The sequence below is a fragment of the Talpa occidentalis genome, unplaced genomic scaffold, assembly GCF_014898055.3.
Source record: "Talpa occidentalis isolate TD23 unplaced genomic scaffold, MPIMG_talOcc4v2.1 talOcc4.3, whole genome shotgun sequence".
Lineage (NCBI taxonomy): Eukaryota > Metazoa > Chordata > Mammalia > Eulipotyphla > Talpidae > Talpa > Talpa occidentalis.
Window position 1 is genome coordinate 113,903,551 of NW_023603184.1, and position 144,179 is coordinate 114,047,729.

General features: G+C 34.1%; 1 protein-coding gene across 3 annotated transcripts; it reads right to left on the reverse strand.

The window, feature by feature from the left end:
• Positions 1-976: 976 nt before the first annotated feature.
• TFPI (tissue factor pathway inhibitor) lies at positions 977-71,885 on the reverse strand. 3 transcript variants are annotated; one of them, XM_054699914.1, is made up of 9 exons: positions 54,121-54,137; positions 51,288-51,382; positions 26,607-26,729; positions 21,934-22,131; positions 20,073-20,117; positions 16,550-16,726; positions 15,830-15,925; positions 3,161-3,340; positions 977-2,477 (listed from the first exon to the last, which is right to left on the reverse strand). In XM_054699914.1, exons 3-9 carry the CDS (start codon positions 26,713-26,715, stop codon positions 2,371-2,373), a joined length of 912 nt encoding a protein of 303 aa, XP_054555889.1. In that variant the 5' UTR covers positions 26,716-26,729; positions 51,288-51,382; positions 54,121-54,137; the 3' UTR covers positions 977-2,370. The 3 variants fall into 3 exon arrangements, with proteins under 3 accessions (XP_054555889.1, XP_054555888.1, XP_054555890.1); XM_054699913.1 differs by lacking the exons at positions 51,288-51,382; positions 54,121-54,137 and adding an exon at positions 71,562-71,885; XM_054699915.1 differs by lacking the exon at positions 51,288-51,382 and having other exon boundaries at positions 54,121-54,220.
• Positions 71,886-144,179: the final 72,294 nt, after the last annotated feature.

The following is a 144,179-nucleotide window of genomic DNA, read 5'->3' on the forward strand; positions in this document are numbered from 1 at the left end:
ACCTATATATCTTTTTCTCTGAGGTGGGTGCTTGATTATTTGCTAAAGTGGTGGAATAGGAAGAGGGGCATGAAACTCTGGTCTGGCTACAGTGGTGCCTATTCCTTTTGGTGGCACAAGCAGGGGGAAAGAATAGACTTTGTTGTACATGCATTGGCACAGATAACGACCTCAGTGAGGGTGGGGTAGCATGGCTGCTTGCTGATTAAACCCTCAGACATGGTTTTGAGTCACGGAGAGTATGACTGAAGGTTTTGTGTAGTCCCATTCCATTGATGCTTGAGAATTAAGGGATTTGGAAACTGTGAACCATGGAGATCCACAACACTGAGGCTATGACCTGGAAAACAGGTTCTGGGCATAGATTGGCACTTGGTTTGGTCTTAAAGGGAGAAGTGATAACATAGGTTTCTTAGCCTGGATTGGGCCATAAGATAGTGACTGCAATTTTTGGACTCACACTTCCTCTCACTCACCCAGCCACCACTCTATCAAAGTTCTAATGGCATTTTTCAAGGAAATAGATGAAAAAATTTGAAATTTTGTGTGGAAACACAAAATAACCAAAGTAATTATAAGAATAAAGAAGAAAACTGGAGATATCATTCCTGACTTAAACTGTATTACAAAACAATAGTAGTCAAAACAGTAAGGTATTAAAATAAAATAAGACACACCGACCAGTAAAATAGCATTGAGAGTGTACAAATAAAACCAGATATATATAGACAGTTAATTTGTGATAACAGAGCCAAGTCCATACAACGGAGAAGGGAAACCCCCTTTAATGAATGGTGTTGGGAAACTGAAGAGCCAAATGCAAAAAAAAAATTAACACCATTCACAAAAAATAATTCAAAATGTATTACAGACATAAATGTAAGACTTGATGTTATAAATGCACAGAAGAGATCCTTAAAAGACTAAAAATAGTAATACCATAAGTCTAAAATATTAATACTCTGAGGTATTTATCGAAAACACTAATTTAAAAATATATCTGTACCTTGTTTTCATAGGAGCATTTTTCAGAAAAAAGCCAAAACATGGAAACATCCTGAATTCCAGTTGGCAGTTAACTGATAAAATAGTTTTCATATCAATGTAATACTCTATCGGACTATTAAATATATGAAATTTAGCCTTTTATAGCAACATGGATGGAACTTAGGGTATTTATGCTAAGCTAAATGTATTTTTAAAAAAGATTTATTTATGCATACAAGAGCTGGGGTGTAGGCCAGAGGTGCAAGAGGGTGAGAGGATTCACCAAAGACAGAGTGGGCAGCAGAGCAGGTGTATTGACTGAAATACATTGCTAAAGGGAGCAGTGGGTGAGATAGGAGAGGTCTGCTGCAACATGTGCATTACCACCTTGGCTAGGAATCGAACTTGTGCTGCAGTGGCTGCCCATAGCTTCATAGTGCTGAGACTTAATCCCTTGCACCACCAGGGAAGCCCACAGCTAAATGCATTTTGTAATAAAAGAAAATTACTGAATGATTTTACTCCTATGTGGAATAAACATAAAGCAAACAACAAAACACAACAAAAATTGACTCAGACTAGGTGGAAAAATATGTTTATACCAGAGGGGAAGGGGAAAGGGTGAGTGGAATGGGTTTAGTGTGTCAATTTGGTAATGTAGAAGGTACTAGAATTTTGATTGTGGATGAGGTGAGGTGTATATACAGATGTTGAGTTAGGAATTGTACTTCAAAATTTATGTAGCATTGTAAACAATGGTAGATCAACAAAATTTTATTTAAAAAAAAGAATATCAGCCAGGCACATGATAAAGAGTTGTCTTTTTGGTTCAAATATGGTTTTAGTCAAGAGTGATAGAGGTTAAAAAAATTGATAGAGGTATTGTCAGTGCAGAAGGAAATAAAGTATGTCTAGGGAAGGTAGCATGGAATTTGTGTTATTACAGTTTTCAAATGCACAATCCAGTGATTTTTATCAGAAGAAGGTGCTTGTCGTTATTTTAAATGTGAAAAGTTTTTTCTTAATCTTGATACATTATATATATGATCGAAACAAGTAAGTGACAACATATTCTCACATAGATGATCACTAGAGGGAAAATGATCTGATGTGTTCGATGATAGGATAATCTTTAGTTAAGTGGCAGATAGGAGGGAAACAAGTGAATAAGCTAATTCAGAGTAATCAGTTAATAAGTTATATACCTATAATTAACAATTTGACAAGAAAAGCAACTCTGATACAAATGTATTTATAGAAGATTGTATGAACATAGAAAATTCATGAAAATTTTATTCAAAAGGATTTTAAGACAACAGTAGAAATCACAGTCAAAATCTTCATCTAAAATACTTAGCAGAATTAATATTGAATAATATCAAATTATATCTTTTTAACAGAAATTGCTTCATATACTACTTTTACTGATGCCTTCTTTCTTTTTCTTTTGGTTTTAATTAATCCTCCTTTTGACATTCTTTGGATGAAACCTAGGAAAGGAAAAGAAGCAAATTTATACATGATAAAGTAACACAATAATACATTTTATCTAAAATTTTCTCAAATTATCTTTTAAGTTTTAAGCCAAAGTTATGTGATTGGTTTAAATAGTTTTTAATTTGTTGATGTTTTTGTGTAGAATAACCTATTTCTAAGGAACTTACTTTTCATATATAAGTTTATAAAAATGAATAAGCATGTTGATTTTTATTAATCATCTTTCATAAGAAATTCATTCTCATTTTATTAAAAAATTGTTCTGTGTGCATGGCTTGTGAAATTATAGATTTTTTTATTTATATATTACTCTATTTTAAACACATCATTTTACATTTAGATGAAAATTAATTCATTATAATTTTGTGCATTATAACAAAACTTAAATATCTTTTTGTATAATACTTTAAAATGAAAGCTTAGTATGTAAATATTAAAAAAGGTTGATTTGTTTAAAATCCGTTCTTTCTCCATAAAGATAAAGATATGTTAAAAAAAAATGCTGCAGTTAAAACATTCAGCGATACTAGCTAAGTGTAGTTGAAAAACGTACACATTATTGTTTCTTATAAAAATAGAAATAATTTCATGATATATTTCAGAGTATCAAATTCATTCATAATTTTAATACATTACTGTAAAGAGTAATTTAGAGTGGAAAGAATGTCCTCTATACCTTTTTTACAAGTCCTAAGACAGGCATTTTTAGAAGTAAAATTGTTTTCATTCCCTCCACATCCACTGTACTTAAATGGGCGACATTTCCCAATGACTGAATTATAGTAGAATCTGTTCTCATTGGCTTGACACAATCCTCTGTCTGCTGGAGTCAGACACCAGGAGGGGCCATGAAATTCTAAGAACAAAAAAACATGGTAAGTCATATATGACAGTTTATCTGTGATATCTACATTTTTTATTGTTTATAGATTAGTTATCTGTCCAGTATTTATAGCACAGTAATCTGAATGAATTAAAATAGTACTTAGTAGAATTAATGTATTTCAATTCCACCAAAATGCTTAACCATTTTCTTAAGTGGTTAGTATTTGGAGACTTCTCTCTGATAAATAAAGTTAGATACATTTGCTTAAAGGACATATTATGATTACTTTCATTATGCACAGCTAACTTGTTCCTATAAAAACAACCACAGCACAACAATTTAACTTTTTAAAATTTGTTAACCATAGACATTTAAGAAAATTATCAATGTTTATATGTCATTTGCTCATGAATGTTCAACTTTGGAAAAAAGTCCTGAGGAGACAAATCCTCATTTATGGTATGACACAAAAACTGAAGCTCAGGTTTCTTTCTCTTGACTACGAAAGTTCTGAATGATATAAAATAATCACAAGTTTAAGCACAAGAATGAAATGCTTGTAGCAAATTATAAATGTAGCAAATTCTAAATTTAAGCATGAGAGAAGGACCCCAAAAGGGAAGGTTTTACTTAATAATAAATTTTCCTTTTGAACTGAAACATCAGTTCTAGATGAGTTAGAAGTTTCTGAGAAGGAAGGAATATTGCTGAAGCTAATAATATAAAACATTTACAGATTTATTAAACTCAACAGATAGATTAGTCTGTCAATGGGACCAACCCGTTTCAAAAACGTAAGAAAAAATTACACCTAGAATGATAAAAGGAACACTCATATCTTTAAGGAAAAGCATAGAAAAAGTTCAGCCCAATGGTAGTATTTAGCTTCTTTGGATATTCCTGTTAGTGAGGGAAAGCTGACATTCTTTAGTAGCAGAGCTAAAATTCTGCAGCTATGTTGGTGGATGGTGAGGAATCAGTATAAGAAAATTTTAGTGGCTCTGCCAGATGCTGACAAGTGGTAAAACAAGTGCAGACAAAGATGACTTACTAAATGTTCAGCATTGGTAGAAAATAGAACTTTGAGGAATACAGTAGCCAATGAAGGCAAATAGGTTGTTCAGAAAGCAAGAAGGGATCTGATGATATAAGAACCACAGATGAAAAGACTGTGAAAGAAAAATGCAATGAAACAATTTGTGCAAAAAAAGAAAAGATCTTAAGTTAATGGACATATTTTTAACCACCTTCTGTTTTCTAGGTATTTAAATAAACATTAGAATTTGTTTATGTAATGGCTTATGTAACAGAAAAAATCTGGAAAATATACAAGAAAGAGTGAAGACTACTAGGGGATGGATATTTGAAAATAAATTTTAGAAAGTTGATATTCTTTTGTTCTAAAATTCAAGAATTAATCACCAAGAATATTGAGTTTTATTTATATATTTGACTAGGTCTATAAATAGGTCTAGAAATCCTTCCGGTTTCTAGGATCATTAAAACTAAAATATTCAAAATAATGTATTTCTAATTTATCCTGTTAGGGAATTACTGGGTTTGATAGCTTCAATCATAAGTTTGAAATATATTTGGCGAGGATCTGTGCTTAGCTATCTAAAAAATGTTGAAATTTGTCACAAATAATGATTTTTATAAAATAAATTTTCTGATATCCAAAAAAATACATTGTAATGGAATCCTACTCTTATTTGTGCTTTTTCAATGAGTGAGCGTGGATTTCCAACTTACAGCCTAAAATATAACATGTCTATCAATTATAACCTCTTCTGTCTCTATGAGCTTCCAAATTTACCACTATGTTCAAAAACAAAACAAAACAAAAAATTCACCACAACTGTCTGACTAGAGAGGCAGAGAACTGAGGAAGGAAATTGCTTTTCTTTTTTTAAATTCTCAGCAAGCACAGGAGATGTTTCATAGCAGAGATGTGAGTATGGTGAAATATGGTTTATATGTTAACTTCATGTAAGCATTTTATATACTAGATGTATTAGCCCATAATAAGTTGCATGTAAGTATATGAATATACTTGCAATTTATAATTTTTTAAAAAAGGTATTAGTTATATCTCAAAAGTAGTATTTTCCTAAAGTTCCCAATTTCAGGACAGAGTTTTCTTACTAAGGTTAGCAAACTCATTCTTTTTTCTCTTGAACTCACAACCTATATTTGACCTCATTATAAAAGTAAGGCTATTGCAATGTGAGGGCAAGCGAACCTGGTACTTGTGGAGCTAAAGTTCCTAGACTGGAGATAAGCATGAAAACCTCTGTTATGGTAAACCGGGAACCTGGACCATCAGTTCAAAGCTACAACCAAAATGGGTTTCTAAAGTGGTACTTGAAACCATGTCAGATACACATAGGTTTGGAGGGGAGATGAACCCTAGATTCTGACTCCTTTGGCTACCCAGTCTTCCAACAATGTCTGTCCCAATCCACTCAGAGACCAAGGGAACGAGTTGCCTATAACATGGGTAAGACAAGAGGAAGTCAGGGGATTGGCTGGAGAGCAAACAGACAGTTGACCAGCACAGATGCCATCAGAGAGTGTTTCACTACTTGTTAAACTGTCCAAAGCATAAGATTGTCACTACATGGAAGTCTTGTGGCTTCTGACAGAGGGAATTTGGAATGTGGTTTCTGACAGCCTGCTTTCTGGTTCTCAGATTTAATTTGTTCCTCTGAACTAAATACCTGTTCCTACTCAAAAAATGTCTGTCCCTGACTGGTCAGGTAATAGCTGTTATCTGTGTCTTTTAGTTTGTCTTGACTTAATTACTACACAGATTATCAAACACACCTCACCTTTGACTCAGATAAATACCAAGGTTCCTAACATTAGAAATAGATTAGTTAGTGAGTTAAAATTTGATGTTAATCACTAAAGATGTTGTAATATATATATATGGTTAGCATTTACAAGTTTTTAATAAAGCAATAAATTATCAGTTGGTCAGTCTTTATGAGCCTATTATTTTGGAAACATGAGAAATATATCTAATGTGTAAGTGAATCCATTTCTTTTTTAACTCTAAGCAGGAAAACTATCACTGAGTTATCCTAGCATACACAATCATAGACTTAAAGTAATGAAATAGATGGTTTCTCAAGGACACTTAAGCTCAAAGATTTTTTGACTCCTTGATTATCATCTGGTTCAATCTGCAAAAATGAAGAAATTTAAATTTTTGCATCCCATGAGGAATAAGTTTGACTATTTTTAGTTAGCATATTTGTTCTAGATAATCATAATACTCATCTATTCAAAGTCTAGACTTTGATATCTACGAGAGAGAATATAAAGGTTTTGAGGTAGCTGCACAATGAGAGTTTTGGTCTAGATTATAATTATTTGCAGAAATGTAAGGGAGAAGAAAAGGGCACTAACCTGATTTTTGCTCATTTTCCAAAGAGCATTTAATCTCCATATGTGTTCTGTCTTGATCTTGCCATTAACAAGAAGGTGGATAGCTTCCATTTAAGGGTCTACAATAGGTTTCAGGATTCAGGAGACACTTATTTTCTGCCAGGAAGTACCATGATTTATTGGTAGTATGACTGCTAAACTGTATGTGGGACTGTTTTGTATGTAGTTTGTGTAAAATTATAAAATAAACTTAAAATCTTATACTCCCTCTGAATATTCACTGCTGTCTCCTGTTGTTCCCACTTTACATACATATTTAGATTTTATCTTACCAACTCATTTAGGTTTTGTAAACTGGCTCATGACTTGTTTAATAAGTCGTTTGTCTTGGGAATTGAATAACAAATATTTTTTTTGAATAAAAAATTATTTTCCCCCATAATTTCTTTTGAAGATATATTTATGCAAGAACTGGGGTACAGATCAGAGGCGCGGGAGGGTGAGAGAATTCATCAGAGAAAGAGTGGGGAGCAGAACAGGCAGACTGACCGAAGACACTGCTGAGGGCAGCAGTGGGTGAGGCAAGAGAGGTCTGCCACACTATGTGGGTTTCTCTCTGGCCAGCCAGGAATTGAACCCACACTAGAGGCTGCAGACAGCTTCACATCGTAGCACTTAACCTGCTGCGCCACCAGGGAGGCCCTCCCCATAATTTTGTAGTGATGAAAAATAGAAAAATTTTGACCTTCTAATTACCTTTTTTCATTATAAAATGTTGAAATAGCACAAAATACAACAAATATAAAATAAAAATACTCTGTAATTCTACCCTTAAACCATTATCAATGTTTGGTATATTGCTTCTCAATTATTTGCATATGCAAATATACATTTGAGTCTGACTATTCTTAATAATATTTTGCTAATATGTTTTCACATTTGTTCTCATATATACCTTATTCTTTTTAATATATGCATTGAATATTTAATGCATTCCATTTTGTACAGTGCATTTAGCATATTCAGTATTCATGTATAAAGGTGATTTCTATTTAATTCCAGACAATGGCTTAAGACCATCTTGTATATTTGTTCAAATATTTCTAGATGAGTTATTTCTAGTATTAGAATTGTGCAAAAGCTATATGCAATTTGTGATGTTGGAGATGCTAGTGTTTAAAAGAGTCTAAAAATTGTTTAACAAAACATGGACCTTACTACATTGTCTTTTTTTTTTTTATTAATGTTGTTATTTTTCTCTACTCCTACCAACAAAAAATGAAAGGGTACAATGTAGGGCTATTAATTGCTCATAAGTCTCAAATGATCAGCAAAACATACTTTACAAAGAACCTAAGATCCCATTGATTTAAAGATCATTTTATGCACTGCTTAAAAAGAAGAGAATCACACAATTACACAACTATACACTCTTAGATGTGTATTTCATCATGATTTTAACCATGTTAAATATGGAAAAAGATGAATCTTAGACTCAATAAAATAAAATAATTTATCTTTTTGTGCAAACACACCAAATTTAAACACATACAAACCCACATACATACACAGACACCCACAACTGGGAATGGAAAGGCATTTGAATTCTAATGCACCAAAAGCTGAAAGGGAGTTCTCTGTCCCCGTGTGACTATGCAGGTGCTTCTCTTTTTCTATCTCTTTTTTTCTAATAAACCTGTCCTTTAAAAAATAAAAAAAGTTGAGCGTGTAATCAATGAGAAAAATGATGACTACAAGGATGTTTTTAGCAGGTAGTGAGCCCTGAAGTTTGCTAAGTTGCAACTGTACAATATAGATTGTTTTATACTGAGCTTATTCTATACTATTGAAGCTTCTCCAGAAGTTACTTCCAGTCTTGTACTTTATTTACTTTGTGATGAGTTGGCAAACAAAAATAGCAATGTTAAAGGAAATATCTAGGATATTGACAGTGATTTCCTCTGTGTAATGAAAATATATTGCAAAATATATTATGCATATAAATATTAGAAGTATTATATAATATATTTTTAGAGTGATCCGGGTATACAATATACACAAATGCCCTGCTCCAATTGATACTTTGTAATCATGGTCATAAAAATATTCTTTTGAGCTCTTATTGTGAGCTAAACATTGGGTTAAGGATTTTATATGCCTTATCTAATCATTACAAATTTTTTATATTCTGCTACTTTCCACATATAACAAATGAGGGAACTAAGGCCGAGTTGTTAATATTTTGAAGGCCACAGAGTGAGAGTCAACAAAGAGCAGACTGGAATTTAAATCCAGTTTTCTGCCTATTAAACCAGTGTTCTTCAACACTATGCTATGTCATCTGAAAACAAAATAGAAATAAAAATGTTTGAATAAACATATTTTATAATTATCAGATAATTAGAAAGTTGTCACAACGTCTGTATATGAGATTCCTTAATTCTCTCTTTGCTGAAGATGAAGTTTACAGTGTCTTAGATACGTCCTACCTTCAGTGACATGGGTGGAATTGAATTGTAGTTTATCAAGTTCGAACAGAAGAAAGATCTAATCAAAATAGGTCATCAGACAAGGAGGCTGGAAACACATCTCAGGAACAGCAGTGCTGAGCTAAACAGTATTCAGAGAGCTCAAAACCTTTCAAGGCAAGAATGCTTGGTTGACTTTTTCAATTTGAACTGATTCTAGCCAGGCTTTTCTTCATTCTGATATTTGCACCGATCTGGCTGGTTCATTTAATAACATTAAAATTGAAAGAAAAGCAGAAACTTCATTCTACTGTGTCCATAGAAAACACAGAACTTTCCTAATCCACGCACTTTTTATCAATGCTTTTCAAGTTCATTCCTGCAAAGACTGTTCATATTCAAATAGAAAAAGGTTAGTCAGGGAATTGCATATAATATAGGCCAGCCCAGGATTTTCTAACCTATTCTTTCTTTATCCTTAACCTCCCTATTGTGCGCAATACCAAATTAATATAGAGTAGAGATTTTCCCCTTTTAACAAGAAACATGTGCCATTTAATCAGCATTATTAACTTATTTGTTTGTAGTATGTTTTGTATTCATTTGTCAGTTTTCGTTTATAGTTGTATAAAGGGCACACACATAAGGGTTTATTACTTTCATTTTATTTGCTCATATAAAATGAATGTTATTTAAAATAATTTGTTTTAAAATTAGAAGTTAGCGATTTTCTCTTTTTATACTTTCTGTATGTTATTTATGATTGAGAAATACTTCTCTGGAGGAGTCTTAGGAATAGGGCTAAAACTTTATCTTTGTTCAAACAGAGATGGTCCAGGAAGAAAGGGATTAGCGAAAGCAGGCAGTGTCACCTAGGGTGACTGCATTGGATGGCAGGAGCCTTGGCAGAGATGAAGTGCTACATTTTTGCATCTCACCAATGTTCTTACCAGGAAATGGAAGTTCTGATGGATCCTTTCCAAAAGTGGTTATCTATTTTTAGAAAGTCAGCTTGTCAGAAAATCAGCATATAAAGGCACCAGATTCACCATGTAGACATACTTAGTTTATTAAGGAAGTGTCTTTGCTTTTTGGGCTGAGGACAAATTATGAGAAACAGAATACTTCTTTGGGACTATGGACATAAGTTTTTGATCAAGTGGGTTTTTGAACTGTTGGCAGTGCTGGTGATTAACTGTGGCATGTGACTAAGCATGTGACTCTTAGTTGATGAGGGATATTTTCTTTCCAGAAAATTTCCATGGTTGTGATATTCCTCTACATGTAATTACATCTTCAATGAGAGGCCGAATAGGTGGTAATATTTTCTTGTGAATCTGTAAATTCACTTATGAATGATGGAATATGGCTGTCAATCAGACCATTTGCAAGCATAAAACCTCTTCCAGGAGGTCAAAGATACCAAAAGTTTTAAATAAGAATAAAAGAAATTCTTCCCATTTTTCACACAGGTATGGAATCTCGCTAGTAGGTCATACACTGAATATAGCCAGGAGAGAGACAGTTTCAAGTAGCCAAATGGTCTTCAGAATGGTATCCAACCCCCCTTGTTCTGGAGGCTGTGAGGAAGTAATATGGAGCTAGATCAGGCATATACAAGTCTTTTCTGTCAGAAAGCAAGTACCAGACAGGGTTGGCAGTATGTTTTTGAAGTCAACCAAAGACTTCCCCCCAACAAATACCATAAAGCTTATATCATCTAAAGGCAAATTTAAAAAGTTGAGCCTGAAAGCAAAAGGTGCTATGAAAACTAAGAAAATAACTCACTTTTTCCATGAATGGGTTAGGTGATTCAGAATTCCCAGAAATAGTAGTGACACTTGAGAAAATTAGTTTTTCTTTATAAGTTAGACATTTACTTATGAGTTATATTGACTGGAATATATCACCTCATGAATATAAATACTAAAACCTTATTAATGGTATCTATAAAGGAATCACATCTTACACTATAATGAAAGCACAGATATTAACATTTTGTACAAAATGCTTATCCTAAAACAAACATAGATATATGAACAATCAGTATTCTTATAACCATCATTTGTTCTTTCTATTATAATGTGGATTACAAGATTATTAAATAAAAAATATGAGTCATTGGACCTGAGATTTACACTGGGTTAAACACTGGGTGAGGGAAAGTCTACCAAATACAGTAATATACTATAACATGTAACATATTGTCTCTATCTTCAAAGAATTTATAGTTTAGTCAATGAGGCAGAGCTAACACAACATCATATAATAGAAGTAGCAAATGAATAAAAGTAGGAAGCAAGTGGAAGGAGAGAGGAAAAGACTTCTGATAGTGGTGAAAATGTAGTGTATAGAAGATGAGGAGAGACAATGAATTTTAGGTAGAAAAATATACATAAAACATCACATGGGGGGCCTGGTGGTGCAAGGGGTTGAGCACAGCACTGTGGGACTGTCTGCAGCCTCTGCAGCATGGACTCAATCCCCAGTGGGCCAGGGAGCTACCCACATGGCGCAGCAGAACTCTCCTGTCTTGCCTGCTGCTCCCCTCAGCAGTGTATTTCAGTTGGACTGCCTGTTCTGTTCCCCACTCTGTCTTTGGTGAATCCTCTCAACCCCTGTACCTCTGGCTGGTACCCCAGTTCTTGTATGCATAAATAAATATATCTTTAAAAAAAGAAAAAAATAACATGGAATAAAGATGGATAATTTGTGTTTACTAGTTATGAAGAAAGTCATTATTTTGTATTTGATGATAATGCCCATTCTGAATAGGGAGAATAAATGTATATTGAAAGATAATGAATCAAAATTTGGAATATGTAAAGGGCTATCAGATGATGCAGAAAAAATTAAGACACATGGTTGAGATTAAATAAATCCAAAGAATACATCCATGAAGTTAAATACTTTTTCTATAAAGACAGGGAAATATGCAAAAATATTTCATTAAAGATAGCTTGACCATAACAGTGGATGTATGCAAATAGAATAGTGATTGCGGAAAGATCATATATAATTAATATCATTCACTGTGGTCCAGAATGTGCTTTCAAACATTCTATAAAATTTTCTTTAAGAAAGAAAAAGTCTCAGTCTTTGAGATCACTCACACAGCCTGTTAATATTGAAATATGGAAGTAAAAAGGAGAAAAATTAAACAACAAATGTGCTTAATAAGCATTCAATTATCTTGAGTCTAGAGGCACACTGGAGAAAAATGTATTTTCAGGTTAATTTGCTGTAGTATGGATAAGAATAAATAGCAATTTAAAAATTACCAAACAGTTTTCTGGTGACACTGAACAAAACTTCTAAACTGCTTCTCCAGTATCATTATGAAAAGAAACATTAAAATTATATTTATGCATTTTTCAATTTCAATTTTTTATTTTATGCATAAAATTATATTTGCACATTTGCAAATGTGTAAATTATATTTACACATTCATATATTTTGATAGAGTGCCTGCCAAAAATCATGAATTTTATATTTCATTTTAGAGATAAGTGATTGAAGATCTCTATTTGAATTGGTAAAAATAAACCAAATCTTTGGCTAACACCTTAAACAACAATGTTTTACATAAACATAGAACTATATTTTCTTAAATTAGAATAGGACATATTACCATAATTACACTTAACAGATGTAATTACTTTTGGGCTGTAATGTCAAGAGTCTTTGTAGACCTCGGCAAATGCCTTTGATGGAGCTGGGAAGGGATGATCTAGGATTCACAAGGATTGGGGCACAGTTGCCTTCCTATGCTCTCTGCCACTTGTATGGAATGAAGAAGGGATCATCTAGGTCTTAGGTAACAGAGAATGACAGCTGCATCCCCACCTCCTGCATCTTGGAGGGGCAGACCAGGGACCATGTAGGTTTAGGAGATGAAGGCAGAGCTTCATTGTCACCCTGTGTATTAATCCCCTCTTCATATCAAACGTCTCACAGTAGTTGTTGTAACGTTTAGGAATATAACATAAATTTAGGAAGGTTAAAACAGAAGAAAAATAAAGGAATATATTATGCTCCTAAAAAAGGATAAAAGGAGTCAATTTAGCTATAAGAAATTAGATTTGGAAGCAGATATGTGAAGTACAAAATAAAATAGTTTTATAGGAAAATGAGGACCATTAGCCTTAGCTTTAAATGCACTTGCTGTGAAAGAGTTTTCCTTTAAATATCTATTATTTAAAATATAAAACCTTATAACATTGTTTTTGTTTTAAATTCGTGTTTTGAAACTTACTTCTTCCTAAGTTAGTAATTTACTCTTATAACCACTAGTTTATTACAGTTTTTAGTGAGCAACTGTGTAAACTCTTAGGATTATATAGTATTTAAAATTCTTTTACTTTCTCACTTATTTTATTTCTCTTTTCTATTTTGGTAGAGTACCTGACAAAAATCATGAATTTTATATTTCATTTTAAAGAGATAAGTGATTGAAGATCTCTCTTTGAATTGGTAAAGTAAACCAAACCAAAAATACCGAAACATATGAAAACTGATTTCGTATATTTCTTTTATTTGTAGATATTACATGTTTCTTTCAAACCACTAATAAATTTGTCACTCTAACCGTTTACATATTTCACAACAATATGATTAGCATGCTTTTCCACATGTGATATTTAATCCGGTAAAACAAATTGTCATTGAAAGACACAGGGCTAGAAAGACACAAAGAAAGAAAGCAATGAAATTAATTTTACATATATAAATTAGAACTCCAGAGATACTTATCAACATTATTATAAACAAAGTAGTGCTTTAAATTTTGACTCAGATTCACCTGACATTGTATTCACTGTTCTAACTGTAAATCTAAGTAACTGAAAATACCATATTTTCCAAATATAGGGGAAACTTTGCATGCCCTTTGTGACATCTGAAAGTCTAATGGAACACTGCTGAGGATGCTTGCACTTTAGCTAATTTAATCCCTGGGGACATCCATTTGTTTTTAAAAATCTTACACCAAAAGTAAGCATTTGACAAAGAAAAATATTTACTGTCATGCATTACTCCTCATTCTTAGGCTGTTTGAGGGAGATAAAGCAGAGCGTGGAAGTCAGAGATTGAAATGGAGAGAACTAAGGATGGTGCATATAGGAGGAAACTTAATTCTCCTTCTATGGGATCATGTTACAAGTAGTGGTAGCATATATAATGTTCCCCTTTAGACCTCATGTCTTCTTATAGTTTACATTCTTCTACGAATCTTCCTAGTCTTATCACTTCTAAAGTATGGTGCTCAGGGCTGAAGCAAATCCTACAGACCTGATCTGTCTATGTGACACTAAGCCGGATATTTACATCCCTCACTCTAGTGAAGTCACAGGTAACATTTGCAGTGCTTTATATCAGGCGGAGGTTTTTACCTTTTTACCTTCTGTCTACTTGCTTGCTTTTATTTGTTGGCTGTGAAGAGAGATCTTAAAGGTATTCTGATTCTGAAACCCACCAAATTGTGCTATATGGCCAGATAAGAGTATCTCTGACCCAAACACTGTGTCTCTTTGTGTCCTCAAGTTGTGATTTTAATAGCCAAAGGACTCTTTCAACTCATGCCAAGTTTACACTTAACACTTTCACAGGGTCTGCTTCTAAGCAAAATCTCCAGTCCTCAAGTGAGCTGTGGATTTTTTAAATTTAGGTAGTACCTTACATTTATCCTGTTAGGTTTCAGTTGCTTTGGATTGTTTCTAACTGTCCAGATAGCTGTCGTTTCTAGTTATGTTTCTTGTATTTTCACAAGTATTTCCCAAGTTCTGCATTTTCTGTAGACAATTTTCTGTATGTTTGTTTAAATTTGATAGATATATTGGCAGGGTAAAGCCCAGAAGACAATTCTGTAGAAGTTCAAAATAGAATTCCTTTGAAAAGTGACGTGACATTTGGGAATGGTTTTTATTTTACAAATTCCTAATCTGCCCTGTGACTAAGACCAGAGAAACTACCCAATGCCTTGCTCACTTTAAGTCTATTTAAGACTGCCTTTTATTTACATGGTACCACCATTAAAATGATTTACCATCAGACATTGAGGCTGATAATTCCTAGCATTATGTTATATGGTGTTTTTTGTATAGAATTAAATGTCCTATGAAAGTATTCATGTGATATGTCATCAAAAGCCTACTTCAGGGGCCTCCCTGGTGGTGCAAGGGGTTAAGTTTTAGCACTATGGAGCTATCCACAGCCACTGCAGCACTGCAGGAGTTCTATCCTCAGCTGATCAGGGAGCTAACCTACATGGCTCAGCAGACCTCTCCTGTCTCTCCCACTGCTCCCTTCAGCAGTGTATTTCAATCAATCCGCCTGTTCTGTTCCCTACTCTGTCTCTGGTGAATCCCTTCCCCCCGCCACCCCCACACTTCTGGACTCTACCCCAATTCTAGCGTGCATAAAATAAATAAATCTTTAAAAAATAAAAAGCCTACTTCAAAGCATACTTTAAATAGATTAGTAAAATTTTCACTTTTATGGATTTAGAGACCTTAGATTTTCTGGATTTTAATATTTATACAACCTATTAAGAAACAAAACATGTATAATTTTTAAAAGTATAGTTCTGATATGCATTTTACTTATATTGTCGCCATGATGATTTTTTTTTCTGGCAGTAATAAAAAATGAGATTCTTACCCAAAAAGCTGGGGACCTTGGTAGGCTGGGGACTCACAGAGTCATTATGCACAGAATTAACCTGGGTTCTGTAATCATCCACCGGGAAAACATTCACTGGAGAAAAACAGCCAATTAAAATAGGAGACATTCTAAGCTTATAATTATACAGCAAAGCATGACAGTTGTGTAAAGAAAAGTAGATTTCTATAAATTATATTGACATTTTATTAAATTTAACAAATTCACACTTGTTAAATTTGTCAATGGTGAATCAATATATGTGTATTTATATCAATATCTATATTTTCATGAGTAACTTAGTCATTCTTTGTCAGAAAAAGTGTAATAGTGAATGTTTATGTCACTGTGTTGAAAAATTTTATGGCTGATAAAATTTAGATTATAGGTTCCAAAGAACTATTTGCCCTCAAATTGTTATAAACCTAAGGAATTTAAGCAATCTTAATCTTGTGCCTAAATTACATATTCTAGGGAAGGAAAACTATATAACTTGAAAAATCAACATCAGGTCTATGGAAGTAATTCTATAGTTATTTGGACTATGTTGTTTTATCTAATTTTTACTTAGTGGCTAATTTCTATAAGATTTAGTGAATAAAAATGTATTTTTATTTCTGCAGCTGAAGCAGAATCTAGGTAAGTCTGAATATCTCTTAAGAGCCTTATTTTTTTAAGATTCATATAAATGAAGAAAAATGTGATGAGAATTAAACTTACATGTATCCTCACAGGTGTTCTTGCAGTCTTCCAGTAATTCAAAGTTGTTTTCGTTGCCAAGGCACCCACCATACTTGAAACTTTCACACTGCTTTGACTGATTGTTATAAAAATACCTAGTAATATAACCTCTGCAGATTCCAGGATCTTCTTCCAAATAGCAGAAATCTGGCTTTTCTAGCAATTATAAAAATGTTAGAAAACAATATTTATTTTTGTGAACAATTTAATTATTTTAATTAAAGGTATAAATAATTAGAAACTATTTAAGGAGTAAATTTGAAAATTTAAAGAGATTAAAATGTAACTGTCCGTGACTATACAATATTAAAACCATCTTCTATAACATTTAGGATAAGGAATATGCACCTATTGTCACACATTTTTGCTATTGGAATTTCAAGTTCTAAATTTCTCATAGTAAATTAATAGGGAATTAACTATCAACCATTTTATGAATTAAGAAAACAAAATCTGGGCCTCCCTGGTGGCACAGGCAGTTGAGTGCTGCATTGTGAAGCTGTCCGCAGCCTCTGCAGCACGGGTGTGATCCCTGCCAGCCGGCTGGCGAGAATCCCACATGGCGAAGCAGACCTCTCCTGTCTTGCCCTCTGCTTCCCTCAGCAGTGTATTTCATTGGTCTGCCTGTTCTGTTCCCCATTCTGTCTCTGGTGAATCCTCTCACCCTCCCATACATCTAGCCTATACCCCTGTTCTTGTGTAAAAATAAATAAATCTTTTAAAAAAAAGAAAGAAAATAAAATCTATGAGGCTATTTTGCCACTAGTTGGGAAGTATAAAATGTTATGGCAAAATTTTGGTTTACATAGTTTAAGCATATGTGCATTGACATATAGGGAAGATCTATGAATATTTCATACTTTTTAAGTGTGGGGTATCATTAGGAAAAGGAGTATAATGAGTTGTTTCTTTAAGAATGGTTTCAATTAGAAAAATTGGAGAAGCAGCTTTGAGGAATATGAATGCTTTTGTGGCTATTCTTAGAATTTCCTGAAGTCTTATGTTGGAATTAGTGTCTGTGCTATGTATGAGAGAAGAAATCTCAGGCATTGGAATGACTCCAGCAGTGCAGAAGCAGAAATCTCAGGCATTGGAATGACTCCAGCAGTGCAGAAGCAGAAATCTCAGGCATTGGAATGACTCCATGTTCAGGGATTGAAGAGGCTTTTGTAAAAGTCGAATACCCATTCTTTGATAGTTCTCCAAACCAAGCTAAACACAGCTGTCATAAAAGTTGTGCCACCATGACTTACGTTACAAGCTTCCTCTACAGGTTAGCGTCTCTATAAAAAGGAGAGTTGAATTTATTTTGAAAATATAATTGTGAAACATACTGGAAATTTTTTAGGGCAAACTACAATTCCCGCATTTCCCCCTCTGCAACTATGTCACCATGGTGGGAAAAATGAACTGCAGTTCTTTTTATATCTTAAAGCAACTTGCTCTTCATTCTCAGAGAAGCAATACTCACCAGTGTTTTATTATAAAAATAGCAGGATAGAGCTTCCATATGATCCAGCAATTCCACTCCTAGGTATTTACCCAAATGACACAGAAACATTAATTCCGAAGGGAACCTGCATCCCTATGTTTATAGCAGCTCTATTTACAATAGCTAAGCTTTGGAAACAACCTAAATGTCCAAAAATAGATGACTGAATCAAGAAGATGTGGTACATATTATACACAATGGAATATTATTCAGCAATCAAAAAAGATAAACACATGCAGTTTGCAGCAACATGGATGGAGCTAGAAGGGATCATGCTCAGCGAAATAAGTCAGAAAGAAAAAGAAAAATACTGAAATACTGGATGGTGTCACTCATAGCAGGAATTTAGAAAACCTAAATAAGAGACCAGGAAAAAGACTAATTAATACAAAGTAAAAATCAAAATCAACAAGCAACTATAAATTAGAGACACACTACGGGGCGGGAGGGGCGGGGAGAGGTGGGGAGAGGAAGGACTTGCATCAAAATAAGGGGGGGTGCAATTGTATGGGGAATATTACCAAAATGAAAATGCATACATTGTGGAAAAATGATGGAAGAATTATATAAAATAAAATATTTAAAAAAGAAAATGCATACATTGTACAAAAATGAAAAATTATGTAAAAATATATATAAAATAAAATAAAAAATAAAGAAAAAAGTTAATGATTTCTGCAACAGTTGCAGAAAACCCAATCTCTTATGAAAAATTATTTTATTAATAAAATATTCCATCGTAAATACCTATTTTTTGCAACTTATTAAAGTACCAATTTGAAATTTATTTTGTTTGTTATCCCTTGTTGTCTTTTTTTTTTTAAGATTTATTTATTTATATAAGAACTGAGGTACAGGTCAGAGGCGCGGGAGGGTGAGAGAATTCACCAGAGACAGAGCAGGGAACAGAACAGGCAGACGGACCTAGGACGCTGCTGAGGGGAGCAGTGAGTGAGGCAGGAGAGGCCTGCCCTGCCATGTGGGTTTCTCCCTGGCCGGCCGGGAATCGAACGCACACTGCAAAGGCTGCTAACAGCTTCACAGCGCTGTGCTCAATCCACTGTGCCACCAGGGAGACCTTTATCCCTTGTTTTCTCAAGATGAATGTTGCCGTTATTCCCATAGCAACAATGTATGGTTATGTTTTCAATATGTGACAAGGAAAAGAAAATTCTTTAAATTTTATAATAATTTATATAATAGAAAGAAGAAATATGTATAATTATTGTAATTTTATTTATTTTGGTATGAAGAAGTACTTATGAAATGTTAAATCATTATAACAGGATATATGAATTTTATATTTAACTAAAAGGAATGGGTAGAAATATTACATGTACAGAAAGGAAAGAGTAACTAATTAGACTGAAAGTATAATTAAGAAACTGTACAAATGGAAGTTGTTATTTTTATATGAGACACCATTTTAGGACATAAAATTATTTCATGGATAAAATTATTTTGAGGATAAAGTTGAAATTGTACACTTTTACAAAATAATTCTGTGTAGGTCTACAGTTAAAAATACTTACCGTTACAAATTAAGAAATTCATGCCTGATATTTCCCAGTAAATAAAGTAGCATTCTTTTTGAGTGGGCATATACATTTCTTGCTCTGAATTGATGCTCAGTTAAAACTGAGTGCACAGAACAAAGACCTTAAACTACATGCCAACCTCCCATATGTCATAGACTTTACTTAGCAATTAATTGTCTTAGACCAAACTTTCTTTCAGAATTGAATTGTCCATTGTCTTGATTAAGTTCTGATGTTAGGAAGCACATCAAGTTAACTTCAAATTGATATTTTTAGTCAAATCTGCAGAAAAACCAGCCAACCAATTATAGATTGGTTTTAGTTGGATGAATCTGGCCAAACTGATGAAGTGCTGAGATTATGAAGGGATTAGTGATCTAAAATAAGATAATCTAGTGATCTAGACTAGGACAAGCAACATCTAAACTGAATTTCCTTACATAAGTTTAAATAGCACACAATGAATGTTCACCTTTTTGCAGTGTTGTCTTTGTCAATATAACCTTCTTTGGATTATCTGCAAGAAACAATATATGAATATCAATTACCACAATTTATAATGAATTGAAATAATTAGGTCATTAATTACTTTTCTTCTTTTGATTATGAAGAATTAGGCAAACAGACTCGATAACCAAGTGACTCAACTGACTGATGACTAACACAAAAGGGTACTTGATCCAGAATGGAGAGAAGCAGCAAAATGACCAGACTATCCCAAAATAAGGGGGGGTGCAATTGTATGGGGACCACTGAACTGTCTAATCTGTATTAATAACATTTCTAAGAACATCTATAGAAAGAAGAGAATAAGTACTCTGAAATCAAAGAAATATATTCCATCAATTCTTTTCTGTCAACTCAGAGCACACAACCTGCCATCTCAGTGCTGCAGAAGAAGGCAGTCTCTCTACCACATTGAGATTTTCCCACAGGCCAATAGCATCAGGATGCCAAAGTTTGTAAAAACTATTTTGTATCAGAATGAGAATGCAGAGCTGTCTGCTTTGAAAAAACAAGACACCTACTGTTACTAACTAAAGATGCCATTTCTATGGTATTATATTATAATTCAATTCAACTAGTTTTAAGAACATGCTATGGGGAAATTTGGGATGAGAAACTGGATAAATTAGGATTCCCTCTAGTAGTTCACAATTTATAAGAATCATGCAGATAAAAACATTCAAAATTTTTACCAGTAATTATTTATATGTATAGTAGTAAATTTATACCAGTAAGATGAGTAGCAGTAACTTTATACTAGTGAGAAAAAAGAACATACAATATTATAATTTGTAAAATTTGCAAAAATATATATTTTCATAGCTTTAAAGCAGAATAAAAACATTCAACAAAGTTTAGTAGAAATATAGTATGATGTGCTTTTAAATTTAATAATTCAGTAGAAATACAAAAGGAAAAATTGGGTTCTGAAGTGGACCAGCAGGATGATATTTTTCTTCTATAGGACTCCAAGGTTTGAAAGACAGTGACTTAACTTTCTTATATAAGCTGCATTAAACTTAAACTTAAGCTGCATTAAACTTAAAATTTTCTATTTGGTAGCTGTTGAGAGCCTCAGCAACCTCAAAGTGAATTCTCAGTTCTGTTATCTGGACTGGGAGAGCTATGAGATTGTTGTATTGATAAAGGGAAGACTAAGTCAATGTGATTAACCACTCACTCATAGTTGAATGCCACTCAGATTATTGCAGATATACTACCTGCTCTATGAATGTAAAGGTTTTGTCCATCTGTATTATGGAGAAAAGTATAGGTCAATAAGTGGGGCTTAAAATATTTTATACTGACCAATATAAAAATGAAAAATAGTTTAATATGTATGTATGCTGGAAATGTGAAAAAAAATTTTGTGGAATATTAAAATTCAATTTTCATTAAATTACACATTTTTGCTAACATTTTGACAATATAGAATTTGTCCTTTTAGATGTGGTCATCATAGCTCTCCCAGTACCAAAACACGGAAAGACCATAGTTATGCACTTCCCCAGCCCCCTATTTTCATGCCCCCCACCTCTCCTTCCCTGCTTGTATGTCTTAGATCCATGGTCAGTTTTTAAGGATTGATATTATAATTTGTCTATGTTTGATCCTATGTGTGGGGTTCTCTATATTCCACATATAAGTGACACCATCTGGAATTTATTTTTCTCCGTCTAGCTTACTTCATTTAGCAAATCCCTTCCAACTCCATCCATGTTGCCACATGTAAAATCGTTTTAACTTATTTTTCCTAAATTTTTAAATTTTATGATTAGATTTAATAATCCTAAAGGCTTATGGGTGATGTGCCTCCCCAAACCTACCTCTTGTACATGTTTGTTTGCACTCTTCCAGACTTACAAATCGATTCTGATTTCCTTCACACCCCCCATATATAAATTCTTCACACTGCTGAGTATGAATGTTAAAAAAAAATCTCTTCATCATTGCTTTGCATGGGCCATCATCTGCTTTCATTGCACAAAATGAATGTGCAAGTTTCAGTGGTGGCAACTCAGCATCTACAAGGTAAAAATAAAAGACATAAAGTCCTGTATCAACACAACAATTATGTTCTTTTTTCCTGTTCATTTCCTTTTCAAATATGTCCAAATTCTGAGGTGAATACAACAACCACCAAAAGGCTATAAGGAATCTGAAAATGTATTCACAGTTATCAAAGGTAAAGTTAATAAACTCACCAAATGAAAAAGGTCTTATCAACAAAACTTTAATAGTTGATTACTTTGATAATTTGATAGTTGACTTAATAATTTCTACTAATCAACTATCACTGGGAAGCTTAGAATGATTTTTCTGGACTGTTGAAATCTTATAATAACCTAAGCCAAATTGCTCTTTAGAGGACAGTAGTGTTTTATTAAAACTGGTAAGTGTAAGTATCTTTAAAAGAAGTGTCTGAATATACCATAAAATAATTTATTTTGATAAAAGAAAAATGAACAGATGTCACTTTAATAATGTTACATGGAATATTTTTAAAACATGAGAAAAAGGATGTTTGTGGGTATGCAATCATCAAAACAAATCAGTATTAAGTTACCCTTAATTTCAAAACTTATGTGAAATTTTGAAAAATATGTCCACCATAAAAGCCAGCTTTGGTAATTTTATCAAGTTCTTCTACTATTGATATTTTGTTATCCTAATGATCTGTACTGAATTATTGTCAAGTACTAGCCATATTTAATAATGTTAGAGCTCTTTATAATAATGTAATTGGAACATTATTTTTTATTTTCTATGAGAGTCATAAAATGAAAAGTAGCCCATGCAATCTTAAAGGTTTAAACATACAACTTTCTATAATAAGTTGGTATTATTATGCTTTTTGATTCATTTGACAATATGGACATGTGAGTTTTATTTCAACCAATATTGCAACTTTTAATTAAAAAGACCTCAGTTTTAATATACAAAATATATTAATTGATAATTAAATTGACTATGTTTTCAAGTGAAATTAATCGATTGATAGAAATGATAGAACAGTAAAATTTGAGGCCTAACATATGAAAAGGTAAATAATGTAGAAAAAGATTTATGATATATGAACCTTTCCCTACAAATGTCAGTGCACCTTTTGAGGCCAAACAAGTTTTCATGAATTGGCTAAGTAGGCAGATGTTATACTCGTCAAATCTTTAACTAGCATTGAATTTTATGCACCCATACATTTTTGTTTCAACTTTCCCCAGAGAAATTTCCACTGATAAAATATATTTGGGTATTTAACAATATGATTTTTATTTAAAAAATAATTGTTATATCAAACATATAATTTCCCTAAAAACAAATAACTTCTATAACATACATGTAAATAAATTTATCAGATTGAATTACTAGCTCTTGATAATATATAAATTTAATCTCATTTACTTTTCATTTTAATTATCTACTAGATATTTTGAACTGGTGAAATTATCCTAGAGCACTTCTCATATGATGGTCCTGACTCCTAAGTCATTGTTACTGTAGAATTTTAGAAACAAGTAATGAAAACAGTCCTTCAGATAGGCACCTTTAATACAGATCTCCTACAGAACAGGGAGCTTCACCTAGGTTAATGGTTATGTTCAGAAAAACTTTTTCTTAAAAAATAGTTTATAACAAATTCTTTTTCATTTAGGGTTCTGCCACTTTTCTTATTTAATATATTTGGTAGTCTTTTTCAACATGCTAATTATTTTACATTTTCTGTAACAAGAAGGAAAGCAGGTTCAACCTGCTATGTAGTAATTGTAACACCAGGTGGTGTCAGTGCACCACAAAAATTGAAGATAGTGTCCCTTAGTAGCTGCTTAGTTGTAATAATAAGTAATATTTTCCCAGTAATACTATGCACTGCACATTTGGTGATTGAGTTATTTAATAATCACAACTGCTCTCTGAGTTAGACATTATTATCACTATTTTACAAATTATAAAATAGAACTGTCAAATTTAATTGCTCTGTTCAGTTCACCCCTTCAGAGCTTCAGCATTAACCCCTATGTAGTTTCACACTAGATATCTCACATATTCTTAATAACTAAGTAATATGGTTACAGACTTTGACTGAGATGCCTAAATGGCATTTATGTGAAGCACATAGACTCATTTTTATAATTTCCACTCAAATATTTTTTTCTAAAATTCATTTTCTAAAACTAAAAAAGTTTTCAAATTATGAAAGTACATGATTTTGCACCAAGTTTCTGAAGAAAATGCTAAGAATTAACTTTTATTAGCTAACTTTTTTGTTAGATTTTATTTCTCTTGACTGTTCAACCTTAATTTATTTCTTACATGAAACCCTTATTAGAAATGTCATTTTTTTTTCTTTTTTTAAAATTTATTTATACAAGCACTGGGTTCAGTCAGAAGCACGGGAGGGTGAGAGAATTCACCAGAGCCAGAGTGGGGAACAGAATAGTCAGACCGACGAAATACACTGCTGAGGGGAGCAGCGGGCGTGGCAGGAGAGGTCTGTCGTGCCATGTGGGACCCTCACTGGTGGGGAGGGGATCGAACCAGCGCTGCAGAAGCTGCGGGCAGCTTCGCAGCCCAGCTCTCAACCACTGCGCCACCAGGGGAGGCCCTAGAAATGTCATTTTTTAAGTGAGCTTATGGTCCACAATTGGGCATAACATTCCTCTAGAGGGAGAATGTATTCTGTTGGACACTTGGATGGCATCTGATCAAAGGGGATGGAATTCTGTCTTGTTTGTATTACTAACTTTGCATAAACCTTTTGATAGTGAACATTCAGTCAAGGCAGCTAAGATAATAAAGTAGGTGGCAGTATTCCTTCCACTTTCATGGACAAGCAGGTACTAAAGACTTACATAAACATTCAAGAACTTTCCCGCAGGGTGTAAATGCATAATAGGATATTTAAGCTTATCTGAGTGGGTCAGGGATAACTTTGCTGAGACTTAACAAATGTTAATGACATGCATCTGCCTAAGACCATTAAACTAGAACACAGGAGGGACAATGCACCAGGACTTTAATCTGATGTAATCAGATAAATAGAATTGTGGCCTATATTTAATCATGTTTCATCATTGATTTCTTACATTTGTGTCTCATAGTCTGATGATTCTAATCTCACACCTATCTTGGGGTGTTGGATGGAAGGTTTATGGTAATTTTTAGGGATATGTCATGTCCTTGATTGAAAGAATCTTCATTCTCCTGACATCTTTTGTATTTTTACTTTATTAAATAACATTCCATCTTCAGGAAGTATATAGATGTAAAACATAAATTCATGTATTTAAGTTATATATATATTTCAATGACATATAACAGTAAGCTTTTATTTTTCGCTCAGGGGATCAGATGTGAATAGCCCTGTTGACTGCAGCCAGATTTTCTTCTCACTTCTACTAGCCATCTGGAGCCAATTAGACTGGGCCTTCTTGGTGGCTGGACTTCAGGGTATAGGTCTATCCAGTACAGATTTTCAGATCTGCCACAGGTGTCTCGTTCTTGGGAGCAGGCTCAGTGGTGGGGTATGTAGCACTGAACCAAATCCCAATGCCAAGTTTAGATTACTGCATATGGATGTATAGCATCTTCTTCTTTGTATCATTAGCAGTGCCCTACACATGCCTACACCATGTCTTTTACTATATTCTGCTGAAATAGCCTGTCTATATTCAGTAACCCCTGTGAAACTGTGAGAGTCTTGAGAACTCAGTTTTATTGATCACTGCCTTCCTGGCCCCTTCTCCTATTTCAGGCACGTAAGATGTGTCAATGGTAACATTGAACACTGAAAAAAATTAAAGAGTTGTTAGAAATATGAAATAAGTATGTGTTTATGGAAATCTTTGTACCTCACAACAGACATAAATAGAACCTATCACTTTGTTTATATTCTCTCACTATTACCAGTAACTTGAAGTATCTATCAATAATTTATTAATTTAGCAAAAATCATTAAATTCAAGAAAGAAAGAAATCTATAATAAGCACTGTAGAGTTTTCTCTGATTGTTGTTAATATTTTGTCTTTAGATACAGCACTTCAGGGGGTTAGTGCTCACATCTGGGTGTCCTGCGTGACTCGATTCTCCCACTGGACTCATTGAGGATACTCTTATTTGGGAAATAAGGGCAAGAAGAAGAAAATGACTGAAAACACAGGTATCTATGTTTTCTTTATCCCACCTTACTTTTCTCAGCCAAAGGGTGTCATGAACATTCAGAGTTATTTATATAGAATTTTGCCTCTTGCAATTTTCTGGTGATTCTTCTCTGTTTAATATTAATCCTGAAGAAAAGTCATTTTTGCTCATGACACTTTTTTTTGGACTGAAGTTTGTGTTTTTGGACACATTGCATATACAATATTTCTTAAGAAAACATTGTCATTTTGATAAAAACTAATTTTCCCACTCAGTGTAGATAATATGTTAAATATTTAGAGTAAAACTGGGAACTTTGAGTAAGATGAATTAAAAAGAAAAATGCTTTTAACATTTTACCTGTGATATTTGTATTTCCTTCACCTTCTTCAGGAATAGCGTTAATAGGGGTAGAGGCACAGCTAAGGAGCAGACACACAGAAACCCAAACGATCTGTTCTTTCTTCATTGTATAAATTATCCCTGAAATACAGAACCCAGATATAGTTAATAAACAAAGTGCTAATGTGGGATTATCAATAGGCTAATAGGAATCTTATGCCTACCTCCAAATGTAAACTTTATAGACAATTTCTTTGGCAGATTTTCTATGAGACAGCACAAAGGACTGCAAAAAGAAAAAAAGAAAAAAAGAAAGAAAGAAATAACTAGCACTCCAGCCAGTGCTTTACTCTAGTTCTTCTATCCTGAACTTAGGAAATTATCAGATTCAAAAAATTAAGAATGATGTGGGAAAAGAAGTATCTGTTCTAAAAATAAACCCCCCAAAACCCAAAAGAATGTCACAAATATGACTTAAAATGATAAGTCAACACAGTTAAACTTTAAAGGAAACGGATTTCAGCAGGAGAGTGAGATTTCCTGTTTCAAAATGATACACTGAAAAAATAATGGAAAAAAACATCTAATTTTTTTTTTTCTCCTTTGGATTCAAAGGTGAAAGGACATGTGTTATGTTCACACAGCAGGGGGAAAGAAAAAGAAGGGAATGTAGGCACATGTTCATCCACTAACGCTACCAGAGTCAGGAAGGAAAAGAAATCTCAATAAACATTCACAAATGCAAGGTCAGTCCATCAAGACAATTCAGAGAATTTTCTGCATATGTCCATAGTGAATCACAGCTGCAATATGCACCATTAAGTGTGGGAAATCTTACAATAAATAATAAAGTAATAAATGCCATTTTGCTTTAAGCTTCATTAAAATCACTAATGAAACATGAAACCAATTTTCTCACACCACTTTAGAAATGTTAACACATGTTTAATTTTTAGTCAGGAGCATTTATGTATCTTCTAAATTATATCATGAACTATTTGAATTCATGCATATATATGCATGTGTATATGCATATGTACATATCTTATAATTAAATTGTATATATATGGGCATATAAATACTTTACAAGTAACCTGACCTAATTATATATTATTGTAATAATGTGTTATTGTAACATCTTCTTTTAAGTTTTAAAATGCATCATTAGGGCCTCCCTGGTGGCGCAAGGGGTTAAGCACTGCACTATGAAGCAACCCGCAGCCTCTGCAGCACAAGCTTGATCCCTGGCCAGGCAGAGAGCAGTCCACATGCACAGCAGACCTCTCCTGTCTCTCCTGTTGCTCCCCTCAGCAGTGTATTTCAGTCAGTCTGCCTGTTCTGTTCCCCACTCTGTCTCTGGTGAATCCTCTCACCCCCTCATCTCTGGCCTGTACCCGGCTCTTGTATGCATAAATAAATAAATCTTAAAAAAAAAAATAAAATGCATCATTAAGTTACATTACAAAATGGAGTACTGAAACTCGAACTGAAGCTGCACATTGGTTAATTAATTCACTTCCCCCAACCCATGTGCCTTGCTGCACTGTACTTTCTTAAATAACTGGCTGTAATAAACACATGTGTTATCCTACCTGGCAATAAATGATTCAAGGGCATTCAGATATCTAAATATGAAGGGTAGAATATTAAATCTTATAGAAGAATCATAAGAGAATATGTTTATGATAAGGTTGCCAAAGATTTATTAACCAGAATACAAAAATAACATGTATGAAATAATAATCATTGGATTTCATTAAAATCAAGAACTATTGTTCATCAATGTAAACACTGGTCAGATACTAAAAAACAAGGTGTGAGAAAGTATTTAAATTCATATAGCTGAAGGCTATTTATTGAAAATGTATGAAGAGCTACAACTAAATATCCAATTAAAATGGGTTAAAAACAAAACAGCGGTTCCAAAAAGATTATATACATATGACCAATAACATTAAAATATGCTCAAAATCATTAGTTATCAGGAATATGCAAATGAGCATATTTTGAGATACCACAACTAAAATTAATAAAAACTGACAGTACTTAGTGCTGGTGGGGATGCGAACTGCCCCCTCTTATTGGTGGGGTTATACTATGGTCTTAATGTTTATGTCCCCCCAAATTTATATGTTGCATTCTAACCCCCAAACATGACAGCTCTAGGAGGTAGGGTTTACAGAGAGATTCATGAGGACAGAGCTCTCATAGATGGGATTTTTTTTTATTAAAGGGACCCCATAGTTATCGCTCACCCCTTCTACCACACAAGGGCACAGTGAGAAGGTGCTAGCTACAAACCTGAAAGTGGACCTTGAAGGTATACACACAGTTTATAAATAAGACGATCTTCATGAAATAAAGAAAATAAAATCATATTCATATCATTGTTATATTTCAAAAAGAAAAAAAGGAAAATCTATTAAAATAAAATTTTCAGGCGTTAAAGAAGTACTTTTGTATGTGAGCCAAAAGGGATACTGAGTTCCTCAGAAATTTATGTCTTTATTAGTGTGAAAGTCAGATAATTATTTTGCATGCAAATCTTCCTTCAATACTAAAATATAATGAGTAGCATTTAAAAAGGAGGTTGAACAAAATACTTCACAGTAACATTCAGGGATAATAGAAAGCCCACAATGGGCTAATATCTTCAAAGCTGTCAGAAAAAAATATCTGACCCATTAGTTTTTAATGAAGTTAAGTTTTTTTTTTTTAAAGATTTATTTATTTATGCATACAAGAGCTGGGGCACAGGCCAGAGATCAGGGGGGTGAGAGGATTCACCAGAGACAGAGTGGGGAACAGAACAGGGAGATTGGCGAAATACACAGCTGAGGGAAGCAGTGGGCAAGATAGGAGAGATCTGCGGCACCCTGTGGGTTGCTCCCTGGCTGGGCAGGGATCGAACTCGTGCTGCAAAGGCTGCAGATTGTTTCATAGTGTGGTGCTTAACCCCTTGCACCACCAGGGAGGCCCAAAGCTAAGTTATTTTTAAATAAAATGATATTAGAGTGGCTGTAGAATTCAGAGAATACAATTTCTCCCTCTTTTCTTGAAAAGTAGACACAATGGGGCCTCCCCTGGTGGCGCAGTGGTTAAGAGCTGGGCTGCGAAGCTGCCCGCAGCCTGTGTAGCGCCAGTTCGATCACAGGCCGTCGGCGAGGGTCCCACATGGCGCGACAGACCTCTCTTGCCATGCCCGCTGCTCCCCTCAGCAGTGTATTTCGTCAGTCTGCCTGTTCTGTTCCCTGCTCTGGCTCAGGTGAATTCTCTCAACCTCCTACGCTTCTGACTATAACCCGTGCTTGTATAAATAAATAAATAAATCTTAAAAAAAAAAAAAAAAGTAGACACAATGAAGTAAAATACTGAAAACAAAAGTCATGTTAAAAATGATTTTTGCTGAACAGAACATTAACTGACATATAGGAATATGAAAAAAAAAATGAGTATTTAGGAAATTATGGTTGCACAGAGTAAATGTTTAAAGAAATCTTTCGAAGGAAAATCATCTTTCAGGACAGGAACTTTACTAGAGCTTAATTAAGTTTTAATAGTGCACCCCCCTTTTAATAGGCATTTTTAGAATTACAGGAAAATTAAGAAGAGTTGGATAGGCGCTGGCAGACAGTCACTTTACTTAACCTCTGTTCCAGGATTCCTGGTCCCAACTTTTGATTCATGCCTGAGAATAGCATGAAATAGTTTTAATAAACAGCAAAACAGTTTGGTAGGCCATGGATTCTTAGTACTTGACTCAATGCCTCAAAGTACTAGTTTGTTTTCATTTATTCACTTTTAATGAATCCTTTCCAAATAGACTTCTGGTGGGAAACAACTGTGCTAAACAAATCTAAGATATTTTAACACAAGATTCCTCTGAAAATTTTCATAACTTCATACATTGCTACCTGGTGATATGTTGAAGATGTGACAACTTCTTCCAAAATCAATTTTTGTGCTTCTATTATTCTTTTATACTCCCCAGCAATTAGTGATCATTAATGCCATTTCTTGCACAGCACACTCATGCTAACAGCAAATTCTTCATATTTTTCCTTCAACAGTGACCCAGTTTCACTGTTTCCACTGTATGCTGGCACAGCGCCTTTTCTTTCACCACTGACTACATCTCCACATTTTCCCATTAAGCTCTAGGCCAATATTCCACTGACATCTGGTTTCAGATCCAAAATACTATCCATCTTAGCAGCATTTTTCTATTTATTCAACCTTTATTTTCTTATTTTTTTCCAAATTAATTGATTTGAACAAAGTAGGATTTTTTAGAGGATGCTGAAAATTCTGGAGAAAGCTGAAACTTCTGGTGAAAGCTATATACTTAAGTAAAAACTGGCTTCACATGATTTCTCCCAGAACTTTTGCATCCTTGTCTTACTCTTCTACTTTTCTATTGTTTTACTTTAATATATAATAAATTGTAGATGTCTTGGGAAACTGGAAGTCTTTACCCAGTATGCAGAAGAATTTACTTTAGCTAATGTTTAAACTTGATCAAAGGCTTTCTCAAAAGCAAAAGCCAGGCAAACTCAATAGTTCATTTCTTCTCATGGATTAGCTCATGGATTAACTCATGGATTTACCCAGGTAGGTGAGATAATCCCCTTACACCCCAGTAACCTCTTTTATCCTTCCTAGCATGTTCAACACCCTACTATCAAGGTATGTTCAACAACCTACTATATATATCCCATGGAACATTTTATTTTTATTTTTTTATTATTTTTAAATGTTCTTTTTTTTAAAAAAAAAAAGATTAATTTATTTATACATACAAGAACCAGGGTGCAGGCCAGAGTTTTGGGGGGGTGGTAAGAGGATTCATCAGAGACAGAGTGGGGAACAGAACAGGTACATCGACTCAAATACACTGCAGAGGGGAGCAGCAGGCAAGTCAGGAGAGGTCTGCTGCGCCATGTGGGTCACCTGCCTGGCCGGGAATCGGACTTGTGCTATAGTGGCTGTGGTGAGCTTCATAGGTTGCATCTTAACCCCTTGCACCACCAGGGTGGCCCCAGAATATTTTATTTTTAAATACCGGTATTATCTTGCACAGTTTGCCTTGCTTTGACTAAGGGTATCACTCAAAAATCCTGCTGTTGGTGACAATCGTTCTACTGTAGTTGAGCAGCTCTTTTTGATATATTGGCTTCAGTGTCTTGCTAAGTTCCCGTATGTTTCTAATTCAGCATAAGAAGTTATTTAAGCAAGAATATATATTATGTGACTGTGTTATGTTAGTGACTTCTTGTGCATAATAATAAGTTAAACACTAGGAGGGTTTTTAAAATATAGACAAATCCTTTGGAGCGCTGGGCTGCAAGGCTGCCTGCCAGCCTCTGCAGCGCCGGTTCGTTCCCCGGCCGCCGGCGAGGGTCCCACAAAAAAAAAAAAAAAAAAAATCATACTCTATTGAGTTAAATAAAAATGCAATTTTAATTGCCAAGTTAATTGTTACCATCTTTGTATATATTGGGTACAGAATAGTGGACAATACATATATGTCAAATTATTTAATGTGAATAAAGTAGCATTTATAAATTGTGGCAATAAGCTTAGTACTGCCGTCAACCTGATAAACAACCTGGATATAAATTTATGTTTCTGTACCTATCTCACAAAATACATGATTTGGGCTTGATTGCCCTTAAGTTCCTTTCAAGTTCTAAAAATGAATGCGTTTGAAGTAACACATTTTTCTCACTCTGTAGAATAATTTATAGTTATGTTGTATAATTTACATGTCTATTCACTTTAATGCTAGTTTGAACCATCTATTTTATTCTTTTAGGGCAAGGTGTGTTCTTAGAATACTAGTTCAGCAAGATGTTACTAGTTGTGACATAAAAAGTGTTCATAGGTTAATATATTTTATCTGAATTAAAAATTTATATAAGCCTCTCAAATGTAGTATGCTTTTAGAATCCTTATGATAATGTGCAATTGTATCTCCTCTGGGAAACTAAAGTAAATGCATATGCCAAACTAATATGACAAGGGACTGTTTTCTCATAAAACATTTTTGGAACAAACTTAAATAAATAACATTGCAGATAAGGAAAAATCAGTAGATTTTCTGCATCAGAAAAAATATTAAAAAAGCAAAATGTGATTTGTGCTCTAATAAAATCCAGTTGTGTGGGAAGATGCTGAAAGCACAAAATTGTAAGTGGAATTAATAGCTAGCATTTGCAGAGGATCAGGTTGAAATAATGAACAGGGGCTACAGTGCAACCAAAGACAGACAGGTAGGAATGAGAAACCTTTTGAGTTGATAAAATTGAGTAATTCAGTAGATAGAGGCTCTGAAGGAGGATATAAATGACAGAGGTTTCAAGTATATCCTGAGTGAATTGCTGTGCTAGTCACATAGCTAGGGAAATTAATACAAATATTACTTGGTGTGTATATTAAGTTTGGAATCTGGATTATACTTTAAGCACACCTATACAAGGGCAATTCAAGACATAAGGCTGGATATGAAAGATGTTTTGCTTTATTATCAACATTGTGGGGCAGGATCTTCATCAAGGGAAAGGGCTCTAATAAATATCAGTTTTCCCTTCTTCTATTAGTCTTTCTACCAATTACTCACTTTATGGAAACTGTCTTATAATCCTTTGGCAGTACTGAATCTGCTGAATCTTGAACAAACCAAACTTATTCTAGGTTTTGAACTTTGAAACTGCTATTTCCCAGCCTGGGAACATTCCTCTACAAGAGACTGGAATGACAGATTTCCTTCTGTTATTCAGGCTCCTTGTCAGATATCCTCTGCTCTAAAAGGTATTCTTTAAGCACCGTATTTACTTATTATAGTTTTTTCTTAATGTTGTATAATTTTACATCCTTGTTTGTTTTATCACAATATAGGATTTCTTCCCTCAGGTGTGGTCACTATAGTTTCCCTACCACCAAAACACCCATAGTCAGCACCATAATTAAAAAGTATCCACCACCAGTTCCTCTGTCACTAACCATTCCAATAACTTGTTCTTTGTTTAGGCTCTTTGTCTTTTCATTATTAAGTTGTAGGAGTTCTTTTTTCTTTATATATTAATGGTATATTCTTTGTCAAATATGCATATCTTTATACCTAATGAAATTTAACCTATAGCTTCCCTTTTAATTTTCACACAAGCACTTTTGATGTTCATAAATTTTTAATTTTGATAAATTCAATTTTTTAAAATAATAACTGTTAGACTATTCACAGAGTTGTACAATATCACCTTAATCAGTTTTAAACATTTTTACTACTCTACAAGGAACAAGGAAACATTTATTAATTATTTTGTCCCCTTTGGCCCAATAATTTAATACCATTTACCAAGAATGTAATTCTATTAAGTGATAAGGCCTTTGAAAAGGTAATGAAGGATAAATAAGGTAGTTGGAGTGACCCAATCCAGTAAGACTGGTGTCCTTATAAACAAAGGAGATGAGGACACAGATACACACAGAGAAAAGACCAATTATCTCTCCTGTACACTCAGGATAGCACCTCAGCAGAAATCAACACTACTTGACACTTTGATCTTGTATTTTTAGCTTCCAGAACCATGAAAAAATAAATTTCTGTTGTTAAGCCACCTAATCTATGATACTTTGTTATGGCAGCCCTAGCAAGTTAGTACAAGTGGTAAAGCTTCAAATACCAGTTTTGCAATTTACTAATTATATTGATTTGAACAAATTTTCTCTCTGCCTCTATTTGCTCTTCTAGAAAATGTGTTTTACTAGAACTTATTTGTAAGGTGTGAGAGTTAAATGTAAAGGAATCAGACTATTCAATAAATAATAATTTTTATAAGTAATTCTTGACAACACTTTGGGTATACTTAAAATGTAAACTCAATATTCACGGAATTGATTCTTTGTTGAGAACATAATCTCAAACTCTTGAGGCTTGAACAAATAATTGAAAAAAATAGCCTCAATTTTTGAAAAGATTTAGTCAAATAGATAGAAAATTTGGTTATATATGGGGGCCCAGAATTGCTGGATTAGAAGTGTAAGGTGAGGCAGTACAGATCTGATTGTAAAAATGAACTTTCTAAGGATCCAAGATCACTAGAGCTTGAGAAATATTTTGGCAATTTGACTTTGGTGACTGAAAGAGAACAACTCAAATGGAATGACAATGGATATCCATATGTGTGAGAACCTATGGCAGGGTTCAAAAAAACAAATGTTCATTGTTAATGAAAGAGATCAATGATAGGCTGGGATTATAGCATTCGATTTCTAGTCTGTCATTCCCGGGAAGGCATGAACAAACTGTGGACAGTTAGTCTATCTGCTCTAGATATATATAGTCTAACATGAGATAGTTCAGGGGCACACTCTCATTATTTTATCATCTTTAAATTAATGTGGGAATATCATTTTAAATATGATATTTTAAAATGATATGATATGCTAATATTTTAAATATGAAATTTTAAATATGACATGATATGCTAATATCTAATAGCAGCATTATGCTTATATATATAATCTAAACTTCCAAGTTTATATTTCTGTTATCACATAGTTTGAATATTCTTTTCTTACCATTTTACTATTAATATGTAAACTCAATGAGTACTCTGCCATGCCTCAAAGAAAGAAATTTCATTTTGGCTGTTTCCTTATTTATGTTGTGTCAGAGAGAGACAGCTGAGACAAAACCTGACAACCAGAAAAGAAAAACATTAATTTGAAGAATAATCCCAATTTTCCAATTTTCTGCTCAGCAGTGGCTAATGTTGTTATCCTCTTGGTGTTTATTACTTTCATCCACTCAATTTGGCTGATCCCTAGGGGGCTACTCTTTTGCCCCAATAAAACCTAGAGCCTGTTTTTATCTTGTAACCTCTGTGTTTTCTTGGCTGTTTCTCATTTTGGGTGAATTTAAGCACATTAATACAAAAGATCATGCATAAGAAAGGAAACAATAAAATAATAGCAGGGTGGGAAGACCAAAAGCCTACAGGGATTCTAATCATTTTCTATTTTCTTTTTATATTTTGAAGTTCACTTTTTATAAGGAGTATTTTCAATGGAAAATTCCCAGATAGTCACAATGACTAGGTCTGGAAATGGATATTTGTCAAAAACATTTCTTACTAGACTTCCTACTATTGTTCCCACATGGAGATTTACTGAGCTTGCATAATCTCAGTGAAATGTTTGAGAGTCAGATTTTTCTCAGGAAAAGAGTATTTTCTGAATAAATAAATTGTAGGAATGCAAATGTTTGGGCAGCTTCCCAAGAGAGGTCTCAGGCGGTGTAACTGCATGTTTGACACGTATCAAATTCCAACAAGTCAGTGCAGAGCCTTCTTTATCTCTTTATCAACTTCCCTCAGGGTCCCATGTTTCTGGCACACTGAGTCATCGCTATAAGCATTATTTTGGCATCAGAACAATTTATCTGATATAGGTTAAAATAAAAATCAATTACCATGAGGTTCTGACTATATGGTATATATGCCATATTTATTTTAAAAAATAATGCTAGTGGTGCAAAGAGTTAGCATTATATAAATAATGATTTATTATTATTTTTTAAAGATTTATTTATGCATAAAAGAACTGGAGTATAGGCCAGAGGTGTGGGGGATAAGAGCATTCACCAGAAACAGAGTGGGAAACAGAACAGGTGGATTGACTGCTGAGGGGAGCAGTGGGCGAGTTGGGAGAGGTCTTCTGTGCCATGCAGGTAGCTCCCTGGCCGGGGATCGAACTCTGCTGCAGTGGCAGTGGATAGCTTCATAGGTTGCGTCTTAACCCCTTGCACCACCAGAGAGGCCCTTATTATTTTTTGAAGTGATTTCTTAATCAGTTTACTGTGTCCTAACAATACTGCTCTGCAGCCAATGGGACAGATATACTAACTTTATCTTAAACATACATTTTCCAACATTATATATCTGTTGGCTAGTAAATAAGAGAGGCAGGACTAGGTCTTGAACTATCCCAAAGCATTATTAAAACAAAAAGGATTTATCCAACTCAGGAAAATATAATTAGATGTATCATTTACTCTCTACATTTAGTTCTTTTTGAAATGTTACTTTTAGTGTGACTTGATGATTCAGCAATATCACCAAAGAAATTAGAGGATAAAAATTGGTTTATCTGGTGCACTAATCCTGTGAATACAATTCATTAACAAATATAAGTTTTTGCTGTGATCCTCATTAGAATTTTTGATTCCATGGATTTTCTATTTTCTATTTCTGGCTTGAACATTATACTTTATTAGTTATTATATAGGTCATTATGCAAATATTTCCTCTATTCATTCTTTCTCCTCTCTTTCTCCATGTATAGGTAGTAATTGAATTTTGACCGTAAATAAAAAAGTTGATTTTAAGTTGAAGCCTTAACTAACCACCAGAAGTGATAGGTCATAAACCTTGAAAAATCTGGGGATTTGACCTTTATACCTGGAAATAGGATACAGTTCACTCAACAGTCAAAATTGGAATGAATAGAGTAGAACAAGCCTGCACAAGGAAATGTTTAAAAAAAGGTAGATGAAAATCTGTCAAGTATCATATTTTCTTTTTCCCAAACTTCAGAAAAAATACAAACCAAATACATGCGTAAAGAAAAAGACTGAAGATCAGAGTTGAAAACAGCAAATTACTGTCTTATTTGAGTCCCATTTCAAACATGTTATTATAGTAAGTTTTTGAATCATTTGGGATTAATTTTCATATTATAGATTTAGTTTTTGTTTAAGTCTTCTTCTAAATGTGTACTTTTAGGCTATTTTCTCACCATAGGGTAGTTAAATTGCAATCTGTCATTTAAATAATTATAAATCATAATCCAAATAGCAGGTTCCATTAATGAACTATTATTATTATTTATTGTTTTTCACTTATATTTTCTACTGACCGTAAAAAACTGTCACTATCTATATTTGGTAGAGGAAGTAAAATGTCATTCAAAATGATAAAATAGTTTTTCTAAGAAAACAGTGTTTTACTAATAAAAGAGTGTATAAATAAAAAAAAGCAGTTTGGAAGAATTGAACTCTGAAACAAATGCCTTTAATTGTTGCTTTATTTTGTTGTATTTTAAGAAATAGTGTTGGTAACAAAATTTAATTTTTTGTAAAAATTATATCTGTACATTAATCTGTGGGTTGGTGTGGTTTGCTGTTATAAAAATAGTAACTAACATTTTTAAAAAGTCACTCAAGACTTGACTAATGTGGTCACCATTTCTTAATCACATTCCAAATCAAGTTGATAAGGTAAGCTTTGGGGAACTGGGTTGTAAATGACCTTTATTTTGATAGGCCTGCTGATAAAAAGTGAATAAAAGTGTCTTATTGCTTAAGATAGGCAAATTGCATTTCATTTTTGAAAGAAGTTGAGTTAAGCCAAGTTCAAAGTGGCTTTTCTTTACTATCATTTCAAACCAGCCAACAGGGTTTGAAATGGAACTTCACTGGGTAAGGATGTCACTGATTTTTGTGGATAAAACTCACAGGAATTATCTTAGTCTATTAGTCTTACCACAACCAAATACTACAGACTGGTGATTAAAACAACAGAAATCTCTTTTTCACAGTTCTAGAGGTTGAGAAGTTAAAGCCAAGCTACTGGCCAATTTGTTTCCTGGTGAAAACTCTCTGCTTGGCTTGTAGATTGCCACCTTTTCTCTGTGTCCTCTCATGAGCTCCCCTTTTTTATGTATACACACACAGAGAAGGGGACCCCTCATCCTCCCTCCCTCTTTCTATAAGGCCACCAGTCCTTTTAAATTAGGGGGCACTACCCTTATGACCTTGTTTAACTAAATTATCTTCTAAAAGCCCTCTGTACAAGTACAATCACATTGAGTTTATGGCTTTAACAGATGGGTTTGAGGGAGGCATGATTCAGTATGTAATAGGAATTCTCCTAGTTGTTTGGAGTAGTACCTTACTGGGTTAGTAAATTTGTCTCAGAACCTAAGGTTACTTCTTTCTTATCATCAGCCTGTGAATGGAGATACAATAGCCCTAGAATTCATATTTTAATGTGTGAGACAGTTTCTTTCTACACAGCTACAGACTTTCATGTACTCTTTCTTGCTGTTTTATTAAACCTGAGGCAGAATGAGTCATGGCCTTCCACATTCTTATAGGAAATGTAGACATCACCAGATAAGGACATTCAGTGTTCAGTTCTCTGAAATTGTGTGTTTCTGTCCCTATTTCCTAAGAGGGGGCATTATATACTGAAAAAACAACTACTCTTTATAAGTCTCTTCTAAGAATAAAGTATCCTTTTAAATTCACCACAGGAAGCAACGACTCCTAAAGCAGACCCTCACCAGGTTATCTCTTCTCTACATTCATTTTTCAGCTGCAATCACAAATCATATGCTAGAGAGCAAAACAAACTATCTTTGATGCCAATTTTTGTAACTTGCAATTGAGTAATCATTTTCTGTCAGCTAGTTAGTTGTGAATGCTGCCAATGAAATTATTTTATTTAAAACATTAGAGATATTTTTATAATTTCACATAATGAAGTTTGTAAAAAACATATTTTAAGGGTCAGAGAGCCATGTTGGTAACATTTGCCACAAGATTTTAGGAAAATGAGCAGTTGTTATCACTATCATGGAAGAAGTATAAACATTCCCAGCTGAAACAGAGGGGAAATTTTATGGAAAATCCCACCTTGCAGGGTCCTCTTTACTTCTCTATTTACTGAAATCATTCTCTGTCTCGATATTATAAATATAAATGTTATAGTGATAAATATAAATGCTATAATATAAATGTTATAAATATTCCTCCTATATAAAGCATCTGCTATGTCTTCTGGGTCCTTCCTTGAGAACCCAAATGAAAAGCTCTATTATATATATATATATTTTTTTTAAGATTTATTTATTTATGCATACAAGAGCCGGGGTATAGGTCAGAGATGCAGGGGGTGAGAGGATTCACCAGAGACAGAGTGGGGAACAGAACAGGCAGACTGACTGAAATACACTGCTGAGGGGAGCAGTGGGTGAGATAGGAGAGGTCTGCTGCCTCATGTGGGTTGCTCCCTGGCCGGCGGGAGCAAACTGGGGCTTCAGAGGCTACAGATTGCTTCACAGTGTGCTGCTTAACCCCTTGTGCCACCAGGAAGGCCCTCCATCATTATATTCTATTTGCTCTTGTGTTTTTGTTTTTGTTTTTAAATTACTACACCTATGCTTTGTATTTCATTATATATTTATTTACTTACTACCTGTTTTCTTGGTTCTTAAATGCAGACATTTGTCTGTTACCTAACAGGAGCTCAATAAGTGTGAAACAAATCAATGCATAGATGGGCAGAGAGTAGAAAGCATTAGAGAAATTTAAAACAAATACATAAATGGAATTCACTTATCAATTAATCCTCTATTAGAGAACACAACACCTATTCAACTAATTATTTTTTCCTTTTCCCTACCCTCACTTCTCAAGAAACCTGTTTATGTCCTTTATTCATATTGTTTGCTTCCCAAACTCCTATTGAATGGACAATAATGGAGTCACAGCAGCGTCTGGCCCCTGCTGATTTGTCAAGAGGTAGACACCTATATAGGACAAGGTTAATATTGGTCTATAGAGAGAAGTGAGGCACAAAGTTCCAGAGAGTGGGAAGGGGAGGTTAGTAGAGGAGATGCAATGGAGGTCTTAGTTATTTACATCCCAGACCTGGCCTAGTTGATGACTATGAATTCCAAAATGTGCCATAGTCTTTCAAAGAGTTCCAAATTATTCCTGTGCGGTCCTATTATGTGAATCGTTTACTGCATTTAAATGAATCCTGACCCATAACATAGTATTTTAAAATGTGATATAATTTATCATTACCTTAATTGATGCAGTAGTCAGATTCATATTACAAGTATTACACAAAATGTCAAATACAGAAAAGTAAATGTATTCAAGATTTTTTCCAATTTTATTCTGTAACTAATTATAATTTCCATAATACCAATTTCAATTTTACATTCAAAAAATATATGGTATATTTCTCTTTTAGCATAATTTCTGTGTTTATAGTAAGACTATAACTTCTAGGTCAGCAGAATTTAAATTTTTCCCAACTTTTCTTGGGAAAATACACAATTTTTACTAATAAAATCATCTAGAAATTGTCTGTTTTGTTTGTGTTTTATGCCAATTAGTTCAGTTTTATCTAAGCAATCTATCATTATAAATCTATAGTAAATATTCTATGGTAGTTCCTGGGAAATTAGGGCAATGTTGTTTAAGGGTACAAACTTGCAACCAGTATTCTTTCAAATTCAGGAATAAAATTTTTGAAGAATTACGTTAGTTAGGTTTTACCAATAATTAAATTACCAATGCAAGTATTTCCATATGATTCAAGAAATATAAATTAAATGAATCACTAAAGCTAATGAAACTTATCTACTTTTTATGTAAAATGGCTGGATTAAAGAAGTTCAGTTTTATCTATTAGAAGCCAACAATCACAATAAAAGTTGTATTTTCAGCCAAGATATAACATGTATGTATACACACACACATTCACACATACACTCTCATATTCACATACCTATATACGATGTTGCATAGAATTTTGGAGAATCCACAATCTACCCACTTCTCAATCCCTTAAAAGGGAAGGAACTGGAACTGAGGCTGTGAAAATAGCAACTTATGATATTTTATAAATCTATGCTGAAAAATGAGACAGAGCTATTGAAGAGAAACTTTTGTGGAGGGCATAGTTTTATATATTTCTGCTACTAGAGACTGAAAGACAAAAGCTAACTAAAACAAATAGAGGCTGAGAATCTGGCACAGGTAAAGAGGGTTTCACTTTGATCTGAAGAAAAGAGTAGCTCCCACTGACTCCAGAGGTTTTCTTGGAGGCTCATGGCACATGATACACTTTCAGGTGTGTGAGTGTACATGTGAATTTGTGTTTGTGTGTGTGTGTGTGTGTGTGTGTGTGAGCAGAGAGAAAGTTGAAGGTATTCCTGCTATGATCTAATTTGCTCTCTGAAAAGTGGTTGAGACTGTTCAAATGCCAAGAAGCAGTCGATTTTTAAAAATCTGAGGGTTTAGTAAAATAAAATGGGGCATTGATAATTTCTGTAATTTACTATTCAAGGGTTTCTGGGCTGCTTGAATGCCAAATTATATATTCATAATGATTAGTGCCTTAATAATTCAGTGCCTCTTCCCTTCAATTTCAGGAATAAAATTTTCGAAGGATTAAGTTAGCTAGGTTTTACCAATTAGAGATAAAGTACAAAAGAATCAGGACTTTGAGGGACACTAGCAAGAGGAAGTAAATAAGTACTTTATCATTGAATCATAAATATATTTTCCAATATGTGTCATTATTTGCTCACATTTGTTCACATATTTGGACTAAAGTAATGATTATAGTAATATGAATTTTAAAAGTTATATACATTATATGTGTGCATTTTAAGTTCAACTAAGCAGAAATTGGTACTGTGAAGAAAAACATATTTTAAGAAGAGAAAGCACAGGTCAGAATCCACTTGTCATTAAAACTGTTTTGACATCAAAACTATTCCTAAGTTTTCATTATTATAAGATCTAAAATTTCAGATTATGTTATGAAATATACCCAGACTGAAGATGAAATATGGAACAATGAAGCAAAACATTCTGGTTAAGTCAATTTATATTAAAACAGAGTGTTTTAATGCTAAAACAAAACCAAAACATGACAACGAAACCCTTCCAAAATAATTGCCTACTATTGACTTTAATCATGTTTACTGAAAGATTGGCCAGTTCACTAGGGAAATGTCTATTGGATTTGGCTTTTGTTACAGGAAGTCATACTTTTGGAGAATTGAGTAATGTGAAATTCCTTTTTCAGCTACTAGTCAGATCACAGCAATTATTGGTATTTTCAATCTCGACAATTTCCCTAATAAATAAAGTTTGTTACTGTTTCTCTTAGATACAGAGGCAATTGTTGGAAATGATTTTTATAAAGCAAGGGTGTTTCCACCAGAAATAATGTCAAAACTGTTCAATGTTTAGGTCTAACTTCTTGTAATTCATAATATGAGAAAAAAAAAAATCCTAATGGAAAGGAAATGGAAGTATCAGGGAAAAAAGAGGGAAGATCTTCACATCACAACCAAATAGCACATATTAGTGTAAAATAAGTTTATTTGAAAATAAAAAACTGAAATGGAGGACAAAGTCATGTAATAATATAAGACTAGAGTTAAAAAAAAAACAGAGTTGAAAGTATCTGAATTATGACATTTTTAATAAGAAAACTGAAATCCAGAAGCTCCCACCCCCACATGCCCCAAAGTCTTACATGGCAAATTGCCAAAGTTTCACTCAAACAAAGGAATTGCGAACATTCAAAAAACAAAAAGCCAACTGAAAGCCTCAAAATGACCTGATACTCTCAAAAATATCTTCCTTCCCCCACCCCCCTTTAAATTGCAATTTATAGATAACAGATTTTCATCAATACATATCACTGGAATTTTATTCTGTGTCTTGTGCTAACATTCAATAATTAAAATCTAAGTCAAGAAACTTATCAATTAGACACATTTAATTTTTTGCTTATTTATTTTGAAGAGAAAAATGATCTTTTAAGTAATAAAATAGTGAATATTTTCTCTTAATGCTAGTTAAGAGAGGAGTGAGGGAGTGGGATCTGAAGAATTAAACAGTGAGAAGGAAGAGGAGCATAAAAAATTAGAAAAATTAAGAAAGGAAATATAAACATATAAACACATTTCTTAATATCTGCAAATGAATTTTGAAAATATGATATACTGTAGCTCTTTTACTAATAAAATGCAATGTATAAGGAAATAAGAAGTACTAAATAAAGCAAATCAATGTTTCTGTAATTATGAAAACTCATTGCGTAAGTTTACTTGATTTCTAAGACTTATTTTTGAAAGGAGCCATTCATCTCATTGCATGAGTTCATCTTTTCTCAGGACATTGGTTAATTCCCAATTTAACCCAGTTTGTTTAAAAGCAAAGCTCTTTATAATATGCCGTTTTCATTTCTTTTTTTTTTGGGGGGGGGGAATCAAATAAAAGTTGGCATTATGCATCTAAGCCAAAATAGAGGTTCTTGAGAGTATAATTCTTCTCAATTACTAATGCCAATGGTTCCAAATGGATGATAATGGAAGAAATATAAATGAATATGGTACATTTCAATAGGGGGTAGATAGCCAAAATATATTAAGAACATATAGAATTCAGGCCTCCCCGATGGCGCAGAGGCTGAGCGCTGGGTTGAGAAACTGCCCGCAGCCTCTGCAGCACCGGTTTGATCCCCTGCTGCTCCCCGGCCACCGGAGGAGGGTCCCACATGGCGCGCAGACCTCTCCTGCCGCCCGCTGCTCCCCTCAGCAGTGTGCTTCGGTCCTTCTGCCTGCTCTGCTCCCCGCTCTGGCTCTGGTGAATTCTCTCACCCTCCCGTGCTTCTGACTGTACCCAGTGCTTGTATAAATAAATAAATAAATAAATCTTAAAAAAAAAAAAAAGAACATATAGAATTCAATAACAAAAGGCAAACAATCTGATTAAAAAATAGAGGATCTGGATAGATATATATCTCTAAAGAAGACATACAGATGGCCATTAAAAGATGTCTAGTATCACTCAGGGAAAAGCAAATCAAAATCACAATGAGGTATCACATCTTACAGTTGTTAGAATGGCCAGTATTAAAATGACAAAAAGTTACAAATTCTAAAAATATTAATTATTATTTGATTAAAATGTAATTAAATGATATTAATTTCCAATTAAATATTAAATGTTTAATTAAATGAAAATTTAATTATAATTCTAAAAAAGCCACAAATGTTGGCAAGATGTGGAGAAAAGGGAAGAGTATTTATGGTCTATACAATATATGGTACAGACACAGTGGAAAATACTATGAGGATTCCTCAAAAAATTAATAGTAGACTACTATTTCATGTAGCTATTCCACCTCTGGGTATTTATCTGAGAAATATAAAAATACTAATTGAAGAGCTATATACACCACTATGTTCTTTGCAGCATTATTTATGATACCCAAGATATGAAAAATCTGTCTCCATTGACAGATGAATAAAGAATATATATTATATTCGATATCTGTAGCTATATAATAGATAGACATGTCTATATGTACACATAATGGAATGCTACTCAGCCATAAAAAAAGAAAAATATTGTCATTTGTGAATATATGGATGTACCTTGTGGGCATTACCCTATGTGAAATAAGTCAGAGAAAGTCAAATACCATATGATTCCACTCATACATGGAGTATAAAGCAAAATAAATGAACAAATAATAGATTTGTTTGTGGGAGAAACTGGTAAAGGAGGCATTGAATGGTGATGGATAGATATTAGCCTTTTAGATGTGAACCTGCTGAAGTGTATACAGATATCAAATTATAATTTGTACACATGAAACATATAGTGTTAGAAACAAATGCTACCTCAATTAAAGAGAGAGACAGTGATACAGAAGAAGCTATAACTGCTTTTCTGCTCTTTGTATCTGCTTTCATTGGTATCCAAAATTGAGAAAGATACGAAAATGATATTTCAAAACCATTAATTACATGCTATCTCTCTATCTAGATATCACCTATCTGCCTGTCACTTATCTATATTTATTATACAATTGATATATTAATTCTTTTTATTTTTTTATTTTTGTATAGAAGAACTGGATGTAGGCCAGAAGTTGGGGGGAGGGGTTTAAGATGATTCACCAGAGACAGAGTGGGGAGCAGAACAGGTGGATTTACTGAAATGACTTTAAGGGGAGCAGCAGGTGAGACAGGAGAGGTCTGCTGCATCTTGTGAGTTAGCTCCCTGGCCAGGGATCGAACTCAGGTCGCGTCGGTGATAGCATGATAGTGCTGAGACTTAACCCTTAGGCCACCAGGGAGGCCACTAATCTATTAATTCATATGGAGTGTGACATCTATCAGCAGGATGTGTATGTTCTTTGAAATGACGGTTGCAACCTTCCTGACAGAATTCAAACTAGAATTGTGATTCATAACTAGTACAATTATACAATTAAAATTATGTTACCTTTTTTATTTCAAGCATCAATAGGTAAAGTCAGGTCAGTTTCCTCACTTCCCTTCAAAGTTTTTTTACGTCCCAGATTTTGTCTCTGCTTAAGACAAATATATTAAATACTAATCAAATTTCTGCTTCTGATTATATTAGTTTAGATGAGAAAAGCAGAACATAATGTTGGTGCCTGAATGGCACCTGGGGCCATATTTCCACAAAATATTATTTCATTTAGGAAAAAATAAGCAAAATTTGTATTCAATATACCTGAGACTAGATATTAGGAATATTTTGGTTTCAGATTACAAAGAAGCAGATAACTTTTACTCTGACTAGAAAATTGTTAAGGTTCTAAATTATAGTTAAATTATTTTTCCTTAATTGCAATAAATATGATGAACAAATAATGTTCAGTTTCCTTAATTCTTAGTGAGAGTAATTCTGTGGGTAAAATAGGTCCCTGGAATTTCTGACTACTCTCAGGAAAATTATCTGGTGAGAGGTCTTAGCCTAGTTCAAGATTGGAGCTGCAGCTGTTGGTGACTATACCCATATATTTAGATGACATTCCCAGTCCAACTTCTCTGAATCATCACTGTAATGGAGCAGGGAGCCCCAGGCACTGAGTCATGGTCTTCCAGGAACCATTAACACATTCAGGATCTCAAATGCAGACCAATGAGAACTATAGGTCAGAGACTGGAAGGCAATCAGTGCCTGTATATTCTTAGTATTCAGTAAAATAGTTTCTCTTCCTTTTTCACACTGAATGTCATTATTTTACATTCATGTAATGACCACTTAGTTTGTCCAAATTGCCACTCTTTCTCTTATAAAAATGTATTAGATTTGGAGATGTTTATCTTGCTTCTTTAGGATACAGTTTACTTAACACTTTACTCTGATCCTAACTTTACTCAGTTTAACTTGGTATTTAATCATGTTTCAGATAGAGCCTTCTTGTATCTGAAATCATGTTTCAGATACAGCCTGCAAGATCTGAGGAAAATGGTATTTTTTTTAAAGTATAAATATACACACACAGAGATATTTTTCTGCATACATTATTGAAGACCATCTATGGAAGAGACTATTTAGCCTCACATGTGAATCAAATTTTAAAAAAGGTCAAAATATATTTGCTCATATCTTTTCAGGTAAGATAGTTAGCCTCTACTAGAAAGAAAATTGTACGTGTCATTTGTGTCTCTCTAGCTTCTGAATAAGAAAAAGATACTAGATAATAAATTCAATAGTTTTGGGTAGGGTAATATTGCATAATAGTGATATGGGAAACTTGGTGCCTCAGGAACTTTTTTACTTTTTTAAGTGTTATAATTAATAAATGCAAACTTCAGATGACTTTATAGAAACTTCATCCAGAACTGACCATGTATAGGAAAAAATATCACTCTTGCCATGTGAATTGAAGCTAAGTTACCCCTGATTAAAACATCTTACTTCAGTCCGGCATTTTTCAACAATCCTTCCGAGAAAACAAACCAAAGATCAATCTGGGGAGCATAGAACTGAAATAAATTATTGGCATTGAAAGGAGGGCTTGGGTGTTTCCAAGATAAATTGCTTATCTTTGATTTTTTTAGAGCCCTCATTTGCTCTTGAATCTGGATGTCACAATGATTTCTTTATTGTGTACTTTCATCGTAGACTATTTAACTATGTTAAATGAAGTTAAAACCACCAATGAGATGCTTACAAACTTGAATAATGTACACATAAAACTAAATTTTAGTGTTGAATGTAAACTTTGTCTACAATAGTTGTTATTTGGAATCATCTATTTAACTCAGTTAGTGGAGAAAATTGAGCAGAAAACAATTGAAATTAAATTTCCTTTTGTAAAAACAGAGAGAGTTTTCATTTTTGCAGTCAATTAACTTTCCTCAGTATTTTATATGGGGAAATAGCCAGAAACCAGGGAAGGAAAGATAATTAGGAAAAATGTGATAAGAGACTAGCAGGCAGGCTATCTTTAATTTGTTATAAAACTCTAGATACCCTTGGCAAGAAACACTAAGCACTGACAGCTTTAGAAAATAACCTGTTGAACAAGTGACAACGTGAGATTGGCTTTAAGCTTGTAGGGTATATTGGTCATTGAAAGTAGAGGAGAGTAAGGTATTAGCTGCTCAAACAGCTAGTGCCATCAGAAAAACAAAATAGAACAAATAAATGGCTCACTGAGGGATGAAACAATTATTTTTTTAAAAAACACATGTATTTGTTTTTCATTAAATAGAAATGTAAATGTGTTTACTCATCCAACATAATTACTGGAATATAGCGGGTAAAAATGTTTTAACCTAATCCAGGCAAACAGATTATTACTTGTATGTCCTTGTTCATTTTTGATTTCTAAAATATAATTTGCTAAAATAGCCCTTCCATTTTTAGTCACAATGGATTAAAAGAGACTAGATTCATGCCTCTACCTGATACAGCTTTAAAAAAAAAAAAACCCAACAATCAAGATACATGAAATGGTAGCTTTCAACTAATTGGTTACTGATAAATGGATGACAGTGATCCCACAAAGATGGAAAACAAGAGTTCAGCTTTAGGGCCTCCCCGGTGGCGCAGCGGCTGAGCGCTGGGTTGTGAAGCTGCCCGCGGCCTCTGCCGCGCCAGTTCGATCCCCGGCTGCTCCCCGGCCACCGGAGGAGGGTCCCGCATGGCGTGCAGACCTCTCCTGCCGCCCGCTGCTCCCCTCAGCAGTGTGCCTCTGTCCTTCTGCCTGCTCTGCTCCCCGCTCTGGCTCTGGTGAATTCTCTCACCCTCCCGCGCTTCTGACTGTACCCAGTGCTTGTATAAATAAATAAATAAATCTTAAAAAAAAAAAAAAAAAAAAAAGAGTTCAGCTTTACCTTCCAACATCTACTGCAGCATCCTGATTGAAGTTTTCATAATAAAGTTTAGGGAGTGAGAGCTCTGGAAAAGCACAGTGTTCTCCTTGAATTTAGGACCAAGCCGGAAGTCTGGGAGGTAAGGAAGCTATGATACCTATAGCTGAGTATCAGAACTAGAGAACTACCCAGAAAAAGGGGACAAGACTTGTTCAGATGGTCCTTAAATCTTCAACTTAATACTGATCATTGTACATATATGCAAGAAAAGTACCCAAATTTGAACAAAGAACCACCTGCAGGGACTACTTCAAAGACATATAAAGCTGGGAATATTTCCTGTTCTTGAGTTATGAAAATCTCAATTAATGGCACATCTAGTTGAAGAGTCATAAGGATATTTCTTGCAGGAGTGGAGAAAAATTTGCCATAGAATAAAATTTCTCAATTTCTGCCTAACAAAATTTAACAACAAGGTAACAAAATACCAAACTGTTTCTAATTAATAAAACTTCACCCAAGTATAGAGTTCAAAAATATAAGAATATGAAATATCCAGCACACAAGAAGTCAAAGTTCACAATAGTAGACATTCAAATAAAAATTACAATGTATGCAAAGAATAGTAAAATATAACCCATAATGAGAAAAGTCAAAATAATAGATGACAGAGGAAATAGAACTAGTAGGCAAGGATATTAAAACAGTCACCCTAACTGTATCCCATAAGTTTAAGAAGCTAAAGAAAATACTAACTATATTAAGTAGAAACAGAATTTCTAGAGATGAAAACAAAATATATGAATTGAAAAAATATCATAAACAGGATTGAGAAAAGAACAGAGCTTGCAGACGAAAAGATTAGTAAATTTGAAGCTTTATCCTCCAGAGAGAATAAAAAGACTATAAGCCATGAATAGGACATTAGTGAGTAGGCAAGGTTAAGTAACTTAATTAGTATACATAACATGTACTTGGAATTCCAAAGAACAAGGCATAAAGGAGAAAACTGTCACCAGGTGAATATGAAGGTCTACACAAAGGAATGAAGATAACAGAGATAGTAGCTATATGGCAAATACAAAATACCTTTTTAACATTTAAATATCTTTAAAATATAATTATCAAGATCCATCTTTATACAATTATCTTTATAATTATCAAGAATAATCTCTAGTAGAGCAATATTGGATAAAATATGTTTTAATTTTCATCAGGAAATAAAACAGAAAGGATTTGTTTTCCTTCCTTTTCCCCTTTTCCATCTCTCCCTTACTTTCTATTGAAGTAACATTGCATTATAACATTATACAAGTTAAGTGTTTGTTAATCAATGTGCATATACTACATAAAGTTTTGTTTTCATCAAAAATTCAGACATACTAAATTAAAATATCTTTATATTTTATCCTACTAATTAAGAAGACATAAAAAAGAGTTACTGTGAATCTTAAATTCTTCTGAACTCTTATTTTTCTTTTTAATATTTTGATGTAAAAATATATATCTTAAAATTTGCTAATAAAACCCAGTTTGAGTATTAAACTTAGTGCATTAATTACTTTCACAATATTTTTGTTTTAGATTTATGTATTTACTTATTTATTTATACAAGAACTGGGGTACAGGCCAGATTTGCGGGAGGGTGAGAGCATTCACCAGAGACAGAGCAGGGAGCAGAACAGGCAGACTGACAAAATACACTGCTGAGGGGAGCAGCGGGCGAGACAGGAGAGGTCTGCCGCACCATGTGGGACCCTCACCGGCTGGCGGGGATTGAACCAGTGCTGCAGAGGCTGCAGACAGCTTCACAGTGTGGCGCTCAACCGCCTGCACCACCAGGGGAGGCCCTACTTTCACAATATCAATATTGTGTAGATATCACTACTATCTATTTCCAAAACCTGTCATCCTCAAATAGAAACTGCATCCAGTAAGCAATAATTCACCATTCCTTGCTTCCTCCAGATTCCGGTAACCTCTTATCCTTCCTGCCCATGTATTTGCCTATTATAGTCCATGTAAGTGTGGTATTATATGCTGTAAGTTCTTTTGTATTTGACTTATCTATGTAGCCTGAGGTTTTCAAGACTCATTCATTTAACATGAATCAGAAGTTCATTCATTATGTATTACGTAAATTTGAAATCAGTAGCCCAGAAAAGAGCAAGAGGAGGCATAGATTACTTTAATATGGTCATTTTTATTCATTTTCTGGGATACTTTGAAGTTTCCCAAATGAACTTTACAAAATACCCAACATTTTGCAACAAATTGTTTTTCTGGTGACTCATCCCAGTACTGAGATTTACTCCATTTCAGAGTCTTGGGAAATGAGGAGTGAGGTGATGCTAAATGATGGGATAATATGGGATTCAGGATAAAAAAGATGTTGATAAGAATCAAGAATAGAAAAGATAGAATTAAGTTGATAATATAGTGGCAGTTGCACTGATGGTGTATGTGGTTGAAGGGTGACAGTGGCTTTCTATGCTTGGCAATACAAGTACTATTTACTTTTGATGAGTGTCATATTGTTGGCAACTCTCATATTCCTGTGTGGAAATAGCTTACTTGACTACATATGATTTTTTTTTCATTCTAAAGAGAATGCTGAAATCACATTTTGATGGGAAAATTCCTTGCAATAATTCCCTGTCTCCCAGGGACATGTGGTCCATCAAATGGAATAATGAGTATAGAAATATTGTAACATTGGGAATTGGTACATACCAAGAACCAGGGTGTCCTTTACACTTTGGGATTTTAAATAATATTAAAATGTGGTTGTGTCATCTAGGAGAGAAAACAGAATCCCAAAGGAAGACCTGAGAAGAGATGAACATAATAGATTTGACATGGATCCAGTGCTTTTTGTTATTGGTTCTGGAAGAGGAAAAGTAGAATTGATTAGGTCAATCTCAGTCTTTGATAGTTGAATCTTAGGCTCTGGTTCTATTGATATACGGCATCTATCACTTGTAGAAGTGAAGACTGAGAATGAAAATAAATGGGAAGTCTGGGCTAGTACTAAGATGGTACATCACACCAAGAAAGTCATCATGGAGGATCTCAGAGATATAAGAGAGATGGTCTAGCATGAAAAAAATGCTCTGAAATTACTCATACCCTTTTTTAATTATGGAGAGTGTTTGTATCCAGAACTAAGGACTTTAATAATCACTCCATGTCTTTACTTCCAATTTTTCTAATACACATGATAACAATCATAATTATATTACTGCTATATTTATACATGTATAATGTATATTTTAAATATAATTTGTTTTTAGAAACATAGCTCTGGAAAATAAATTTCTTGAGTTAAATGCTGTAGGTGTTAAAAATAGAGTGGCTGAAAAGTCTTTCTTGAGGACAGATGAGTTGAATTATGTAATTACTAAATCATGTTTGTGTAGCAAAAATAAATTGGTGATATAGTTAACCCATTTTAATCAATATTATTATTCAACTCATTTGATCTATACTAATAAAATTTAAAAAAACTGTTCTGATACTCCATTTTATATTTTATGTAGTCCACCCCTTTTTTGGCAAGCATCTTCACTTTGCATTTTTTTCTTTTATTAGATAGAGAGATCAGTTGAAGTCTGTCTTAAAAGTTCATGACATGGAACTTAGTCAACCAACTATTCCTAAATTATCTCTAGCATGTAACTATTTAATTAGTATGCTGGGTATTCTGGGAATAATTAAAGCCTGTAAGTTTTACTTTTTTCCCCCAGCAGTTTGTCATCATGTCTATGTATCTTTTGAAATTGAATAGTGTAGATGACTAGCAGCAAGAAATAAATTCTTAAGGACGGAGTAAACATGAACATTACTAAAACTACAGATCAATGCAGAAATAATTTCCCACTTCATGGATTATTGGTCTTTTATCGATAAGGTTTATAATAGATGATCTAGTTATAGTAGTTGTATAGTCAATAAGCAAATGAAGCCTGAAGTTAAAATCGATCACACCAGCAAGCACCAACTGAAGGGATAATCCATTTGAACAGAAGCTGTTTTCAAAAGGGGTTTTGGTCTAGATTTTGAAGGTAAAACAAACACTTAAAGACCTGATTGTGGCTTAACAACAAAAACAAAACAAAAGCAAAGTTGTCCAAATCAGTATAGCTAATAAAGAATGGAACTTAATACTAGTACAAATGTCATTAAAGATTTCCAACAAGATATTATGGTTACCTGAAGAAGACAAATTTGGTTTCTTAATATGACTACTCAAATTGTTAAAAAGATTGTAAAATGTAACCTATGTCTGTAATACTAATTATATATATTAATATATTAATTTTTTTAATCTCTATTGATTCCTATGAATATTTTGTATCATTTAATTAATAATATACCTAATTAATTCTATTAAAATTGAAAATACTTCAATGAATTTTCAGAGACTCTCTACTTTTAATAAGGGATATACATAATAATGTCCTAAAATAATCTCACTAGAATGATGAGTTTCAAGGAATCCTGAAAATATTCAGTGACAGGATTGTGTTTGGTTCAAAAACTGCAATATTACAAAAATTAATGCAACATTTCCCCATGACATAAATATTATGCTTTTACACATAAAGTATGGCTGTCTGGGCTGTATGTTTCCTTCCTGGGTTCTGTCCTTTGTGTTTATGTTATCACATTATACAAAGTCATTTTGTGACTAATTTCCAGAGCACTGAGTCACAGTGTGGCTGTTGCTTATCTTTTCTTTTTTTCTTCATGGCACTGCTCTTGATTCTCCTTTTTCAGTAACTTTCTTGCACAAATAACCTTTTCCCACAATTAAATCATGATTGTTTTATTATAGTTCTGTGGTTGTAAACTTCTATATTACGTGACTTCCTTTACTAGTAGAAGAAAAGTTTAATATTGTTTAATAACTGATAAGAAAATGACAGTGCATCTTACAGGTATGTTATGTATTGCTGTAGTTTAAGTAATTGCACTACATACAGACTTGATCCTACATATTAGATATTTTAGAGTATGAACTTTGGTCTTTGAAGACTTGTAAAATATTTCCTTAGATTAGTTAATATTGTTATAAATATTTGTTAGATTACAAGTATCTTAATGTATATACCTCATTTTAAATATTACAAATTCATGGAAATGAAAGAAGTCTCTTTAAATATAAGGCTGTCTGATAGTGTCTATTATATTTCTTTATGTGTCACTATAAATAATTAAGGGTGAAACAAATCCTCAGAAAATTCCAACTAAACAGGCACAATTCGTAAAAAATTTCACTGCAATATAAAATTATTAAAAAGGCTTCATCTCAACAACTTCTTGCCAAAATGTTCATGGAACATAAAACATATTTCATAAGTATTTGTTCTGCAACTAAATTCAAAGTGCTGAGGACTTATTTTGCATTACAGTAAGAGTTTTACTTTGTTTACAGAGAAGGGTTGATTTTCACTTTAGGGTTATTACCCTACAGTCTTTGCCTGTCATTATCCTGCTTTTCCCCCAAGAAAAAGAAATAAATGTTATTTCTCACGGGCTAGAAAGTATATTGCCAAGTACTCACAAGTCAAAATCTCTGAAGAAAGTTCTTGGAAAGATTTTTTCAAAGCGGAGTTGAGGTTATTTTGTTTTTGCTTCCAGGCATTGAAGAAAGGATTTATCTTTTTCTACTTCTTCTTTTAAACAGATCAAGAAACTGGAGAGTGGAGAATAATGAAAGAAATGCAATCTGATCCTGCTAGCAGTGAAAGGGCGAGGTAAGAATTTGAGGATCATCCAGCCCAAAGTCGCTCCTGTTTATTGGAGCAGAGAGGGAGCCTCAGAGCTGGTTTTAGAGATCACTGGCAGTTAGGAATAGCCAGGCTTCCTGTTTAGGTCACTCCAACTCTCTTTAGGCTAATTTCCCCAAACTCTTCAAAAGTCTTTTCTATTATGGAAAAACAAGACACAGGAAACAGCTTACACTAGGATTTCAGACACTGCTGTTGTTGAATAACTTTTTTTTTTTACTTTCCAGTACGCTTTGCTATCAGCTAAAACAATAAATAAGTGAACCTTCCCCCCTAGAGTTATATGTTGTTTAAGCATTCTATATTCATCATTGCATGGTTACTTAATGAAATGAGCAATTTTTCAGTGTGTTTCTTATCTTTAAATTATTTTATATACTTTGTCAGTATATTTATAAAAAGTCTCTAATTAGAGAGGGAAACAGTGTATGGTCTATTACAGAATGACAGGCTATAAACCCTACCTCAACTGCTTGCTAGGTTTGCAACTTTGGTCAATTATTGAAACTGTGCCTCAATTTCTTTTTCCCTAAAGTGATAGCAATCTTTATCTATAAACATAAATATGCATATAAATATATAAAAGCACTAAAGATAGACTTCCTACAGCAAAGCTTCAATAAATGTAAACTATTATTTTTATTATTATTAAAATAAGTGAATACAGATGTCATTCAACATTGCTCTGCTGTAGGTATCTATCATTGAGATTAACCTTTAATCCATAATGAAATTATGATGTAGAATAAAGAAAATCAGAATAAAGTCACTAGACATCATACCAGACTAAGGTCACTAGACATTTCATCAAATCACAGAATGTCTGGCATAAAGGTTGAAATCATTTGATCAGAAAATCCATCAGTTTCTTGTTTTCCATCCCAGATTCTCTTTGCACCTTCAGTTTTTATGTCTGTGCTCTGACCTCTGTGTAAGGGTAACCTATCTCCTATGCCTTTTAATCTTTATTGAATAATTATTACATGTCTAACAGAAATTATCTCATTTAATTCTTACAACTATTTTGTGAAGCGGTCTCCTTTATATGTCCATTTCCGTTGTAGGAAGCTCCACAAACTGCTTCAAATCACAAAGTCTGACTTCAGTGTACAGTTTCACTTAAACACACTCTACCCTTCTTTCTCACCCTCTTTCTGGATTTCATACCATATGAACAACTGCATTTTGTCACATAATTATTGCTCCTTATTACCTCAAAATCTGTAAAACAAGTCAAGCCAGTGTTCCTTACTTGCTCAGATTGGTGAGGAAAGTTGCCTGTTTTGAACCTGAATGAACATTGATTAATTATTTTGAACATTCTTTAGTCCTTGCTCAGGTAGGTGTAAGCTCAACCAATCAGATTTCCATTTTTAGAAACTCAAACTAAATGTTATTGAAAACAATTTAAAGTAAATGCCAGGCTTTTAACTTTAAGAGTGGTCTCAGGACCCTTAGCAGAGAGCAGCAAGGAGGCCTGTGGGCCTTTCCAAACTCTCTCAGTGGCTCACATGCCCTACAGTTTTCTAAGAGCTGGTGGCCATAAGGGATGTGTAAAGTGATTATGTGGGGAAAACTATTTGAGAAGTATGATGAAAAGAATAAAGGGGAATGTGTGAATGAAAGAGAAATAGAAAGAGAAGGAAAGCAAGAGCAAGACTGAGAGCAGGAGACAGGAGAGAATGATTTCCCTGAACTCTACAGGGAAATCCCACCCCAGGCCTAGTTCACATTTTCCTGAGTACTCAAGAACATGTATTCTTGTAAAACACTCCTCTTCCTCTAAACTCTTCTTTTCTTATGATGTAAAGGAATAGGAATTGGAAAGAGTCACCACTGAGCTGCAATTGTTTTCTCAAAAATCATCAGCTTCATATTTAAGCTGCATTTGGTGTTAATGAAAACTTTTCACCATTTTGTTTCCATATAACTTGCACAAATTTAGGAATTACTGTGCTGAAGAGAACATGGGAACTGGGTGTTAAGTTCGTAAGATAAGATGGCCTGATGCAGCCACGTATTGATTCTGGTTTCTTTTTTTCTTGAGGTTTACATGAGAATGATTTTGTGGGTTTCTTATCAGTTTGCCATTCCAGTGTGTGCAACTTGAAGACTAAATTATTTCGATAATCTTTTTTAATCATCAACAATTTGACTCTGTGTCACTGTATTTAAACTTTTTTATGTCTAATTAGTATCTTGATGTTCTATTTACCTTCCTAAAAATACTAGAGATTCTCCTTTTTATTTCTCAACATAGTCTGTTAATTTTCTTTTTTTTTTTTTTAAAGATTTATTTATTTTATTTATACAAGAACTGGGATACAGGCCAGATTTGCAGGAGGGTGAGAGGATTCACCGGAGACAGAGCGGGGAATAGAACAGGCAGACTGATGAAATACCCTGCTGAGGGGAGCAGTGGGCGAGACAGGAGAGGTCTGCTTGCCATGTGGGTTGCTCCGAGGCCAGTGGGTATCGAACTGGCGCTGCAGAGGCTGTGGACAGCTTCACAGTGTTGCACTCAACCGCCTGCACCAGCAGGGAGGCCCCTGTTAATTTTCTTTCTGACTCTAACACAGTTCAAATAACATTCTAGGCTCTTGCCATGAACTTGTTAATTTCTTGTTCAAACATAAAAAGTCTTTTTCCTTTACCTATCTTATCTGTCAGGGAGTATTTACTAATATTGATGAAAAACATTTTCTATTATTAATAGACTAAATTATTTTAAGAAGTTTAGTTAAGTCTGTATGATTGAAACATGATTTGTAAGGAAGTTGTTTCTTTATATGCATTGTGAGAAAAGCAGACACTATCACAGGACAGAGCACACCAACTTAGAAAGGACATTAAAGGCAAATTATATGAGGTTTTCACAAACATCCAAAGTCAAGTCAAATTTTATCACATCGAAGCTCATCTCATGCATCCCTGTCCACTTGCAAGTATGTCAATATTAAATACTCCATTATTACATATTTCAACCAACTACTTTTCACCCGTAGTGTGACCGCAAAGGTCTTTAATTGGAACTTCACTTCTGATCTGTCTTCATCCTTTTATTCAGATATTCAGAGTATAAACCAGCTATAGTTTGTATTCACTTTTCCAAGAAGTGAATATCTGAGAACTAATCAACAAATGGAAACAATGCACATCTTCAAATATAAAAAAGAATGGCATCTAGGTTTTACCAAATTGTACTCATTGAAATTCTGTGTAATAGGTATGACATATAAAAACATGAGTAAAATTGTCTCTGCACTTATTTCACTATTAATGTAATTTAGCTCTCAAGCACCATTTTGACTGATGTGGAAATTGCAACCTGCCTATTTGATGTAACTTATTACTGATAAAATTACCAGTTCAAATGTGGCCACTTTGAGGGAAAGTCAGTCAATTCAGGTGTCTCCTGCCTGGACACCTTCTCTTTTCCCTAGGACACCTGAACATTCCTGGGGAATATTGGGAAGAATGGCTGGCCCACTGCTGCCTATGTCCTGATTGTCCTCTGCTGAGAAACAGCCCATTCAGACTGGTCATGCCTATTAAAATTTAGGTAAGATTTTGGAATGAAAAATACATTCTAGATTTAGATTTTAAACAATGACTTTTAAGATATTTTCTTGTGTGGGTAAAAACATCCATTCAGCGATCACACAAAGCCTCTTTTCTTTGCTCTTAGCTTTATCTGCCCAGGTAAAATGGTAAGGACAAAAATAAGTGGAAAATCATCATGTACTTGTAAACCAATATATCATCATCAGTGTTCCATTTGTCTCATTTTTAGACAGATTTAGTACCATGCTCATTTTAACAGTAGCTGAGATACCTATATACAGTAGTAAGTGTCAATTTGTAGTCAGAGTGTCTGCATCATTAATTTACTTTCAGACAGTCTTTTTAAAACATGAAGTATTTCAATTTTCTTACCATCTGGTAAGGAAGCAGGGATCATTAGATTCATGTTAGAGATAATGAGAATACTTCTTTCCCTGCTCCTCTCTGTGGTTGATTAGATTATTTGTTTAAATATATTTGCTGCCTTCCCACTGAGTCCCTCCTTAATAACCAGTAAAAGAGCAGATTTTCCTCCATATTGACATCAGTTTTTGCTATATGTAGTATACTATATGTATGTATGTATATATACAACAGCTGGGTAGGCTTCTATGGAAAGTCTATGAATTTTATGCTTTTATATATTTTTTAAATATTTATTTATACAAGAACCGGGGTACAGGCCAGATGCACAGGAGGGTGAAAGGATTCACCAGAGACAGAGCAGGAAACAGAACAGGCAGATGGATGAAATACACAGCTGAGGGGAGCAGTGGGTGAGACAGGGGAGGTCTGCCGCGCCATGTGGGACGCTTGCTGGCTGGCCGGTATCGAACTGGTGCTGCAGAGGATGAGGACAGCTTCACAGCGCTGCGCTCAACCACCTGAGCCACCAGGGGAGGCTCTTTATATTTTTTTTCCATTGCCTCTGTAAGATGACTCTCATGTCCACGTAAAAGTTAATTCTTTCCAACTGGATCACAATTAAGATTTGGAACGCTAATGCAGATGGTCTCAGTGGTGAATTTTAAGTCATTTCGCATCTGTTTTTTCATGTTTCATGTCTTCTAATAGTTCCATGTCATTTAATTACAAATATTACTTATTATTTAGTAAACTAACAATGAGTTGTTAGAAAGCTGAATTTTTTAAATTAATATAAAATATCTGAATTCCACAGGCAATTCATTTTAGAAAGCCCATAGTCTCTGCCACTATAGACTGATATAAATTACATGTCCTCACACGAGTTATATCTGCCCAATTCATGAAGTCAGTCAAGTTGTTTCCACAGACCTCTGTATTTTATTAGGCAAATTGCTACATCTTCCAACAATAGCATGGCGATAGTAAAATATTTCTCTCCTAGGAGCTAAAATTCTTCTCTTGCAATATGGATAGATGGAATCAAAAAGTGTGGAGATGCTTATCTGATAATATATCTTCTGGGGTATTACAGTATCAGAAAAATTATAAAGGCAGAGTAGGGTTGGTTGAGCATTAAGTAGAGGAGAAAATGTGCAGTACTTTGGTAAATCTATTTTAAAGCAGGACTTAGAACAGAGTATAACTTTATTTGATTAAGGGTTAGTCTAAGTGCTACATGTAGCATGTGTATATGTGTGTTTAAAATATATTTGTGTTCTGTTAGAGGCCAAAAATTATATTTATGACCACATATCTCAAAGAAGTTTTAAATGATAATGAATAATGGATTCACAAGATAGTCAATTCATTTTGTCTTCTTTATCCTGATCACTTAAGTTTCCAATGTCTTCTATGAAATAAGGGAGTCTGGATAATAATTTTTCATTCCAAATATTTCTTTTATTTTTATATATTTGTGTGTGTGTGTCTTCACTAACATTTTCTGAGAGAAAGAAAGAAAAAACTATTATTCAGTACTATTTGAAATTCTGAAGGAAAATGGCTAAGTGCTATGGTGGTTTTATGATTATCTCCCTCTAATAATTATCTCTAGTGATTATCTCTAATCATTATCTCTAGATAATGATAATCTAATCATTATCTTTAATGATAGAAGACATAGCTACAAAAATAAGAATGATTGACAGGCAGAATTGACTAGACTGTTGGTAAGGATCATGAAAATATGTTTGTATATTTTTATTAAAATACTTTTCTAATGTTTGTATATATGTATTAAAACACTTTTACTTACAATTTACTTAGAAAACATTTCAAAGTATAAAGTAGTATGTATTATTTGTTGAGCACCAACATTAACATAAAACTAATTTAATAACATTTTAAAAATAAGGTAAAACGAAATATCTTTTTACAGTTGCTTAGAAAGAAATATTCCAAAAACTTCACGTAAAATTTTGTTTCTCCCTTCTCTAGTTTATACAAAAGTGTTCTAGTTTTATGGAGGTTGTCACTTATTAGTCAATAACTGAATGTGAGGAAAAATTGTTATTTATTTCACATATCTTTAAAAAGTTAGAAGTTCATAGTTAAAAATGATGTTTTATTTCAGTTTTAACCACTTGAACTGCACAGTTTCTGATAGCATCCATTACTAACTCCTTCAGTGACACTTTTCAATTTTTCCCTTAGTTTTATAGGCAAAACATGGGAAAATTTAATTTTCAATCTGTTGAATAACAGTGAGATTTAATGTTCATTTTCCTAAGAAATATTTTAGTTTCTTTTTCTGTGACTTGATATTTGTTTTTGCTCATTTTTATATTTTGAAGTGTATAATTATGTTGATTTCTAAATTCATTTTAGTGTCAGATTTTTCTCTTTGAATTCTTAAAATTTAGTGAAGTCTAAACATGTTTACTTTTAATTTTTTAAGTAAATAAAATGTTAGTAATTTTTATTGAAGGAAAATATGCATATCTATAGATGTATACACATACATACATATACATGATTACAAATAAGATAATTTTTTTCTATTATTAGACTTAGTTGTACTCAAGAAAATCTATATATTAGTAACAGTAATAATAATGACGATAATAATAAACCTTATTGGACATCTATTTATGTGCCTACTACTTTTTTGTGCCTTTACAAATAATTATTTTAATCCTTAAACAAGTCATTAAAGTAGTTACTATTGTCAATTTAATTCGAAGATATCTGAATGCCGCAAATCTTAATTTAATTGGTTTGAGTTTAGCACTTGTGAATAATAAGTAGCCCAATATAGTTTAAAACACAAGCCTGTAGTACTCCATCTCTAATCTTCCCATAGAACACTACTGCATTGACATTTACCATGCAGATGACTAGGGGCATTAAATGACATTGTATTTCCCATTGACAGAGCCTTGTGTGTTATCTAAAGCTTACTCCTTTTATCATGTCTTCAAAGTGCACAGAACTGAAGCTATTTAAGACAAAGAAGTATTTGGTTAGTTGAAGTGTTTGTTTGAATGGGAGAAAATTAAAATGAGATAAAAATTTTCAGGAATAGAGTGAATACTGTGAATGCTTTCTTCAAATTCTATAAAAATGGTTCATTTCTTGCCCAAATGGAGAGAATAGAGAACTATTTGTGGTTAATTACTGCCCTCTGTTGACAGCATATTATACATCTTAATTTTTGTCTCAAGACTTTATAGTTACAAGAAATCTCATCTATAAAAGGGAGTAATTAAATCCCAAAGCATTGAAGTGCCTTGCCCAAATAGCCGTGCTAGTTAATGACAAGGCCAGGATGAGACCCTAAGTGTTATCTATGATTTATGAACAGTCTTAGGGTGACTAAATTAAAACCAGTATTTTTTTTAATCTGATAGTATTTTTCTTTTCCTGAGACTCAAAAATAAAGTTTTTAGTAGTGAAAGGAATTAAATAATTTTATTATTAACAACTGCAAAGAAAATGTTTACTTAGGTTAAATGTGAGTCATTCAGCACAGAAACTGGAAAAGTGGAAGGTAAACTTCTCTCAATCTCCACCTCATTCACTCACAGAGGTGGCCACTTTTAACCATTCCTTTGTCATTCTGGAAATTATTTATATATACGTATATTTCCTTTTTCAAAATTCAGCAGTGATATATTGGTGGTATGGAAGGGAGCATAACTGCCTTCTAAAATTGAGCAGTGTTCTCTGATGTTTTAAAATTTAGAACATGCATTTTAGATTTTTTTTTTCTATATTAACATGCAGACATTTATTTTTCAGTACGGCTATCTTTTTGTTGACATTTAGAGGACTACAGGCAAATTTAGAATGTGCTTGTGTTGGCTTTCCTGATATTTTTTCCTAATTTAATTTCACTTGAGCATCTCTCCTTGGCCTATTACAGAAGGGAGGCTGTTTTGTTCTCATTTCACTCCATCAAAGGGTGTATGATTTGTCTCATTACTGATGATGAATGTTCTCTCTGAACACTTGATCAAAGTGTTGTTCACAGGCTACTCTACTGTAAGCTACCCCATTTTCCTGCTTTTGTGTACAGAGGATTTGAGTGGCAGAAAGGCTCAGTTAAGATACAAAATCAAAATAATTATCTTGTCAAGTCCTTTCTCTCAGGTTGCAGGAGAGAAAAGATCTTAGAATACTAAGTACATATTCTTTTCCCAGTCCGACTGAGTGTCATTTCCTGGTTTCTCATTTGATTCCAATCCTTCTTTCTGAATGAACATACAAATGAGTGAGGTATCTATCCATAACAGTTGCACGTAAGCTATGAGGAATGGCTAGGTATAGTAAACAATTCATGTAACTCTGAAACTTGTTAATATATGGAGCTATGGATACCATCTGAGTGTGATAATAATTATTTTCATTTGCAACACTAAACACCAGAACTACTGATAGCTTCAGTTTTCTTAAAACATTTAATATCACATGCAGATCTTCCAAAATAATATTAAAATTTCATTCAAAATGACATGTGAATGTCATTGTAAATTTGGTAGTCATTTAAAAATTTACACTTTTATTCATATTTTAATAATTTTGAAATCTGTAGAAAAACATTTTAAAATATTTAGATTTAATTTACTTTTTTGATAAAATATTTCAAATTGCATACATTTGAATAAATAAAATTACATGGTAATCTTGATTATTACATAGTGATTATTACATACCAATTACACGGTAATTGGTATGATTACATTACATGTATTGGTATGATTACATTACATTACATTACATGATTATTACATAACAATTACATGGTAATCTTGATTATTACATAGTGATTATTACATTATTACATAATCTTGATTATTACATAGTAATATGTAATTATTGCATATTACATAGTGATATGTAATAGATTACATATGTAATCTATTACATAGATTATTACATGTAATAATCTTGATTATTACATAGTGACTTGTAATAAAATCAAGAAAGATCCTTGGTATGGAATATAAAAATACTTATGAATTACGTATGTTTTTTAGTTTATCGCCAACAAATTAAACAAATATACAAATATGCACAAGAAAATGCAATTGAAATGCCTTGGTATTTTGTTTACTTTCTGCCATATGAAAAATATGGCTTTACAACATAGGATACAGTTTCATCTTTCTGAAGTGTGTTTGTCTAAGTAGGATAGCAAAAAAAACTTATGTAATAATTTGCTAACTTAATTAAAACCTTTTAATTTTAAATATGGTCCTCTCAATATTTAATGCTGCATCTCTTCATAATAATACAAGCAGGGTATTTTCTGAATCAATGATGTAGCAACTTTGTATTGAACCTCTACTGCTTGCATCTATTGGGCCTGTAGTGTTAAACACATAAGATAAGCATTCTTGTTTTTTTAATTTATATTTAAGTATATTTTTCATCAAAGGGAGTAGGGAACATATTCACACATAGCTTTAGCCTTGTAATGCCACACATAAAATTTCTCAGTTATCTTCACTGGCTTGACCATTTTTTGTTGAATTAATATGTGGTGTGGTAGGAGTAAGTCATAATTGCAGACAAATTTGGAAAATAGATCTGGCCTTGGAGAAAATGTTTAGGGAGTAAAAGAAGGCAGAATGATAGGCAATAGAAAATACCAATGCAGTCAATGGTATTCTCAATATTAAATGAGTAGAATTAAAAGACCAAAGAAATAAGCAAAACATAAACTGAAATTGAGTTTTCTTTTAGGTTAGAGAGGTATTCTAGAAAATCAGCGGAATAAGCTTGATTAATTGGTACCATCAAATGCAATAAGCCCTCACACAATCAAATCCTTTATATCCCTATGAACAGTGATAAACAGCAGCTGTCCATGTGCTCCCACAAAAAATCAAGGTTAATTAGAAGTACTGTACTTGTAAATTCAGCTCCATTAACAAAACCAATTCAGGAAAGGGTATGTTCATGCTACGATTTTTTTTTCTCAATTCTATCAGAATTCAACTTCATATATTAGTGATTTATTACATGACTTAGAAAGTGGGGAGCCTGCCAAAAACTTACCTGGACTGAGAAGAATATTTGTTTCTACTTCTTTGTCAAGAGTTGTTTTTCTCTTTCCATGTGGATGGCAGTCAGAATCCAGGTGACTTTTATTATGATTAAAAGGCAGACTAAACAATAAAAGTATGAAAACAATACTTGGCATTCACTCTCTCACAAAAATTTAAATAATGGCATGCACACATGATGTGACCAATCTAGATTTTTCATGTTTATCTTAAAGTCAGGGAGCATACCTTCCCTTACATAGAAATGGATTACAATTGAGTAATGCAGTTAACTTAGCTTATTTCAACTCAATTATTTGTGTGTCAAAAACATGGAAATATAATCCTAAATGAGTTTTAACATTCCTTTTTTTGGCACATAGGTTAAAAAACATTTGGTACATTTCTCCTGATATTTATTTGTGATTTATGGAAGTAATTTACTACTCAGTATCCATAAGGGCCTGAATTTACTATGTTTGAAACAATCTTAACTCCAGGACATTTCAAAATCTCCATTCTTCTTTAGGAATAGTGAATATATAAAAATTGAGGTGAATTTTTCCCATTTTCATGTTGTACATTTAGTATATATAATATTTATACAGACATTTAATTGCTTATTTACATATTTTTTACTGTCATTCTTATGCAACTTTTTTTTTTTCTAGACATCATTTTATTTTCGAAATATATGTGTATTTATATGTGTGGATCCTCTTCTGCCTCTTTGGCTATGGCACCCTATCCACTTATTTAAAAATATAATTAATTTTTCCCATTTTTCTACTGAAGGGCAGTTAATTTCATTATCCTACCTGCACTTGTTTTTGCTTCAGTGAACATTCCTAAATGTGATACCCTGTACAAATGTAAGTGTGTGACAGATATGTAAGAATGGAATTGCTGAGCTGTAAAATAAGCCATTTTCAATTGCTTATTCTATTTTCAAGGTATAATTGCTTAGCAGCAAGATAGTCTCACCACAGCACTCCATCAAGGTACTTATTTCTCCACATACTTCCCAAAAAGTGTTGTCAGAACTTTTTAATTTCGCCTTATTGATTAAAAATGTCTTATTAATAATTTGATTTTTATTTCTTAGATTTCTTGTGAGGAATTGTTCATGTCGATTGATTTGCTCTTCTGAGAAATGCTGACCATTTAAAATAATTGGTTTTCTCTTCAGCAGCAGATGCTTCTTATAAATTCTGGAAAAAATCCTCTATAGATTATATGAATGAGAGATACCGTCTCCAAATATTTCTTGTCTTTGTAGTATTTTAGAGTATTTTTTTTTGCCTCATAAGGGTTAATATTTAGATAGAAGAATACAGCAATATATTTTATAAGAAACATATTTTTATTTAGCGATATATTTTATCAGAAACATATATTTTTATTAAGCATTTTGGCATTTCTGGCAAAAAAAGCTTTGTATTGACTTATTCTACTGTATTGCTTCAGTCAGAATAACTTAATTCCATTCCATTCATTCTGGAATTTACATTTTCTCTTCCAAACAAGAGGCTAGTATCTGTCTTCAAAACAGGAGGCTAGTTTTGCAATACCAATTCAAAGTTAAATTATTTATTACAGTGCTCATATCATTGCCTAATACTTTCCACTTAGTCTCAAAAAACATTATTTTGTTTGGGGAAGAAAGGGATACTATGCGATAATGCGTCACCAAATTTCCTGTCTCCCATCAGCAGTCTTTTCACTCTCCATATCTTTTTCCAAGTTGTATAGGTCATGGTTAAGTGAATTGAGCAAAATCTAGGATCTCCTAACTATAGAATTGTAAGTAACAATTCTATATTGTATACTAAAAAATTTTCTGAAAGTTGATCTTATGTTCTATTACCAAAAAAAAAAAAAATCAATAGTAATAATAATTTTAACAACAAAGAAAACTTTTGGAGATCATGTATATGTTTGTGATGGCTTCACAGATGTACACTTACTTTCAAAATGATCAAGTTGTATACATTAAATATGCATAGCTTTTTTTATATCAATGATCCATATGATTTAAATAGAATAAATATATTTATTGCAGTTTTCTAAATAACTTAAATCATGGAGAGAAATCGAGAAAGAAACTAATGTACATTGCTGATGATAGAGCTGTGCTGCCAGTACAACAGCAGGTCTTTACATGACAAGGCAATTGTTGTCTTTATAGTTGCTATTTCTAAACAAATGCCAACACACACCTGCACACAGATAATGCCATCACATATTCTGGTTTTCCCCAATACCTGCCACTGATGAGGGAACTATGCATTCTCCCCGCAAGTCAGTAATCTTGGTTCTGATGCCAGTCTCATGTGAATGTTGATTACAGAGTCTAAAACACAGTGTATGAGACAACCTGCGATTTGTTTTAAGCTTCCTAGTCTCTGCAGTATAAAAAGCAATTCTAAAAAGAAGATGGATTGAATATTGAATGAATAAATCTTCAACATCTTTCCCAGTAGATTTAGTGTGGATTTGGATTTTACTTCATTTTGCAACTTGGAATATCCACCATTAATTACTCCTGTATCATCTCTCCACATTATCACTCTGTTTATCAATAACATAAACAAGATTTATCTATTTTAAAAAAAGAACGCAATTCTCTCTTAGATCTGCATCCTTGTTCAGCATTTTATAACCTCTCCTGGCATTTAGAGTTGAGGCCCTTGAAATAGTCAATGACTGTTACGTGTACTTCTGCATCTCCCAGGTTCTGGTCCAGTCATAGCAAGTTTTTCTTCCTACACTGTTCTAGTGAAACCCCTCTTTTCAAGGTTTGCAATAACCCCTATTTGTTCAGTCAAATGGACACTTTTCAATTACCATCTTGACCTTCAGACCTTGCCCTTTCTACACAAATTGAAAGGACTCAATGTTTCTTTTGAGAAATATTACAAATAGCTTTTTTAGTCTCTTCATCAATCTTATTAATAGGTTCTTTTTCTTTGCTTGTCCACTACTTGCTGATTTTTCCCAAGTTTTATAATCTTCCAAAGACTATCCTCACATCATTGGTATCAAATATACCAAATATGTTTTGAATCCCAAATATTTTTCTCTTTTTAATACTTCTAAACATGATGCTACACATACAATTACATACTGGATTTATCTGCTTAAATATTTCAGAGGCATTTTGATAATGTCATATATAATAAAGCTGTACTGTATTGTTGATATTCTAAAACTATTGGTCCTCTGGGCTACCCTAGAAGATTTTCTTCTCTTTCTCACTTAGATCCTCTGAAATATACATTCTGAATAACATTTTTCACCTTCCATCCCCACAGCTACTCTCTTGCTTTTCTTCATTTCTTATTCAGCAAGCATCATATCGATTTCTGTGACTTTGGTTTTAGCCACCTGTACTTCACTTTCTAAACTGATATCAGTGTGATCATTTACAAATAAAATTCTGATCATGTCACACCCTATGTAAATATTTGATGCATCATCTTTATGAATATTTGTTAAGCACTTACTATGTTCCAAGTACAAGTTAGGTATAGTTCCAGCTATTTTATAGTCTAAAATAATATGACACAATTGTATTAATATGTGAAGTTAGATTATATGTACCATTGGATACATTGAATATTATGAAATAAATTCAGACATTGTTTCCATGTGTGTGTGTGTGTGTGTGTGAATTTATCTTTCAACACTATTTGCCCCTCAAGCAATTCTGGTGTCATATGCGCATGTTTAACCAATGCCTCCCCCAGTAGCTCCATGAAGGCCGATGGGCTTTCATTTTCTCTCTGTATTATTTCTGCCAGATTTGAATAGTTTAGTGGCTTGGAGCATGGCTTTCTTAACCCTTCTATAATACAAGTGATACAATGATTTCTTCTCCAAGGGTTCTCTGGGACCCAACCTGGATTGGAAAGAGGAACTGCCTGACTTCCAATGGGGCACTTCCTAAGCTCCTCCCTCATCTTTCCCAGGGCATTGATAGCATACCAGTCATCCCCATATTGTAGGGCTTCCCTAAAAACTTTTTCCTTTTCTCCTGAGGAGAGACTCTGGTTGAGAATAAGCATTACATCTTTCCATTCTAGATCAAATGACAAGTTTAGGCCCTGAAACACCTCTATATATTTATTCATATCATCAGAGAATTTCCCAAGGTCTGTTTTAATTTGTCTTGAATCCTGTAAGGAAAAGGGAACATGCACTCTAACAAGTCCCCTGTTCCACCTGCCATTGCTTGGAGTGGCAACAGGGAGAGGTAGGCTGATGGCTCTCCTTTAATAATATCTGGGAGAGCACAGATAATTTGGTCTGAGGAACTGACTTCTCCTATACCACTGAAGGTGGAGGTAAGGCCAGAGAAAGGTCCTCATCTTTTTTATTTAAAATTCCTGGGTAAAGGGCCTCCCTGATGGCGCAAGGGGTTAAGTAATGCACTATGAAGCAATCTGCAGCCTCTGCAGCACGAGTTCAATATCCCCAGCCAGCCAGGGACCAACCCACGTGGCGCAGCAGACCTCTCCTGTCTCACCCACTGCTCCCCTCAGCAGTGTATTTCAGTCAGTCTGCCTATTCTGTTCCCCATTCTGTCTCTGGTGAATCCTCTCACCCCCAACATCTTTGGCCTGTACCCCAGCTCTTGTATGCATAAATAAATAAATCTTAAAAAAAAATCCCTAGGTATGGAGGGCAAGAAGGAATTATTGATGATGGCTGATGGATTGGGGTTGATGGCTGAGGATCCCCAGTACACATTAGGTTGTATTTACTACATAACTTTTTATTGGGACAGAGGACAGAGAAGACCTGTAGGGAGGCCAGTTCAGACCATTTCCCTTCTGACAAAACAATTTGACCTGATAGATGGTATTATAATTTATGCTTCCCTCAAATGGTCAGGATTCCCCATCCTTGAGATCATATTGCAGCTAGTCTTGTGTACAAGAAAGATAAATGTTTTGTTTTTTTTTTCAACGATTCAGGGTCAAACTCACCCCAATTCTTCAGAATACAGGAGAGAGGTGTGCCCTTTTTTAAGACTGATGAGGAAGCTCCCATCTGCAAAAAGGAATGAAGGCCAGTGTCTAGCACCAGCTTCTTTCTACAGGAGGTGTCCCTCCTTTTAACCTTGGAGCTCTAACTGTGAGTGATAAACAGTCTTCTCACACAGGGGTCTATTGGGCTTAATCACTCCCATAACCAGCATGACCTGAACACAATGAGCCTATCTGTTTCTCCCAATGTATAGAAGGTAAGCGGTACTGAACTTTGTGGGGCCATACCAGTGACCCTGTCCCAGCCTCTTTATGAACACTACCCATTCCAAGCGTCTGATGAGCTTATGGTAAGCCATTCTCCTCATCTGATGAAAGTCCCTGAACACAACTGAAGAGTAGAGACTGAACACAAGCCACAGACAGGGTCCTGGGATCCAATTTCCAATGATGCTCCTCCATCAGGCCACGAAAATGGCCCTCACAACCAGGGTCCTTGAACATATAATAGCCTAAGGCCTGACATTTACTCTCCCTGAAAGTCTCTCATTTACAATTCCCATGAGAGAAACACCCATCATCAGATTACTATACCAGAGGTGTATCTGCCTATCTAGACTCAGGGCTTGGGGTAAACCTGTGCAAATCAGAAAGTGCCACAACCCTGTCAAAATATAAAACTCAACTTGTTCTGCCTGTGGCCACTGGTGAGGCTGAAGCGAACACCAGGGACAAAGCTTTAGGGGATGTCCCAAGATATTTAAAAGAACCTCCTGTTTCTCCCAACTCATAAACTGACTTGATAGAAGATGAAGGAAGTCTGCCCCATAGGGGGAGAGACCAAGAAGGTAAAAGTCCTTTTCTAGTTAGTCAGACCTCCGTGACTCTCACCTAGGTGCTGGCCTAGCAGAACGTCTTATCTGCGCCATGAGACCTCCTTGGTGTCCAAGGGTTCTAAGGGCCACAGCTCGGTCATCCCGAGCACCCTCGGAGTCCACAGACAATAGAGAAAAGCAAGGAATCAGTGACAGGAAAATCCCGACATTCCCACTCAGCAAGTGGGGGATCAAGAAGCCTTGCCAATTGAGAAACCTGTCACCCGAGACTAAGAATGGCGGCCTCATGCTAGTGGCTTTTACCAGGCCTGTTGTAGAGCAACCCCGATACAAAACGGGGTGCCTGACTGTGGGTCCTCACCTGGGCGCTTAAAAGGACTTATCAATGCTCTACTGCAGGCACACGCGAAAGGTTAATAAAAGGTTTATTTACAAGGGAAGGGGAAATGAGGAAATGTACAGCTCAGGGAGAAAAGTGGGAGACAAAGTTTTAAATGAGTCCTACCCAATCCACCGATCAGGAATCTCAAAATGGTGCTCTGAGAGCTGGCCGCGAGCCAGCAGCTGTGTAGCCAGGAGGCGAGCGATAGCGAGCCAGCCCAAGGCCCACGTGTTTGGTTTTTATATCCAACCTGGCTGCCCAACTCTACCCTCAGGTCCCAGCCACCCTCCCTTTGGTGGTGATGGGATTTGTCTTTCCCAATGTCCTGATGGCTTTAGTCTGGAGTGGGGGTGGAGTCCACAAAGCCTGTATGGGATTAACTCAGGACATCCTTTCCCCCTAACAGGCCGACGGGTGCCCATTAATTTTGCAGTCAAATAAAGGACAGAGGGAAAGTTTGTGAAATGTCTCCAGTCTGAAGCCCACAGATAACCGAGAAGTAAATCAGTAGTAGCACTGGAAGAGAGAATGAGAGAAGGATGGGAAGGAGAAAGACAGAAAAGGGGAGCAAGAAAAGGGGAGCCATTCAAATAATTTTAACAGGGATCTGAGGCCAGGTTGGAGTTCTGTGTTGGATCCTGTGCAGTGATTAGTGAGGAAAGACTTCCCGACTGTCACATTGGGACCATTCATCCTCTACTGGGTCTCAGCTACTCCCCCTCTGCTGAGGGCCGGGGAGGATGGCCCGAGCTGCTGGGAGATCAGCCCCTTATGTGCAGCTCCCGGACGGCCTCTAGAGATGTATGTGCTTAGCTCTCCTCATACTATGACCAGACTTTTATTTTTTCAACTGGCAGATAGGCTAGTCCCCTTATCTGGTCTGGTTACAAGTTTATCCTTCCACAGGAGTCTTTAAGGCAGTCACCCTCTGGCATTTACTGACTGTCCTGTGGCCTTTTGTTAAACAAGAGGAACATGGGACAAGATGAGAGTACAAAAAAGATTTGCTCCTCTCGGCTCACTTACCTTAAATCTTGCAAGATTCAGACAATGAGCCCCCAGTATGAAGCCAGTTTGCGCTGTTATGGTGATTACAGCTGCTGCTGTGGCTGCTGCTTCTGCTGCTGCTGCTGCTGCTGCTTTTCACCCTGGTAACCACCAGGAGTTCTTGTCTTGTGAAGCCATAAAAAGGAATTCACAGACTTTTCAATAAGCAGGGAGAAGCAAACTTTGTTCAAGAAAGTGAAGAAATGTTTATTTAGGAAAGAAAAAAAAAAGGGCAAAAAAGCAAAGATTCCCAGGTACAAAGTACCTGGAAGGGGCAAGGAAGCCATATGGAGTCTTGCTTCGCGAATATATACGTTCCCTCATTGTGCTGAAGTTCTATTGGTCTCCCAGTGATTGGTTAGTTCTCGATGGCCTCACTTACTCAGCTACTGTACTTGGAATCTTCCTGCCTGCGTCATGGCCCTTATCTTTAAGCATACTTTTCTTTTATGATCCTTGATCTGAAAGGGCTTGTTTTCCCTAGTCTTGAGGAGTTTGATTAACTCCCTTCAGAATTTGTTGTCCTTATCTCTGGATCTTCTTTATTCCTCTGTTGCCCTTATCTCAGAAGCTACTTTACTCTCACTAAGTCCCTGCCTGCACTGTCCCTGAAGCTACCTGATTACCTTAACTTGCCCTAGGACTCAATACTGCTTCAAAAGTATGTGACCCACACCTACCCCACCAAGGTGCTCTCAACCTTCCACCATAGATAGTCTTCATTTTAAATCTGTTCTTTAAATGCAGAATGAGAGAACAAAATGGCACAGAAAGTGAGTTGGGATGATTCTGGACAGTTGGAATTGGATGTTCTGTCTTGTTGAACGTTATCAGGTTTAACTGCAACACAAAAAAACAATCTTTATATCAGGGTAATTAGTAATTATACTCATTTAAAGCTTACTATGCCATTATCTACTGATGCCTAACAAACCATCCTAATCTCAACGCATTAAATAAATGACAGTAATTTATTTGGTTTGCAAATCTGTAGTGTGGATAAACTCAGTGAGGGCAGTTTGCATGTTGCTCAAGCTGGAATATTTAGGAGACAGTTGGGTGCTGGATCTGAAGATTCACTTACTCAATTGTTGAACAGTTGAAGTTGCTCTTATTTGGCACTTTACCTGAGAGTGAACTGAGAAATAAAAATTACACTGGATAAAGTTAAACAGGCAAAGAAAGCTTTATTCAAGACTATCATTATAGAGATAAATATCAATACCATTGCAATAAGGAATCGGGATTGACCTCAACTCTGCGAAGCAAAAGGTAGGAGAGTTTTTTAGTGCTGCTGTTAGTCAGTGGAAAAGTACTAGAGAAGGGAGAATTTGGGCAGTGGGATCAGGCTTTCAGTGTTGAGTAATTTGCACCTTTCAAAATTAGGTTCCTACCCTTCCACTGACGATGGGAAACAGGGTGTTATTTTTCCTGATCACATTGCAAAGGAATAGCTCAGCTGGTTCTTGAGAAAGACTTTCCTGGGTTATGAAATTATCAAAAGTTTGGGAGGAGATTTACATCTCAAAGGGGCAGAGAAAGAATTTATAATTGCAAATAAATGCTCTAAGAAGAGGTCAGAAGCTTATATTTAGAAGGAAATCTTCTGGTTTAGTCTCCTAAGGAAAATGTTAAGACTGTCCTCAGGGAAATATACAAGTGAGCTCTGTGAGTGGCTGCTTGGCTTCCTCACAGTAAGGGTGTCTGGATTCAGAAAGCAACCATTACAAGAAATATCTAATTCTGACCTAACATCAAAAATCACAAATCACATCTCTTCTGCTTCATGGTGTTCATTGAAGAAGTCACAAAAATCCACCAAAGGCAAACACAGAAAAAAAAATTGTCCTTCTAAATGGGAGAGTGAAAAATCCTGAAAGAGCATCTGAAACTAGAAACATCGTTGCCATTATTTTTGAAAAATAAAATCTGCCACATCAGCGTATATATGATTCTCATTCAGCAGTAACCACAGAAATTGTTTAGAATTAGAACAACAAAATATTTTTTTCTGGGAGGACTGTTTTATTACTGGCATTATTGGAATTGTTGGTGCATAATAAAAAAAACAGACAGACTAGGTTGATTTTATTATTGTTATAAGTTTTCTACTAAAAAGACACTCAATTACTGTCTATACCCATGCAGTTCCCTTACACTGTACTCTCTTTGTTAGGAAATCACTCCAATTCCTTCAAATAAAATACCAACTCCCAATATTACCTTATAAAGCACATCATAGACTTTGCCTTTCCTTTAGAAGTATTGTCTGATAATTCTTAATTGCACTTTATACACTAGACATGCTGAATTTTTTGTAGTCCCTAAAAAGAAAACAAAACAAACAAAAACAAAACAGTCAATATCCTTTTTTTTGTATATGTACTTTCCTTCTGCCTGAAATGAAAACTGCTTTACATAGACCTATCAATTCAGTATTTGTTCTATAGGAATCTTTCCAGACCACCCTTTGAGACCTTGGACTTAATAAATCTCAGATATAAAGGTCTCTCATCTGTTATAGGGAGTTATCACTCAATTCTCTCTGTACAATACCTAAGCCCAAGCTCATATGTAGGTCTGTCACTATGTAGGTCTGTCACTTTTTAGGCCTCAGGTTTCTCTAAGATAAAAATTCAGAATTAATTTTAGACCTTCTAAAATCTTCATCACGACCAAGAAGCTATTGATTTACGTGTTAGTTAATTGACTAGTTATTGATTTGTGTGTTTGTTCCACAGCATTGAATGGAGACTGTAGATGTGAAATGCACACCACCTTACCAACACTGGAGATTTCCTTAGAAATAGTCATTTAACTTGCTCCATGCTTTTTGTGATTTGGCAGTTCATTTTTTTTTATGGCTGGATAAATCTCTGTTGAATGGATGTATAACTTGTTTATCCATACACCTATTAAAAGATATTTTGATTGCTTCCAATATTGAGTAATTACAAATAAAGCTGATATAAATATTTATGTGAACATGGTTTAGACTTATCTCAGTAAAGAATAAGGAGCATGATTGCTAGATGATATGATTACATTTAGTTTTGTAAGAAACTGCCATATTGTGGAAACTAAATTGTTGCAACATTTTGCTTTCCCATCAGTATGAATGAGAATTGTTGCCCTGCATCCTTGCCAACATTTGATATAGTCCACTGTTTGCATTTCATTCAATCTAAGTAAGTGTGTAGTGCATGTCATTCCTGTTTTAATTTTCAGTTCTCTTTTGATACAGTTCCAAGAATTCTTTTTATATTTTGCTTATGTTTCAGACATATTTTGCAAATAATTTCTCCCAGTCTCTGGCTTACCTTTTCATTTTTTAAATGGTTAACTGGATTTTATTTTCATTCAGTGATGTTCTTGTATGATATATCCTTAGGACATTTAAAGCACACAGAAAAATGTGTACAGGTCAATAATTAATAGTTCATTTTCTTTTGCTTGTAGTATAAATCTAAACAATATTTCTTAAATAAATGTGAGTTGTCACTGGATGTCACTGTTGCTTTACTAAATATGTTCATTTAACTTAGAAAATTTTCTAAATATTACATTAGAAAAGAAGCAAATCTATATCTTAAGTACCTACAGTTAGGTTTAGGTCCAAGCTACATAGACTATCAAGAGTTAGAAAAACATTTGTGTTTTAATTTACAATTTCTTTGTAACTCATAAACATGTTTCAAGTAACACTAATATTACATTAGGGAGACTGTACAGAACCAAAAATGTTATTTGAATATTAATATTTTTCAAAAAAGAAGGTTAAGAACTTAAGAAGGTTAAGAAAGTTAGAGTACATATGGCACATAACAAATTTACAGTATATTAAAAGTTTGTATTATCTACAAAACATTTAATATCATATGCATATAAAGTATGTATTTACATATACACAAGTACTAAAGTGTACATGCTAAATGTAAAATAGGAGCAAAATCATATATATTGTTTAATTGCAACTTTATATATACTGAAAATTTTATTTTGATTTTTTTTCCATAGGAAAAATTTATTTTCATGAAAAAAGTTTATCACAACTCCCAATAACCACCATATACTATAACTACCAGCTAAAACTGCCTATACAGATCAGCTTATCTTTGCAAGTGCCTTGTATTAAAACTGTTTCTACACATGTCTTTCCATGCTCTGAGCATGTTCCTGCCATTGCCCTATTGTCTGGATCAGCCGTTCCAGCCATTCCATGCTTCTCTAAGAAGCATCCTTTCTTAGAGATTCCTACTCTGGGTTAGAGCCTCTTATTTGACATTATCTTAGAACATTACTTATCTCTCACTCTCCTGCTTTTGTTTTTGTTTTGTTTTTTTCCTGTTAACATTCATCATCCAGGTTGGTTTTGTTGAATGTTTACTTGTTCTACTGGGCTTTCTACTTCCTGAAGGTAGCACAATATATATTTTATTGGATGATAATATCCAGTAACACATAAAATATTATTCATTAAAATGTGTTAAATTGTGAAACTTTAGTTAAGCAATAACCACTTCAACCCTGTAAACTATTACATTGAAAGTGATTTATAATCATAAATTCTGTTAGTAAAGATTCATTTGGGGAAATAGGAATAAAGCTCTGAATGTAAAATGAACTATAACTGATAAATATTGTAATTTACTTAGCTATTCCCTGAAGTGAAGGACTTATAAATACATACTATGGAACTTTTAGGACTTACACCTTTCTAATACATCATTTCTACTTTGAAACATAAGCTTACATGTATCACTATTAAGAAAATAAAGATAAGACATTGTTTATATTAACAGTCAATATAAATATCAAATTGTAGTACAAAATTTACATTTTAATTTTCATTTGAACATTTCTTGGAGTTCAGCAAAAGTTTTCCCAGCTTATCTTGCACCTCATCCTTGGACTCATTTTCCTAGGGAACTTCATCATTTTCTATTAACTGGAATATACTATTTAAAGCAAACAAATCCTTTTAGACCCTTTTAGTGGCAAGATCTAAGAACTACATAATTTGTGTATATATGCTTACATATACACAGACATGTGCAACTATATTATCTATGTATCTGTGTACCTGTGTATCATCTATTGATTAATAGTGTTCTTTTTCTTTGTCATCATCACCATCACCAGTATCATTATCTATCAAGTCTATCTATATTGAAAACCATGAGTTAATACCAATGTCTTTAATTCTAAATAAATACAATGATGTTCATTTTAGTTTTTTAGTAGAATAATAGTATCAAACTATAATACAAAGTATAAAATAAATATACCTAAATTCATACTAATATTATAAAATGAAAGAATGGCTAGAAAATAGATGGGTATGGGAAAAGGGACAAATAATTTTTCCAGAACAATTTCAAATAATAAATGTAGAAAGATTAAGGAAGATAGGAAATTTACCATTATAACATGAGAGTGCATAAAATTTCACAAAAACACATTATGTGTATGTGCTCAACATATCTCCTCTAAAATATCTATTAATTACTGTCTTACTTTTAAGATATGTCCATAGATTTTTTTGATACCCCTCTACCGAGGCAATGAAGATCATTTCCTTTAGTGTGTTCTGAAATTAGTATCTCAACTCTAACACCCAAATTAAAGAAATGGAAAGACAGGAATTTTATAATGTAGAAACCTGTCATGCACCATTATAACCAAGTTATACACATTAACATCTACGGTAGTAAGTCATGAATCCCCTAATATATGATGAGATCACTCTAGCTTTGTAGTATTCTTCCTCCAAATCCACTACCTAAGTCTAACCAAGAAAGATATCAGAAAAATTAGGGAAGTCCAAATAAAGTTTATTTGATAGTATTATATCAATGTCATAATTTCTTAGCTTTATTAAAAATACCCTGATTACACAAGATGTTGACTTTAAGGAAAGTGGATGAAGGAAATATGGCAATATACTGTACTTTATTTGTAATTCAACTATAAATATCAATTAAAATAGTTTGTAAGATATATAGCTAATTACCCTGCAGAAATGGATCGTACTTTCAGTGTTTTGTATTAGTCATATAATACAATGTTTTTGAGTTTTATAATTCTATGTACAAGTTTTATCATTAGGCACTTGTCAGGATTTGTAGTAATGAATCCTCCATCATTTTCTCTGTTCTTGATTTTCTCACTTTTATATGTTTTGTTGGTACAGAAAAAGAAACAGTTGTAGTGGAGGCTGCAGATCCCTCAGAATGCAGATTAATGCTGGGGTTAAACAGATCTTTTCCAAAGGATGCAAAATTGCTTTAGGTCTTTGCACTTTCATATAGTAATTGGAACGCAATGCTGAATGGAAATGCAGCAAAACAAAAACACAGGGATTTCCAGAGCAGAATTAGGACATAAGGTTTTTGAAAATCTAAAATCAACATGATAAAAGGAACACAGAATCAAAGCCAACAGATTAGCTAACTCCCCCAAATAAAATAACCCAGAGTCATTATATTTTTGTAATACAGCATGCTTTCTCGGGTAGAATCCTTTCTTCTTTAAAAGATACTTCATACAACAAAAATTATCTAGTTATGGACCTGGCATTTTAGGTATACTATGGAGGGTATTTAGATATATGAGATGTCCTATCTGTGCAATGTAATATCCACCCATAGCCTTCATTGTATGTCCCTACAAAAGTCTCCTAAAATATAGACTGACAAAAACATTAATTTCTGAAATTAATGAAAACATATATAAAATTATGTATTTATGCACAGTAAAACAGAAATTTGATAACCATGATATTTTTAGCCCACTTGCTTGGTTTAGGAAACACTTGCATCTTTAACAGAATCATCATTTCAATGTTGTTATTGATGTGTGGCTATGTAATGAAATTCATGGTACATGCTAAAGTTTTGCAATAGAGATATATGAAAATTTTTTTGCTTTAAACAATATTTTGGAAGGAACAAAAAGAAAAATAAAAGTCATGCAACTAGTTTTGTTAACCTAAGTATTAATATATTTCAAAACAGTTATGAAATCTTTTTCTTTTTGCAATGAAACCAAAACATACACTTCCTTCTTGTCTTCAAATTAGGAAATGGGTAGATAGGAGCTTTATAGTTACATTTTTACAGGTACTGTGACTTTTTAAAAAAATGAATGTTTAATATGGATTGTATGAAGGGGCTTATGAAACCATTTCCTCCATGGTATCCTGCTTATCTCTAAAACAACGCATACTCGACATGATCCAAGTGTGAATACATTTCAATTATCTTAACAAGAGAAATGGCTATGAAGTTTTAGTGGAGCAATAGATCAAGACCTCTTGCCTTCCTCTACAGTTCATGTCAAAACCTAATAACACGGCGTGAACTTTCGTATGGAAAAGGTTCTCTGTTCTGTGTGGTCTAAACCATGGCCTCTGGTATCTAGTAAACATTTTGCTATAGAGAACAGAACTGCAAATCCAGGATTGAATGGACATTAGACAATCAGAAAATTAGTCTTTATGATAGCTTTCAATCTGTGTGAATAATAATTACTATAAAAGACATTGTAATCATAATTTGTGGTATAAAAGGTAGTGGGAAGTGAAACTCATTTGACATCTAATTTTCTTAAAATATTTTTGCTTTAAAAAATTGATAATATGTCTTGGGTGAGTGAAAAATGTCATGGTTTTCCTTTACAGTTAAAAATTTATAAAACTGGGATTCTAGAATAAGTTCCAATCAGAAAGTAAAACCCATCTTATATTGAAGTGAAGACTATAATTTTTAACATCACATAGTGCATTTAAATGGTGTGATACTGTGGATACTCAAGTTCTTTTGGGTCCCCACAATGTTAATATTGTATACAGTGCTATTGTATACAAAATTACATAATAGGGCCTCCCCGGTGGCGCAGCGGTTGAGTGCTGGGTTGCAAAGCTGCCTGCAGCCTCTGCAGCGCCAGTTCGATCCCTGGCTGCTCCCCGGCCACAGGGAGAGGGTCCCACATGGCGCGCAGACCTCTCCTGCAGCCCACTGCTCCCTTCAGCAGTGTACTTCATCACTCTGCCTGTTCTACTCTCTGCTCTGGCTCTAGTGAATTCTCTCACCCTCCCTGCTTCTGACTGTACCCAGTGCTTGTATAAATAAATAAATAAACAAACAAACAAACAAACAAACAAACAAACAAACAAATAAATAAATAAAATAAAGACATTATTAAAAAAAAACTACATTAAAAATTTTGAGCAGATTCGCTTATCTATTGGAAACATTCAGAATAAAGAACATTCCTCTGAGTAATTGTAAAGCATTCCTATGTTGTGTCTGGTTGATATTAATGAGTAGTGAAAGGATCTTTAATGAAACCATGTGATGTGTGAGTTTGGTAATTGCTGTGGTCAAATTCCTTATATTACTGCAACACTTCTAAAACAAGATCCAAATGCCCCAATTAAAGGTGACATACTGTAGCAGATCTGCAAGGATCTGGGTGGCATTCTGTAACCACTTATGGGTTAACATATAACACGTTGTATAAAAGGTTTAGATAGAGTTTCTGTTACTACAGGGAAATTTATTTGGTAGCAAAAAGTGTTGGCTCTTGGGGCAATGCATTTCATCCCCCTCTTCTTCTTCTATTTTTTTTACATTCTGTAATGTGAATTTATGCAAAATTATCTGAAAAATACGTAGACTTAAGTAAATCTTTTGTTTTTAAATTTCAATTTCATCAACTATGTTGCTTCTCGATATCAGTTTACTGACGTTTCAATCATCTCGAGAATGTTCAGAAGTAACTGATAATTACTGCGCTTTCGGTAGCCGCACCAATTGATAATACATCTAATGTAATAGATCTAATAGGCAAGTCGGTAGGAATAAAGATGACTTTTTTAAAGTTAGTATTTTTTCCAGTTTTATTGAGAAATCATTGACATACATTCCTATATAATTTTAAGTCATCAGCATGATGGGGTTTGATTTACATATGGTTTGATTTATGTATATTGCAAAATGATTATCACAGTATGTACAGCTAATATCCATCACCTCATATAAATTCAAAGAATTTAAAGATGGAAAGAAAAATGAAAAGTTGTCTTCTTGTGAATAGAACTCTGGATTCACTCCTCTAACAACTTTCTTATATATCATACAACAATGTTAACCACTGTCATCATGTTGTACATTATATCCCTAATACTTATTTGTCCTATAACTAGAAGTTTTTAACTTTTGGCAACCTTTTCAGATATCCTCTGTTCCCAGTGATCTGCCTCTTGTGATAAGTTTGATCTCTTTTTTATAATATGCACACATATGTGTGTGTGTTTGTATGAAATCATATAACATTTACCCTTCTCTGTCTGATTTATTTCATTTAGTATAATGCCCTCAAGGCCCATATACATTGAAGCAAATGATTTATTTGCTTTCTTAATGGCAGAGTAATATTCCATTGTGCACATATACCACAAGTGTTTTATTCATCCACTCATTGATGGACACTTAGACTGTTTCCATGTCTTGGCTATTGTAAATAATGTTGCTATAAACATGGGGGTGCTGATATTCCTTCAGATTAGTATTGTTTGTTTCCTTTGGATATATTGCCAAAAGTAGAATGGTTGGGTCATATGATAATCTAATTTTAATTTTTTGAGGCTCTGCCATACTGTTTTCCATGATGGCTATACCAACTTACATTTCCATCAACAGTATACAAGGGTTTTCTTTTCTCCACACTGATGCAAGAATTTGCTCTCTTGTTTTTTTTTTTTTTTGTTATTGTTGTTGTTGATGGATTCTAACAGCTATGAGGTGATACCTCATTGTAGCTTTATTTCACATACCTTAATGACTAGAGATGTTGAACATCTTTTATGTATCTGTTGACTTTTTACATATCTTTTATGGAGAAATGTCTTTTCAAGTTCATTGTTCATTTTTTAAATTCAATTATTGCTTTTTTTTGGTATTGAGTTGGATGAATATTTTATATATTTTGTATCTTAACCCCTTATCAGGTATATGGTTTGGAAATATTTTTCCCATTCTGTTTTGTCTTTCTTTTTTTTTAATGGTTTCTTTTGTTGTTCTTTTGTTGTTCAGAAGTTTTTTTAGCTTGATTTAATTCCACTTATCTATTTTTGATTTATTTGTTGGATATAGGTGTAAAATCCCAAAAAATATCTTTGTATCATACACATGTCAAGGATTTTATTCCTGTTTTATTGTAGCAGCTTCATGATTTCAAGTGGCACAGTTAGTCTTTAATCCATTTTGAGTTAATTTTAAGGGAAAGAAGAAAATCTATTTATGTGTGCCCTCAAACATTTTCTTGGGCTGTGGAGATTACTCTCTCCTCTTGTTAAATGCTATTTTAGAAATGGCACTAGAGATATGAGACACAGTAGATAAAATGAAAATCAAGTACAAAGTCAAAGAGTACTAATAATGTATATTTTTACATTTGTCTAAAATAGCTAAAATATTTTGTTTACCTCATTTGTGCCTTTTCTTCATAATGCATGGATTTGTGAAGTATATACCTAATAAATATAGAATTAATTTTGTAAAAATTTAATGGATCAAATTTACAGGTTGTCATCATTAGTACATTTTTAACATGATAATAAATTATATTAAAATATGAATCCCTTAAGAAAATACTATCTTTCTGTATTACTATCTTTCATTATTAACCTATGTTAATATCAACATTGTCTCAAAAATATTACAACAAAAATGCAATTTGCAGCAACATGGATGGTGCTGGAAGGGATCATGCTCAGCAAAATAAGCCAGAAAGAAAAAGAAAAATACCGGATGGTCTCACTCATAGCAGGAATCTAGAAAACTTAAATAAGGGATCAGGAAAATGAATAACTATAAGAAAGTGAAAATCAAAATCAACAAACAACTATGAACCAGAGACACTCTATGGAGGGTGGGGGGCGGGGAGGGGAGGGATTGGGGTCAAAATAAGGGGGTTGCAATTGTATGGGGAATATAAAAATAAAATTTATTTTAAAAAATAAAATAAATAAAAATAAAAATTGAAAGTGGTAGGTACAGAGAGCAAATCATTAAAAGAATGACGTCTTCATATTAAAAAAAAATTACAACAAAAAACATTAGTGTTCACAATTTGAAAATAATATTACTAACAATTTATTGAATAAGGATTTATTTTGTGAGACTTAATAAATATTTTAGAGAAATTACTCAGGACAATTTTTTAATGCATGTTACTTATGTTCCTAGTATCTCCAGTTCTTCTGGTGTCATACATATCACACTTAACATTTCTGTTTGTCATAGATTCTTGAAGAACTTTCCCTTTTATGGATATTTTGTCAGTGATAAGTTCTCTCAGTACGTACATTGTCAAAAAATGAAAATCTTGTAATTCTTCTGAGAGGATAAATATAGATGAATAGATCATTACAAAAGAGAAGAGATTAAGATTTTTGCTGAAAATCACATGTATGAGTTGAGATAACTAAGTTATAACGTTGTTCTAGAGATTTTTTTTTTTTCCCAGCTGGCCAAATGATCCTTGTAAGCTATAAGATTCAGAGTTTGATTCTTTAATAGTATGGATACCTCCATGATTACAAAATAGATTAAATAAAGCAAAGGTTATTTACACAATTCAAAGGACCACCAAGTTATTGTTCTAATGTACAAAAAAAAACTTTGTTTTATTTATGTTTTGCTAGCTATCAAGCTCTTGATATTTAAAAAATAAGAATTAAAAAACCAAGCTATATTTTATGAATCATTGTTATACCAAATTACAAAGAAGTGAGAAATGAAATTTCTGAACATCATGAGTGACATCAGAAGCTTAATGGCATCAGCAGTAATACTCAATCTAAGATTAACAACTCTCTTATCAGGAAGCTCTCTGATGCATTTTATCAGAATATGTAAATTTTCTCCAGATTTTATATTGTGGTAAACATAAAGGCAGTCACTTCAATAAGAATAATGATTGCTAGGGAAGTAATAAGATAAACCAATGAAAAAATGAGAGTGGAGAATCACCTTTCTATTGCTGTTGAATGAATATTAACTTCCATTTTTCTTGTCTATTATCAGGTATTTCTAATTTTGGATGCTTATTCTTTAATAAGCACTTGAAAGAACTCTTAAAATTGTGTGTATTTGGCAACTATTTTTAAAATAAAATGGAAATAGTCTTGATTTTTAAAGTTTTAACAACTGTTTGGGACAACAAACAGCAGATTTTCACTTTGGGGAATTAGGAACTCAAAACTATGCAGGTAAATTGAGAGACTAATCGCTTGCGCTGTGAGATCATCTGATGAGGCCACTGCAGGAATTTGTAAGGATGTGAGGTCACTGAATGCAGACTGTCTGCTTTCTCTCATAATGATTTGTCATTTGATTCCCCAGCATCATTCATAGTACTTAACACAGGTTGTGACACACAGTGACCACCTAACACATTTTGCTGCTATCGTCATTGCTATAATCACTGTCACTCTTCAAATACAAAAGACATAGAAAATGTCCATAACTTTAGAGATACTTTTTTTAAAAAGATTTATTTTTATTTTTTTATGCATACAGGAACTGGGTTGTAGGCCAGAGGTGCAGGGAATGGGGTGTGAGAGGATTCACCAGAGACAGAGTGGGGAGCAGAACAGGAGGATCTATTAAAATACAGGGCTGAGGAGGGCAGTGGTCAAGAAAGGAGAGGCCTGCTGCACTATGTGGGTTAGCTCCCTGGCCAGGGATCAAACTCAAGCTACAGTGGCCAGTGATAGCTTGATAGCACTGAGACTTTAACCCCTGGGACACTAGGGAGGCCCTAGAGATATTTTTTGGCAAAAATCTTCATTTTCCCTCTCCAATCGCTAGAATGTTCTAATATTCTTAGAATCACCATTTGGAGGAGAGAAATTTCCTTTTAAAATATTTTTTCCTTGAACTCTTGAGTAAATTCAGGAGAGAATCTGAGTAAAGTTATTCTGTACAGAGAATCTCCAAAATGACCAGAGTAAGCCTTACTTTTTGAAATAGTAGCATAGTCTCAAAATATTAGGAAATATGGCCTCACAACTCTGAGTGTGAGTACCAGAATAAAAATAATAAGATATTGTTTGAAGAAGAAAGCCTTTTTCTTCCAAACAGTAAAATTGTTGCTTTTGCAAGTCATTTTAAACCACACAGCACTGCCTACTGTATTTCTATGGTAACAACGTCTGGGAATGTCATACTTGACTAAAATTGTCGAGGCAAAATTAAAATGACTAAATTATAATATTTGATATTTGGGAACCCCTGCTAGAGATTTATGATGTGGTGGTGTGAACATAACCCATGGAAATTTAATGAAAAGTTTCAACAAGTTGAAGTAGTAATCAGTTACCTGCAGTTTTCATTTATGTGTTTGTCGTTTACGTATTTACTCTGTATTGCTCAATCAGTGACTAATATTTTGCCGTATATTGATATATTCTGTCATGTAGTGAAGAATACACTTTGCCACTCAAGGTATTTGAAGAGGTTTAAAATATTCTCATGTGTTTAAGAACAGAAGGACTAATTATATAAGGATTTATTTTGATCTTTGTTTCTGGCTTTTTTTTTTTTTTTAGTTTTCTACATTTCTCTTTATTGGAACATTAAGTAAGTAGACGATATTGACTAAATCACAAAGGATAGGTACTTGAAGCAAAGCTGCCTTGTGAAAATAAATAGCTGTTAATCAAGCATAACAAAGATAACCGAACAGTCCAAGTGATGAGAACAGCAAAAATAAAGGCAATAAAGTGTGAAATTAAAGGTGAGGCTGAGTAGTAAGATGGGCAGAAATGGACTTCTTTTGAAATCAGAGAAAAGTCAATTAAGACCATCTCTTTGTTAAAAATAAACACATTTTTGCATACTGCTGGCAATGTATTTCCAATTTTCTCCCTAAAAGCTGGGGGTACAACTCTAATATTTTTGCATCTATTCCTAGAGCAAACATCGCAAGCAGAAGGTTTCATAAAGTAAGGTGAATCATAGCTTTCCCATATTAAGTAGAGTCTCACAAACTTGACACAGGATCAGGAAGAGGCAACCCAACACCCACCCCTCATGTGTAGGTGCATGGAGTCACACCCCTGGTGTCAGCAGGTGATTAGAGCATAACTCAGATGATAAAACAGGTGTGGTGACCTGGGAGACTCACTTCCTGGGAGACTCGGCCATTCAGGTGAGTCAGCCTGGTTCCTGTTCTGCCATTCATGTTGCAGGTGCCTCCAAGGGCACCCCATTTTTCTTGTTGTGAAATGACAGCAAGGTCATTAATGGACTTTATAAACCACCAGTAATTTAAGAGAAAAGCACAGCTATATGGGTTTCCTTATTAGTTATACTTTCCTGAGTTTCCTTTTCCCTCTTTTGGAAAGTGAGCTTCTCAAGGTCTAACGCTTGGCATTTTGTGTGGGTAGATAAAATGAGATAACACTTGTAATACTCGTTACCTAGTTAGTATGTGACTTTTGGGGTTCTCTGTTAAAATACACTTTCAAAATGATTAATTGCACTTTGAAAACTTGAAGTTGTTTTTACCAAAATGAGATGTAGACATGATTTTTAAACTTTTAAATTACAGATGTATGATTATTATAGAAAATTTAAAAATGAAGTTTTGCAAGAATAATAAAATTATTTAAGCTCTAAATATAAAAATAAAATTACTTAAGCTCTAAAAAATATACATATATCTGGGATTCACAAGACCTATTTGCACTGTTGACTCAAAATCTGGGAGTTTTTGAGCATAAACATAATGAAGAAAAGAATAAGGGAGAGAGCTAGTCATAAATGTAAATTATTTTTACTGGTCCATTACATGATACATTACTAGTACTTTCACATACCAAAGGGAAACATTGATTTTGATTACTGAGCCTTTTTATTTGAAGGAGTTTCATTTTCCTATATGTGTTCCTGGTGCAGCAATACTTCAGGCTTGTAGCATTGCTCTGCAGTACTCTCAATTAACTACCATCAGTCAATATGATGGCTGTTGGAGTGCTACTACTAGCCATTTTGCCAATCCCTAATTTCCTTTGTGTCCTTTAGCATTCATCCAGTATAGAAGGATGAATTCTTTAATATCTTACCACAAATAAATGAGTTATGTAACTCCAACTCAGTGGGTCAATACCAGTGTCAGATCTGCAAAGGATTCTAATTTTTAAACTATGCATAATGAGTAAGTAAAATAATTCATAAATGTCACCTCACAATATTTTTAAAAGAAATGGAATTCCTGAATACATAATATAATTTAGATTTATTACAAGCAATAAGATATGCTTTCAAACAACCTAAGGGAAAAATAGATGAAGCTGAGATGAGTTTTTAAGAGATTATGCAGTAGAGTTTAGTTTTATGGCCCTCTAATTTTACTTAAGATATGAGGAGCTTTATATTTCATTAGTAATATTTGATAATGACAAACAAATTTCTCTGAAAAATGTTACTTCTAAATAATAGTAAACAATATGAAAAATAGGAGTAGTGGAAAGCATAATATGTAAAAACAGTAATGGCAATTATTTTAGTGAGAGCTATGCTCCTAACATCAAAAGTCAAAGAACTAAATCCAACAAAATATGTACAAGACTCTATAATGAAAGTAACAGTGAAATAAAAAAACCTAAAGAATAGAGACACCAAATTTATGATTTAAAAATTTCAATTTTGTAAGATAAATTCTCCCTCTGGGCCTCCCTACTGGTACTGTAGGTTGAGCGCAGCGCTGTGAAGCTGTCTGCAGCCTCTGCAGTGCAGTTTCGATCCCCAGCCAGCCAGGGAGATACCCACATGGTGCAGCAGACCTCTCCTGTCTTGCCTGCTGCTCACTTCAGCAGTGTTTTCAGTCCATCTACTTGTTATGCTCCCCGCCCTGTCTCTTGTGAATCCTCTCACTCTCCCGCGCTTCTGGCCTGTACCTCAGCTCTTGATAAATAAATAAAAATCTTTAAAAAAAAATTCTCCCTCAGTTGATACATACACTCAAAGCAATTCCAATCAAAATGTAGAAAATTATACATTAAATATAACATTATATGGGAAAGCTAAAGACCTACATTAGCCAAGGACAGATTTGTAGAGCTTGCTGTACCATGTTTGAGACTTACAAAGAGCTACAGCAATTGAGTGTGGTAGGTGCTTACAATTGTAGACCAATAGGTCAGACTAGAGACTCTGGATAAGAAATGAAAGTGCAAGATAAATTTATTGGCAAAAGAAAACTCCTTTCAGCAATTCATGTTGAGAATATATATAATACTACCTATATTTCAGAGTGGTTGTGGATACTATTGCATATCAAAATTTTCCAAAATTTAGCAACTTAAATATTAAAGTATGTTCCTGTTTCACATAGCTGTTGATGGTTTGGGACCCAGGAGTGACTTAGCTGCATCCTCTGGCTCAGGGATATCAATTCATCAGTCAAGTGGTCAGCTGGTACAGTCATTTCATGACTTTACCAGGGATGGAGGACCCACTTCCATTATAGCATATGATTGTTGGCAGGCCCAGCCTCTCTCATTGCTAACTGGAGGCTTTGCTTTTCTTCTTTTATAACTTTCCATAGGGATGCAAAGAACATTGAAGTTTGCTTATTCCAGAGTAAATAAGTAAAATCTTGGGGGAGCCAGAGAGAGGGAGGAAGGGAGAAAAGCAAGGATGGACAGAGTGATAGAGATTATGTACTGTAAGATAGAAATTCTGTCAATGCCTTTTTATAATCTAATCCCACCAAGTGCATAATATCACTCCCTCTGCATTTGGTTGGTCTCATGAAACAAACCAAATTCAGTGTGGGATAGCATTGCACAATGATGTTAATACCAGGGATGTGGGTATTATTGACAGTCATCTTGGAGGTTGGCAACCATGTGAGGATAAAGGAAATTTAATGCAAAAAGCATTCAGAACACTTCCTGATAGAGCATAAGTACTGTACAAATTTTATCTATTGTTATTAGGACAGTATCAATTATTTTGATTTTTTGGTGACAATAACACATACAGGATATGCATTATTGTGCTTATGACATGTTTGTAATTATGGTATTTTCTTTTATATTAGTTTAGGGGAAATTAATTTAGTTGCATGTTTATATTTTTAATGCAGAAATCATTTTAATGTTTACTGTAAAGTTCTTAGAGTATGGAAATGGAATGAATACAGGGTCTGTGTTTCAGTGTCAATGTGAATTCAAGGAACTCTCTTCATAATTATAGATTGATTGCATTACATTCTACATTGAACCTTTCTCCTTCTAGACTTTGGGAGATAATGCCATGGAGCAGTTTTAGTTTGAGTCTCAGCAAGTAGTGCCAATGTGCCAGGTGCAAGCTGAGATGATGTTTCAATACATAACAATTTGGATGCCAATGTTAGTGCTTTGCTTCCTCTGGGTCAGCTTGTCTTTCTGACATCGAGCTGTTACTGGCTCAGTGCTCTGGTGATGTGAGGTCAAAATAAATGGAAGTCACTGTGGACGATATTTGCTACATACATTATCCTTGTGCAAAATATTGTTAGTTTTATTGCTGCTTAATATTTTCTTTTTCAAAGTCAGAATCATGACCTCTTGGAAGGCTCATGGGTTGAAAGAATGGAATTAGAGCATCTCTGAATGCAATAAATCTACTAATAAAGTGAGAAACTGTAGAGCTAAATTTGAAATATGACAACTAGTCCAAATTTGAAGAAAGTGTGTTCCTCAGAGCTGTAGTTCTATAGGATACTAATAGCTATAACATAATGTCACTGACAGTTGTAACTTCTTGACCATCTGCAATACAGGTTCCTTTCACAATAACCTCCAAAATTCTTTTCAATAAATTATCTTTTTCTCAGGATGCATCAGCCTAGCCTTCCTAGAAAACAGAGCCTGAGGCATGCTAATGTTTTATTGGTGATTGTTCTTTAAATGTAGGGGAAGGGAAATGAGGCAGAGAAAGAGGAAAGACAAATACAAACCATTTCCAACTCCTAAGAAAACCCAGATGTTGGCTTTTCAACAAAACCCAGCCATGGGTTTCAAGAAAACCCAGCCATGAAGGATATATCCAGAGAAAGAGTTTAAAAAGCACTGCTCATGGAACAATCCTATTTCCGGTCTCTCATTAGATAAAGTGCATCCTCCATTGTATGTCCTCCATACTTCTGGTTTATGTTAACTCTCTCCTCTTGATGGCCTCTGGGGGAAGGCAGAACCTCCCTTGGTTTGGTTTCCTTGAAGCTGGACTTTCTATGATGCCCTCAGTGATGTTTTTATTTTATTTTTTATTTTTTTAAAGATTTATTTATATACACAAGAACTGCAGTACAGGCCAGAGGTGTGGGGAGTGAGAGGATTCACCAAAGACAGAGTGGGGAACAGAACAGGTGGAATGACCAAAACACACTGCTGAATGGAGCAACGGGGGAGACAGGAGAGATGTGGGTCATCTCCCTGGCTGGGAATCAAACTTCCGTGCTGCAGTGGCTGCAGACAGCCTCATAGTCCTGCGTCTCAACCCCTTGCACCACCAGAGAGGCCCCTCAGTGATGTTTTTAAATGGAATCCTTGGGACTCTGTCCCTTGCCATTTGCACAAACTGCGACCCAAGTATGTGCTACACAGTGACTTTATTGTTGTGGATATTGGGACAGTCTGTGTGACATTGCTTGTGGAAAACAGATCAAACAGGAGAAGCCCAATAGGCAAGTGTGCTGAGTTGCTCTTAAAAGACATAAATCAGGTTTATATAAAGGATGAATAGTTTTGAGGGGAGGGGAAATTTCTGAAGTCAGAGATCAAATCATCCCATCCACTAATCCTTGATCAGACAAAAATACAGAAAAATGTACTATTTATTTAATGGAAGTTTAGAAATATAAAAACTTTTTTAAAGTATGTAAAACAAATAAGCCATTTCTGTACTACCCAGAAAAGATCACTGTTATCATCAGTAGCTTGTTTAGACTATAGAATACATGAACTTTCTATACTCACTGTTTTTTAAATTGATTTTGACCATCCCTTGTGGTCATTTCCTCATCATCAATTTTCAAGGTTCTATGGCATTGTATGTACATCTCAGTTTATTTAATATTCCTATACTTTGGTGCATCTTACTTGCTTCAATTATGAAATAACACTGATAAGGAAAAAAATAATTTTCTCTGAAGAGAAAATTTATTATGATTTCTGCAATAATTCTTTTCTGAAATTTTTAAATATGTATATTGCTTTCCTTTTTCTATTTGTTCTTTTTTTTGTTTGCTTTTTCCTTTGTTCATATCCTTATCCATTTTCTCTGACTAAACATTTGTTTTCCTTTGTTTTCTGCCTTATTCATTCTTGAATCAGGAGAACTCTATGTGTATGAGTAGAGCTATGCTGGGACCCATAAACCATTTTCTTAAAAGAAGAATTTATTAGAGAGGTTATTCAGAGCCAAACTGAGGTCTAGGCTTAGGAAACCAACATCAAATTTCTTTGAGAGACTGGGCCCTGCCCTGGACGTTTTTGGTCTCAGTTATATAGGCAGGTTACATGAACAGAAAGAATATATGTTTTGTTTGTTTTTTCTTTTAATATTAGAGGAAAGGAGGCATCTAGTTAATTTCGAACATCTTCAGTTAACTAAGGAAGATTGGTTTCTAACAGAATTAGTTAATTGATAAAGGAGAAGCACTGTTCATAACTTCAAAGCTATCCCTTGATCTCTCAGAATTAATTTAGCCAGAGCCATGTGTGCTTGAGAAGATGAAAAGACCAAAGGTTATTGAATCTCTGATGCTAAAAGTACCCTTAGAGATGTGAGAGAAAGTCAGGCTGTTACCCCATGCTTCTTCTAGAAACTCAGTAAATATGACAGGGGCTGACGTGGACTGTGGACTTTTCAAACATTTCTTCTGCTTTTCATCAAAAGGTTCTTCACAGCAAGAAAAGCCTGTTGTCTTGGCTTCAGCAGCCAACCGAGGCTGCCTTGCCAAGATGGAGATAGACATTTTCCAACAGAGCAAATGTAGATTTTTCTTTATTGTTCCACACCCGTAACAATATTGGTTCCAGGTCTATTTTTGTCACTAATCTTTAAGTATTATGAGCTAAAGATCTCTAAGTAACTTGACCTTGCCTCTTCTTAATATATGTCCTCTTTCTTACTCTACTATTAATAACAAAAACTAAATTAATTCAAAACTCTAATAATCTATTCAAAATTAACAATGATAATCTCAAATAATGATTCATTTCTTTGCTTGTTTGATGACAATCAATTGATTAGTTAGAGAAAACATTTCAAGATTTGTTTCTTAAGCTTTTTTCCCTCCTTGTTAGTGCATATTACTTTCAAATATACTTTTTTTAAACTAAGCTATCTATTATTATGCTAATAAAATACCTTAATTTTGATAAATGCCTCATATATAAATATAATGATGCAATTATCTCCATTAACTCTATCATAGTCTGACTTTGTTTCTCATTTCACTTTTCCCAGAGAAAGTTCTTTGCTAATACATTGTGAGCTATACAAATGTCCTTCACAATCTTAATAACCACATCATTGTGAATTAAAATGCTTGTCAATCATTGATCTCAATTTCATATCTAATGTCTGAATTCAGTTCATGCAAATCATGACTGCAAATTGCTTCTTGAAAGGGAGATTTTGATTTCCTTACTTCTCACACATAGACACTACAAATGGATTATGTAGTATGATTCATAGTTTTGATAAATTCATCATTTATGTAATATATATATATGTTGCATTATATTTATAATATATTTCTATCTAATAAATGTTTTCCAAAAATGAGGATTAAGTAGAAGCATAAAAAAGTAAGTTTCAGCAGCTTGTTTAGATAAGAATAAGTGAAAATAAATGCATTAATTAAAAAATTAAGTTTTGCACATAAAGTTTTTTTTACTAGTGTTTTACTGAAGAACTACAATTCAGTCATTTTTGTGTTCTTTTAAGAATATCACTGGTATCATCTATACAATTCATATAATAAAAAAGTAATGATCATTTTTTAACTATAAATATGTTCTTGCAATTTTTATTTCTTCTTGATGGAAGAAGGAACTCTAACCTTGAATTCTCAAGGAACTTAGTTAAGTAACAACATCAAGACTGTCAGTTATGCAATTGGTTCTTTTCTATTCTAGCTGATATTTGAGTAGTTTGTTCTTATTTCCTGCTTCATAGCAAGCAGCTCATACATCAGGGTTTTGTATGTTTTATTCTACCATGTACTCAGTCCTTGCAGTATATATTTTTCATTGTTTAGCATCTCTGTCTTTGTCAGTTAAGTTTTTGACACCTATCATAAGAGTTTTATATTTCTGGTGTCTTAACTTCTATCTATTGGTTAGTACTATTATAATATTGGTATAATGTACACATATACATCGTAAACATGGTAATCATAATCTATGCGAGATAGACTTCAGGTACAAGTGAATTGGAAGTGTTATTTTCTGGGGGCTTCCTGAATTCCTAGTTTTTGGCTCATAGGTAAGATAATGACAGTGAATTTTTTTAAATTTCTAAACTTTTTCCAGAAACCCCCAAACTTAGTTTCTTTACTGATGGTTGGCCAGCAGTCTAGCCAGTTAAGTAGCCAGAGTGGTATAAAAACTATGCTTGGGGATTCTATTTTTGAGATCTCCCAAAGCTAAGACTCTGAGCAGATCATGGAGATTTAAGTAGTAGACAAAACAAGGGAATTCTGTGTGAATAAAGACCACTGGAAATCTTGCTCATGGGAAGTTTCATGGAACCCTAATGATTGACTGTAATCTCTCTGTTTTTATTTTTGCATTTTCCTTTAAATAAAGCCCACATGAATATGCTGTGTGGAGTATGGTGAATGTTTTCAAATATCTGAATGTGGGAAGTCTTTGTAATATGTGCAATATGTTGGGAGAGGGAATGAAGGACTGTTCAGGATATTACTTTTTTAGGGAAAAGAACTGAAGACTTAAACTTGATTAATGGTAGATTCTTAAGTCATTCAGCAGATGGACACCATAAAACTACAGAAAGCTATATATCAGAGAAATGAAAAGTTTTAGTTGATAGAAAAATACATAAATACATAATCTTTTGATTGTCTATCTTACTATATGATGTTGTAAGGCAAGTACTTATTAATGGATTAGGAATGAACATTTTATAATAAGAAGACCTTGATTGCCAGTAGGTTTTTTGACTATGTGGTGAGGATTAATTTCAGTAGGTTTTGAATTAGCCTTAACTCTCCCACTGAAATAGAAATACACATGTGTGACAATGCCCTCTGGACGAGGTTTGAAACATACTGATGAATAATGTTGCATTGTGGCCATGGGTTTGAGAAGATTTGTGGGGGTTTGTACTACCTTGTCAGCCTAGTTTATTGATTACAGTGAGATTGATGATTTGAACTTGGATTTAGTGAGAGTCTTGGAGTGTGTTGCTGCAGAATCTTATTACTTGGCAGGAGGATTATGGCTCTAGGATAGGCACTTGCTGAGTGAATAGCAAGCTTCCTAGTTTTGAGCCCTTTTTTTCATATCTTCTCTTTATTGTCTAATGATTGTTTTCTTTTGCTGTTATTTTCTATCTGAACACATACCTGATACCTATTATAGATAGTCCTTTCATTATACCAAATTCTTATCCACTTGGAAACCCTTATGTTGTCTTTTCTTGTGGATCCAGCTAATCTTGAAGTTTTAGTATTTGCTAGATGAATTTTATTAAAGTTCATTCTATAGAGAATAAAAGCATATGTCTCACAAGACTATCTTTTGGCTAGATGAAGAAGATGAGGTATATATACACAATGGAATACTACTTTTTTTTAAAAAAAAAAGTCAAATCTTGTTTTTTGCCACAACTTCAATGGGTCTGAAGGGGATTATGCTAAGGGAAGTAAGTCAGATGGAAAAAGATAAATATTGAATGATTACAGTCATGTGGGATATAAAGAAACAAAGCAAACAGATAAAATAAAACAAAAACAAACCATTGAGTTCTAACAGAAGAACTGAATTTATCAGAGGAAAGGCAGTGTCAAAACTAGGGAGAGTCCCAATGGACTGTACTGGAATATTATTAGTACTTTGTTGGTTGGATTCATATGGAAATATACATTTGCAGAAGTATGAATCTTTACCCCTAAGACATAAACATTATAAAATAGTATTATCTCAATGTAAAAAATTTTAAAAATATAAGTATTTCTCTTCTAAGCCCAAGCCCACTACGGTGCAACCCCTAACTTCTTTTTTTTTTTTTTTTTTAAGACTTATTTATTTATGCATACAAGAACTGGGGTAAAAGCCAGAGGTGTAGGGGATGAGAGGCTTCACCAGAGACAGAGTGGGGAACAGAACAGGCAGATTGACTGAGGGGAGATTGCTGAGGGGAGCAGAGGGCCAGTCAGGAGAGGTCTGCTGCACCATGTGGGTAGCTCCCTGGCCAGGGATCAAACTTGTGCTGCAGTGGCTGCAGATAGCTTCATGGGTTGCATCTTAACCCCTAGTGCCACCAGGGAGGCCCAACTCCTAACTTCTTAATGGTACCTAGAATTAATTGACTTTGCTATATACTAAGATATCTGTATTAATTCCAGAAACTAGGGCCTATAAATTTTTTATTGGAGAACTATGTTAAAATGGAATTTTGAATCATATAACCTTAGGTAGACCTAAATAAAGAGGTAAACATAGGGAAGGTAGAAATTTTTCAAAAAGATGAAATAATTTGAGAATAGTAAAGTAATTACAATCAGGGAAATGAAAACTATAGCAAGCTATGGTTGGTTCTGTTGATGTTTTGGGGGTATGCTGTATTTATGGGCAGGGAATTGGCCCATGATTATCTCAGATCTACCTTAGAAAACAGTGTTAATTTTGTTTATGACTTCCAGAGGCATAAGCAAGAAACGACCTAGGAAACATTAACCTTTCAAAATAAGCTAGATTACACTTTGTCTGTATGACTACACTGGTTTTGTCTGCTCAGGGAATTTTCCAGGCTGATCTCATCTATATTGATTGTGGCAGTTGTATTGATGATTCCTAATGTAACTCTGATAGTCTATTAATTCAGTATATGTTTTTAAAGTTGGCATAAATGTCTGTGCCTTTGAATTGTTACCACAAGGAGAAAAGAGGGGTTTTATAAAACTTTTACAAAAAGTTCTAATAATTTTTGGTATATTAATGAATTCAATAAGGAAAATATCTAGTGCTATGAAATTGGTCCAAATCTGCTAAATTTAACTTTATTATAATATCTGATTTATATTTAATTTAAATAAGTCTATGTAACCTTGTACACATCATTACTTCAGTTGATGGGATATTAAAATTGTTTTGATATCCATAATATGATTAAATTTAAATTAATATCATTAGATGTATATGAGAATAAAAGTATCTAAAAATAATTTTGTAACACATTAATGTAAATTTATTCAGAACAAAGGAGAGAAGCTTCAACTATTATAAACTTTCTTGAATAGAATAAAATAACAGGATAAGTTCAGTATAGAGCAGTTAATTTAAAAAGGCATAAAATTCAAAAATAATTTTCTTTGAAGTAAGTTTCTCTCTATTTACTACTTGAAACTTTTAATAGTTTGATAAGAAATAAGGCAATCAATCACTTTCTTTCAAAAGTTGCATAATTTAAAATATATTTTATTTGACCAAATAAAGAGATTCATATCAAATAGAACTGATTCATGGAGTGAACACTATAAAATGTTTTAACTTTTATTTCATGTCATTCTTAAGAATTAAATTGTCTTTTTGAAATTTCCATATTTTCCTGTATTCACAGCCTATTCTAGTTTCCAAAACCTTAGTAAAACAAGCCATAATTTTAAAGGACAAATTATCTTTAAAGCTTTGTTAACTTTTCTAAATGCTTACTTAAAAGTATATAAAGTAAAATTATGCTTTCATAATTGACATTTCAAATTATTTCACAGCCAAAGAGCATGAAGTACTTTTTATTATTTAGAGTTACATTGCTCTGTAATCTATAGATTTCATGTGTATAAACTTATATATCGACATCTGTATATACACAAAAAGTTTAATTTCGCTCCATCACCTTACAATTGATCACTTTTATTCATCACCACTTCTTCCCTTTTGGTAACACTATTTTTCTCATGAAATACACTCTAAAGAAACAGAAGAAGAAATGGAAAGCTAGAAAACAAGTAAATATACGTAAAACTAAGACCATGAGACTAAAATTTTTGACGTTGGAAATAACAATACTGTAAGTTCCATTTTATTTTATTTTTTTTCCATTGGCCCATAGGTTATCTTTAATGGACAATTTAAAAATTAATCACCCTGCAACAGTAATAGTAAAGATTGGTTCTCAGGCAAGAAACATCAGTGGGAAATATTTCTTTCTTTTTTTTTAAATAAGTTTTATTTTTCTATTCCCCATACAATTGCAACCCCCTTATTTTGACCCCAATCCCTCCCTTCCCCACCCCCCACCCCCCATAAAGTATCTCTGGTTCATAGTTGTTTGTTGATTTTGATTTTCACTTTATTCATTTTCCTGGTCCCTTATTTAAGTTTTCTAGATTCCTGCTATGAGTGAGACCATCTGGTATTTTTCTTTTTCTTTCTGGCTTATTTTGCTGAGCATGATCCCTTCCAGCGCCATCCATGTTGCTGTAAATTGCATGTCTTTATCTTTTTTGAATGCTGAGTAATATTCCATGGTGTATATGTACCATATCTTCTTAATCCAGTCATCTATTTTTGGGCATTTGGGTTGTTTCCAAAGCTTAGCTATTGTAAACAGTGCTGCTATAAACATAGGGGTGCAGGTGCTCTTTGGAATTGATGTTTCTGTGTCCTTTGGGTAAATACCTAGGAGTGGAATTGCTGGATCATATGGAAGCTCTATGTTTAGTAGGTCCAGAAATCTCCACACAGCTCTCCATAGTGGTTGGACCAGTTTGCACTCCCACCAACAGTGCAGAAGAGTTCCTTTTTCTCCACATCCTCGCCAACATTTGTTGTTGCTAGGTTTTTTAATATGTGGCATTCTCACTGGTGTAAGATGGTATCTCATGGTAGTTTTGATTTGCATTTCCCTGATTACAAGTGATGCTGAACATTTTTTCATATGCCTGTTGGCCATTTGCATTTCCTCTTCAGAGAAGTTTCTTTTTAGCTCTTCTGCCCATTTTTTGACTGGATTATTTTCTTTGTTGTTGTTGAGTCTCATCAGCTCTTTGCAGATTTTTGTGATCAGTCCTTTATCATTAGTGTTGTGTGCAAAAATGTTCTCCCAGTTGGTGGGGTTTCTCTTTGTTTTGGTTATTGTCTCTTTTGCTGTGCAGAAGCTCTTTAATTTGATGTAGTCCCAGCTATTGATCTTTGCCTTCACTATCACTGCTTTGGGTGATGTGTCTGTGAAGATGTCTTTGATGTACATATTACGTAGTGTTTCACCTATATTTCCTTCTATGTATTTCATGGTTTCAGGTCTTATGTCTAGTTCTTTAATCCATTTTGAGTTGATTTTTGTGTATGGTGTGAGGTAGTGGTCAAGCTTCATTCTTTTGCATGTAGCGACCCAGTTTTTCCAGCACCATTTATTGAACAAACTTTCTTTGCTCCAATGCATAGTCTTTGCTCCTTTGTCAAAGATTAGTTGACCATAAATCTGTGGGTTTATTTCTGGATTTTCTATTCGATTCCATTGGTCTGTGTGTCTATTCTGGTTCCAATGCCATGCAGTTTTGATAATTATGGCTTTGTAGTATAGTTTGAAGTCTGGGTATGTGATGCCTCCATTCCCTTCTTTTTTTTTCAGGAGAGCTTTGACTATTCGGGGTTTTTGGTGATTCCATATGAATTTCATCAATAATTGTTCTATTTCTTTGAAGAATGACATTGAATTTTTTATTGGAATAGCATTGAATCTGTATATTGCTTTTGGTAGGATGGCCATTTTAATAATGTTTATTCTTCCAATCCATGAGCAGGGGATGTCTTTCCATTTCTTTGGGTCTTCTTCTATTTCTTTTAATAGTGTTTTATTGTTTTCTTTGTATAGGTCCTTTACCTCTTTTTTTTAGATTTATTCCCAAGTATTTGATTTTTTTTTGTTTTGATATTAAAAGGGATGGTTTTTTCGATTTCTTCTTCAGATTTATTGTTTGTGTATAGGAAGGCTACTGATTTTTGCGAATGACAATGAGGACACCAATTTCCTAAATGTATGGGATGCAGCGAAAGCAGTAATAAGAGGAAAATATATAGCAATAGAGGCTCACATCAAGAAACAAGAAAGAACTCAAAGAAACAACCTAATCTCGAAGCTCAAAGATCTAGAAAAAGAACAACAAAAAAAAACCCAAAACCAGTAGAAGAAAAGAAATAATAAAAACCAAAGCAGAAATAAATGAAATTGAAACTAAAAAAACAATCCAAAAGATCAATGAAACCAAGAGCTGGTTCTTTGCATAAATCAATAAAATAGACAAACCCCTAGCCAGGCTCACAAAGGAAAAAAGGGAGAAAGCACAAATAAACAGGATCATATATTAAAGAGGAGAAATCACAACGGACACAGCAGAAAACAAAAGAATAATCAGTAAGTACTATGAACAGTTATATGGAAACAAGTTCAACAATCTAGAGGAGATGGACAAATTCCTACAACTCTACAATCACCCAAAGCTAGATAAAGAAGAAATAGAACACATAAACAGACCAATTACAAGCAGCAAAATTGAAATGGTAATCAAAAACCTCCCCAAAAACAAAAGCCCAGGACCTGATGTATTTACAAATGAATTCTACCAAACATTCAGAGATGAATTAGTGCCTATCCTTCACAAACTCTTTCAAAAAATTGAGAAGGAAGGGATAATACCAAACACGTTCTATGAAGCCAACATTACACTAATACCAAAACTGAACAAGGACAACACAAAAAAAGGAAAACTACAGGCCAATCTCCCTAATAAACACTGATGCAAAAATCCTCAATAAAATTTTAGCTATCAGAATCCAACAATGTATCCATAAGATAATTCACCACGACCAAGTAGGATTCATGCCAGGGACACAAGGATGCTTCAACATCCAAAAATCAATCAATGTTATCCAACACATCAACAAAAAGAAATATAAAAACCATATGATAATATCATATCAATCGATGCTGAGAAAGCTTGCGACAAAGTGCAACACCCATTCATGGTAAAAGCCCTTGAAATTCTTGGGATACAAGGAACATACCTCAACATCATAAAGGCCATATATGATAAGCCAACAGCCAGTATCATTCTCAATGGTGTAAAGCTGAAAGCATTTCCATTAAGATCTGGAACAAGACAAGGATGTCCACTCTCACCACTGCTTTTTAATATTATACTGGAAGTCCTAGCCAGAGCAACAAGACAAGAGAAAGACATACAAGGAATCCAAATAGGAAAAGAAGAAGTCAAACTATCACCATTTGCAGATGATATGATAATATACAGAGAGAACCCCAAAAACTCCACAGAAAAACTAATTCAACTCATCAATCAGTTCAGTAAAGTGGCAGGATACAAAATCAACAGTTAAGTTCCATTTTAAAGTAGTAAGATCCTGAAAGCTGCTGGGGTATGGGGGTAATGCCCCCCCACCACTGTGGCTTCTTAGGCTGGTTAAACAAAGAAATTAGCATCAGACAGATTAGTAGGAGAAAAAGACCAAATTTAACTACATACAAATGGAGAAATTACATGGTATAAATTCTAAAGTAAATGCGACAGAACCAGGGTTTATATCCTGAGCTTAAAAAATGGGATACGGACTTAGACCAACAAAGAGAAAGAAGGGAATCTCATGTGATGAGGAGATGACATTTTATGACAAAACCTTGCCTTTAGATGGTTTCTCTGCCTTAAGAAAGCTTTCTTTAGAGACCCACAGCACCTTCCATTGATCTTAGTTCCACAAACCAAGGTGATAGGTAGAAATAACTTGCTATAGATACCTTGGGAAAGGGCTATTTGCACATTTTAAGGAGGTCATTACTACAGTGACTAATTTATTTCTTCCAGAAATTCATATATATTAATGTCTATTGAAAACCCAAATTAGTGTGAATTGCATATTGCACAAACACCACCAAGAATCTTCTAAAAGAGAAGACTTTTTAATTTTTTTTTTTATTTTTTGGGTCACAGACTGAGTTGTAGATTGGATTTCTATCTGATTCTTCTAGAGTAGTTCAGACTAGCTCCTTTCTGATAATACTTCCAAACTAAAAGGGATCCATTAACTCTTCACACACAAACAAGATCCTGAGTGGCAAAATAGCCATTCCTATTTATCCTAGATACTCTGCTCAATTGTTTGGATGGGGAATATCTTTATTCACTTTTCCTCCTTCCCTACCCCACCTCATCCTCTTTTTTTCTTTTTCTACTGCATTGTCTTCTTTCTACTTTTGTTATTAGAGATAAATGAACATTATTCGAAATTATATTTATTGGTTTTTGCTATATTAACTCTGTACCAACCAATAAATCCATATTGACTCACAAACTGAAGAACTTGTCATCACCTTACTTTACCTGTTCATAAATTCTGGAGCTAGCAAACCATCATTAAAAAATTGGTGTCATGGGCCTCCCCGGTGGCGCAGCGGTTGAGCGCTGGGTTGCGAGGCTGCCCGCGGCCTCTGCGGCGCCGGTTCGATCCCCGGCTGCTCCCCGGCCACTGGAGGAGGGTCCCGCATGGCGCACAGACCTCTCCTGCCGCCTGCTGCTGCCCTCAGCAGTGTACTTCGGTCCTTCTGCCTGCTCTGCTCCCCGCTCTGGCTCTGGTGAATTCTCTCGCCCTCCCAAGCTTCTGACTGTACCCAGTGCATGTATAAACAAGCAAGCAAACAAACAAACAAACAAATAAATAAAAACATGCCTCTATAAAAAAAAAAAAATTGGTGTCAATGATTTGATCATTATTTGTTGAAATAGTCTTGAGGTTTATATGTAAATATAGGCACTAAGTGTTCATCACTATATGACAGTGCTGTCAGAGGCTTTAGTACATATTCTCTAGGCTCTGTAGTAACCTGTTGTAATTTCTCTTGCAGAAACTTCTTTAAAGTTCTTTAAAGGTCTTTATAACACTATGACATATGGAGTTTATCCATGGTGTGAGATGAGAGTTGTTGAATAGGGAATTGAAAGGACATTGGTTGACTTTACACTGTTTGGCATACTACAGTTTATAAGTGTAAATTAATATAAATACATTTAATCCTAAATCATTTTTGGAAAATTCCATTCCTGAATTTAAAATGATGCAAAATAGAACTCATATTTTAATTTGAATTTTACACTAATAATAGGAAATTACAAGGTCAAAAATGGGGAAAGACCAAATTTGAATAACCAATAAAATTACACAAAATTATTTATAACTTTTACTTTTCCCCTTTCATTGCTACTTTATTTGGTAATAGAAATTTGTGGTAGAAAAAAATCCAATTCCCATCCAATAATAGCTATATTGCTCATTTTATTTATATTAAATTGAAATACACATAATACAAATTTATACCAAGTTATAAAAACAGATTTCACTGTGGAAAAACTGAATTTAGGCAATTAAAGCAAACCATTATCAATGATCTTACCTAGCTACTTAATTTTAATGTATGAAAGATTGCTTATAATTTAAAGTTTCAGTATCATTTATAGTCATGGTCTGAGCATTTACTAAAATCAGGAGTATTTTAAATGAGTGGTTATGAATACAGATTATTTTTCTGTAAAATAACTACATAGCTTATAATAAAGACAACCTTATAAATTTACAATTTTTAAAAATTCTTATTTTATGATGAAATATATTCATCATCTCTATTAATATGAATATGAGAGATACTTACTACAAATAAACCATCATACTCAGAATATCCTTTTTTGGTTTTGTAAAAGACTATAATTGAATTGTTCTTGAAATACAATTGTTATAACCGGCATTTTTCTGTGTGCATAAGAAACTGACTCATAGTCAAATCATTTGTATTTAGCCATATTGTCATGAGTAGCTTGCAGCTGACTATGGATTTCATATTGCAATCAGTAAGGACACATTTTCAAAACCCTCAAGAGGAAATAATCATGAAACATCACACTTTAATTATGCTATATCAAAATCCATATTTAAAAGAACATTAATCTTTCATCATGTTTCTAAATCCATATTTAGGGAAAAGATGATGCTTTCATCATGTATGGGAGGAAAAACAGTTTTCACTCTACCCTCAAGGGCCTTGACTGAGACACCCCCTATAAGAAAATACAGATTAACAGGAAAACACAGAAGTGCAATCACATGTGTACTTTGTCTATATGGGAGAGACCCAGGAAAGCAGAATAACACTAAAAGGGCTCGCGCAGTTCCTTGAGTACCATCTTCAGCTAAAGACAAAAGATGCTGGGAAAGGGAGAAGCCAGATATGAGGGGTTACCAGAAGGGCACAGTAAACAAGGGCGTGGATGCTATACAGACTTCAGCCACTGCCTTCTTCATTTGAGTTTCATCTCTTGGTCATCCCTTCCTTCCTTGTACAATTGGGAGACAGTCTTATAAATGGACATTTCCTTTACACGAATAAATATATCTTACAAAAGGATAACTTCTACTATCTTTCCAGATTTTTTCCAACGTTCACCATTCCTTAAAAATGCCCAGTTTAAAATAATCTTTATGCCAGAGGCTTATTTTGGGATGGTATATTTTGCTCCTCTACAATCAGATAAATATTATATGTTGTGCCTGCAATATGTCTAATGTCAAGGAACAGGGGGAAATTCACCTGTCCCTTTTTGTTTTCCTCAGGCTGGGTGAACAAACAAATTAACATTAGCCATATTATTAGGAGAACAAAACCAAGTATAATTCCATATATATATATAATATATATATGAAATATACATGGCTATAAATCTAAAGTAAATAGAACCATTTTCATATAACAAAACCTTGCCTCTAGTTGTTTGCCCTGACTTGAGTTAGATTTTGCTCATTAAAAGGTTGTCCTGGAGATGGACTTAAATCTAAACAATCTGTATTCCTTAAGGTTAAAAATGTCTGTTCACAGTTCCATAGGAACTCAATTGACTTTGGTTCCACATGTCATGGTGACATGTATTTGAAACTCCTACTCTGGTGTCTTGCATAAAGCATGTTGGAACATTAGTATACTTATTGCTAAACCTCTATGTGAGGAAACTCAAGGGTATCTGTACATATTTGTGATTTGGATGGGTGGATCTGATGGCATTTCTGGGGATGCAGTAGCAACTTTCAAAGGCTAAAAGGAATCATGAGAAAACTGGAACTACTGACCCAGTTCCCTGGAGGAAATCCATGTAAAGCTCCATTTGGTCTTGTGTCATGTTCTACAATAATGCCTATGGATGAAGACAGTGACTACAAAGAATAATCTGAGGTGGCATAAGTGGCCTTGTATGGGTTACCAATGTTCTGTAAAGGATCTATATGCACCTTTTTTCCTAGGTAGCAATGGTGGGCTGGGAGGGGCTTTGAGAGATGGAACACAGAATTTCTAGGAATATCTGTGATCTAAAGCAGGCTGGAATTGGAGTAAAGAGCCAAACCATTTAAGGCAGTTTAGCTAGAGTTGAATGAGTTGTTTACAACACAAAGAACTGTTTACTGCTCAGTGGATACTAGGCCATGATCCTATGGGGAAAATCAATTTGCTACAGAGACCTTTTGGAACTCAAAGGGCAATCTGAGTGTTTGAACTAGGAAACACTTTCAACAGAAGCAGAGAAGGGGAAAGAAAATGAATGAGCATTAAACTAGAAGAAACTGTTTTAAAGTATTTTATGTTTCTAAAATATTATTAAGTGGTAATAGTGTGTGACTTAAAGTATTATTCCTTTTAATATATTTGTTGTTTTCCTAGTAATTCTTTGATATAAAGCAGGCAATCTTTTCAAATTATAAATTTACATTTCTCCTCTCTAACAATAAATACTTATCATTTTCCCAATGCTCTTGTGAAATACAGCCTACATGGTCCCGCAAAGTCCATACTTTTATATCCAATCTCATATGTAACCCTGTGACATACCTTCACTTTACTCACACAAGCTTCTTTGTAACCAGCACTCCATTTCTACATCAGACACGAAGTCCTTGCCCATGATGTACACTACACTGAAAATGCTTTTTCTTCTTTGTCAGATACTTCCATTAAACCAACTTAATCCCCCTGATAGTGAAATTTCATGCATTATGGTACCATTTTCTTAGTATTTGATATGACCATGTACCACTGCATAACACATTTGCTATATCTGTTGAACACCTATATTATACTGTACTTGAAATCTTCTCTTTAAATTAAATTTCAAAGGGAATGCTTCAATTATTGAAAAAAGAGAATTAATTTTCCATAACTAGATATTTTCAAAATATTTTTAAAGTTTTACTTAGACATAAAATATTATAGGAAAATCTAAGGAATAGGCTGAAAGGAAAATAACAACAATCCTCCCATAGATTTAGAAACCAAGCCAAGTAAATTGCTCTAGTCCTGAGTCCCACAAATCTATTAAAGATTCTGTAGTGTATCCTTTATGTTCTATCCTTTTTCTGATGGTATGCCAGTTTTCTTTGTTTCCTTCTTAAGAAAATTATCACATGCAAACTATGTTACTGTTATGTTTTCTTGTTTTATTATGCTCTATAAATCTATTGTTACATTTCCTCTGTGTTTATATCTTCTATAGTCATAAAGAACTACAGATAATGGACACTTAATATATTCAGTTACTTGAAGATAAAAAATTAATGTTACTTTTAGTTTGAGGTGTTTTGAATGGAGAAATAATTTTTTAAGGATCATAAGCAGATACTCATAGTTTAACAAATGGAAAATACTAGACATTTGATAATCCCACTAGAAATTATTTAATGGGATTCATTCATTGTTTAAATAGGAAATGAATGCAATGGTTGTTAAGATAACTGAAACAATTTCATGACAATCACAAGTCATGTTATTCACACAAAGTGCATATTAACAAGGAAAATAACATTTTGTGGAAGGAATTATAACCATAACAATATTGATCCTAGTGATCAAAGTCTAATTATCTAAGTTTCTTAATTTTAATAGCATTTCTCTAGTGAAAAATTTGTTTCAGTTTCACACAGTAAATGCACAATTTTTTATGAAACAAAGTTCTTATTTATAATAAAATAAATACATAGCTAGAATGCCATGTGGGAAAATATCATTTCTAGTAGATTACTTTGGGAAGAAATAATGGTCTGTCTGTAGAATCTGATAAATATTAATATCTTTCTCTTGTCAGAAAAATCAAAGTGTTTCAGTATTATAGACCAGTTTACTAACTTCCCTTAATTTTAGCAACACGAAAATGTAAAATAAAATCCACCACTGATACAACTGTAAGTCAACATACCAACTCCTTGAAGCACACAAACAGTTATAATAATTAAACATACATCTTTAGGGATAGAGTGTGTTAAATATAACATCATCTTTCAGGTATTGTTTATGTTTTTCCCTTGCATCATATCAAGGTTCATTTTATGCCAATATAGATTTATGTGCATATTTAGAACATAAAGCAAAACACACCGAAAACATTTTTTAAAAACTGAGTATGCTTAGTAATAACAGTAAGAAGTATAAATAAAAAGCAAACATCCATTCCCAATTTGCGGAATGGGAAACTGATTTTTTTTGATACTGTTTTAACTAAGGTAAGGTTTATCTGGCAACATTTGATTACTTTTAAACAAGTCAAACCTGAAATCAAGTATTTTCTTTCAGTGATTAAAAAGGTAATATCCTAACAATGTAAGTGTACCATATAAATTCTAGATTTAAAAACATAATTTTTAATTTATAGAAACATTACATGTAATACAGCGGAATTTTAGTTCCCTAAACCATCTGAGATTAAATTACACAGCTGAAACCCTCTGGGTCTGGAATACTTGCCTGCAAACAAGGACAGTCTCTTAAATAATAGTATTACAAACACTGGGAGGAAGAAATTAATATTTACTTGAATACAGCAATGAAATGATCACTAATATGATGTGTGTGCGCATGTGTGTGTAGTCACTAAAATCTCCATGCACTTGGTTCTATTGTTGACAGAAATAAACCCCCTGTAAAGGAATTAATGGAGAAATTTATTAAAGACATTCAAAACAAACTGAGGAGTCAAATAGGGGCAGCAACATCAGTTTTCTCTGAGTGCTGATCCTGCCCTTCAGATGTTTTGGTTTCAGTTACCTACAGTTTGGGCTGTGTGCACAGAGGAGATATATAATTATTCTATAAAAGAGATTAAGGAGACATCTGGTTATATTCTGGATGATGAAAAAAGCAGGAACGTTGTATGTAATATCAAAATTAATCTCTTATTCTGCAGAGTCAGACTATTTCTGTTTGTGGGACTGGCACAAGAACTGAGGCTCATAATAATTTCTTTCTGTCCTAGAATGTGTTTTGTAGACATGAAAGCCCATCTTTGCCCCACTCCCCCCAGCAACTTGAAACATGACAAGGGTCGTTTGGGTATATAATTTGGACACATGGCATTTTCACGGTAAAATAATTTTTGTTTTCCTGATTTCAAACCTCTGCAGCTGCCAGCTCAGCAGTTTCTCAGAGTAGAGACATTTCAAAAAAGTATTAGAATTTTTCTTACACTCCACAGTGTCTACAAGGATTATAATATAATTTCATTTTGTTAACCAATCCATATGAACTGGATTTATTTTCAGTATCAAATTAGAATGCACATCATGCCTTAGTGGGACAAAAGCATAATTCTAGATTGTCAAGTAGACTTATGTTATAATTACAAGTTTATCAATAATCTATTCAAACATAATTATAAGTATTATATCTTACTCAAAATTCTATCATCTTAATTTTCCCTTAAATAATCGAGGCCAAGCGATGCCATATAGTTAATAAAAACAGTGAAAGAATTTATTGAAATAAATGCCTCTTTAAAATGCCTTCTATATGTATTTCATATATTAGGCATGTGAATTCTTAGAAAATAGAATCTGAAACTCTCAAATTAACAATTTTTAAATTGTGAACACTTTCCGATTTTTTACTGACATTGATTTTATTTTATTTTTTTAAGGAAAGTAAGGTTTATTTCTTTCTCATTTAATAGTCTGTGCTGAGTAGAAGCACTCATTGACTCCAGCACCATCCCAGTCAGAGCTGTTGACAAAAACTGGGTTGTGAGGATATCTGGGTTCCAGCCAGAACATGGTAGAGTCCATGGAGGTATTTTAAGTGACACATATCACTTTTGTTCATTTTCCAGTAGCAAGAATTTAGTTCCAAGGGTGAGAAGTAGGGGGCATTGGGAAATGTAGCCGTGCTAGGTGGCTGCAATTCTATTTCTATGAAAGAAGGAAAAGGCAGATTTTGATGACTAGTGGGTATCTCCATGGTAACCCTCAAGGGAATTTGAGGGTTATTTATTCTTTGGAATTTATTTATTCCTGGAATTTATTCCTTTCAATCATTTCTCCATTCAAGAAGCATTTTTGAGCATCTCATATAAGCCAGGCAGGCACAGGAGTGGATTGCAGAACAGTAGGTCTAGGTAAAATGTTTTAAGTCAGGGAATATTCCCCAGAGACAGCAATATTTGGACTGAGTTTTAAGATGAGTCAGCGTTGCAAGGAAGGATATGCCAGGCAGAAGAAAAAGCATATACGACGACTAGGCAAACAGGGAAGGATCAAATATGAGCAGAACAAGACTTTGCAGTGTCACTATGAAACTATAGAATGCACACTGTCTTTTATTTTCTTTCCAACATTATAGACCCAGGGTTTATCTTAGAATTGGAAGGTTGCAACTTTTGACCACTTTCATCCATTTCACCCCATCCCCTCTTCAGTTCTAGCAACCATCTATCGTTCTTTGTATCAATCAGTTTCTTTTTTTTCAGATTCCACATATTAAGTGTTATTCCATGGTATTTGACTTTTCTCTCTCTCAGTGGTGAAAAAGTGAAAGCTTTTCCTCGAAGATCAGATATAAGACAAGGAGGCCCACTTTTACCACTATTAGTCAAAATAGTATTGGATTAGGCAAGAGAAAGGATTATGCAAGAGAAAGTTATAAAATGAATCCAAATTAGGAAGAAGTAAAATGATCATTATTTGCACATGACATGATAATGAGATAAGTTCTAAAATGTTAAATTATTTTCATACCCTAAGAGCACAAAAGAAAAAAAAAATCAAAACCTGTTCCTGAGTCTTGGTTTCATAGACAAGGCAGAATGGAGGCTTATCAACAACCTTGAGTTGAGCTCCAAGGTCAGCTGACAAACTGAAAATGCAAAGGAAGATGAGTGCATAAACAATTTCAAAACTCCAGCTATCTGAAGAAAAGTCTCTGCTTTCTTCATGTTTGAAATTCTCTTTGTCTAACCAGTGAACTTTAGCCAAGTATTCATTGCCTTGTTCGTAGCCTGTTACAAAGAAAATAAAATTTAACTGCTCTATTTTCAGCAGTTTGGTTTCCAAAATCAAAAACGCCTAAGTCCCTTCTTAATCAGAGAGAGAGTTTCTTGGGATAGGGGTCTGGCCATCCCCTCACACTACTAGTCTGAATAAAATCTTTGTTTTTGTGGCTCCAGCCCATGTCTCTCATGTTTGACTAGAGAGTGGCAGGTAACCAAACACAAGTTAGGTATCAATATTATACATTAAAAATCTTAAAGATTCCACTAAAAAATCTATTAGAAACAATAAATCAGTACAGTCATGTGATGGGTTATAAAATCAATGCATAGAAATTGGTTGTTTTCCTATATGCGAACAATGAACTAGAAGAGAAAGAAATCAAGAAAATAATTCCATTTACCATTGTATCAAAAAGTATGAAATACCTAGGAATCAACTTAACAATGGAGCTAAAAGAACTGAATCACAAAAACTGTAAGACACTGTTAAAAGAAATAGAAGAAGACACAAAGAAATGGAAAAATACTCCCTGCTAATGAAATGACTTTCTGTAAAATGAAAGGATTCAGGTATAAAGGAGTAAGGTGTATATGGTAATAACATTACAGATCATTGTTATGCTGACTTCTCATGCATAATGAAAAAAGTATTTGAAAATAAGATAAAAGTAAACAAAATTATAAATCAACAATATTTAAACAGCATGAAAAAAGGAAAGCATTTCTTAAAAAAAATAGAGAGTATCACAAAGTTTTAAGTGGAGAGTATTAAAAGTTCCCAATGAAAGATTTTTTTTTAGGAAAGTAATTACTTATTATCTTCTACTATCTGAACAAATTTTATATTATTCTGTGTTGAATAACTGAGTAGTAAAGCAAATCTTTGACCTCCTTCCACTGCTTAAGAGTCTCTTATTTAGTGACAGTGAAGCAGAAGTTCTAATCAAACTAATCAAAAGGCAGTTTGGAATGATGAATTTTGTTTATAAAAAAACTGGTGAAGTTGCACTGGTCAGAAAATGAATCATTATCTAATAAAAAAAATAGTTAATAGGACAGCTTTCTCTGTCAATAATATGTAGAACAACTAAGTTTCTTCTTTCTATTTCAGCAGATTTTACATTTCTGCCATCTGTTTAGACAGTGTTGATTTCTAATCAGTTCATGCACAACATGTTTTCATATGTAGATTTTCCTGAGTCCTAAAGTGCTCCTAACTAATAGTTAAATGGATCACTAAAATTTTTCAAGACTTCAGAAAAAGGTCTCAGAAAAAAATTTAATGACTTGTCAGTCATAATTGCTTGTAGTTAAATATTCTCATTTCCCTGACATTGTACCTTTCAAGCACTCCTGCATCTTATGTTGGTGCATACTTTCGGCTTTTGAGTCATCAGCATTAACTGGTGAAGCCAGAAGCTGGTATTTATTTGCAAGAGCACAGGCTTTTAAAGTCTTCATCTTTCTTCTAACACAGAATTCAGCATCATGAGTAAGGACAGCCACTCCATCATTCCATGTCCCAGAGTGGTTGCAATAAACAAAGTTCCATGATAGACACAGAGCATAAACCAGAAGTAAATCTTTGTTGTTTGAGCCTCTGAGAATGGGTGGTTTTTTGCTACTGCAGTAATCCGCAATTCAAGCCCACATAATCCATGATTTTCACACTGGGTTTCTATCCTGAAGAACATAGAACTTTGTTTTGCAGAGACAAAGTGGCATATTGTATTGATGGAGAGATATTTTATGTCAAGGTCTCCAATTTCAGGTGAATTTACTGTTTAAAAATTACCTATATATCTTTATCACCCTACTTCAACTACTTGTTTCCTTGCACCAAAATAGTTCTATCTTTGACTAAAAGGCTTCATGCAGGCTTGCTTTATGTGTCGTCTGTCATGAACAGTACCACAATTAGTGAGTTTGCTTATAAAATACAGATTCCTCTGAAACTCACACTGGGATTATTGAATCTGAATCACTTGAGACTGCAGAAAGTTGGAATTTTTAACAAGTTCTCCAGCTGTTTGAACTATGTATCAATATTTGAGAATCATGGCATCACAGAATATTTTATACAAAAATAATCACATTTATTTAGAGCACTAAAATATCAATTTGTGCAATTTCTAGTAGTAATTCTGTTAAGTTATAAAACTGGTTCAATAAATGTTGTTTTAGAGGCCAAACAGGTTTATTAATTTTTCCATAGTTCTGAAAATTTAAAACAATATTTTTATGTGTCTGATTTAACTTTTACTTACAAGTTATTAAGCTGTTCTTCTGTGTTTTTATGTATAAAATTAAAAATGGTAACAGTAGAATTTACATAAAAATGCAATAAGTGGTATGTAGAGCAACAGACTCAAAAACAGTATTATTTGGGGATTGATTTATGTGTTTATTTACCTACTTCTTTCTCTTTTGATTAAGTTTAGCTCCATATTCACTTGTTATACATCATTATAAATGAATTTATACTATACTGAGCTGAATAAAATTCCAGTAAAATAGGAAGTGTGTTTCTGTTAAAAAGGCTTTCAAGAAAGAAGTATATGTGTATATTTATAGTGATTATTATACCTCACATTAGTGACCAAGTTAAAATCTTAAGATTTATTTCAAAATGTAATCAATTGTTGGGCTTTATATCTGAGAAAAAATGTCATATTTGCAATGCTCGCTTTCATTGCAAAGACATTGCTAAACTTTAGACAAGACATAGCAACAAAGATAATAAATATGCTGCTAGTGAAATATTTTAAATCACAATATGAATATGACCAGAAATACTTAATTTCTTATATTTATTTTAAAACAAATGTAGGTATATATTACCAAGTCTGATTCTCTAATATGGTTTCCTGCATAATAGAACTCAATTCTTTATTGATTTTTACCCAGTGGTATTATGGTGCTTCTGATTTTCAGCCACCTAGCCTGTGTATGTGGTCACTGCTAGTTGAGGTTTAGGCCTAGCAGTGCAACAGTCATCCCTCTAACCTCAGCAACTTAGCTCTTTATGTTCCCTTTATTCAGTGAGCATTTAATGACATGAACTCAGTGACTGACACTGTCGAGGAACAGTGTACAAGCCCTTACATGTTAGTAAATATAGAGAGAAAATGAACAAATAAAAAACTAGATAATTTCATATTTTGATAACTACTGTTATGATAGTTACCCGTGATTTTTTTTTATAAGGCTCTGGAGTACTCGGTTATAGAAGGTATGGTTTACTGCAGAGCTGCATCAAATCAGATTTATCTTTTTGGGTGGCAAATATTTGACTTAAAAATCTGATTATTGGAAAGGGAACAAGAAAGCAAAGAATAACAGAGTAGCAGTATTCAAGGGTAGAAAACAGAAAGGCCACAGCAAGAATGAATGCTGTGGATATGATATTTAAAACAAATTACTTTGAGCCTGGTGCATGGGAAAATCTTTAGATCTATATAAATTTTGTACTATAGTGAGAGTGACTTCCTACTTATAAAGAACTTGCTGGTACAATGATGAAAAGCAATTGTTAAGATGGTTGTCTATTGATATCTTTCTTCTCAACAGTATTTCACTCACATGAGTGCGCATCATCTCCACTTACATTTTCCTCGTTTCCATCATCTCCATCCTCCAGATGGAAACATGCTGCAGAACACTGAGGTGACTACCTACAAAGGCTCAGAAGAACATCAAAGAGCTTTCTTGGTAGACTTACCTGCCATATGGTACACTCTGAAAATCAGTGTCTCTGTGAGACATGGAATGGAACAGATTAGTCAAATTATGTAGTGTTATATAAATATGAAGTTCACCAGAGACAGGTGCCACTTATTTATATTTTCTTTGTTTACCCACATGAAAAATTGGAAGAACTATAATTACCCTGTTTCTGCCTGTCTTGCCCATGGTCATGTAACTGATTTTAGGCTTCCACTATAACATCGACAGGGGCAGAAAGATGAAGTGCATTCCAAATTATTACATGTAAAAATTTAAAACTTCATAGAGTCTTCCATTAAAAGGTTAGATTGGGAAAGAGGGTTATTTGCATAATGAAACATTAAGGATTTATTTTTAGATTCACACAGATTATGCTATCTTTGACCTCAATTAACATGACTAATCAACAGTTCTCTGCATTCCTTACGCATATAACATTTCACTGACCATCTTAGAACATGGCCAGTGGACATCAGGTAATGCCAATCATATTCCTCTGGCCTTTCAGTGGATCTTTAACTTTGTGTTACTGCATGGTGAGTCCATGAGTTGGAATTATACTACTGAACACAAAAAAAGCTGCAGTTGCAATGTAATTAGAGTGAACAAACCATTAACACCTCTGTGAGCTGTTTCTAAAATTAAATGGTAACTAAATACTTCACACAAGCTACTATTAATGAGACTGATTTATTTATATTTCCCAGTGAAATTTTTTTAAAAGTAGTCATTTTTTAGCTTAGAAAGTATATTCCATTCCCATAAAATACAATAATGCCTTTTCTGGAGCTATGCTACAGGCCTAATATAAAAAAAGCAAGGAATGCTGTGGCTTTCTATGAGTGGGCTACTCGCTGGCCACTCATGGGCAACTGTGACCTATTTGCTATCTACAAATCACAGCAGAGCATTCCTTTACTACCTACAGTGTATAACCTGTACCAAGAGGCAGGCCCAGGGACGCCTAGGCTACTGTTGACCTGATTACATGACTATCTCTATGGTAGTCTCGGGAGAATTCTTTGCTGACACAAATGGCTCTTGATATATGGTCATGATGTCCCCTTCACTGTCCCTCGTAAAACTTTGTCCCCCATTCCTATCCTACCCTCTGGACTTTATTCCTCATACCATTGTCTCATGATAAGCTTTTACTAGACTGTATGCTGTCAATAAATGGCTCTAGAACTTCTGCTTAAGTAACAGTCTTGCCTTGACACATACTCCACGACTGCTGGGTCCCTCATCCTGTTCCTGCTGCAAAGCGGCAACAAAATTCCTATCACAACAGAATGCAATGTAGAGATCAGGAAGTGATAAATAGACACAAAATAATGATCTCTTCTATGTATACGTAGACTCAGGTTCTGTCCTGAATGCTCCAATATTTCAAATATAATAAATTGTGCTTACTGGGTAAAAAGGTGACTGATTTACAAGCTAAAACCCAATGCATTCAGTAGAGATGAAAAGAGTATAATTTGGGGCATTTGTCTTCTCTGTTTAGAACTGTTTTTTTACTATATCATGGAATGAAATAGTTCCCATGTTTCATTTAGAAACTAGGAATAATGAACAGTTTTGAAATTGTTATTTCATTAGAATGTGACAGCACTCAGAGAATTATTCCTTTTCATTCACAGTGTCCAATCTTTTATTAACAGGGACATGTATTAATCACTGTCCATCATCTTTATACTATCCTGGACCAAATTTGAAAAAATATATAAACAAATATGGAAAAACAATGTGAAATTACACCTTTCATCATCAGCAATTCTCTTTAATATAATGAAATTATATATTTAATGTATGGAAAGTCATTGTCTAATTGTATATATATTTCCTATTAATATTTAGTATTTGTTATCAAGAATTAAACTTCATGAATCACTTAAATTCTGAATACTTATATTTCATTATGATAATGAAATGTGTTAATACTAGTAATCCTATATATTGAAAGGATATACATACTTATAATATATGCTCCTGAATATAATTCTTTTATTTTTAATTGTATTTTGGGGGGTAACTTTGGCTTACAACTCTTTATATTTTTGAGGAGTACATGTTCATACCTCTTCAGATATATGTTATCCCATCTACCACTTAAGCACCCATAAAACTCTACCACAGTTCATTGGGCTGCCTCACGCATTTGCTCTTTATCCTCCATCTCTTCTTCTGGCAGCATCAATTCTGCACTCACGTTTCAGGAATTTGTTCTGGATGAGTTTGGTCTCTTCTTTGTTTTGCTTCATTATATTCCATATTGAGGGAAATCATACAATATGTATTTCTCCTGGCATATTTACTTAATATAACCCCTCCAGTTCTGCCCATATTGTTGCAAATGGCACATTTTCATCTATTTTTTTTAAAGCTAAATAGTATTCATTGTGCACATATATATCACTTCTTTCTATCTACTTATTTGTCCTTGGGTACTTACATTATGTCCATAATAACTATTGAAAATAGTGCTACAAGGAAGACAGTTGCAAATATAAACCTCTGATTTCATGTTTTGGCATTTTCAGATAGATACCTAGGAGTGGACTTGCTGGATCATATGGTATATCTAGTTTTCAATATTTTGAGAAGAATTCATATTGTTTTCATAGGGCCTGGCCAATCTACATTCCCACCAATAGTGTTCAAATGTTCCTTTTTATCCACACTCTTGCCAATGCTTGTAGTTCTCCATTCTATATTCTGGTTCCTTTGTCATAAATTAACTGTCATTAAAGTGTAGCTTTATTTCTGGGATCTCTATTCCATTGGTCTGTGCATCTATTTTTATTCTGAGGTCATACTGTTTTGATTATGATAGCCCCGTAGTATATAGTTGGAAGTCTGCAAGTGTGATACCTGTGCACTTTTAAAATCAAAATTGTTTTGGCTACTGCAGGTCTTTTGTGTTCCCATATAAATTTCATTAAAGTTTTCTCAATTTGTTTGAAGAATACCATTGAAACTTTGATAAGAATTTCATTGAATCTCCACATTGCTTAGGTAAGATGGTCATTGTAACAGTGCTAATTCCTCCTAGGATTTCACTCCTTTCTTAAATGCTTCATAAAAATGTCCAGAACTTCTAAGATAAAATTATATTTAGTATTATGCATTTTACTTATATCAAATTATTATTAAAATACTTTGCATTAAATAATAATCTGAATGTTTTTCTTGATGAAGTTAATGAGAGGAAAGAAAGAAGAATGAATTAAAACTTCAGTCTGAAATAACCACATATATTATTTATATTTGTTTCTATTTGTTATTATGGTATAAAATAAATTAAAATATGTTTTCAATAATCTAGTTTATAATCTTCTTCTACACAATCATTCTCCATTATAATAACAGGGATAAGGGTCAAAAATCATTGAAGAGAGTGTTTTTTAATTAGCCTGAAGAGTGTATGTCTGGGTGTAGTGATTACTTTCAGTTCAGAGATTTTAACAGTCTTCTTCCTAGTCTCATTAACCTTAGTAGTAAAACATTGATGTAATCTACATCTCCTGGTGTAGTTCTCACCAGTCAAGAAAGGCTTTTAATATTCTAACATACACTTCCTTTATTGATATGTTCAGAATGACAGTTTTTCACTAGAGCCATTCAACCTGGAAGATTTTCATGACTGTGAATTTCAAGACAATACTCCTTTGTATCAAACTTCACTATGAAATAGCTCTGTATTTGGAGATAGGCTATTTGAGTCTGTGTCCTGGCTCTAACTATTAATAGAAATGTAACCTTAGCTAACCCATGAAATATATGCTTTATTTATTTAAGTTTGTCTTGTTATAAAGAGTATTTTAAGTGGCTATGAAAAATATATAAAATAAAAATAAGCTAAGCAACAGATCTATCTTTAAAAAAAAAGGGTTACCATAAATATATCACTTGCCTTGGAAAAATAACCAAATCTATAAAATGTTGGTTATGTCACAACCTATTTTGTTGAATTGTGATATGGATTAAATGGAAAATGAAAACATTAAAAGTCTTTACAATGGTGCTCAGCAAAAATTAGCTATCATGATTATAAAGTTGTAAGAGGAAGGAAAACATATCTTTTCAATGAATAAATGACTCCTTTTCATTTGTCAGCAGTCATCATTAACCATTAGTCCAAATAAAGCTTATGACAAAATAAATGTAGAAGAGTAAATGAGATTAAGGGAAATTTAACACCCCCAAAATAATTTAATCAATAAAAAGGGAATATGAACACTTATGTCATTGAATCTTTTTGTGGTCTGTCTTCATTTGGGCTGGTATAACAAAATATTACAAGCTGGGTGGCTTGTGAACAGTAGAAATTTATTTCTATGGTTATGGAAGCTGCGAGTCCAAAATCAGGGTGCCACGATCGTCAGGTGAGGGTCCTCTTCCTAGTTATAGACTTGTTGTATTCTCATATGGTAGAAGGGCATAGGAAGCTATGTAGGATTGCTTCTATAAGAACACTAATTCCATTCTGAAGTTTCTACCCTCAGAACCCTATCACTTCCCAAAGTCCCACCTAACACTATCATCTTTGAGAGTTAGGATCTTAATATATGAATTTGGGGGAGGACAAAAAATTCAGACCATAACTGACTTCTATAAAATTTAAAAGCTGGTGCGTATGATTTCTAATATTTCTTCCAACATTCTAGGATCTATACACATACTTTCTCTTCCTTTTTTCTAGAAAGATATGAAAGTAAATGTTAGATAAAGGAACATATAATGACTCTTAAGATTAAATACAAAAGAGATAAGGTGGGCCTCCCCTGGTGGAGGCCGCTGCCCCCCTCATCAGTGTGTTTCGTCGGTCTGCCTGTTCTGTTCCCCGCTCTGGCTCTGTTGAATTCTCCCACCCTCCCGCGCTTCTGACTGTACCTAATGCTCATATAAATAAATAAATACATCTTTAAAAGTTCAATAAAAATGAAATATATTCTTAATACAAAAGTCATGGATGACAGTAACAATGGAAATAAGCTTTTATATCCTGGTAAGTCTCACCTGGTATCTCATCTTTACTTCCTCTACCTGTTGACATCTTCATTATGACATGGCTACAAACAACTTTCTATTATCATCTTGAAAACTCATTTGTCAGACAAGAAAGGGTCTCTTATTACTACCTTAATTGAAAAAATGTGTATCATAACAAAGTATTCAAACAAAGGTCTTTATGATCATATCTTTTACCTGAACAGGGGAAGTGTTGGCTATTTAGGGTGGTATTAAGCCAATCTCTCCTATTACATGCTTATTGCGGTTAAATAAAATAACTTTAGGTACCAGGAAGGTAAATGAATGGCATGTCCATGTACATTATTATTCAAACTGGGTCACTACTGAGAATTAAAGTGTTGGTAGTCAAGAATGAAATGTAACAAGCATATAACAGGACTATACTAGGTTAATGGTGAAATATCGTCATCTTTTGTATGACTGAAAGAAGTTGGCAATTATGGAGAACTAGAAAAAGCATTTCCCATTTATTCCAAAGCAGCAATAAAGGCTTCTATTGTTAGATCTGATTTATTAAGAAAATCTAGAATTTTATCATTGTCAACCAATTCCATTTTTTTTATCAATACAGTTGTATTGATAAATCTACATTGAACTTGCGAGTAAGCAGTTTGCCACCCCAGTCTAAAAAATGAGACAAAATTAGATGGATTCCTTCACTACTTTATGTGCAAAAATATTTAATATCTCAAGTACTCCTGTCTATCAGTATCCTATACAGATTTTGATTTAAATCATACTGTGCACATAAGTTTAATTTACAGAGATTTATTTTGTTTTAATGTATTATGGTATAAAATACAAGATGTTGACATGCCTATCATGAAACAATTTGTTCCCTTAGGCAAACAGTGCCAGATGCTTATGCTCAAATAAATGACACTAAGTATGTATGTGCATGGAGCAGGACATGGAGGGGGCGAAGTAGTTCTGATTACAAAAAAATTGTGAGCCCAAGTCCTTGATCTTGTTCTTTGATTTCATCCATTTATTATGGTATCATACTAAAAATGTGTGAATGGAATATTCAATAAAACAGGACGACTTCAAAATATCTACAAAATAGCCACAGCAACCTTCTAAAAAGTAATTTTTATTTTGGGACCTTTAAATAACAAAAGACAAAACTTTTTGTTTTAGTCACAATATAGCTTCTTAAGTAGGTCATTTCACACTCCAGTTAGCTTTCACGATTCATCATCCCCAAGTAATATGTCTAGCTGACATAATAGAAAATATTTTTGAAAGGCAAAAAGCTAAAGGTCTAGGGATGGATGATAGATGGTATTGGAAAGCAGGTAGACCAAATACATGGATGATATGAGTAGTAGGAATAATTACAAAGGATTTGAAGCCAGGACCCTAAGAAGGAAGATTTGGGAATACGGGTGACTGGATGAGGCTGTAAATGTATCTGTTTAATGAGAGATTTGATCAGGATACAGGCTGTAATAGTCCCTGTATATTAACTTTGGAATTATAGCCTTTTGTATTCTTGATATCCTCTATATTTTTCAAAGAAATGATTGCTGCCAATCCCAAAGACTGTTGATAGCCATTTACATTTGCATCACTTACTTGCTAGAGACCTAACCCACACTGTTAAGTATAATGTAAAAATGGTAAAATCACTACAAGTGTTACTACTGTGCATGCAACAGACTGTTGACAATAATTATATATTTGACCTGCATGACTTAGTATTTTAAGATTATCTTTATGGGTGTATATTTTTAGTAACAAGTAGTTATTTCTAATTTATTATATCAGCTTTATATTTTTTTGTATTGTGCTGTATTCAGATCAAATAGGAATTAAACTTAGTCTATTTACTTGTTTATAGATCTTTTGCCAGCCATTTTAACTTCATATTTAAATATTATACGTTCCTACTTGCATTAAAAATAATAATATTCAGTTACACATGGAGTTTCATAAATTGTATCTTGCTTATTAAATAACGGGTAAAAACAAATTTTATACACAATTGAGGCTTTGTTGATATCATGGCAGTATTGCTCTAATATATATTTTTTTAAGATTTATTTATTTATTTATACAAGCACTGGGTACAGTCAGAAGTGCGGGAGGGTGAGAGAATTCACCAGAGCCAGAGCGGGGAGCGGAACAGGCAGACTGACGAAGAAGTACACTGCTGAGGGGAGCAGCGGGTACAGCAGGAGAGGTCTGTGCGCCATGTGGGACCCTCGCCCGGCAGCTGGGGATTGAACTGGTGTTGCAGAGGCTGCGGGCAGCTTCGCAGCCAGCGCTCAACTGCTGTGCCACCGGGGAGGCCCTATTGCTCTGATATTAAGTAGGAAAAGGAATTATGATTGAGGTATTTAGAAATGTTCAGCAGCAGCTTCCTTGGTTCCTCAGCCTCAGCGTAGATTCTTGTGTCCAAATTGTACGCAGAAACCAATGGATATCTGCACCTGAAAGGGTGATGAATGCTTGATTGACTAAGGGGCATTTCAGAGGCATTATGTAATGAAGAGGTGAGCTAGCACTTTATGAATGTCTCTGACTTGTGATATAAACTGCAAGGACATGGTGAGGATCATGACCATAATAAAGTTAAGGAACCCCCATCTACACTAATATACAATGTAATTTTAGGGTTAGAATGAATTTACCCAAAGGAAGCAAACTAGGGCCTCCCTGCTGGCAAAGTTAGTCTTAGTACTATGAAGCTATTCACAGCCACTGCAACACGAGTTTGATCCCCGGCCAAGGAGTAACCCACATGGTACAGCAGACCTCTCCTGTCTTGCCTGCTGCTCCCCTCAGCAGTGTATTTCAGTAAATCCACCTAGTTCTATTCCCCACTCTGTCTCTGGTGAATCTTCTCAGCCCTCCCTGCACCTGTGGCCTGTACCCCAGTTCTTGTATGTATAAATATTTTTTAAAAAATGAAGCAAACTAATTTGACACTAGTTGTTCATCTCATTTTATGCTTAGTACAGTTTTTCAACTACATATTTTCCTTAGTTAAAATGTTAAAATTTTTCAATGTTTCTAACTTAACATAAAAAGTATGGTTTTTTTTTTCTTCCATATTTCTAAGTAGAAATATAGAAATGGATAGGGTGATTGCAAAATTATGTCAAAAATGCAAATTGGTTTATGGTTTTCTTTTTTAGTAATGTCTTGGTCTGGTTAAAACTGGCCTCATAGAATTATATTTTATAATAATTTCTAATTTTTTAAATAGCATAAAATACTACTTCTGCTTTTATCCTCTAAGAGAAACTATAGGAATTGGTATAATTTATTCCTGAAATATTTGGTGGAATTCCATGCAAACATATCTAGGCCTAATACTTTCTGTTTTGGAAGGTTAATATTCTTTCAATTTAGTTAACAGATATTGAGCTATTCAGATGTCTATTTCTTATGTGATTTTGTCAGATTATGACTTTTAAAAAATTGGTCCATTTGCTCGAGGTTTTCTAATTTATGGGTATGAAATTATTCATAGAATTCCTTTATTAGCCTTTTAAAATGATCTTTAGTCATCTCCCCTCTGTCACTTCTGGTATTAGTAACTTACAGTCTCTTCTTTTATCTTAGTTACCCTAGCTAGGGCTTACTGACTGTAGGGTCAGGAATGGACCACAGTGCAGGTTTTCTAAGATCCAGCAGACCGGGTAAAGGAGGAGTCAGAGTCCTCAGTGGTTTTTTGCAGGTCTTTTATTGGGATTTTACCCGGTACACAGCAGGCAAAGGTGCTGGGGGGCCGGGAGGCTGGCAGGCCTCCCAGCCCCCAGCAAGTCTTTACTCTCTGGGCTCTCTGGAGTTCTCTCTGCTTCTCTGCTCTTGTCTTCTCTTTCAGCTTTTCTTTTGGCTTCTCCTGGCGTCCCCGTGACACTGCCCTTAAAAGCACAGTCTTAGCCCAGGTGAATCCCATCTACCTATGCCCATACCCTACTCCAGGTGCCTGCCATCAGGCATGCATTCAGGACCACAAGGATCCATCATCTATCCTGATGGCGGGAGGGCAGAAAAGCCTGACATTTTCTTTACCCTACACTGACTATATTAATCTTTTCAAAGAACCAGCTTTTGGCTTCATTTATTTTCTCTTTTGATTTTCCCATTGTAGACTTCATTGTTTTCCACTCTTAGTCTTATTTAAATTCCTGGACTGATAATTCCCACCTCTGTGTTATTTGTGGTTCTTATGTGTGCTCTGTCATTTCAAATTATGTTTCTCTTTTAGTATATCTTTGTAAAGGGCAGGACTGGGCACAGTGCAGGTTTCCTGATCCCATGCAGACCGGGTAAAGGAGGAGTCAGAGTCCTCAGTAGTTTTGCAGGTTTTTTATTGGGGTTCACCAGGCATATGGCAGGCAGGGGTGCTGGCAGGCCTCCCAGCCCCCAGCAAGTCTTCACTCTATCTGAGCTCTCTGGAGTTCGTTCTGCTGCTTCTCGGCTTCCCTTTCGGCTTCGGCTTCGGCTTGGGCTTGGGCTTCGGCTTCTACTGCTGCTGCTGCCGCTGCTACTGCTGCTGCTGGCGTCCCTGTGACGCCGCCCTTAAAAGCACAATCTTAGCTCAGCTGAATCCCATCTACCTATGCCCACACCCTATTCCAGGTGCCCGCCATCAGGCATGCATTCAGGACAAGGATCCATCATCTATCCTGATGGCGGAAGGGCAGAAAAGCCTGATATTTTCTTTACCCTACATTCTTGTAATTTTTTTTCCTGGATAGCTGTACCTTAATGTATCAGGTGAAAGGAACTGTTCTAAATAGGCTTTAGAATGTAGTAGTTTGGAAAAGAGAAGTGTTTTTATAGCACACCGATTAGGTCTCACTTTCTTGGCAAGTCTATGCTTCTAACTGAGCTTCACGTTGTTTCTCAGTTTTTTCTCCCTCCTTAGGTGGAACAGAATGCCTTGAGTCACTAGAATTGAGTATTTCCATTTTTTCACTGGGAAGACTAGAGTGGAGTGCAGTGGGGTTATTTTCTTTCCCTCCAATCAGTTAAGTTCTAATAATAGCCCAGCAGGTTAACTAGTTTCTCCTGAGGGCAATCTTGTTAAGAAGGAACCTCTGGCGTGTTTCAAAATGGTTCCTTTTTCCCTCGCTCTGCCAGAAGCACAAAGGGATACTTACTTTTTTTTTTTTTTTCTCTGATACTTACTTTGTGACCCTGGTCAAGTTTATTGAGATAAGTCTCACAAAATTGTGGCAGCGTCCCTATGATTGTGTCTCCCTGGATTTTTTAACTGAGTTGGTCACGCTGAACCTCCAGCAGTTCATTGCAGTTCAGAATTTCCTACTCTGCTGCTGATTCTCCTTGCAGTTTTCACTTGGATTTTTCTGCTCTGGTAAGCTGTGACAGCCTGTACCGACTTATCCCTGTCTCCAGTCTTGGGAGCAGCAATTTGCCCGTTTTTAATTCTCTTAAGGACCCCTTAATATGGTCACCCTTTTACTGTTTAGGATGGAGTGGCCATTTCCAAGCTCTTTACACGCAGAACTGGAAACTGTAATTTCCCTGTCCTCATCTTTTACTATCTATTTTCTAAATATGTCCTTAGCTTTGCCTTATACTCCACTACTTTTATCTCTAAAGCGAAGCTATCCTAATACATTAGATTTCTAATTCATTGTATATTTTTAGTTTCTAAATTTTGTTTTGCAAGTATGCTTATTCAAATTTTCCTTTGAAATTTGCCTATTATCATCGTTGCTTTATGTTTTCATTTCTTTAAATATGTGATATAGATTAGTTAAGCATATGCATCTTATGTTCTCCATAAAATTACCCTGTTTTTTCCTGATATTCTTGTGGTTTTTAAGCTTCTTATTTTTAGCTGTTGATTTTAATGGTGAATTGTTACTCATATACTTTATAGTTTGAGAGACTCTGAGTTCCTCAATTCAAGATGCACCAGTGAGGATTCTGTTCATATTTGCATGAACTTTTTTCCCTTAGGCATATTTCCTGGCAGATACCCTAGTGCATAAGTTTATGACCACTTTTATGCACATTTGATAATAATGCACATTTGTGACTTTGCATACCACATGGGATAACAGAAATTATGACCTCACGTCAACTGAAGAAATGCTTTCACCTCTGACCCCAGATATATGTGGCAAACCAGCTCTGTCTTTTTTCTGTGTCAGGGGATTTTTGTTTCTATAACTGTGTTGACATTGCTCTTGGGATTCTCAGTTCCAGCGATTATCCTAAATGAAACCAAGAGTATCCTGCTAAGCAGAACATTACCTGAGTTTCATTTACTGTGTTCACAATTGTCTGTTTCTAGAATGCAGGTATGCCTCTTTATTTTTTGTGAGTGTGGTTTGACACATACTTTCTGTTTTGGAAGATTAATTATTCTTTCAGTTTAATTAACAGATACTGAGCTATTCAGATGGCTATCCAGGAAAAAAATTACAAGATATGCTTGTAAAAAAGGGAAACACAATGTGGCACATTAAAACCACAAATGGCACAGATGTGGGAATTATTAGACCATAAATTTAATTAAGATTAAGAGTAGAAAATAATGAAATTGTATTAGAGCCTCAACAGATGGTTTTTCATGTGATTTAGTACATCTAATTTTTTATATAAAATAAACATAAAGAAGCATATGCTTTAATAGCTACTATGTCGCTTCATCTAAGTTTCTAGTTAGCCCTATGAATGTTAGTTAGAAAAAAGGCATTATTTTATGTGTAATGATACATGCAAATTTTTCTGAATCTCATTAAAATTTTTCCTTCATCCTGTTTCCATCAATAGTTGAGTCTCTTCCTTTCATTGTGGGATGCAAAGTAACATTTTCCTCTTCCTCTTAAGTATAGAGAAGACTGATTTATATTTGACTATTGTTAATTAATGCTTCCCTAAATTCCATATAGTGAAGTGTACATAATTAGACTTATTGAAATACCTGTTATTCCGAGTAATGTGATGATGTGTTTTCTTTTTTATTATTTATTACTTTAACTTTTAACTGTTTATTTCTTTATTTTTAATTGAGGTAATATCGGGATACCTTCATCAGGTATTGCCACATAGTGTACCCTTGGCTACATCTCCATACCTTTCATAACTATTTCTTCTTATAGTTAAGAATTTCTAGAAAGAAAACAAATGCTATTTTGTAGGAATTACTGTATTGTATTGATTTTTTGAAAAATTTCTTCAAGCAAATAGACCACAAGATTAGATTTACAAAATGCCCTTAGGCATTATGGTGCAACAAAGCACATTAATTAGTGACATCTTCAATTGACTGATGCGACTAATAGAAAAATTAAACACCCGACAGATTTTGCTTGGTGTATTTCAATGAAGAGACATTCAAAGAGATGTACAGAGATTGGATTTGATTGTCAACAGATGTTAATTACAACAAGTGTATTCATCCATAGTATGCCTGGTAACTTTCATTTAGAAAAACATGATACATATGTATATATACACATTTATATTTATATACACATATGCACATGCATATATCCACATTTATAGACACACTACTCATTGTTTCTGCAACATAGTTTTCAAATGGTGAAATTTTTACTAGTATTTTTCTAGAAAAGTAAAAGAAGGAAAAATTCTTTCCAAGAGAATTTATTTCTCTCGACATGTATACTTCCTTTGCTAGTTTGTGTCTCTCATTATTTCTAATGGTTTCTATTTTATGTTCTATTTTATGTTCCAGTGGGCAGACTCTCATCATGTAATAATCTTTTTAGTCAGCCTTGAAAAATTATAAATAGTCTTCTCAGAAACACTGTTGGAAAGAATATTTTTGGATTAATGGTTCTATTCACATTTTTCTTTAGCTGGTCTTAAAATCTGTCAACATCTTAAGTTTATACATATTCCCATTTAATTTGTTCTATATTGATCTAACACACACACACACACACACACATTTCATCCTCATTGCAATAACTACCGTGGATCCTCAGCTCATTTTTGTGAACCCTGGGCAAGTTGCTCAAGTTTGTCTCAATATCGTCATTAATAGCATGGTATGAGAATCTATTTCAAAAGATTGTGCAGAGGGAATTTTAGAGCAGATAACAGTATCTGGTACATATTTTCACCAGTAACTGCTAATTATTATTACTTAATACTTGTTACAAAAGCTAATATCAAGTACTCATAAATTATGTTGCCTTCAAAGTCTCTCCAATAATCTCACATTATATTCTGTCAATGTTATCATCACAAAAAATTTTATATCTGCCCTGGACATTTTAATATCCAAAATAAATCTAACCTATTTTCTAACCTTTGCATAGACTACTGTAAGATTTCTCAAAATGTTTGTCTTTAGCCTTTCCTGATAAACTATTACCTGCATTACCTCTGTAACTTTCTAATCACCAAACTATTCATATTATCATTCTTTAAAACCTCAACTGGCTTTTTAACAATAAACTTCAACTTTCTAATTAAGGCACATAGAGCTTTTGGTTGTCTTTGTGTTGAGGAAATTGTTAAAAAAAATTTCTCTGCTATCCTAGAAATTTCCCCACAAATATAAAAGGAAATGAAAATAGTTTGTGATTAATAAGTGTTAAGCCACACTGTAATGTACATCAGAGATCATTTGCTAAAGGGATTGCAAAGACAAAGAAATCTCAAACTTTAAAATAGTAGGCACATGCAATCCATTGTGTGTAGATTAGTTGTTTAACTCAAATGAAAAATAATCTTGTATCCTAAAACAGATAAGAAGTTATAATTTAGAGTTGAATGTCTAAGTTAAACTCTCATAGAAACAGTGAGACAGAACAGTCCTCCTTAATGTTACCATTTTACAAAAGGAAGCTCTAAGATCCTCAAGAAGGATTCCTGGGATGCAGACTAACTGGAGTATTATTTAGTTTTAAAAGACTGACAGACATTTCAGAGAGATAGACAAAGGATTTACAATTTTAAGTTTAAACTACAAGAGATGCTCTAAAGGAAGGGTGAGGAAAAAAAGTAATTTTTTCAATTTGACACCAGAGAAAATTGAAAAAAAAATTAAGATTTGTTATTCCCCTTACTCTTCTCAGTTTTTATGATTAGTTTAATATTCCAGCTATCCTATACCTTTCTGAAAAATACTATGAATATACAAATGCACATCATACCTTAATATTTCCATGCCTTCACTAGTGTTATTACTTCATCCTGAGATGTCTTTCTTTGTCTTTGTGGAAAATAGGCATTTTTCATTCATTTCATTTCTATTATTTATTTGACTTGTCTTCCATTTCTTTGGCAATTTTGTCTTCCACAGAAGTCTTGAACTCTGTATCTCTTAGAAAGATAACATATGTTTTTGTGGTTGGAATCTGGATAATTGTTCTCTCCTTGTGAAAATATATTCTCTTCAAAAGGTCTCAAGGTACCATGTGTGTATTTTTCCTTCTGGTCGCCTTGCTGCTTTAGGTGTCCCTATATATTTATTTAAGTTTCTTTAGCAGTAACTTAGATATTTGCAGTACTTCTACTTTTCCCGGAGGTGGTGCTGTGTTTTTGTTTTTCTTGGCTTTTCTCAGCTTTATATGATTTTAGATATTTGGCCTTTTCTTACTTTAAATCTAGAGGACACATCTTGCAACTGATGAGGCAGGGGGTGTGGGAGGACCCTGGAGGCACTAGTTGCTGGTGAGAGTATGTGGTGTGGGTTGGCTTCTCACGTTTCTGATACTGCCAGTATCCCTCCTTGCTGAGATTCTAGACCTGAGTCTCTGCATCTGTGTATTTTCAGTCCACTTCAAAAGGTCATTGTCAGTTCTAAGTGGAGAGTGCATGCAGGCATAGCCCAGTGTACAGCCCTTGTTCTTTTTATTGGGGTCTTAGCCCACTGGGAGCCTAACTCCTCTGCTTGTATTTCCCATCAGTAAAATGTGGGTGCCTATCCGTAGTTCAGCTCTCCCCTCTCCACAGGCCAAACGGCAGAACTGCCATTTTGTGACAGCTTACTGCCCCAGATCATTACCTCCAAGCATTTCTCTCCACTCACCTCTTGTTCAATGAAGTGTGAATCTCCTCAGTTTTCCTTTTGCTACCTTCCCAAAGGCAAACATTTTATAAAAGAGACAAGTTTGATAGATTTATATAGAATAATATTGGCATATTATGACAAGGTAGACAAAAAGGTGAGTAGGTATATGAGAAATATATGCATTTTGAACTTTACATTTTTTTTTTCATCTGAACCCAGTCAAACAGGAGTGAGTAATTATAATGGGAAAATGATAGGTTTCTTGCCAAAATGTTACCAAATCTCCTTAATTTGGAGGAGGAGAACAAATCATGAATCTTTGTCAGCTGTGAGCACAAGATCACAAACAGCTGCTTCTAATAGCCATGGTGCCCTTCAGTGTTCCTGTACCAGGATTCTCATAAACACAGGAAGATGAATGAGGCAGGGACTTAAGAGTTGCCCAATTTTTAGTGAGTCATTATAAAAATTGTCTCTACAACGTATACACAAATTATGATAAATGTGCTGGAAATTACTTTGCATTATAATCAGCCACATTTTACCTGAGAGGTTTATATAAACCTTTATATCTTTGACTTTTCTAAGTCCATATTGGAAAGCAATTTACCTTTCTACTTTCCAGCTTTAACTAGTATCATGTCTAAAGGAGAAAACTGGAAAGAAACCATATATTTCATTTCCTAAAAATATTTCATTGCTTTGATAATGTTTTTAAGTTTTCCATATTCTATAAGAATCTTTTTATCTCCCAATATTTTTAAGCATCAATTGTCAAATATCTACTAACATATATACTGATAGGAATTTTTTCCTAACAAACAAAAAATACTTTATCATAATATTATTTTCAGGGACATAGACAAAAGTAAAAAATAATGAAAATTGATAATATATCAACAATATGAAACAGAATAGCTACATTGAAATGGATTATACAAAATCATGAACAATTTTCTAGTGATTTAAGACTGTGACCCAATAGCTCATGGAAAAAAGAAATAGATAATATGAAATCTAGACACAAAGCGTGGGTAATATGATGAGCTGTTATGGGAGCATTGAGAGGATATGCAGTCCTGACTCCAAATTAGACTTCAGCACTGATTACGGGCTAGCCTCTGAATGTGCTGAATTCATTCTTGGTGGATACAGACTTTCTCATCTGAGAAAAAAACTTGTTTTTAAGAGATATTGAGAATTGAAATGAAATAGAACACATTAAATGGTGTCATCATGCGTGGAACATTATAAGGTCACAACCAAACTTAATTTGTTTTTTCCTTTTGTGAATTTTTCTGCTAGGACTATAACTAATGTTTCGTGCCCGAGCAACAGGACAAGGTGGGCTTATTCGTGAGAAGAACAAGTAACTATAATGTGAATGATGCATATGTTGTTAACTAGTAAAGCTTCAGCTAATTTACGTTATTTATAAGATGGATCTTTTGTTAAAATTTAGCTCTGATATTTGTGAAGCCATATTAACTTTTTTATAATCAGAGTAAAACAAAGATAATCGTAACTACCGTATTGAGTGATTGTGTAATACAATTGAGTTGGCAAGTTGAAAAACAAGTCTAGAACATAATGAGCACTCAATTGATACTTTTGAGGGCCTCCCCATTGGTGCAGCCGGTTGAGCACAATGCTGTGAAGCTGTCCACTGCCTCTGCAGCGCTGATTGGATTCCAGGCTGTCCAGGAAGAGTCCCACATGGTGAGGCAGATCCTCTTTTTTACATACCAAGACTGACTCCAAAGTATCTTTCTTGTCATTTTCTCATTTCCTCCATCTCTCCAAACACAAAGATATTGTAGTAAACTGTGCCTTAAATACCTTGTACCTCTTAGCAGCAGTTGCTTTTCCACATCCTGCCAGCATCTTTGTCACTGGTGGTGATGCATCCTGCAGCCCTCTCAGGATCCACTGCTGTCCCGCAGCTGCCAGGACCCACTCCCACCCCCTTTCCAGTCTGTGTCCATGTTACCACTTCTGACTGATTCACAAAAAAAAAGACCTGTTGAGCCTCTCTTTGTCCAGATCCTTTGATTTCAAACATTGTATATTTAATCATATTTTTAAACCCAGAGATTATTACAGTTCCTGCATTTGAAGAAAACTATATATATATATATATATATATATATATTTTACAACTTTTTATATCATTCACCAATTTTAAAGTACAACCAGAGGACATATTATTTGGTACTAAATGGTGGATTATGTACTCAAAATTGCAATGTGCTTTTACAGTAAATTTTCCAAAATTTTTCCAAAATTCAATTTTAACAAAACAGAATAGCTAACACTGAAAATTCATCTAATCAGAAATATTAGTATTTTTATACCATCTTGGAAAGTAAGAATTCAAGATTCAAATTAGTAAGTAATTTGGTATATATTTTACATTTGAAAATGTACCCAAATATATTTTCAGTTAGATTTCATGACTATACATCAGAATGTTCTAGTCATATAATCATGGCTCGTATAATATATGCCAAGGTGGAAGAATAATTTAAGTAAAAATTCCTTAATTTACAAAATTATCTTTCATCTTTGATTACACTAAATTTTATGTCTCTTTTAACATGATTTATAATCAGTGTCTCTTTGGATCTAAGTAAGGCATTAATAAATTAAAGATATATTAAAACATTTTCTTAAAGAGAAAGCACTTCACATTATATATATTGTTATTCCAATTTTTAATCAAATTTTATAACAAATATGCAAAAGTGACTGACTTTTTACCAACAAAGTGGTATTATTTATTATGGAAGTAGTAGACATCTCTGCAGTTTAAAGTATAGTCAAGACATTAATTTCTTATTTTCTAGATATTGAAGAAAAATTGTTTCACAGACTTGATTTTTTCAGTTAAGTTGATTTTTAACTCCGGTTTAGTCATAGGAAGTTGAAAGAATGACCTAAAAAAAGGAAATGTTTAACATTGTTCTTGTTGGGAAGTTTAAATATGTTGTCACAAACCTGTATTTCATTAACAGTAGTGAGCTTCTCAATGCCTGTTTTGAACCTCAGCCTGGAAATTATTTGCTGAAGTTTTTTCTTGCCATCAGACTTGCTAAAAATTCAGTAGTTCCTGGCTCTCAAACTTGCCTGCTTTAAGGTCAAAACTTATACCACTGGCTTTCCTAGTTCTGAGGTCTTTAAACTCCAACAGGAACTATATCATCTGTTCTTGGGGTCTCCAGTTTGCTGACTACTGATCTGGGACTCCTCAGCATCTATAATGTAGAATAATCCATACTTCCTTTTCTCTGGAGACCCTGACAGATACAGATTATAAGATGAGAAATGAGGAATCAAAACAATAAAAGATGAATTGGGTCAACTCATGGAAGACTTTAATGTCATATTAATGAGTTCCAGGGCAAGTTAAGGTTAAGCAGACAGCTTCAGGGACAGTGAAACCAGGGACTTTGGGAGAGTTAAGGGAGGCCTCTGAGATAAGGGCAGAGAATTTCAGGAGGACTAATGAAGGCAGAAAACAGTAAATTTTAGGAGATGTTGGACAGGGAGGTAAAAAGAGAAACTCTAAGATAAGAGCTGGGAAAATGGGCACATCTGCCTGGAGGAATATACCCACTAGGAGGAAGAGCATATCACAAAATAGGATGATGAGATTTTAAGATAGAGGGGGAAAAAAGGTTTAAATACCACTAGATACAGGCTCACAAAGGCTTCCTTGCCCCTCCCAAGTATAGCATACTTGGGAGTCCTTGTTTTCTTCCTTTAAATAAACTTTACTTTTTTAAAGTTTTTTCTCTCTGCTTACTTATCTAAAATGTCTGCAAATTCCTTTTTATGGCTTCATGGGACAAGGGCTAATTAACAGTGTACACCAGCATCATTAATGGTCTTGATTAACTTCTGTTAGCTAACAAAAACACATCAGAGATTTATAAGAAGTCATGGCATATTGAAAAAAATCAATTTAGATAAATCACCCAGGCAACAGTGAGTGGAGTAGGAAAGACTGAGGTAGGATGGTAATGAAAATGTTACCAGAGCAGAAACAGTAAAAAACTGAAATGAGGTCAATAGGAGCTGTAAAACCACATGATGGAGGGGATCAAAGAAACAGTTGTAATCATTGGCTTTAATCCTGGTGAGGATGGAGATGGGATTGCTCTTCAATGAGATGAGAGGAATAAGGAAAATCTTAGAGTATAGGAAATGTAATCAGCACATAGTTTTATATATGTAGCAAATTGACTTAGGGAAGCCCAAAAGCCAAACCTAGTCTACTGTTTATTTTTTTCAAATTGTCTTACAGTTTAATTTTTTATGTTTTGGTCAATTTTAAATTGTGACAGTTCTAGAAAGTCTGGTCTTTTTTTTTTCTTTTTTAGACATTTTAACATCAAAGAGGACTTGCCTTAGGCAGTTTAACAATCAGTACAGCTAAATAGCAGCCACCTCTGATAGGCAAGGCATGGGCATTGATTTGCCACAGGCTCCTTTCCTCGCATTTCCACCACAAACTAAAGCAGGATCAGGAGGCACTTTATAATTTTCCTACCCTTTGTAAATATCTGAACCACAATTAGAGATTGAGCATCTGCCTAGACTGTGAGTCCAGTGTAAGGGACTGCCCTTTATGTCCTGAGTATTTAAAACAGTGCCAGAATCTTTGCAGCCACTGTGAATTGGATTTGTAATTTGGCTAACTCAAAGCGTTAGTGGAAATACAATGGAAAGGCTAATGAGAGCCAGTTTATTGATTTCTAATTCCAGGTTGTTCATCAAGACTCATCATTTTTGAGCCTCAGTTTCCACATTAGGGAAATGAGGATAATAATAATGCCACCTCAGAGGATGGTGATGAGGGCTTTATTAGCTATTGTGTAAGGGAAGCTCAGCACATTGTTTGAAGCGATGACCAGGAGATGTTAGTCATAATATAGGATTAATTGAAATCCCACAGTTGGCTTATCCCTTGTGGAAAAAGCTGGAAACAGTGAAATAGTCTTTTATATTGCATGCTCTCAATTTTACTTTACTTTTTATTGTCTATAAACACAGGCAAAAGTAATTTAACTTTCTTAAACATGTAACAAATAGTTTTCCAATGCTTAACCCATTCTATATCATCAAAAAATTTCACTATATAATGAAGTGTCATAGATTTGAAAAGTATGCTTTGCAAAAGTTTGGAAAGTTTTGTCACATGAACAGTTGGCTTGGTCTACATCAATCTATGTCTGTATCTATATCTAGATAGGTAGGTTGGTGGGTAGATAGACTATACCAAGGAATTTTTCTTATTATTTAGTTTTTTTGTATGCTACAAAAAACAATTTATAAAGTCATATTTTATTTTTAGCAAATAAATTACATAGTGAACCAGTCTGCATTCCCACTAGCAGTGTATAATGGTTCCATTTTCTCCACTCTCTCTCTAGCATCTACTTGTGGCTTTTTGATATGGGCCATTCTCACAGTGTGAGGTGGTATCTCATTGTGGTTTTGATTTGCATTTCCCTGATAATAAGTGATGATGAGCATTTTTTTCATGTCTATTGACCAGCTGCATGTCTTCTTTGGAGAAATGCCTATTTAGCTCTTCTGCCCATTTTTTGATTGTGTTGTTTGTTTTCTTTTTGTTAAATTGTATTAAGTGCTTTGTAGATCTTTGATATTAATCCCTTATCAGCTATATGGTGCACACATATTTCCTCCCATTCAGTAGTGTGTCTCTTTGTTTAGTCACTGACTCTTTTCACTGCATAGAAGCTTTTTAGTTTGATATAGTCCCATTTGTTTATTTTCTTCTTTATTTTCTTTGCTGCTGGAGATGTGTCTGCAAATGTTTCTCTTAGGAGGGAAATCCTGTGTTGTGAAAAAGGAAGCAGGAAGTTTTTAAAAACAAACAAAAATACGTAGTGAATTGAAAGTGTCAATAAACAGTATTTATTAATATATAAAATATATTTCTGTGCAATAAAAACATTCCAAAAATGTGCCCACATCACCATGAAGAAGAAAAAACAAGTAAACCAGTTCCTACAGCCTAATGTATATTGAAATACTATTTTGATATGTGCATATGTAATTACTCATGAGGATAGTGCATTGGGAATTAAAAGCTTTTAGAACATCTCATAAACTTGAATAAAAATATTTTTTCTTAATATCATGACCACCCATCTTCAAACTTTTAAACTCTCTTGCTATTTTTTGTTAAACAGAAGTTTAGTTTTGTTCTTTTCTCTAATTTGTTCTTTTCTCTTGATTGTGAGAGGAAATTTAAATTCTCTGTATCTGGAAATGAAATTCCATTGTTTACAAAGTATTCTTAGTTTCAGACTTAACTTTAGCAGAGCATTTAAAGGGATTCTTTTTAAAAGGTGCTGACACTGAAGCAGAAGGTTATTTCATCTGGGCAGCTGAATTAAACCCATTAACTTCAACTGGAATTGAACAGCCACCTTGGGAAAGCTTGTCCGAGTGAAAATGAGTGTAGTCAAATTTAAGGACGGTGTATCAGAACATCTGAAAGCGTAATGTGATCCAAAGTGTTTCAATGTGGCCTATTTCTTGGACTTAAAGTCTGTTTTAAATGTATAGATTGTCAATAAAAATAGCTATGATGGAAAGTAAAGAGTGATTCTACATGCCCACGGGATTTTCTTTTAGTGGAGAAATGATTTAAACTAAATATAAACCACCTCTCCTACCAAACAACTTTAAAATGGGTTAATCTTGGTGAAGTCACATTTAAATATTTTCTTAAAGTGTAGTCAGATTATTCCTCAGAGCCTTATGTCTTTACATGCTATGGACAGGAAACAAAAAAAAACCCTCCACTTTTAAGCTTCCATTTTAAGTGCTCTAGGGAAACATCTTTTAAAGGAACCACTTTTCCAGGTGTTTTTTAGAAACAAATAATTGGTCTCTTATTGTAACCTGTGAAAATCCAGACATTTTTGTGTAAATTCTATTTTTTTCTACTTTTTTGGGAGGTCTTACTGACATCTAGATTATATATAGTGCTATCCACATCTGTAAACACACATGTAGGTATACATGGTTTTATTAATATGTCTGTTCACATGTATTTGGGAGCCAACTCTTAGGAAAGACTTTACTGAAAGGTAAACTGAAGCATATAAAATTTTCAAGAGTTTGAGTGTAGGTCAACTTGAATCTACTAGTGCCCAAATAAAAGGCTATTAGAGGCACTCCATGCTCAGGAGCTAAGAGAGGGGTTGGTTGTTTGTTTTAATAGAGATGTGGCAACAAAGCAGTGTAATTTGGATGTTTGTAGTTAAGCAGATGCCTTGTTTGGGAAAGACTAGTTGGCTATGAACTGCCTAATTTCTATTAAATGTAATCATCCCCCAGATCAATGGAAGAAGGACTGTGAACCTTACAGAGTCATGAAGTTGATCTGCATATGCTCTAGAATATGATCTGCTTCAAAATTGATCACATACTTGTCCTTCATCACATTGGGTAAGTGTTTATGGGAAACCAGCTAAGGAAAATACATCCTTCTTTCAGCATGGAGTGAGATGTACGTACAAGAATCCATTATCAATACATGGATTGAGGTAAGAGAGCACACTAATTGGAAGGGTCTATCCTCATTGCAGCACAGTGGCCTTACTCTCTCAGAGGAAATGGGATACAGACACTCTTGAAGGAGTACTTGGCATATGTCACAGAATGTGGGGAGAGGATGGGATTAATGTTCCATGTATCAGCAGCAGAATATTCATAAAGTAAAGGATACCAGACCCGCCTCTGTTGCCTGAAGGTACTTTGATCACAGATGGCATGAGAGCACTGCACAGACAGATCAGACTGTAGCCAATGTTGGGCCCATGAAAACAATTCTAGTTGAAAGATCAGCAGTAGACAATTAGTAGTAAAAAGCCCTGAATGTATCTTGTACCCAATGTGAGAGTCCGGCAAAGTCAGCATATTTTCAAGGAGCTGGCAGCAGAGTCTAATGTGGTCCCATGTAGTTTGTATAGAGAAGTACTATACCTCCAAATAGAAGAGACCTTTATCAAGCTGCCCTTCTAGAATTGCACTCATGTGGTGTGGTCTCAGGCAGTCCAAGAGGCATGGATCCCAGATTTCCTCAGTGGCTGGTCTTTTTGATATGAGTCATTCTCACAGGTGTGAAATAGAATCTCATTGTGGTTTTGATTTTCTTTTACCTGATAAGTGATGAGCATAATTTTTCATGTGCCTATTGATCATCTTTATGTATTCATTGGATAAATGTCTCTTTAGATATTCTGCCCATTTTGGGGATTGTTTCCTTTTTTTAAAGATTTATTTAATGATGCATACAAGAACTGGGGTGTAGGCCAGAGGTGCGGGGGGGGGGTAGTGGTGGTGAAAGGATTCACCAGAGACAGAGTGGGGAGCAGAACAGGCAGATTGACTGAAATCACTGCTGTGGGGAGCAACAGGCGGGACAGGAGAGGTTGGCTGTGCCATATGTATTAGCTCCCTGGCTGGGAATGGAGCTCCTTGCAGCAGAAGCTGCTGATAGCAAGATAGTCTGAGATTTAACCCTTTCTGCCACCAGGGAGGCTCCTGTTTGAATTCCTTTTAAATTAAATACATTATTTAAAATGTCTTAAACTATAGTGAAATGACAGGAGGGATGGGTTGTGTACCCTTGAATCTGGCACTGTCACTTATCTCCTTACATGATTTGCTTGTGAGATAATTCAAACCCTCAGGTATCCCAATAGTTCAGTGGTAAAACAAAATATCTGCTGAGATCAGTCTCTTCCTTTTAAATTTATCTTCTCAACAAGATTTCTATTTCTGAATTACATTAATCTGTGTTTCAGCAGATTAGGGAGATAAATCACTCAGTACAATATAAATGGCACAAAAAAATTCACATGAAATTTCTCCTAATCTGTCTGGTGACAGTTTGATTATTTGACAGTCTTATAAAAACACACAAGGTTAGGAAAAACTCCCTCTTTTTCAGGACAGTTTGCATTTGTAACAAATTTGTGAAAGCTGGTTACATGTTATTTTTAAGAACCGAACATTTTATTCTACGCATGAAATTTCCAGAGAAAGATGAATGGACCAATAGATAAGAAAGGTTTTGCCACCTGCAAATTTGTAGCTCAAAATGTGGGTGAATTTATAGTAAATACTTTATTATATTGGCAGTCATATGGCATAATGGCATAGAGTTAAAAATAAAAATCTGGAAAATAATTCTTTCTTAGGATTTGTAGTATCCTTATGTAGGTACTGTGAACATATCTTGTTCTCAAAAGGGAATGGCCAGATACTCTCCCCAAAGTATTCAGTTTTGAAATCTTAAATCAAGAGTTTACCAGATAAAACAAAGATAGAAATGACAACAAGGTTTATTGTAGAAGAGTATTTTTTTTTTGCTAGCAGTGCTCATGGAGATCACATTTATTTACATAATCAAGACATCACCTTTGCAAGCTATAAATATTAGTACACATTTCTATAGGCCCTACTTAACCAAGGTCAGATTTTCTGAACTTTTTCTTCCCCAAAACATGCAATCATAAGAAATCCAAAGCCCCATTATGGGATAGCATGCAGTGCCTCGTTGGGGATGAATATAACTTTTTCAAAGAAAGATATTGTTTCTTATCAAGAAAATCACCCATCTGTCAGAGGTCCTCTGTAATATTAGTTAAAAATATAAAAATATAAATATAAATTAACTCATAGAATGAGTAATACTTGTAGAAGGAAAAATATTTATTAGTAACTGAAATACTAATATAATCCCTAATACTGTAGTAAAGTTTCATTTCTTTTTTCATCTACAGTAAAATATCATCTGTTAGAGATTAACTTGAATAAATTTCTTTAAAGTTGTTGTTAAGACATTGTGTTATTCACATTATATCTCTACAAAGTCAAATATTTTATGACATTGAATAATATATAATTATGTACACAAGCTGTTCTGTGTATATGTGATTTAAATTACAGTACATATTTTATGCATTTTATAAGTAAAAAAAAGGGTAGGCACATTGTTTTTACAATTATTTTTTTTAATTATTTTTTTATTTATTTTGCATAGAAGAATTGGGGTGTAGGCCAGAGGTATGGGGTGTGAGAGGATTCACTAGAGAGAGTGGGGAGCAGAACAATTGGATCTAAAATACACTGCTGAGGGGAGCAGAAGGCAAGCCAGGAGAGGTCTGCTGCGCCATATATTGGTTAGCTCCCTGGGTGGGCCTTGAACTCTGGTCATAGTGGTGATAATGTTGAGATTTAACCCCTCGGTCACCAGGTAGGCCCTAGAATTTTTTTTTTGCTTGGAATTCTCAAGCAATATTACTTCAGAAAGATGTGGATAATGATGATGTGGCAGTTTATTTTGATAGCCTCTGACTATAATATGATTTGCTTATGTTCTGAAACTCTAGCAAGGAAATTTCATTGGGAATTTAAAAAGATTTACTGTAGAGGAAAACCAATGCACTCCAGGACATAATGTACTAACAGAAAACATTATATTCTTATTTGGAAAACCATATCCGGGAAACACTCAAAGCAACCAGCTGTGAAAGCTTTCTTCAGTAGAGCAAATATGAATTTTTCCTTTCAAATGATTTGAAAAGAAGTTATATTCTGAATACTTATATTCCAGAAAGACAAGAAGTTTTAGAAATGTCTAAAATATACATGTTCTATAAAATTATGTTCAAATATTTAGGTCTGAGAAAAACCAAAATCACATACAGGGCTTTTTCAAAAGTTTGTTTTCTGGATATCCTTTTTTACTATAGAAATTGAAGGGAAATATTATTTTGCATTGTTCTTTAATATGTACTATGTAATTTGAGTTGGAATATATATGAATTATTATTTTGGATTGTGTGAATTTTTTAATTAATACACCATTAGCTTATGATACTATATATGTTTGAGCAAGTTTCAGGGGTACAGCTACATACCTCAGTAAATGCATGTATCATACTATACACAACACCAAAGATCTAGTGCACCCATCACCATTCTAATTTAGTATTCACTGTTTTATTTAACCACATTTTTTGAAACATTTATAATTTTATAGTTGAAAAGTAAAAAAAAAAAGATATTGCATGTATATTAAACACCAGATATGAAAATGTAACCATTAGATAATAACTTTTTTTCTTCATAAGATTCCAATAATTTTGTGCATTTAGCTCCATGGTCATTCTTTTTTTTTTTTTTTTTTTTAGAAATTTTAAGTACTTACCACAGATACAAACATTGACTACCTACAGATGGTCCCAGACTAAAAGAGAGAAAATAGAAATTTTGAAATGCCATATATTGGCACTATATCTTTTATAAAATGCTTTGTAGTTACAGGTGATTGAGAAAGTTTTCTGAGGTTTTTGGGAGAAAGATTTACTACTACATACTACATGAAGCATTTCTAGCCAATCTTTTTAAAAGTAATATTGTCAACATCAGTACTAAAAAGGTAAACATGCTTATTCTGTGGTCTGCACTTTTATGTAGAGTTTATGTACTTAGTTCTCATAAGAACCCCATAAAAGTTACTTTTTAAAAATGAATATATATTTTTATAGGTTGAATATTTGTTCACAATTATAAAGAGAGGTAAAGTCAGGAATCTTAATTATTCTCCATTACCAAAGATAGCATGGCTATTAAATATTAGTATCAAGTTTTATATGTAGATGATGATTTCACTACTGTTTGGGAGGAGGGAAAATTTTCCCCAACTTCTTTGGCTACTTCTCAGGCTGATCAACTAATCAAATTAATATCAGACAGATTAGGAGAGGGAAAAATCAAATTAAATTATGTACTTATGAGGAATGTACATAGAACCGAGCATTCCAAAGCCAGTGAGGCAAAATGAGGTTCTGTATCCCAAGTTAAGGAATGGAATAGGAGTCTGGGCTTCAAAAAGAAAGGAAGGGGGCTCATGATGAAGGCCAGATGGTAAAAATTAGATGTTTGCCCTGGCATGTAGATAAGTTTCTTGATAGAATATTTACTTCTGATAATAGCCCTAATTCTGGGTAAGACCACTGTATCTCATTCTAAGTAGTTAAGAGAGTAATAAATATTTCTTTTGAAACTTGAGAACTTTAATTGACCTCCGCTCAAAATAATCTACATAGTAAAGTGACATGTCTTGTGAAGGTCTGTTTTGAACATCTTGGGGATGCCTCTACTTCACTCTAAACAATCACAATGCTGCTTTAAAAAAAAAAAATTGCTCATAGTTGTAAAAGAAATCAGCTACCATTCATGTCCTCATTAATGGGGTAAAATCTAAAATAAAAATATTTCTGCTTAGAAAAGGTGGAAACCAAGAATAGAAACAATGGCATCCAGACAAAGTCTGAAAAAGAGATAGGATGAGCATAGGAGAAAAATGAGTGTGTGTGTGTGTGTGTGTGTGTGTGTGTGTGTGTGTGTGCTACAAGAACAAGAGGATCTTTCCTGCTCTCCAAAATGTATCATCAAACAAAAGATCAAACTTTGTTTATGGGAGGTTATTTTTCTATGGCAGTATTTCTGTACTTGCTTTCCCAGGATACTCTTCCACTGAGAGAATGATTTGGGGATGTGGGAAGAAAAAGGAGGTGAAGTATCTCTGGTGAAAAGCACCAGAAAAATATGATGTACTACTAGATATTCACAAATCTCATTATGAATGATTCTAAGAATTTTTATGTTATGAAGACCTGGTTGACTTAATCCGGTATTTATAATCCTTTCAAAAGATTTTTAAAGAATTGGTGGCATTAGTTTGCTAAAAAACTTGCTCTTGCATATATTAGTTTATCAACATTGAGCATGTTCAGGAATAAAAAACAAAGAATTCTAATTCTTTTTTACACAGGAAGGTTTTTATTACTTGAAGTTTCTTAATAAAATTTTTAAATTGTGAGATTGAATTTCATAAGCTTTTCCAAAATTGCACATTTAAGTAGTAATTGCTTATACTGAGGGTGAAATGCTTAGTAAGATGGAATTATTTTTGGAGTAAATATGGGGCCAGTTAGGAGATGTACTATATGTCCTCCCTGGCTGAATTCAGAGTCTGGCTATAGAAAGAACCTACACATATACTTGACTTCTAGCCTTACACATTGCTATGCAGTTTTATAATAAAGTATGATAATTTTTATGATAAACTCATCCTAAAGTATTTATTAGTACTTTTCAAAAATGTGGAAATTCTCAATGATGAGGTTTTTGAATTCCAGTACAAGTTTGCATTTCATGGTCATTAACTTCATTAGGAACTCCTGTGGAAAAATAATAAGATTTCTCTTAAGAGTTGCTTCAGGAAAATTTTATTTTCATCTCATTGAGGCTCACAGATGAAGTAATAGCTTTATGGCCTTAATGAAAGACTGAAAAAAGAAGAAATGTAAAAATTAATTTCAGTTGTTTGAATTCAAATTTAGCTGAACCCTGAGTCTGCCTTTGAAATTATGAACTTTCTTTCCCCCAACAAATAAATATGTGTCATACAATTGAGATAGAAAGGTTATAATTTTCCAAATAGGTGATCATATTGTTATAGGGCAGGGATGCCCTGTAACAATATGAAGTCTTATGTTATCATTTTTTTCTTGTGTTTAGTCTTGGGAAACTCTCAATACATTTTTTTTTTACCACAAGAATAACTTAAATTTTTTTTTTCTGTGCCAAATAGTTATTCAAATGCTGTTTTGTACTATATAAAAACTCTGGTAATAGGGCCATAATTTCCTCCAGGGTTTATTATTTTTTTAAAAGATTTACTTATTTATACAAGCACTGGGGTACAAGCCAGAGGCACGGGAGGGTGAGAGAATTCACCAGAGACAGAGTAGAGAGCAGAACAGGCAGAAGGACCGAAGTACACTGCTGCGGGAGCAGTGGGTGAAACAGGAGAGATCTGCCTCACCATATGGGAATCTCTGTGGCTGGCTAGGTATCGAACCAGTGGTGCTGCAGAGGCAGCAGACGGCTTCACAGCACTGCACTCAACCCACTGAGCCACCAGGGAGGCCCTCCTCCAGAGTTTATATTCAGGGAGGCCCTCCTCCAGAGTTTATATTCAGGATAGAAAGAAAGCATTTTGGAATGTGACTTCATTTTTTTTTTTAAGATTCTATTTATTTTTGCATAGAAGAGCTGGGGCATAGGCCATAGGTGCAGGGAGTGAGAGGATTTACCAGAGATAGAGTGGGGAGCAGAGCAGGCAGATTTACTGAAATGCATTGCTGAGGGGAGCAGTGGGCCAGACAGGTAAGGTTTGCTGCACCCTATGTGGGTTAGTTCCCTGGCCTGGCCATAGTGGTGACAGCACTGAGGCTTAACCCCTAGGACTTTATTTTTAGTGACTTAGTCAAAATTACTTGGTGACATTACTTACTTATATATATATATATATATATATATGCATATATACATATACACATGTATGTTTGTATCTATATGTAAATATCCATAGGTATGCACATGAATAAACAAATGAATACACATACACATGTCTTTGTTTATTGTTCTAGTTAACGTAGAACTATATTTAAGATGCTCATATTAGGATGCTCAATGCATTTTGATGATGAATAGTTTTTTTTTTATTTTGTCATTGAAATTTCTCAAAGTTGAGCAACTAAACATTAAAATCTCTCTATATGCTACTTAGGTAAAATTGAGACCAAATGTAAACCCAGCGTATAGCTATCATCAGTGCCATTTTCACTGATGAACACTACAAACAAAATCAGGAATATATATTTCATAAAGATCCTTAACTTGATTTCATATCATTTGAGATCATTTTACTATTAGGAAAACAAATGAAACATTTTCATTTTAACAGAGGTCCAAAAAAAAAAGTGGAATCTGTAAGCTTGGGAAACATGAAGCCAACATGTTTTAAGAGTTTAATTATGAAAGAAGTAGGTATTGTAATTAAATTGTTTATATTTATTGGAAGAAAATCTATTAACAATCAAAATATGAGATGCATTGCAAGATGCAGGGAAAGGGACTATAAAAGAGTGGGATGGTCTTAGTAGAGGTCATAGAGACACCTAATATGTGATAAGGAGTTAAACCAGGAAAAGAAAAAGAGACATAGAAACAAAGACAGCGTTGATAAACCTTAAAACCTATAGGAGTTTGCTTTCATCTGAGGGAATGAGAAATGGCAAGCTGGAATAGAAATAAAGGCATTATCCATATTGTAACAGGGTGGTTCCCAGGAAAGGGGAAGGTTCCAGGTTTCCTGCCTAACCCAAAAGGAGGGTGGAGCTGAGCAGGGAGAGAATAAGCTGCAGAGGAGACTGAGGAAAGAAGGAAGCAGTGTGGAGAGCTAGAAGGAGACCTGGAGGAGGCACATGGAATGGAGAGACACGTGAAGAAATTGTGCTTGCCTTTTGGTCATGGACTGGTTGATACAGATGTGGGTGAGAGACCATAGGGAGGTGACAATGGCAGTTTTTGTCTTGATTTTGATTTTGCTCTTTTCCTCCCAGACTTGTCTGCTTGTTTTTGATCCTTTTCTGTGGGTCCCCACCGGAAGATGCTTTAGACTTGTGGCAGGCTTTGGGCCCTTGTTCTGGGCCAATCCTGCTTGGGTGGACTTTTACCCGTGAGGGGATAGGTAACTTTGGGTGCTTGATTTAGAAACTGTATCCTTTGCCTTTCCTGTGTTGTTTATTAATCGTATTAAATTTCCTTTTCATTAAAGTCTTATATGTTTTGTGTTGATGCAGTGGATGGCAGAACCTAATTAGAGCAGGCAGGTTTGCGGGGCCTGGGGTGCCCCTCTCCCTGCCCTGTAACAATATGAGAGTAGAAGCATTAAAATACTCTGAAATTCACTCAGCTTCCTTGAAGAAAACTGCACAAATGATTATTAATGTTGCATACAATCTATTATAATTCTTTATATAACTTATAATCAGCATATTTAGCATAGCAAAATATTTCTTTTTCCCAGCACCCAGCTGCCAAAGAAAAGAATCTGTTTTTTAAAATATTAAAATTGACATCAACAAATAAAACTTTATTATTGGTTTAATAGTTTAACCTACACTTGAAATTAATTAAGATTCTCCCTGTAAATATTTCATAACCAAATTTAACAAATGTTCTTTTAAAAATGGTAACATTGTGGAACTCAGATTTCAGAGGCCTCATGTACAGTGAAGGAGACCAAATGTTCTTTTGAATAAAATGACTAAAGAAAA

Bases quoted from the DNA above. Each gene is read 5' to 3' on its own strand.
- TFPI (XM_054699913.1), bottom strand. From the start codon at position 26,715: ATGAAGAAAGAACAGATCGTTTGGGTTTCTGTGTGTCTGCTCCTTAGC. The intron at 16,727-20,072 runs GTGAACATTCAT...TATAATTGCTAG, and splicing joins AAAGACAACACTGCAAAAAG to AAAAGCCAGATTTCTGCTAT. The intron at 2,478-3,160 runs GTATAGAGGACA...TTCCTTTCCTAG, and splicing joins TCTTAGGACTTGTAAAAAAG to GTTTCATCCAAAGAATGTCA.